This window comes from Podarcis pityusensis, assembly GCF_964106645.2.
Source record: "Podarcis pityusensis genome assembly, chromosome: 13".
Classification (NCBI taxonomy): domain Eukaryota; kingdom Metazoa; phylum Chordata; class Lepidosauria; order Squamata; family Lacertidae; genus Podarcis; species Podarcis pityusensis.
In genome coordinates, this window is record NC_138038.1 from 38,737,283 (window position 1) to 38,880,052 (window position 142,770).

Below are 142,770 nucleotides of genomic sequence, written 5' to 3' on the forward strand. Positions count from 1 at the left end.
TGAAGCTTTGCGATAAAGAGCGCTTGCATTCTGTGAGGCTGTGATTATTAGAAAGGAAGCACATGTCATAGTCACTAGCAAAATACTTCCAGTCCCTAAAGCAATGAATCTGAAACATAATTTACTCATTTCAAGCAAAACAAAGAAGACCCCTTGTTGTTTATTTGTTTGATAGGTAGGTTGACAACGATTAGCTGTTGGGTAACTGTCCTGGCCAGTGGAGTTTCTCCATCTACAGTACCAGATTTCCAGTGACCCTTGAATTCATCCCAGAGAAGGCCAATTTCTGTGAGGCCTTCAAGTATCTTGAATATATATGTGTATATTTAGGTATTTGTGCTTCTTGAATTTTTATATTTCAGGTTGTATGGAACTTTGTGCCTCAATAACACAGATTCCTCAGTGGGACACTTTTCTGCTGCTGCCGTCTCTTAGAATGCCTTTAAAGCCTTCTTGTGGCCTACTAGGATAGCCTTAGGCATGGATTTGACAACAGAATGAACTAGTAACTGTGCTTGTTTATTAAATGGATATAATGCATATTAAGGGATTCTGATATTTACCCTGGGTTCTTAAGTGTGCTTGATAACAGTTCCCCAAAAACTCTGATCCCAAAGTTCCTTCACTTGTACTTCCGGCTGCTTGAGCATTTTAGCTGATTTTTTTGTTTAACTTTGTGCAAGTTTCTTCGGGTGAAGCCTTTACACCAGGCAGCTTCTTTGCCTAATCCAGCCACAGGCTCCCTTCTTCTGATCTTCACCATCAAAGCAATGTGAATGCAGTGGGGACGAATAGTTTAATATTCAGGCCTCAGCTATTCACTTTCACCTCGGCTTCCTCTGGTCTTTGCCTCACCCCTCCTTGATCAAACTGCCTTTCCCCCAATCTCTACGGACAGTTATTTCTCTTCGCGGATCTTTCTTCACTGACTAGACCTTCCAGCCCAATACCCTCTGTTGTTTCCCAGACCAAACACAACTTTAGTCTCTGGCCCTTATTTCAGCTCTGGAGATGGGAGAGTACCTTCCTAAGTCTAGATTAGTGGGCATGGAGCAGCCTGCATGGCACACAGCTCTGCCGCTCTCTCCTACCCATGTACCTGCTGCCTGACAGAGCCGCCTCATTCTGCCTAATGGTAGAGCCGGCTCTGATAATGTCCAATGCTTGTTGGAAGCTATTCACTTTAGCTTTCTGACCGTGGGATTGTTGCTACAGCAGTCAAGTACAACATTTCCCTGTTCCCTATTATGGATACACAGGGGAATGTGGCTCCAGAAAGGGAGGACATTCTGTCATATCTGCTCTGGAGCTTCCTCCCCCTGTGTGTCACCAGGTAGATGGGCATGACCCTAGCTGACCAGATAAAAGGGCCATCTGTCTCTTGGACTCTTACTCTCTTGCTCTCCTGGCTCTCAGCCAGTGCATGGCTCAACCTTCACATAGGATGGAGCCCACAAGCAGAAAGTCTGAGATTTCTTTTCACTGTAGCTCAGACTTCTTTTCACCGTAACCACAAGATAAAGCCTGCCTTCAGATTACTGCTGTGAACTGAATGTGAGTAAAACTTTATTCTTACTTTTAAAGAAGACTGTGCTGTGTTGTTATTATTTTAAGATGGAAATAAAGGGGACACTTACCAGAAACAAGCCAGACTGGACAAGCCAGACTGGATTGCTTAATTAAAGGATTCATCAACTTGCTTCCAATAAGTTGCGAAGGGAATGTGCTCTGCTGTTTACTCACTAGCACGAATGAAGAGGGATAATATCAAAACAATATATCCTCTCCTACCTTCCTTAACAGGACACGGGTGGCGCTGTGGGTTAAACCACAGAGCCTAGGGCTTGCCAATCAGAAGATCGGCGGTTCGAATCCCTGTAACGGGGTGAGCTCCCGTTGCTCGGTCCCTGCTCCTGCCAACCTAGCAGTTTGAAAGCACGTCAAGTGCAAGTAGATAAATAGGTACCGCTCCGGTGGGAAGGTAAATGGCGTTTCCATGCACAGCTCTGGTTCGCCAGAAGCGGCTTAGTCATGCTGGCCACATGACCCGGAAGCTGTACGCCGGCTCCCTCGCCAGTAAAGCGAGATGAGCACCACAACCCCAGGTCGTCCGCAACTGGACCTAACGGTCAGGGGTTCCTTTACCTTTTACCTTCCTTAACATCCCCACACTAAGAAGGATTTGCATGGGGTTAAAACAGAGAAGGGAGCCTCCCAATTCCTAAATTGGCTCATTCTTTTTTGATCTCTGTGCTGACCTGAAACTAATATTCTTCGGTTGCAGCTCTCACTTCCGGCCTCCCTCTTCACTTCTCCTTTGGACCTTTTGAAGAAGGGTCAGCCTTGGGTCTATTTCTGCTGAGATTGAATAGCAGGCACAGCTCCTTGTATCTCCAACTTAGCTTGCTAGAACTAGGAATGCTTTGCTATCCAATAATGCATTTCCAGTAATAAACCTAAGCTCTCTTATTTTTCCTATCAAGTGCCTCTCTGTGTGATTGCAAACAGCTGAGCCAGCTATCTCACAGAAAAGGGATTCAATATGCAGTCAGCTTCAAGCTGCGTGTTAATTTAGCAAGTAAAACAACAGCCCTCACAGGGATGTACAATGACAGAAGAAGATGCGATCCGTCCTGATCCTGGCTTCCAGCCGTGACACACAGGGAAAGGAGGCAGCAAACAACTTTGAGAATTTTGGGATTTACACTTTTTAAAATATGGCATCCCTACCATACACAAGGTGAAAAAATCATGGCGAGGTCACCTCATGTGAGGCTCTAGGCCCAAGTGTTTGTCTGTTAAAGCACAGAGCCTCAAAAGTATGGTTAGACCCAGGGAATATAAAAGGGCTCAGACTGTGTACACACTGCTGTTTGCTTCCATGTGCTCCCACTGTTGGTTTGGGAACACAAATTGGCCACACAAACTACAATTGAAGCACCGCAATGCCACTTCAAATAGTCTTGGCTTCCCCCAAAGAATTATGGGAGCTGTAGTTTGTCCTGGGTGCTGAGAGAAATGTTAGGAGGCCCCCTATTCCCTGCACGGAGCTACAGTTCCCAGAGTTCCCTGGGAAGAAGGGTTGACTGCTAAACCAATTCTGGGAATTTTAGCATTATAAGGAAAATAGAGGTCTCCTAACAACTTTCAGCACCCAAAACAAACTACAGCTCCCAGAATTTGGGGGAAGCCATGACTGATTACAGTGGCATTCAGATGTATGGTGTAGATGTGGGCGATGTTAGCCACAATCCATATCTATTCCCTGTCCTGAATTGAGCCTGTCATTTCTTATGAAATGCTGAGTTTTGATGTGTTCATCCCCGAACCAGCTTCGATCCAAACTGAGAAAAGGATGCCCTAACTGCATTTTAAATCACTAATGCAGTCAGCCTCGGTTGAGACAGCTCTCCTCAAAACAAGTCACCCATTAGCTGATCTCTCTGCGGGGTTTTGCCTCAGAACAGCTTCGTTTTGTACTAGAGTCCAGATGGATCCACAATGAGTGACCTGGCCTGTCTGTATCTTCTCCCTCTGCCCCAGATCGCTTGCTGGACCTACATCCTTCTGACCCGTTCAGGGCTGCACCTGATCTGGGGAAAATTTCTGTCACATCTCTCTCTCATCCGGAATGAAGTTTCAGGAATATAAACCAGACTTTGGGGGAAGACGCACATTGACATTTACAGCTGGGGAGCACTGAGAATGACAGAGAAGCTTCAAAGCTGTCTGATGAGCCAACAACAGAGAGTTCTTAAGCACACACACACAAAGCCACTGCTTCTTGAGTCTAGCTGCTCTTGAGAATAAATCCCCATATGACTAGGGAGCTTAAAACTCCCTCCCAAGCCGCCACAGGGCTCCGCAAATCAGCAAGCCAACCAACTCTGGAGTCTTTGTTGCTCCTTACAGCACCTTGGGGAAAGACCTATTTGCAAAAGAATAATAATGGTTCCTGTACAATGCTTTTGTCCTATGGCCCCTTCTGCCACAGGTTCTGTCTCTAGGTGGAGCTGGCAATTCCAGCTGTGCTCTGCATTAACACTTGCCCAACCTTTTCATCAGTAAATAAATGTGTTTCTACGCAGAGCTTCCCAAGAGTCCGTGTTCTTCTAGCACTGTCTGCAGTTTAGGGTAGCTTTGTGTCATCCAAACCCCTGGTGGGCAATTGTTGTTTTTTATAATCTATGCTCCGTATGAATCTTTTAACACGTTTGCATAAAATTCACACTGCTGGAAATGTTTCCTGGCACAGTTTGGGGCAAGCACAACCCCCTGGCCAGCCGCAAGGTCCTGTGCTTTGGTTAATCTTTTCTGGCTTCCCCCATGGCTGCTTGTCTCTAATGGACTTCTCCAGAATGCCTCGATATTCAGCATTCATCTCGATTTGCTTGCACAAAGCTTATGCAGTGAAGCAGACCAGAAGCTGCCTCTCACTGAGCCAGGCCAGTTGGTCCATCAAGCTTAGGATTATCTGCACCGACCAGCAGAGATTCAGACAGGGATCTCTTCCAGTCCTACTGGGACATGTGAATCAGATGCTCTACCACTGAGCCACTCCCAATTTCTAGACTTCATTGAGCATTTGTTCCCATTTGTTTACAGGGAGGTTACATGACAATGAGCATTCACCCTTGTTTGCTTGCGGGTTTTGTTTACGCCTTTCCCACTTAATCCTTTGTACGTCCCCTTTGCATTCCCACACTGCAAAAAATCCTTTTTTAAAAAGTAGATTTGTTGCAGTAGGCTGCCAGAAAGCTTTAAGCCACTCTTAACTGTTTTGGGAGGGCTCGTGCTTTATTCATTTCTTATTTTATTCATTTATTAAATTTATATACAGTGGTACCTCGGGTTACATACGCTTCAGGTTACATATGCTTGAGGTTACAGACTCCGCTAACCCAGAAATAGTGCTTCAGGTTAAGAACTTTGCTTCAGGATGAGAACAGAAATCGTGCTCCGGCAGCGCGGCAGCAGCGGGAGGCCCCATTAGCTAAAGTGGTGCTTCAGGTTAAGAACAGTTTCAGGTTAAGAACAGACCTCCAGAACGAATTAAGTACTTAACCCGAGGTACCACTGTACTGCCCTTCATCCAAAGGTCTCAGGGAGGTTCACGGACTTCAGGTGTTTCTATCCAGAGAAGCACGTATAAAAGGACAACTTACAGTTATCCATAATCTATCACTCTTTGTGTAATGGCTGCCCAAGAACGTTGTGGTATTTGCCGAGTGAAGGAAGCCCAAGCCTGCAACTCTGAGCTCCTTGGAGGACAGGTGAACTGCACATGAAAAATAAAGAAATAAATGAACTGGGAAGAATCTAGGTGTTACAGACTCTGTTGTTCCTCAGACTACTTGTGCAGAAAGGCTAGTTGTTCTCAGTACAATTTCCACACACAAGTTGTTCTCAATACAAGTATAATAATAGGTAAAGGTAAAGGGACCCCTGCCCATTAGGTCCAGTCGTGACCGACTCTGGGGTTGTGGTGCTCATCTCGCTTTATTGGCCGAGGGAGCCGGCGTACAGCTTCCGGGTCATGTGGCCAGCATGACTAAGCCGCTTCTGGCGAACCAGAGCAGCGCACGGAAACGCCGTTTACCTTCCCGCTGGAGCAGTACCTATTTATCTACTTGCACTTGACGTGCTTTCGAACTGCTAGGTTGGCAGGAGCAGGGACCGAGCAACGGGAGCTCACCCCATCACTGGGATTCGAACCGCCGACCTTCTGATCGGCAAGTCCTGGGCTCCATGGTTTAACCCACAGCGCCACCCGCGTCCCAAGTATAATAATACTTACTCTTTATTATTTATAGAAAGCTTTATATTACCTGCCGATTCTCATCACTTTCTCTATGATCTGCCAGGAAAGCTGACCTACAGGAAATTAAATATGGGAGCAGCAGAGCTGGTTTATTGAATCTTGGTTTTTGGCCCAGGAACTCGGGAACTGCTGATCATGTCTTCTTCCACTGCCAGGTAGTGAGTTTTCAAGAAGCCAAAGTAGACTCCTAATGTATTCTCCAAAATGACTGACATTGTCTTTTCACAACAGTAGCCAACCCTGGGCTGCTTTGAGGGCAGGCCCAGGATTACCCAGCCATAACTTGAAGTTTAAGTCTTCTCGCAGGTCATTTCCATGGTTTCCCAAGAAATGCTAGTGTTGATTTCTATAAATCGGCATACGTTTGTACTGATATGCGTACAGTATAAAATAATGAAACAGAACCGAAATCATTAAAACCTTGAAAAAGTATTTGACTACTTCTGCAACTGGATTTATTGGATCAGATGTCTGACCATATTGGCCCCAGAAATAAATGAAAGAGCATCTTTTGTTCTAAACTATAAACACAAGCATAAAATGTTATGTAAATATATTTCAAATTGGTACACTTGTTTTATCCTTTTTACTGTTGTGCTGTTTCTCTTTTCCGTTCTCTCCACTGGCTTCCACTTTTATTATGTCTTCTGCTGAAGGTCTTCTACAGCAGCTTTCGCCAAGCGGGTGCCCTCTTGATGTTTTGAACTACAACTCCCATCAGCCACAGTCAGCATGGGATCTGTAGTCCAAAACATCAGGAGGGCACGAGGTTGGAGAAGGCTGCTTGAGTGGACTAACTAGCCTTTCTGGTCTGTTGCAGTGAAAACAACTAAGAATCTTGATGCAGCTTAAAAACTTAACACATTTGTTGCAAAAGAATAAGGTACTAAATAAGCCTCGTATATTTATATGGGTATGAAGAGTTCTTACAGCTTTACAAGGAACGAGTCTGTGGCTTATAGAATATGCAGTAATAACCAATCTAATGTGGCTTTATGGAGACACTTTGCCTGTGTATGCACTAAGCCTAATGTAGCAGGGCAAGGCAGAATTAATCTGCAATGAGTTTTCATTTGGGGACTGAAACCAATTTCTCAAGAAGCACTTTTCCAGGGGCAAAAAAAAAAAAAAAAGTACACTAGATATAGATGGTGTGTGGACTGCTGTATGTAGGGAAAAAAACCCTGGTCCTCCGTCTCCATTGATTCTAGAATTAAAACGTGGGTACACGAGCTGTGTATAGTATCACATGAATATATTCTAAAATATCACAACTGTGTTGGCTGAATATATCTTTCAAATGCTGGCTGCCCCACAGCAATGAAAAACAGAAACAGCTGCCCAGGTGTAACACATGTGTTTCAATCTATAAAGTCTCCTTCAGTGGCATTTGGTTGTAAAAGTGCATCTCCTTTTTTGTGAGCTCAGAGGACAAATTCACACACACACAATTTTTAATAACATACTTTTTTTGGGGGGGGGGGGGGAATTAATCATTCAATTTTTTTTCCAGTAAAGAAAACTCATTATGTGATATATATTATGCTGTTTCAGACTTTTGTAGTTCAAGGAAAAATCGTCTGAGGCTCTTCTGCAGCCAGTACGGCACTGTTTTATGTCCCTGTGGAAAATAATCTCTCCAAGTTATAATTACACAACTCATTTAAAAAAACCAAACACCTCTTATTAAAAAGCAATGTTAAGCGAAGTGTTAAATTAGCAGTTTCACACTGAAGTTTCTTTCCCCCCAGTATGGCTACCTTAAAGTCAACAACAGATTATCCGGGGAGTTTTAAACCATCTCCCACTGGTTTCTGAATATAGCAAAACTTATGTCAGAGTCGTGTCCATTTATTCCTACACAAAAGAATAAAGGCACTCCAATCTGACACAGGTTTTCCTTGCTCAAGGGCAAGAGCTAGAGCATTCTCTGAAGCTCATTTTTGGAACGTTGTTCTGCACCTCCATATATGTATTTATGCAGATGGCCACTTAAATATCCACTAGTCATCCACTCTTAAGTAAAATGTGTAGTGGTTTTTTATGCTTGGTCATTTATTCCACTCTTTCTACAAATGACACCATCCCACCACCACCAAATATCTCAGCTGAGAAGTCAGGAATATGAAGTTTGACTGGCTGCTAATGCCTCATTGTGCCATTTCCTCTGTTTTACATGCCAATTGCTCATTACTGAGTGATTAGTGAAGTTTGTAGAAGGGATGGAAATTTGACTGACACACTAAACGAAACAGCAGCAAAAATAACATGTTGTCATGGGAGAGATTCCTTGCTACAATTGAACAAAAGGATTTGTATTGTAAAACCTGCCACCTTAGGTTTTAATGTTGTTTCTGGGATTACTTCACCAAACCGTCAGGAGTGCTGGTTTCCTTCAGCCCATCCCCTCCAACCACTAGGCAATATTTCCTTCCTAGAAGCCTTCATATCTGTCTCCCAGCCCCTTCATGACACAGAAATCAGATCCCACCTTTCTCCCAGTGAACAAGAGTTCAGAGATCACGGTTGCATACACACCATACATTTAAAGCATATTCCCCCTCAAAGAAGATTCCTGGGAACTATAGTTTGCTGAGAGTGCTGGGAACTGTAGGAGTAAACTACAGTTCCCATGATTCTTGGGGGCTGGGGATGTGCTTTAAATATATGGCACAGATGCAGCTTGTGGCCATTATTCCTCTTTCTATCATACCATTCACCACTTCCGGATAAGCCAAGCGTCCCTGTTTCCATCTGATTTTGCCTTCTATTTAAGAAAGGTATTGGGTTCTTATTAATCACCGATCTCTTGTGGTGCAGCTGGCTTCTTGCAGCCAAATGTCTCCACCTGAAGGCTAAAGCTGCACATTGCAACCAGGTATTAACTTTTGATCATCGTCAGGATCCTCATGGAAGGAGAGAGGGATTCTGGAGGGCTCCTTCAAGGCACAAACTCACGGGATAAGAGCGGGGGGGGTGGGGCGACTGCAAAGAAGCGAGCAACCGGGTTCAGCTAATAAAAAGCAAACCTGAAGGATAGCCAGGCTTCCCCATCACACAGAAAACCAATCTCTCCCATTTCAAGCATCTCCCATGCAACAATGGGAATACAGGCTAAATTTGAAGAGGCGAGTGACCTTATCTAAGTAGCAACCTTTCCCATGTCACACTTTTTATTTCTGCCTTCCTGAGCAGTGGAAGATTCCTACTGGTCCTTCTCCCTCAGCAGTCATGGAATCATAGAATTGTTGATTTAGAAGGGACCCTAAGGATCATCTATTCCCACCCTCTGCAGTGCAGGAATATGCAGCTGTCCTCTACGGGGATTGAACCTGCAACCTTGGTTTTTATCAGCACCACACACTAACCAACTGAGCTATCCAGGTGGTTCAGTTTTTGGAGCCCTACCTGTTGAGCTGTGCCATTTCCCTTGCAGTTTACCCAAACCCACATGGCAACACCCAGATTGGGGGGGTCCTCCTTCCCCACATCACCCCCCTGCTCTGATTCTACAGTGTTTTAAATGGGGACTATTTTCCCTTTAAAAAAATTGTCGCCATGGGTTAGCCTTGCTCCTCTCACCGGTGAGTTTGAGATTTCTCTTTTAAGATTGTCTCGTGTAGGCTATTTAGACTCCGGAGTGTAGGCTGTTTGTTTATTTTTATGCTACCAAACTGTTTTCTCCCTCATCCCACATCTTAATCAAGCATCTTAATTTGGAAATGAGGGTTTAACTGTATGCTGCTGCCTTCAGCTCCATCCTCCGCGTCTCAGCCTTTTAGATATTTGAAGATGGCTATCATACCTCCTCTCTGTCTCTTCATGTTTTCTTGAAAATGAAATAAATACAAATGCAATGGGTCTTATTCCCAGGTAAGTGTGGATACTGGAAAGCAGCTGTCTGGAAGTTTTGGATACAGTGGTACCTCGGGTTAAGTACTTAGTTTCGGAGGTCCGTTCTTAACCTGAAACCGTTCTTAACCTGAAGCACCACATTAGCTAATGGGGCCTCCCGCTGCTGCTGTCCCGCCGCGGCACAATTTCTGTTCTCATCCTGAAGCAAAGTTCTTAACCCGAGGTACTATTTCTGGGTTAGCGGAGTCTGTAACCTGAAGCATATGTAACCTGAGGTACCACTGTACGGTAAAGCAGCCTTTCAGAAGTTTTGGAGTATAACACTGGAGGGTGGAGTGGGTCACAGCATTAACATCCCAATAGATCTTGCTTCCCCATTAGGTTTCCAGGGGAACTCCAAGTGCACCAAAGAGTAAGTTGTCCCTCTGTGTATTCAGCTTCCAGCATCAGCCCAACACACTCTCTTACAGCCCTCCCCCCAGCCTATTGTTCTTCCTCCTTGGATAACAAGGTACCCAGCCAGGTGGAGTAGGAAAAGACCCACTCCTTTGTCTCTAGGGCAACCTATTTGAATTTGTAAATCGCAGTACATTCGTACCTTGGAAGTCGAACGGAATCCTTTCTGGAAGTCTGTTTGACTTCCAAAGCGCGGCTTCTGATTGGCTGCAAGAAGCTCCTGCAGCCAAGCGGAAGCTGTGCCAGATGTTCAAAAATCATTTGAAAACCAGAACACTCACTTCCGGGTTTTGATCGTTCAGGAGCCGATTTCTTTGGGACATCTTTCCAAAGGAAAATCTTGAAATTATGTGAGAGCTTTTTATGGTGGTGCTCAACATGGGAGTTAAGTTGTGGGTGAACATATCAGACGACACAGTGATTCTTCAAACAGCTCTTGTTTATTCACAGGCCAGAACAGAACTGACTGAAGGGTTCAGCCAGCCTGCTTATATAGAGCTCCACTACAATGCAACAGTAACCATTTTCTGTAACTATCCAATCACTGTGAACGTCACTTTCAATCCCTTATTTGCATATGTGGACCTGAGTGAAAACTATCTACAGTATCCCTCTGCTGGCCCAGGGTGAGAACTTCAGTACATAACGGTGGGCCTTTCCCCTTTCATGCTTTTAGTTACTTTTTTAAAATAAAAAAAATCAAGATCTCTGTGGCATCATTCCACAATGCACCTGCCTTTTGGGTCTGTAGTTCATCCTTGCCTGGACTGGGTGTGTGCAGATCTGTGGTGAGCTGGTGTGGAAGAGTGGTCCTTGCGGCTGGAGGTTTGCCTTGATCACTGTTGTAACATGTTATATATTTCAGCTCAGTTTACTGTGCTAGCCGAAGGCCATGACAAAACCAACACAGTCAACAAAAATATAGAACAAACCCTCTGTTTAAACTAACAGAACCATGCAATGCTAGCGAGACTATAAATGGGGAGCCCCAATGACTATATACAGTGTATTTCAAATTATACCTCCGAATCTCCCTTACAATTTACTACTATTTTGTCCAATTCTTTCTTGCCACCAGCATGAAATAGGCCACTTTATGAGTCACTGAGGCGTTCGAGTCACTCAGCAGTTACAGAACCCTCTCCGCCAAGGAGAGATTGCTTTCTCTAACATACCGGGGATTTAGAAGGTGTCTCCTAGGTTCTGTGTATAATGGGCAATGTAACACATAATGAAGAATGTCTTCTATTTGCGGTTGCCTGCATATACAGAGTATCTGTGTATGGAATCTTGTTATAAGGCCCATCCAGCACAGCTGAGTGCATTGCTTGGAAACACACCTCAATAAAGGAAAATCTTAAGGGAACAAGCAAGAAATGGCTCTAAAATGCTCTGTTTTTAAGAGTGGAAACCACAGAGAACTTTTAGAAGATTTAACCACTTGTCCCTTCTGGATTCTGTCCAGTAGAGTCCATCATCAAAATCTCAATAATAATCTGAATAATAATACAGGCAACGTTGAATGTTTGATTTCCACCAATAACTGTCACCCAGTTCCATATAGCACATGGCAGGAAATCGCTCGAAGGGTAAGGAAGTAATCTTTCCAGGTAGCTGAATTGAGAGCATTCTACTCTTTTCTTGACCATTGTCCATCCGGCTTCCGTACGTAGAAGTGCTGCTGATGTTTCATTGGGTAAGGAGAATAGTCTCCTAAGAAATTTATTTTGAACGATTTCTAACCCTCACCTCAAATTTCAGCTCCACACAATATTTGCGGTGAAGGAGCATATTACAATATAATTGTTCTATTATTGAAGGACATGCTTAAATGTTACATTGCAAATGGGCCCCTCATTAGAATGTCTAGCTTGGGCAGACAGAGATAAAGAACAAGGATTTATTGTCACACCAGGATGAGGGAGGTTGCAGGAAGGAGGGAGAGAAGACCAAGACTTTATATGGTAATATAGGAACTTATTATAAGTTTCGATTTCCCAGAAATCAGGTGACTTACAAGAAATCAGGTGACTTACAAGAGATCAGGTGGTATTCTATTTTGCAAATCTATATAAAGGGGTGCACCCTGACTACTGTGTACAGGTTGTGTACTGATCGCCCTGTGCCTTTGTTCTGCATATGCACTTCAAATAAAAAATCCTGTTAATAACCTGCAAGAGCGTTTTGCCGCTTTGTGTGAATCTGTGCTTCAGGGACCCAAATAGCAGATATGTGTGGTCCTTCAGCGGGATCACTTTATTACCATTTTACTGCCCTTTGGATTTCACTGCCTCAATATGCCACTTCCAAGACAAGGATTCACTAAAAAGGACTCCAAGATATATGAAGTAGGGTTGCCATATTTCAAAAGTTTTTGTTTGTTTTAGTTTTGCCAAAAGTTATTGAGATTTTTTAAAAATAGTTTATGAGCTATTTCTTATTAAATTAGAATCATAGAATCATAGAATCATAGAGTTGGAAGAGACCACAAGGGCCATCGAGTCCAACCCCCTGCCAAGCAGGAAACACCATCAGAGCACTCCTGACATATGGTTGTCAAGCCTCTGCTTAAAGACCTCCAAAGAAGGAGACTCCACCACACTCCTTGGCAGCAAATTCCACTGTCGAACAGCTCTTACTGTCAGGAAGTTCTTCCTAATGTTTAGGTGGAATCTTCTTTCTTGTAGTTTGGATCCATTGCTCCGTGTCCGCTTCTCTGGAGCAGCAGAAAACAACCTTTCTCCCTCCTCTATGTGACATCCTTTTATATATTTGAACATGGCTATCATATCACCCCTTAACCTCCTCTTCTCCAGGCTAAACATGCCCAGCTCCCTTAGCCGTTCCTCATAAGGCATCGTTTCCAGGCCTTTGACCATTTTGGTTGCCCTCCTCTGGACACGTTCCAGTTTGTCAATGTCCTTCTTGAACTGTGGTGCCCAGAAATTAGTCAAAATCTACACTACCGACATGGCCTGTCATACGTCTGGATTTTCCCGGACATTTCAGCCATTTCCGCCCAGAAATTACTGGCTATGTCTGGAAAATTCTAGACATATGGCAACCCTATCTGAAGGAGCAAGAATGCTCTAATTCATGTTGACCCAAACTCCATTTATATCTAGGGCTGTGTTTTCCAAAGACCATCAGCTCAGTCTTGGAATACTTTACGGAGAGGCTTTCTTGTTTATAATATGAACTAAAAACCACCAATAGATTTTTAAGTCCCAAGTGGGAGACTGAAAGGAGCCCTATGTCATCTGCATACATCTAATGCCAGAGAACATGGACTAGGTGAAGAACTGCATCATTAATATAAAGATTAAAAAGCATAGGGGCCAAACTACAGCTCTGTTTCACTCCTTCGGTCGATTTAAAGGCCTCAGGCAAGCCAGCATTAAGAGCAACTCTGACCCTCATTTCTGTGCCATAGTACAGTCTCAAATGAGTAAGAGAAGCCTGTGGTCAATGTTAGCATTGAGAAGTTTCTCCCCCCCCCCCCACCTGCTGTGATTAACGGACTCAAAAGCAGCAGAGAGATCAATAAAGGCTGCAAAATGATTGTTTTTACTGTTTTTGGTGTATTTTCTAATGATGTGATTCAACATAAAACACTGGTTGTTGTTACTGAATCCCTCTCTGAAGCCCGCTTGTCCTTCACACAATATATAATTTGTGTGGAGCCTGTCTAATAAATAGATATTGAGCATAAAGCCTGGCAAGGAATATCTAAATTAAAGGCCAACAGGGCGATAGGTTTTGAGGAACGGCTCTGTGTGCTATTTTTATAGAAAAAGAGGTGCTGGAACCCATTCTCTCAGAATGGCAATGGCACCAACCTGAGAGGTGCCGGAATTAAGTTCTGGCTGAAAAAAAGCCCTGGTTTGAGTCATAATGGACAAGCTTGGCTGAAGGCACACCCCAAAATGGTGTGTGGATGTGTGAAGGTTAATAAAGGCAGAAGTTGTCTCCTCTTATTTCTTCCCGCCAAACATCCACACCTAGAGACTACAGTATTACGGATGGGCATTTGCAGAAGAGGGAGAGTGTTCCCTCTTTGAAAGGATGCACTCTGAGACGTGAGCAGCACTGGGACTGGCCCTACCATTAGACATTGGGGGTACATGGAGTCAGTGGCAAGAAGGTGTTGGAGGATGGAGCTGTGGGGGCAGCTTGCCCGGCCTTGCCCTACTTAAGCTAGCTTGTTGCCCTCAGGGGCAGTGGAGGGCGTTGCTTTACAAAGGCCACATTCCCAAGATAAGTGTAAAACACGGCCGCCATCTTGCACTGTCATGGTTTGCCCCCAAAGAATTATGGGAACTGTAGTTTGTGCTGAGAGTGGCTAGGAGACCTCTACTGCCCACCCAGAGCTACAGTTCCCAGAGTTCCCAGTGAATGTGGGAATGCGGCCAAAGCAAGATTCAGTTGCCCTGCTAGTCAGCCTCAGGGGTGGGAATGGCTCATTATGCCTCAGGCTGCAAAATGTCTTAAGCCAGCCCTGATGGAGCAGAAACTGGTGCAAATAAGCATCTGCACTTGCTGTTTCCCACCCCTGGACTTGAGCCTTTGTCTAAAATCATTTCCCTTTTTCTGTTGGGGTTGAGAGAGCAATGCCCACTCCTGGCAGTAGGGCTCATGGGCATTTAGTAACTATGCCCTACCTTCTCTCTAGGGCAGCAGAAATGGCTCCCTCCTTTTTGGCTCCCCAACAATCTTGTGAGGTAGGCTAGGTTGCGAGGAAGTGACTGACTTTAACAGCTGAGTAGAGACCCGAACCTGGATCTCACTAGACCTCACCTGATACTCTGATCCCTGTGCCCACAGTGGCTCTTTGAACTCCAAGACAAGCAGAAGTCCAAGAAGTAAAACCTGGAGGGTTCTCTCTCTCTCTCTCTCTCTCTCTCTGCAGCATTCAGAGACAGTGAGAAATTTTCCAGCTGAATTTCTGTTTGCCATAAATTTGTAAAACGCCCAAAAGCTCTGCCAGGAAGCAGCAGTTGGGACTGTCATTCTTCTCTGTTCACCCAACAGTTCCATTTTCTTCCTTCAGTTCTCCCTCTTCAATACCCCTTCTTTTGCAAAGGTTTTCTCAGTCTGCCCACCATACCTAATGTGTAAATAATTTCTTGAGCTATTATGATGTACACCTCGGGGTGGGAGAAGCATTGCTTTGGGTCCAGCAAATTATGTAGGAGCTATGCAGGCAAGGGTTAGGTAAGTCCCTTGTATGGGAGATTACAGCGAGGGCCATGTAAGAATAGAAGCCGAAGTATTACCATTTTAAAACTTGGGCTTGTTTACAGCTGAATCCAGGTGCAATTCTAAAAGGGCAAGGCAACCTTGAATCCTGCACTTCCAGTCAACAGCCAGATCTTCAAGGTCTCGTTTTCGCCGGCAGCTGAATGAGACGATAAGGAGTTCTGAGGCTGCAGGACCATTTCAGACTAAACACGGGAAATCACATTTTGTTCATGCTCTTCTGAATTTAATATAAACAAAGCCTCCCTTTAACAAGAAAACAGGCTTGAGAAAGAGAGGGCTGTTTCTCACTCGTGCAAGATAGTTTGTTCTTTAAATAAAAAAACCAAGAGTTTTGGGTAGTTCTCATGGAATATTCCAAAATTGCCTTCTTGGCTGCAGCAGTACAATCCACTCTACAACCTCAGGATTTCACCAAGACACTATCCTACCTGTATGTAAGCAGGCCAGGCTGCAGGTTACATTTGTGGCCTGCACAAATTTGTTCTTTCCTGACGATTCTCCCTCCCCCCTGCTATCCCCCTGTGTGATGTGCTTTGAATATTCTGGTGCTAAATCAGTATTAATGATGGTTATTCTAATAATAATAACAATCACCATCATTTTAGGGAAGTGAATATTAGTAATAATTGTTATGATGGCATCCATCTGTTTCGAGAGACAATGGAGTGCGCCTCCGGGGGTGTTAGTAGTACTAAAGTGACTCCCCTCTGGAGTGCAATGCTGGGCAGTGTGTAGGGAGGTCCTGGGCTGCTCAGACAACAAGACACCCCCCTCCCCGGTCTTGCTGATGTGGTCCAAAGGAAAGCAGAGCAATACATTTGGCACCAGCTTGGCTGCAGGAGTTGCCAGAAGGAAGCATACAAGTCGTCACCCAACTATCTTAGGGACTCCACTCTGGATTTGTGTAGAGCTTGCTCTAAAACAGAACCTCAGACCTCTGTCTAAGTCGTAGTGACGATGTCACACCGCCGTGATGATGTCACGTTCAAGACTGACAACAAATAAAGAGATCCACAATCCCTTTTTTCAAATTTGCTTTTTTATTGCTCGATGCCGATCGACAGCAGTGCTGCGCTAGCTGTTTGACAGGAGAGGAAGCTCTGAAAACACCGGGCAGAACTTAGGTAGGCGTTGGTTCAACAGAGTTAACAAAAGAGGTGACAGAAAATGTGCTGGAAAATTATTTGCCTCACGAATAATCAGTCGATGAGGGGAAAGAAAATCCCCGAGATTTGGGTGGAAAGACATGGGCCCTGAGCTGTCCCTGTTCCCTGCCCCATCGATCAGCTGGTCTCTCCCTGCTGTGCTCCCTCACTTTCCACAGGAGGGGCAGTCACTGGGGTAGTAGTCCCAGTGGAAACCGATGGCGTCAATGACTGAACCAGAGCTGCCGCTGAAGTAACGCAGGACGGTGTTTGGGAAGAGAGGAGCTGCGTTGAAGCTGGTGCCTGTGTCCTTCCCAAAAGGGAAGTAGCGCCCCTTGTCGGTGACGAACACAAGTTTGCGGACGTAGCTTTTGTATTTCCCGGAGACTTGGATGATGGACTCGCCAGGGTGCAGGAAGATTTCCTCCAGATCGCCAGAAGAACCCCCCACGTAGTTGCTCCACTCCTTGCCGTAACGGACCTGGAGACTGGAATAAGGTAAAAGACCGACTTCTTAGGCCATCTTCTTTCTTCCCTGATAGGCCAACAGCCCAGTGCAGAGTTAGCCACGCTTAAGCCCCTTAAAACAGAAGGTCTCAGTGGTCCCTAAATCTGCTCTTGATTCCTGTACCCAAAGGATCTAGAAGTTCTCTACAGCCTTTCCATGTTATCATTTCGTTTGGCGCAACCAATTCACATTTGTTACTCATTTGCCTTGCGCAATTCACATAATTGCGCTGCCGATTGCAAGGACACCCCCCATTCCTCCCCCAATATTCCTAATTTGTTGCTGAGAAATGTGGCCCTTGACCCAGGAAACACTTGGTCATGTTGTGCGAATGCCTGATGATCGTCTTCCAAAGCAACTACTCTATTCCGAACTTAAAAATGGAAAGCATAATGCTGGTGGTCAGCAAAAAAGGTTTAAAGACTGTCTCAAGGCAAATCTAAAAAAATGTAGTATAAACACTGACAACTGGGAAACACTGGCCTGTGAGCGCTCCAGTTGGAGAACAGCCTTTACCAAAGGTGTCATGGGCTTTGAAGACACTCGAACTCAGGACACAAGGGAGAAACGTGCTAAGAGGAAGGCACACTTGGCAAATCCACACTGTGATCAACTCCTGTCCAGAAACATATGTCCCCACTCTGGAAGGACGTGTGGGTCCAGAATTGGCCTCCACAGTCACTTACGGACTCATTGTTAAAACTGTGTTTATGGAAGACAATCTTACTCGGCTACGAGTGATCGCCAAAGAAGAAGAAAGAAGAAGAAGAAAGATAAGTTGTAATAAATGATACAACTCCTCCTCTCCAACTATCAAGCTCTCCAAAACAGAACATGTTCTCCTGCTAGTTTTATGCAACGAGGCATCAAACATGTGACAGAAATAGAAGAACTTAGGTTGAAAGCTCTTTGGGGCAGGGTCCTGCATTTGATGACGCTGTAGAAAACAAACGAGGGATAGAAAGTTTGAGTAGCCAATTTCAAACAAGAGCGAACCCAGTATTATAATCTGGTTCAGAGCTCTGCACTGGACTCTTGGACCTCAAGTGTTTAGTATAAGGAAAGCGGGTTCTCCGTTTTCTTTTTGCTGTGGAGCCTTTGACTGCTCTGAAATGGTTTTGCTGCTGGCATCAAATTGGCAAACAAGCATATTCAGACATGAGGCTTAAAGTCACTTTCACAATTGAGGGTTAAGGTATGCACACATTAAAATGGCTAGAAACACAGCAAGACTGTTTCCCCTACACACAAACATATCTTCAGTGCTTTCTCCTACAAAAGGAACAGAGGGCACTTCCAGACTGCTGCTGTTTTGCAGGCGACATTCAGCGGCATGCTGGAAAACTAGTCGATTTTGTTTTATTTTTCAATTTCTTATTAGGCTTCTATCCTGCCCTTCCTCTCAAAAGATGCCACAGAACCATAGCATTGTAGAGTTGGAAGGGACCCCAAGGGTCATCTAACCCAACCCCTCCCACAACGCCCAGGAGCTCTTGCGCAACAAACCCGCTCCCACCTCCCCCAAAAAATCCTGGACTATTTGCAGTAAGGTAAAGTGATGGGGAAATGTACTGGAAAGTATACGATAAAAATTGCTTGAATCTCCCTGCAAACCAATCAGAATGGATGCTCATCTAACCTCCCTGCAATTTTTATTAAGGGCAAATGCTCGATACACAGGATGTGTGGAAGAGAAAGGACTTTCCAAAGACTGCCCTAAATTTCCCCGCAAAGAAAGGGTTCACCTTATTTTCAGGTCAATCCGTCCACCTATCGCTTTTTCTCCAAACCCTACAAGCGGCCAAGCCACGGCCTGTTCCCAGATCCCCACCAGCCTCCAAACACTTACCCCACGATGTACCACCGGTTCGTCCGGATCCTTATGGCAGTTATGGGCCCATCCAGCTGGTTCCCAGAGTGGGAGAAGCGTTTCCCGCCACCTCCGCCGTACTCGCCAGAATAGGAAGAAGAACGTGGCTGAGCTGGAATAAGACCCAAAGCAACACAGAGCAGATGAGCTTCAGCACAGCAGCCTAGCCCTGCACTTGGACAGCGCCACGGCCTGGGGGGCAGTGACACCTCCCTCCCCGCCCCGTCCGGCCCCCCTTGGGATTTACCTGTGTTGATGGTGATGCCGCAACAGAGCAACGCAAGGAGAGTGAACCAAAACATCCTAGAAAAGAGAGTGTTGCGGTTTTTAAAAAAGTCAACGCGTTGATTTCAGTACTTTTACATGTTTGTTCTATCCTCCCTGCCCTCCCATATCCGTTTCAAAGTGTCATCCACATCCTGGTCCCGTTCCTCTAATTTTATCCTTCACAACAGCCCTGTGAGGTAGGAGAGGGTGGGAGTAGGTGAATTGGCCCAGGTCACCCACTGAATTTGAATGCTGAGAAGGGATTTGAAGACAGGTGTAGGGATGATTGCGGAGTGGGGAGTGGGGTCCGGAGGGAGCACACTCCCCACCCGCAGGCAGCCTCAGCCTGCCTGCACGCGTGCCCTTGGGGTGCGGAGCACACACACCCCTCACAGACAAAGCCACGGCTGTCTGAACATTGTTGCCTCTGTCTAACCTTTTGCGGTCTCAGTAGTCTGCGGTGTCCTGTCTGTGGACCTTTGTCTCTGAGACCTTTTATCTCCTTCATCATACACTGTGCAAGGGGAAAATGACGCGGTGGAAACAGGTGCCAAAATAACTTTGTACCACCCCAGTATCTCGGGACCGGAAGATGTGTAAAGGTCACAACCCAAAATGTATCTGCTTGGTTTGCATATTTGTCTCAATAAAAGGAGGCTCCACAGGGCTGGCCGGCAGCTCGCTTTCAGCTCACCTGTGTGCAGCTCACCTGCATTATCAACTCCTGCCTCATGTCCCTCACTTCAACAGGCCTCTCCAACCAAAGCCTACCCACTCACTTTGGATACAGGAAGCTGCCTTAGTCCATTGGTCCATCTAGCTCAGGTTTCTCAAAGAAGGACTTGGGTCTCCAGCTGCTTTTGGACTACAGTTCCCATCATCCCTGTCCTGCTAGCTAGGGATGATGGGAGTTGTAGTCTAAAAACAGCTAGAGACCTAAGTTTGGGGAATCTTTGATCTAGCTCATTACTGTCTATGCTGTCTGAATTGGCAGCAGCTTTCCAGAGTTTCAGGCAGAAGCCATTCCTACCCCTACTTGGAAATGCCAGGAATCGAACCCGCGACCTTCTCTGTGCAAAGCAGATGCTCTGAGTTGTGACTCTTCCCTCAGTTATGAAATAGCAGGTGTTCCAAAGAGGTCTGAGACACACCTGTCAGAGCACTGCTTCATTACACTTTCAAACCTGATACCCAAGCCAGCTTTACATCTATTTCTTTTTTAAAAGGAGTTCCTGTAATAGGATCAGGACAGCCGACTCCACGAAGGCCCTGTGCTACGTGGACTTTGCCATGATTTGTGCAAAGTTGAGCTTCCATTGGAAATCAAACCAAAGCATAATTTGAACCAAATTCACCAAGCATAGCCCTGTTCTCAGCCCTGTAAAAATGCAAAGAGGGAGTGCTTTTGAGCATGTGCAGAGTGACTTGCATTCACCCTTGAATAACCGCAACCAGCTTGCAATGAGTGGTAACGGCTTCTGATTAAGAACCATGTTAACATTGCTCAGTCCAGGCTGCGCATATGTTGACGTGGTTAAGCCAGTGGTCTGCTCTCTGCTCTCTTTATTAATACCTCTTAATTTGCAGCTTTTAAACCATTTTTCTGGAGCGTGGCCTCTGGAAAGTTGTCCTGGCTCAAATCCCATGCTGGCAACCTTAGTTCTGTGAACTAGTGGAGAGTCAGATGTTGGGAGACTCCAGCTCCCATTCTCTCTCACCACTGGTCATGCTTCAGTGATGGCCAAACTTGGCTCGCCAGCTGTTTTGGGACTACAACTCCCATCATCCCTAGCTAACAGGACCAGTGGTCAGGGATGATGGGAATTGTAGTCCCAAAACAGCTGGAGAGCCACCACTGTGCTAGATGGAGTCCTTAAGAGTTTGGAGTCAAGCAACATCTGGAGGGCCACATACCAAACAGCTAGCCAGCCAGCTTAATCACAGAATCATAAGAGTTGGAATCATCTTTTTATGTTCTGATGTTCTTTGTATACTGTGTTAGTTTTATGATGTTAGCCGCCCTAAGCCCAGCTCCGGCCGGGGTACAAATAAATAATCATCATCATCATCATCATAATCATCATCATCTAGTCCAACTCTCTGCAATGCAAAAATATGAAGCTGTCCCTTACAGGGATTGAACCTGCAACCTTGGTATTTTCAGCACCATGTTCTAACCAACTGAGCTATCCAGCAGATCTTGAAAAAAAGCCAACAGGTCCAAACCCCTTAAAGCCAACAGTCAACCCCAGGCAGCCTTGAAGAGAAACCCCCAAGTCCCTATAGAAAGACCTTGTTCTCAGAGAAGGCCTCTTCAGAGCCTCCTGGAAAACAGGGTCCACTAGAAGCACCCCCTCTCCTTAAAAAACCCACACACAAAAATATCTGTTGTGAGGCTAAAATGAGGAGGGGGAGAGGCATGTTTTATGCCACCTTCAGCTGCTGCAAGGAAAAGTGGGATACAAATGCAATAAATAATTATTTGCGGAAAGGGTTGCGCTCAGACCCCGACTTACCTTGCAGCCTGCGCAGTCCTTGGGTGGGCTGGGTGCTCTGTGCCTGAGATCTGCAGAATTGGCCAAAGGGGAGCTTCGGGTTTTATACTGTCCCTGAAGTACGATATGGCGCCACCTTATCTTGGGAACCTGCCTGCTGGGCAAACACCATCCATCTATTATAAAACACTTTAATTGGCATTTTCCTGGGAGGGACCCAAACAAACGGGCCCTCCCTTTAATGGCCCATGGCAGCCACCTGCTGCGCTGGGGCCTAGCGTGGGGTGTGGGGAATCCTGGAGCCCCAAAGATGGAAGGGAAACAGCATTGTCCAACCCTGATGTATCCTGGTCGCCTTTGGAAAATGGAGGGAACTTTGATCTCCCACCAAATCTTCACATTACTGCAGCTGTGTGGCCAGTGAAGATCTTCAGCGCTTAAATGAAGAATATTTAAATGGCACAATCATTGGTTTTTATTTGAAATATCTGGTGCTTGAAAAACTGAAAAAGAAGGTGCTCATAGAACTCATGTGTTCAGTTCCTTCTTTTACACATGCCTTAATCCAGACGAGAAATGGCACAGGCAGGTAAAAAGATGGACACGTTGTGTTGACATCTTTGAAGATTTTATTTTTGTTCCTATTAATAAAGCAGCACCTTGGTTCTTGGCTGCCATCTGTTTCCCAGTCTTAATAGAACCCAATATATGAAACCAATCCATACTATCAGGAAGTTAGATCTTCCTCTTCATACGTATCAAGAAATTATATGCAAACAGCCTTGCATTCTGCTCATGGTTTCATTGAGAGGCTGTTCCCAATCAAATGTGGGAAGTCAAAAAACACACTAAAAGAAGTTTCTCCAACAATGCTATGGAAGGTTCAAACCTGAAAGTGCCACAACAGAATGACTTCAGTGATTGTGGAATTTCCACCTGATTTCGAAGTCTGAATGCTCCATTGGTAATCTCCTGAGAGTGATCTAGTCTGGCTCAGCCCAGGGATTTAGCCTAGACTTGGAGCTGAACCCCATGGGGGGAGTGATTTGTCTGGGCGAGACTCTCTGGGTTGTACCCTGACAGGAATGACTCTCTCATTCTCCCTCTCCCGACATTTTGGCTCTCCCGGAATAAACCTGTAAAACAGCAAACGCAGAGTCACCACTATTTCCAGATCCCTTCTAACCACAGAGCACAGCAAGGAAAGACGTACTATGGGGAGAGAAAAGTCTGCTTTGTCTCAGCTTCTGCCTGTGAATCTGGGCACCCCACAGTGGGAGGTGACAGCTGGGATGCTGCAAGGCCTGACCCTGCCTCTTCCTCCATGGTTCCCTTCAGGGACCAGCACATCATTCTCTGAGGATGACTCCTCTACTAGGGACATGGCATCAGCAAAGATGGGGATGGGGACAACCCGAGAACCAGTTGGCTCCACCTGCCATTGGTCCTGGGCCCTGCCTTTCACTGGCTCTGGGTCCGCCTGCTGTTGGGTGGTGTAGCCTAGTGTAGTGGTTATAATGAGAGACCGGGACCCGAGTTCAAATCCTTGCTCAGGCACGAAACTTGCCGAATGAACTTGGGCCAGTCACCACCTCACACTATTGTTGTGAGGAAGATTAAAGAGATGTGTGTTGAAAGACAGGATCGTTGTGAGCCTAGAAGGGGAGGGTGGAGAGCTCCTGGGAGGAAGCCTGAGGTAAATTGCTAAAAAGCACATGGGATTTATTTTTTATTTTTTTAGAAAATTAGCACAGAGAGGTTGGGTGAGAGCCTTGGCATGCTTGCTCTCTCTACTTGAAGGGAATGTTTTTTTCTATAGTCAAAAGATTGGCATCCGTGCCATTTCAGAACACCCCCTTCTGCCCACCCTACTACTGACCAAAGGAGAAAATGAAAACCCAAAATGCTTTGTGCTGTTTTCTTTTTCCTCATGTTCACATCCTTGCTCAGCCTCAAAGCTCTTAACAGGGCTGCTCCTCGGCCTCTGGGTTTAAGATGGGCCTAGTGGCTTCATCGCAAAGCAGCAAAATGGTGGAGAAGGAAGGCAGAGGCAGCTGCGTGCCTGACAGCAATGAGGAACGAGGGACATGCTCCGTTCTGGGGCCGTGCCCTGATAATGCCCTTTGAGAATATTGCCAGAGACATCTGGAAAGTAGCAACTCAGGCAGACCTCGCCCAAGATGAGGTTGGGTGCCAGGCCTGGCCCATCCCAGGCATATGCTGTTCTGAGAAAACATGGGAATGTCCAGAGGGCGTTAGGAGGACAAGGGCCTTCCGAGGCCACCGCACCCTGTCCCCACGTCACAGCAATGTGTGACCATCTGTGTGAGTGTGTGTGGGAGGAAAGGAGGAGATCCAGTTTGGGGCAAACACAACCTTTGCCAATGTTTTGGCAAGGAGGAGGAAGTGGCTTGTGCGATTCTGGTTCCCTGCCACAAACATGCAACACGCTTTAGCTGAATTCAGCACAGGTTTGATGCATGCACCCATCGCCGGCTTTAAGGCGTACCTATTCAGTGTTTCATTAGTATTTATTATTGTTGTTTATTAAATCTGTATACTGCCCTACACCCATAGATCTCAGGGCAGTTAGCAACACAAAATTACAATAATAAAAACACAATATACGTATTAACAATATGGGTGTCTGCTATCTGAAGAGTTGGGGTGTGTGTGTGAGAGAGAAAATGGGTACAAAATCAAGGAACCCAGTGCCCCTTGCAGTCTCCTATTTTTGGATACAATACGGTCCCTTTCCACTCCCCACCTGTCCTAGGCCTTACTCCTCCCGCCATGCCTCTTCCCAGGTATCAGGGCCACCTGAGGCATAACCCAATATCATGGGTTCAAGCCCCACTTCAGGTGAAACGTTCCTGCGTTGCAGATGGCCGTACTAGATGATCCCACCCGGATCATCCAGTCTGGAGGGTCTCAGATCCCAGCCTTCAACTCTTGTTGAAAGCGGGGCGATTTAACACATGAAAACTCTAGTTATTCAATTCACGTCCCTTTATGAAACATTCCAGGCAATATCTCTAAGGAGGTTTTTTTCCCCTCTGCGAATTTCAGACCGAATTAAATGAAAAGGTACAATTTGTCCAAACAGATTTTGGGAGCCCAGTTGGTTCCATATACAGCACGGGGCTGATACGGCCAAGGTTGCAGGTTCGGTCCCCGGGCGGGCCAGCTGCATTGCAGGGAGTTGGACTAGAAGAATGATCCTAAATAAATCTACAAGTCAGTGGAAAAAGGCCATTGGCGCCTTCTCCTCCTAGGACCTGATCTCCAAATCCAGGCGGCCTCCATCTCGCCTTCCCCGTCTCACTTGCTCCCCCTGTTGCCTTTTCCCTTCCTCTCCTCCATTCCCCGCCTGCCTCCCTCCCTCCTTCCCTCCCTGGGCGGCCAGGCTGCCTCTCTCCCCGCGGCCGGTAGATGGGGTCTGCCCGGCTCCCCTCTCCCTGCTGCTGCTGCTGCCGCTGCTCCTCCTCTCGGGCTTCTCCGCGTCCCGCCGCCTGCCTTCCCCTTCCTTCCTTCCTGCCAGGCTGCTGCCTCCTTCCTTCCTTGCTCCCTCCTTCCCTCCCTCCTGCCTGCAAAGATGGACCCGCAGCGCCTCTAACAAAGACCCCGCCGCCGCCGCCGCCGCCCGCCCAGACGCCGCTGCCGCCTCGCTCGGGTTTGCCCTTCTTGGCTGGGGGGCGGGGGGGGGGGCAGGTTGCAGGGGGGTCTCTCTCTCTCTCCTTCTCCTCTCCTTTCCCCGGGGAGCCCCTTTTGTCTCCGGCCGCAGCAGCAGCAGCGCCAGCAGCGCCCACCCACCCCCACCTCCCCATGCCTTGCTGAGGCTCTGCGAAGCCCACCCGGGGGGGCGGGTGGGGGGTGGACCCCATTCCGCCGCGATGGGCGCCCCACCTTCCCCCCCGCAACCACCGCTGGAGGGGCTTCCGCGTCGGGAGGGGGGTCTCCTTTAAAGCTCTTCTTTCCCCCCCTCGCCCCCCCTCATTCATCCTCTCTGAGCACCCCGGAAATTATCTGATTCTATTTCCAAGGAACACCTTTTCCCACTAGGAGACACCCAGCCCCCCACCCCCAAAAAGAACACCCCCTCCAGCACCTTAATATTTACCATCAGCAACCCCCAGGCATCAACATCTGCCCCAGTCAACAGCTGACCTTTGAGAGGGTTTTTCCAGGCACCCCTAGGTTTTATCAAACTTCTCCAAATCGTAAAGGAAGATCTTGAGTCTGCTGCACACACATTTAAAAACAGAAACCCCTTTCAAAGAGGAATCTTACTTTCCTGACCCCCCCCCCCCAATTCTCAATAAGCTTCCCCCAAAAGTGATTTCACCCCTCTGGGTAAGAGATCCCTTGTGGGTCTTATTCACATTTGCTGGTCATAATTGTAGAGAATCACACAAACATCTCTTTGGACGCTGTCCAGAATTTCTGCTGCTCTTGAATTTTCTGTTTACTTCAGCCACCTCTCATGATTTCTGTGGTACAACCCTGAACCTCTTCCTTCCCCCCACCTTATTAGAAAGGCAATAGATCTCCTTCCCCTATATTTTGAAGTGCACTTCTGAAATTACTCCCGATTCCCCGATTCCAGACGGGCGCCTTGCTTAAATTTCTTTCTCCGATAGCTATAGGTCATACTGTCCATTTATGCCTACGGGGATCCCCAAATTTTCCATCCCTCTAGCAGGGAGGAGCCTGGGATTCTTCACCACATTTCTATAGGGTCCAGCATTTGCATCTGTTTGTAAAAGAACAGAAATAGTAGTAATAACAGATTCCCTAAATCTCAGTTATATAGTGAGATAACATTTGAGTGCCTGCCTACTCTCTAGAGGTTCCTGATATAAAAGCCAACAATTCTTTCAGCCTATCCAACATTCTGGAACCTGGGCTCCAAAAATCTGTTTTGACAGATTGTTCCTTTTCATTTAATTCAGTCTGAAAGTCGCAGAGGCAAAAACCTCCTTAGAGATATTCCCTGGAGCGTTTCATCTCTGATAGCGGGACGTGAATTGGACAACTAGAGTTTTATTGTGTTAAATCTCCCCGCTTTCAACGAGAGTTGAAAGTAGTGATCTGAGACCCTCCAAACTGCCTCCGTAGTGCCCCATACCCCAAGACACCCACCTGCAACCCGCTTTTTCCAGATCCTTCCACATTCAAGGTATCCCTAAATACCTCCCCTTTCGTCCTAAGTCGTGAGAGCTTTCACGAACAGGTGCTGCTAAGGCCATACAACTGTCAAGAACACTCCTTTGCAGATTCTGGGACACCCCAAAACTTTTGAGCACCCAATATTGCAGACGTTTCTTCAGCCCTGTATACCTGCGTTCAGCCAGCCTTTCAGTAGGCACCTGCAAAATTTCCCCCCAGCTCAGAGCTTCCCCACTGTCCCAAGGGTGCCTTGAAATCCTATCTTCAGATCCAAGAGCTCATCCCGCTTCTGATTCCTAAAGCAGGCTCTCTCTAGCCCCTTTCTCAAAACCATCATTTCTTTAACCCCCCTCCCCATTTGTCCAATGGCTTTTCAGGACCCAAATCACCCCCTGCAAGCCCAGCTCTGTAGCAATGTTTTTGGGGCACTCACTGGGTTAATACAACCCCCTTTAGCAGCCGGGCTAGGTGGGGGGCAGAAGTATTATTGCAATAATGGGGTGCAGCTAGCCTCGCCGCAGCAGCAGCAGACGCCACTCAGCAATGCGGTCATGGTGGAGCCGGAGCCCGATCGGCCCATCGGCTATGGAGCTTTTGGCGTGGTGTGGTGAGTGAGGAGTTTGGGGTCGCTGGGCGTCGTGGGCTGGTTGGACGCGGAGGAATGGTGGGGGAACGGGCAGGGAAACCGCCGAGGGAAGAAGGCTCAGAGCCAGCGGAGTGGTGGTGGGACGACAACCGTGAGTGGTCAGAGGGAGAAGACTGGGAGGAAGAGGCCCTGGAAGCTGAAGCAATAACAGGGCTTAGTGAGCTGGGAGAGTCTGTGGCAGAGAGCAGTCCAGAAGCTGAAGCTGAAGCAGGAGAGGAGGGAGGCCCGGAGGCAGAGATGAGTCAGGCTGGGGAAGCGTCAGAAGGGTCTCCCTCTCCTGCTGCAGCAAGCTTTCCTTCCCTCTGGTCTCCCAGAACCAGAAGAGGCATGAATATATATATATATATTTATTATTATTATTTTTTAATTAGAATGGCAAAACAAAGTAAGAGAGTACACTGAACTGGCGAGATTATCAGCAAGGTTAAGAGACGTTACGTATGAAAAATTTATCAGAGAGTGGGATAAACAGAGTACAGTGGTACCTCGGGTTACATACGCTTCAGGTTACACATGCTTCAGGTTACAGACTCCGCTAGCCCAGAAATAGTGCTTCAGGTTAAGAACTTTGCTTCAGGATGAGAACAGAAATCGTGCTCCGGCGGCGCAGCGGCAGCAGCGGGAGGCCCCATTAGCTAAAGTGGTGCTTCAGGTTAAGAACAGTTTCAGGTTAAGTAAGGACCTCCGGAACGAATTAAGTACTTAACCTGAGGTACCACTGTATATGTAAAAGAACACTGTCAAAAGATCAATCTGTTGGCAAGTCTTGATTGAGCTTCGGTGTGTCAGTAGGATAATTTTATAAAATAAAATTTATAGTAAGTCAAGTAACACAGAGAAAGTAAAGTTTATGCGCGTATTTAAGGAACTTAATTCGGGAACGCAAGGGGAAGATCGGAAGTCTTGTCAAATTTAATCACAATTGGATGTACAAAGCAAGTCTTCGTTAGAGAATGAATAATTGTTTGTTTTTTATTTCTTATTTTGCCTATAACATCTATTGCATATTTCTGTTATAAAGTCTTCAAACAGTAAAGCATTTAAAAACTGGGGGGGGGGGACAGAAGAGGTATGAAAAGGGCAGAGGAGAGGTTGGCTGCATGCAGGCGCAGTCTCAGATTGCTTGGGGAAAACCCTGGAGAGGAGGGGACTTAGGCAGCTGTGGGGAGGCACAGACCTTCAGTCTCAGCTTCTGCTCCATGGGTACAAGACCTGTCGCAGGTGAGTTGCTGTGCTCAGTAGGCCTGATACTCCTGTGCATATTTTGGTTTTGCTAATACAGGCATACCTCTTGTTACATTTGCTTCAGGTTACGTCTTTTCAGGTTGCGACCTGGAAGTACTGGAAAGGGTTACTTCCGTGTTTTGCGCTCGCGCATGCGCAGGTGCACAAAATGATGTCGTGCATGCACAGAAGTGGCGAATCGTGACCCGCGCGTGCGCAGACGCGGGTTGTGTTCCTTTCAGGTTGTGAATGGGACTCTGGAACGGATCCCATTCTCAACCAGAGGTACCACTGTAAAGAATTAACGCCAACTTGCTCAGTGTGATTTACTGCTGGCTCACTCCTGACACTGGGTTTTATTTTGTTTTTTGAGGAGGTTGAAGTCTGAAGCAGGGAAGGAAGGGGCTATAATAATAATAATAATAATAATAATAATAATAATAATAATAATTTATTTGTACCCCACCCATCTGGCTGGGTTTCCCCAGCCACTCTGGGCGGCTTCCACAAAGACCAAAAATACACTAAGATGTCACACATTAAAAACTTCCCTAAACAGGGCTGCCTTAAGATGTCTTCAGAATGTCAGGTAGTTGTTTATCTCTTTGACATCTGATGGGAGGGTATTCCACAGGGCGGGCGCCACTACCGAGAAGGCCCTCTGCCTGGTTCCCTGTAGCTTTGCTTCTCGCAATGAGGGAACTGCCAGAAGGCCCTCGGCGCTGGACTTCAGCGTCCGGGCAGAATGATGGGGGTGGAGACGCTCCTTCAGGTATACTGGGCTAGGGCAGGGATCAGGAAAACTGGAGCCTTCTGGGTGTTCGACTCCCACCATTGTTGACCGTTGGGGTCTGCTGCGAATTGCAGTCCGACAGCATCTGGAGGACCACTGGTTCCACAGTCCGGAGCCAGAGGACCAGGGGAGCTGTGAACGGCCATTTCAAAGGCGTTCTGTTTTTCTTTCCGCAGGTCGGTGACGGATCCCCGAGACGGGTCGCGAGTTGCACTCAAAAAGATGCCCAACGTTTTCCAGAACTTGGTCTCTTGCAAACGGGTCTTCAGGGAGTTGAGAATGCTCTGTTACTTCAAGCACGACAACGTGAGTGTGCCGAGGCTGCGAGGGGAGCTTGGTGGGGCTCGGCAAAGTGTCCTCTGCTGGGCTGCTCTGCTGGGTCAGCGCATCTCTCCATGGGCCTATCTGTTGAGGGGTAGGGGAGCAAGTGGTCCAGTCAGTGCCAGCCGCCATCCAGATTTCTGCCAGTAGCCCTGATGTGGCATCACTCTGTACTTTTTCTGCGCTATGCATGGCTTTTATACACGTCTGTCGTGTTCCCACCCTCGCTCACCCTTTTTCTGAAGAAAAGGTTGCAGCATTGGGACTTTAGACAAAAGGCGTTTAAGAAGCGACGTGATAGAAGAGTATAAAAGTACGCATGGCATGGGCAGTGGGTAGAGCAGGATGCTGGCCGAGGTGGGTCATTGACTTGGTCTTATGTTCTTAGGACCTTGACGGTACCTTCCCTGGTTTGTGGTACACGGTCAAGCTGAGCTTTCATCATCATCATCATAATTTTATTATTTCTACCTCATCCATCTGACTGGCTTGCCCCAGCCACTCTGGGCGGCTTCCCACAGATATAAAATAATAATAAAACACCAAACATTAAAAACAATACCATGGCTCCCACATTCTGGAGAGGTTTGGCCCTCTTGGTATTCAACTGCCTTTGTACCAGTCCTTTCATTTTGGGGAGGTTTCCTCTTTTGAAGTCAAATGTGACTAGTTTGGGATTTCCTTGGCACTTGTCTCGCTTCCCATAAATGTTGCTTTTCGTAACGTAATGGTCGCTTGTCTCCAATTGGTTCTACAGAACTTACATCTTTTGCCAGGTCCTGGCTGCCACTTACGATTACAGTAAAACCTCGGTTCCCAAACTGCTCCGTTTTGGAACATTTCTGCCCCCTGAACGCCGAAAACCCGAAGTAGATGTTCCGGTTTTCGAACATTTTTTCAGAAGCCGAATGTCTGAAGTGGCTTCCACTTGAGTGCAGGAAGCTTTTGCAACCAATCAGAAGCCGCGCCTTGGTTGTCAAACACTTCAGAAGCTGAATGGGCTTCCGGAACGGATTACGTTTGACAACCGAGGTTTGACTGTAAGTCCAGGGCCACTGCTTCCCTGGCTGGTTCCTGGACTAGCTGTTCCAGGACACAGTCACAGAGCGTTTAGAAACCTGACCACTTTGTTGTGACTGGAGCCCATCTGTGTCTCCGTCTTTCACGGGGGTATCTGAAGTAGCAAAATAACCTTTCCACTGAGTGATAAAAGAGGGCTGAGGAACCGTAACAGCTACATTGGTTTGCTGATGTAATGGAAATGCATTGAGATAGCTCATCCCACATAACTTTCTCTGACAGGACATTACGAAAACAAAAACACAACTGTTGAATGTTCTTTCTCTTGTTCTCTCAGGTCCTCTCAGCGTTGGACATTCTCCAGCCTCCACAAATTGACTGTTTTGAGGAGATGTATCCTTCGTCCCACACGCAGGCCGGTGCAGCCTGTTGCTCAGTTATCTTCCCAGCATTCCTTTGCTTATCATTTCTGCCCCCCACCTCTATCCTTTGCCGGAGAGGCCAATATAGGTATTTTCTTTTTGTTGTCTCCTTCCCATCTGCCCCTTTTATGTGTTCATTCATTTATTTATTTTTAAATTGCTTTTCTTACAGTTTTCAGGCATTGTGTTGATTTGGGTTTTTTTTCTATAATTCTTTTGCCGTGCTTTTTTCCACCAAATTATTTTTTGTTTCCTATCTGTGTTTAGCTTCCTTAATTTACAGTTTGTCAAGCATTTCTCAGTCCCATCCTGCCCCCCCCCATGCAATTCTTTCAAGGCTTCTTCTCAGCTCCATTTCAGTCCCTTTCTTTGTATCATCTTTGTTTTCCTTCACACCTTAGTGTCTCTCTTTTCCTGTAACCTATTTGCTTTCAAGAATATGATTCATTCACTCCCCTGCCTGTTTCTTCTTATTTTACTTCCTTCTGCTGTTAACACTATTTGTCTGTCCTCCCCAATTGTAACCTCCATTAGTTCCGCTTTTGTTTTCAATAATCCCGCCCCCCCCCCCTTTTCATTCTTGGTGTCTCTTTTACAGCCAATGTTGGCCTTTTCCATCGTTTCAATTGTCTTGATGACATTCTTTCATTTTGCAGTGTGTTTTACTTTCCTTTTACCTGTCTTTGATCTGCACTGTGGTCCATCTGTATAATTATTATTTTTTAGACTTACCTTAATTTTGCCTTGCCCTTGCCTTTGTGTGTTCTGTGCTTTCTGCCTCCTAATTTTGCTGGAAGCAGTTGGTTCAACTAAATGGCGGAGAACCAATTTTTCTTTTTTGCTTACGATGGGAAGGGGCTGGGCGCTCAGATACCTGGTCGTTCTCTGGTCCCATCTCCCGCATCCTCCTTGACGATGTCCACCAGTTACGTCATCACTGAGTTGATGCAAAGTGACCTTCACAAAGTCATTGTGTCTCCACAACCTCTCAGCGCTGACCACATTAAGGTCTTTCTGTATCAGATCCTCAGGGGTGAGTATCTATAAACATTTCTAAAGTGAGCTTTTCATTAACAATATGCCGCAAGGCAGTCAGTATGCAACACACCAAATTACAGTAGCTTCTAGAAAAACAACAATAAAAGCTCGTTAGGGGATGGGAATCATGTTTCAAAAGCTCATCTGAATAACTCTGTTTTCATGACACCATTACTATAGCAAATAGGCAGGGATGATTCCTGCTGAACTTCTAGTGGCAGGGAGTTCCACAGCGCAGCGCCTGCCACATCAAAGGCTTGGTGCGTAGTCAAGGCCAACTGAACCTCAGGGATATGAGAAGCCACTAGAAGTGCCCACCACAGGATCTCTGTACGATGTGGAGATGCCACAACCTTTTATTGTAGGAGGGTTGATGTCCAACCCATTTCTGAAGTTCCATCCCTCGAATACCTCTTCCTTCCACCCTCTTAAATTATTCTCCTCTCCTTCATGCTTCTCTTCCCTTTTGACTTTATTGCTATTTTCTTCTGTCCCTCACCTGCGCTTTCTCAATTCTTTCTCAACCTCGTTCTATCACGCTTCATGTATTTTTTACCACCTTTCAATCACTTCCTTCCTTCCTTCTCTGAGGTTTTTGTTCTTTGCAGAGCTGAAAACCGGATTAACCACAGGTTTTAGTCCATTAATTGTATGTTGTTAATTGATTTATCAATAATGCTGGCATATGGGTAAAATGATAGTTCTGAAGCCAGAAGCGTACTTTTCTTTGTTTTTACATCACGCAAGGATGTCATTTTAGAAAAGGCATTACCTGCTTTGTAAGAGAAGTGCTTTTAAGATAGTGCTAGCCCTCTAGTTTTTATAAGTAGTTGCACATTTAAAAACAAACAAACATCTTTTTAAAAAAATTAATTGGAGCCATTCTAAACAAACATCTCAGCCCTTTCCCCTTTTGCTTCAGTCAGCCCATTTGTTGCAGGCAAGTTTTGTGACATTGCAAATTCTTTTCTCTCTCTCCGCCAGGGCTGAAATATTTGCACTCTGCCGGTGTTCTCCATCGGGACATCAAACCTGGGAATTTGCTGGTCAACAGCAACTGTGTCCTCAAGGTAATTCAGCCTTGTAGCCTCTAGGGGGAGCCCTTAGGGTGCAATTGTCTCTGATCCCACTAATTAATATTGTGATTGCTAATCATAGGTTTGCCATATTTCAGAAAGTGAAAATCTGGACAGTAAAGTTGTTGAGCTTTTTAAGGCAAATTTTATTTTTGTTTTGTTTGTTTGGCCCAAGTTGTTGAGCCAGTTGAGCAAAAAATTTTTTCAGGTTTCAGAGCTATTTTTTCCAAGAAATTCAAGAACTTCCGATATGGGTTGCCATGCGTCCGGATTTTCCCAGACATTTCAGGGATTTCCTCCTGGACGCAGTTCCCAACAGCCAAATCCTGGCTGTGTCCTGGAAATTCCGGACGTATGGCAACCCTACTTAACGGGATATCTCATGGTTGTTGCTTGCTCGCTGAAAACGTCTGTAATGGAACTAAAACAGACCTGCATCTTGTCACGGGGACAAAGGAAGTAAGGATTAAAAGGCAATTTTGGCCTTTGTAAATAATGAATAAATCTGCAGGGATAAACGTTCAAATTAAGCAGTGTTGCAGATGTCCACCCTCATTTTGGCAGAGGGCAGCTTTTCCCTGATAACGGAGGTGAAGCAGGAGACTTTTTCTTCTCATTTTGGAGAGAAACCATTTACCGTATTTTTCGCTCCATAAGACACACCTGACCATAAGATGCACCTAGTTTTTAGAGCGGGGAATGCAAGAAAAATAATTCTTTAAAGGGAGCACTGAGCAGAGCCTGTATGCGACGGGCTGCCCTTCTCTCTCCTTGGGGAAAAGCCTGCAAGCGCCGCACAGACGCTCCGTGTGGCTCTTTAAAGGGAGCACAGCTCTTGGGGGCTTTTCCGGGAGGTGGGGGAAGGGACTGAGGGGCTGCCAGTGGTAGCCGTGCGAAGCCTCCTCAGGGCAGCAGGATGAAGGCTCCCCGTGCCCGGTAGAGGCTTCGCGCGGCTAAGCCAGAAGCTAGAACAGCAAGAGGGAGCGCTGCGCAGCGATCCCTCTCGCTGTTCTGGCTTCTGGGATAGCCACCCAGCCTGCATTCGCTCCATAAGACGCACACACATTTCCCCTTACTTTTTAGGAGGGAAAAAGTTCGTCTTATAGAGCAAAAAATACGGTATAGTGCCAGGACTGACGTGGAATACATGAAACGACAGTGAAGGAAAGGAACGTAGTGTCACGCTCAGAAAAGCTTTCTTGTTTCTCACTATTCAATGAATCACCGCAGCCCACCAATACATAGCTGGGATCCATAAGAAAATCCTTCCAGGTCAAAGGGCGTGACTTTCTGGTAGGCTTGAGCTCCAAACACCTCTAATGGAATCAGGGTCACTTGTGGCTTTGAAGGAAGTCGGTTCATTCCACCAGACTGAAGTTGGAGAGGACTTTGGGCCAGATGTCTTTGATCTTTGTCCTCCTTCTAGCGCTTGACACACTTCTTGTCATCCCTTCAGATCTGCGATTTTGGCTTGGCCCGGGTAGAGGAGCCAGATGAGTCCCAGCACATGACTCAAGAAGTGGTGACTCAATATTACCGGGCCCCTGAGATCCTGATGGGCACCAGGCACTATGGACGCCCAATTGATATTTGGTCAGTGGGCTGCATCTTTGCTGAACTTTTGGGCAGGCGTATCCTCTTTCAGGCCCAGAGCCCAATTCAGCAGGTAATGTATAGGAAGCCAGTATTGGGGAAAGGGCGGGAAGCTGTTGGTGGCAAAGAGCCTGGCTGGATCTAGAAGTGTTTCAGTTAAATGTGTTGTAAACTTGGTATGAGAAAATTGGGTTGGCAAAAACGGGACTCCACAGCTCCATCTGGTGGCACAGTGTTAGAATGCATAAACAAAGCCTATAAAATCTTTGCCAGTGTAGCTGAGTCCCATATCACCGTTGCTTGTAATTCTACAAAATGGCCACCAGTGGGCACCAGACAGCAATCCATCCATCCACCTACAATGCGAAAAAGACAAATTCTCATTTTCCTTAAAGATGGGTGACATCAAAATGACATTGCATATTAGGCTTCTAAGGATGTTGATCACTCCCAAGTTGACACCAGGTGCCTGGAAGGCACTGGGGTGAGGCAGGGCAATGAGGGTGGGGCCGGATGGATGCATCAGCCAGAGTCCTGTCACATAGGCTGCTATTGGTCTCACCACTCGTCCATCTCACTCAGTATTGCCGTCTGGCAGCAACCTCTCCAGGGTTGCGGACAAGGGGTGTTCCCACCTCAGCCTGGAGATGAAACCTGGGACTGGCGTGCAACTAAAGGAGGTCCGATTGAGATACTTTTCAATGGGTTTAGAAAACAAAAACACACATTAAAAATCTGGCATCGTAAGAATCAGGAATTGGTGTGATTAAAAACGGAAAGGCAGGCTGGATTTCCAGCTGCTTCTGAAGATGCGTATTTGAAAGTGCCTTTGATAGTTCCATAAGGAGGAAGTTCTGCAACTGCAGGGCAGGGCCACCACCGAGAAGGCCCCGTCTTTGGCTGGCAACGTAATGGACTGTACCTGTTGGCATTCAAGGCGGAGGGACTCTGTAGCTGATCATAACGCAGGAGCAGTAAATTTCTTTCTTTCCTGTCCTCCTGCTCCCTCTCGCCGCTCCCTCTTTCTCCCTTCCGGCCTCGTGGTTCCTTTGCACTGTTCTGCGGTTGGCAGCTGGACCTGATCACAGACCTCCTGGGGACTCCTCCTGTGGCCGCCCTCCATTCAGCCTGTGAGGGCGCTCGGGCCCACATTCTGCGTGGCAACCACAAGCCAGTGAGTACAGCTGGGACTGTCTGTTGGGAGGGGGGGAACTGTGAGGACGGGGAGGGAGGGAAAGAGGAAGAGAATGGCGCCAGGCATGTGCCCCTCTTCGCAGTCTCAACCCTCTCTGTCTTTTCCAGCCATCGCTGTCTGTCCTTTACATGCTCTCTGGAGAAGCCACCCACGAAGCCGTCCATCTGCTCTGTCGGATGCTGGTCTTTGACCCGGTGAGTTGGTGTCAGGGAAGGTCTTGACCCGGTGACGGCCTCTTGGGGTGGCCTACCTCACAAGAATGTTGTGAGGGTGAAACAGGAAGGGGGGGGAAACTATGTCTGCATTTTTTAGCTCTTGGGAAGAATGGCGGGATGTAAAAGTAATGAAATAAAAATAAACTATGAAACGTTAGGCTGCTGCTCTCTCCCCTGCCCACTGCATGGGAAAGAAGCCGTTCTGGTGATGCTTCCTCACTGCCACCACCTGCAAGCACCAAGTGTGTACAGTGGTACCTCGGAAGTCGAACGGAATCTATTCCGGAAGTCCGTTCAACTTCCAAAAAGTTCGGAAACCAAGGCATGGCTTCTGATTGGCTGCAGGAAGCTCCTGCAGCCAATCAGAAGCTGCGGAAGTCGCGTTGGGCATTTGGGTTCCAAAGAAAGTCCCTAAACCAGAACACTCACTTCTGGGTTTGCGACGATCAGGAGCCAAAATGTTTGACTCGCAAGGCATCCGGGATCCAAGATGCGACTGTATGTTCTTCCGTTCCACAGTCACAACACAGCCTTCGCTTTCTCAGCCAGCCAGCCAGGCTTGAGCCTGAGAACCTACTGGTTTCTTGGTACCCACTGCAGGTTCCTTGAAGTGCTAGATTATCTGATTTTGATAATCCAAACCACCTGAATTCCATTCGAGAGCAGATCGCCCAAAGAGCTGCCCTCAACAGAAGCCCTGCCTTAATGCAGAAGTCAGTATAATTTTAGAAGAGAAATGTTTTGTTGCAGACCAAAGGCAGTGCTTAAAGTGAACTGTGGTGAGCCAAGCTTTGCTTTTCAGGTGTGAAATGCCAAGTGCAAGGTGCTTCATTCTCATTTGAATATTCAGCTTCCGCTGTTCAAATAGCGGTGAAAAACATTCAATGTTTGTCTTGACTCTCCTCCTCCTGCCTGCAGGCCAAACGGATCTCTGCGAAGGATGCCCTCTCGCACCCTTACCTGGATGAGGGCCGGCTCCGCTACCACACCTGCATGTGCACCTGCTGCTTTTCCGTGTCCTCGGGCCGCGTCTACACCAGTGACTTTGAGCCCCGGGCCGACCCGAAGTTTGATGGATCCTACGAGAAGAACCTCACCTCCGTCTGGCAGGTCAAAGGTAGAGTGTCCTCTTCCCCAGGCTCCCTCCTCGCCAGGGACTCTGAGCACCCAGGCAGTTCCACCCTTGGCTTTATTCCTTCCTCCTTGTTGTTGTTTAGTCATTTAGTCGTGTCCGACTCTTCGTGACCCCATGGACCAGAGCACGCCAGGCACTCCTGTCTTCCACTGCCTCCCGCAGTTTGGTCAAACTCACGTTAGTAGCTTCGAGAACACTGTCCAACCATCTTGTCCTCTGTCGTCCCCTTCTCCTTGTGCCCTCCATCTTTCCCAACATCAGGGTCTTTTCCAGGGAGTCTTCTCTTCTCATGAGGTGGCCAAAGTATTGGCATCTCAGCTTCAGGATCTGTCCTTCTAGTGAGCACTCAGGGCTGATTTCCTTCAGGTTTGATCTTCTTGCAGTCCATGGGACTCTCAAGAGTCTCCTCCAGCACCATAATTCAAAAGCATCAATTCTTCAACGATCAGCCTTCTTTATGGTCCAGGTCTCACTCCCATACATCACTACTGGGAAAACCATAGCTTTAACTATACGGACCTATATGAATAGCCTATAACTATACGAATAGCCAAGGAGGAAGGACCTTCCCCTTCATGGATCACTGCCTTTCCGTGGCAAAGGGGCTTGAATAACTCAGAGAAGCTATGAACTATGCCGTGCAGGGCACACAAGATGTACAGGTCATAGTGGAGAGTTTTGACCAAACGTGATCCATCTGGAGCAGGAACCGGCAAGCCACTCCTGCCAAGAAAACTCCATGGACAAAGACAAAAGGTCCTTCCTCTTTGGCTATTTTAATTTCTATCTTGGCTTGCCACACCAGGATCCCCAAGGCAACCGATGCTGATAGCGTATGCAATTAGGTTGTAATAATTACGTTTTGAAACAGCAGCAGAAGGGGGAAAAGATGAGCAGAGGAAAACTGCCTGGAAACTGAGACAAGGGTAGGAAACGTGATTCCCACCATCAGTTGTGGGTCTCGAAAATCTGGAGGGCCAAAGGTTTGCCCCACCCCACCCCTGCGCCCCACTTGGACTCCTGGATAATCCAGAAAGGTTGCACAGTTAGGCTCGCTTGCTAGGGGTGTGTCCAGTTGGAGACAGCGGGACTTACTTGCATGGAAACACGAACAAGGCGGTTTGTTAAATTATATATACTGAGGCCCATCAGCAGGGCAGGTCCTGACTTCAAGGAGGAGATAATCTAGAATCTGGCAGGGACCCACCCTCTGTCACAGCACCCAACTGATACGCCTATGTGGAAAAAGCTGCTTGGGAGCATTTTATTATTGTTGTTGTTGTTCAGAAAGGCAGCATACACGTATCTTTTAAAATATTTTGTATTTATAAAGAAAGCACAGCAACGGTTTAAAAACAGGAGAATTTGCAACCATACATTTGCAGCGTACCGCCACGTTAGATTCTGAAACTCGCAATGTGTCTTTTAATTGTTGCAATGCTTTTTTTTTGAAGAAATGAAAAGTTGCTTTAAAACAAACAAGGAAGGCAGCATGTTAACGGCTTGAAATAAATAGCAGGGAAAGTGGAAGGAAATGGGGAAGCTTGTGTGTTTCTGTTGGGCTGAGTTACTGGCTGAGTCACAGGAGGAGTCTGGGAACTCGGGGTCATGTGCCGCCAAACGGGTTGTGGAAAATGTCGTTTTTGAGGAGGAGGAGGGAGGGAGGGGCACCGTGGCGCTGACCCGGGAGGCCGTTCTAAGCATGGCAGGGCAGCAAAGGGTTGCCGCTCAGTGGTTAGAGCACATGTTCGGTGTACAGAAGTTGCCAGGTTCAACTCTGGGCATCTCCCAGGGCAGGGCTGGGAGAGTCTCCTTGCCTGAAACCCTGGAGAGCGGCTGCCAGTCAGTGTGGGCAGTGCTGAGCCAGAGGGAGCAAAGGAGAAGACAGATTCCGACATTACTCGTAAGGGGGAATGCGGGAGCAGGAGACCCCCAGGCCCTGGAAGGGGGATAAGGAGGTGGAGGAGCCACGATTGAAACGAGGGAGAAAAGGGGGAAGGAGGCCACGGGGGGGGGGGGGAGGGCTCTGAAGGTCAGGAGAAGGAGCGTCTGCCGGATCTAGGAGCAGGCAGGATTAGGCCAGCCTTCCCTACCCTGGCGCCCTCCATCTCCCACCAGCCCTAGCCTGCATCTCCAGTGGTTTTAAATGAGGGGCAGGGCCAGCACCAGACTTCAGGAGGTCCTCAGCACCGTGCCCTGACCTCCCCCCCCAGCCACATACAGTGGTACCTCGGGTTAAGTACTTAATTCGTTCCAGAGGTCCGTTCTTAACCTGAAACTGTTCTTAACCTGAAGCACCATTCTAGCTAATGGGGCCTCCTGCTGCCGCCGCGCCACTGGAGCACGATTTCTGTTCTCATCCTGAAGCAAAGTTCTTAACCTGAAGCACTATTTCTGGGTTAGCGGAGTCTGTAACCTGAAGCGTCTGTAACCTGAGGTACCACTGTAGTTGGATCAGCCATTTTTCTATAGGGTGTAATGGGGTGCTTTCCCCCCAGCTCCCTTAGTCCCTTTTCTCTCCATTCACTGGCCGGGGTTGGAATCTGCATCGGCTGAGGAGCATTGCATTCTGGGTAAATTAAGATGGCAGGTGGCTCCCCCGGGCAGAAGTTGAGCTTCACTCCCATGCTGACGTGCTAACCCTGCCTGCCCACCGCTATAACAGCCTCCGCGATGAGCAACGGGGCTGTGAGGGGCCTACCTGAGCCCCTGCTGTTCTTGGGCAGTGCCCCGCCGTGCTGGCCAATGGTGCCAGGCTCAACGACGGGAGCTGCAGCCCCAAACCTTTGGAGGGCTCCAGGCTGGAGAGGCACGGGCTGCACTGTGAGTCAACGGTTGCGTTGGCCAACTTTGACCCATGTCTGTCACCCGCCCTGCAGGCTTGCTCAACCTGTGGTTTCCTATGTGCGTCTGTGTGGGGGAAAACACACAGCAACAAGGTTGTTGAAACAGCAAAAGGTAATCAAAACACCAGAGCACCACAGGGGCATTCTTGCCTGCCAGCGCCGTGACAGGTGGGATATAAAAGCAACTAAATAAAAGGCCAAACACCAGCACACTGAACTGAGCTCGGAAAGAGGCCTGCGGCCTGCAAGGCTAAGTGGAGAGCTGGCAAAATGGCTTTTTTTAGATCAGGGGTCAGCAAACGTTTCAGCAGGGGGGCAGCCCACTGTCCCTCAGACCTTGTGGGGGCTGGACTATATTGGGGGGGGGTGAACGAATTCCTATGCCCCACAAATAACCCCGAGATGCATTTTAAATAAAAGGGCACATTCTACTCATGTAAAAACATGCTGATTCCCAGACCGTCCGTGGGCCGGATTGAGAAGGCGATTGGGCTGGATCCGACCCCCAGGCCTTAGTTTGCCTATCCGTGGCTTAGATTGGCCCCAGCGAGCAGCCTAAACGATCTGTTATTTTGGACTAATGGAGGATTGCAAGCAGTCGTCAATAGCCACCCCCATATGCTAACCACGGCAGTAAGTTTTGTGTCCATTGTCTGGCAGGCCTTGGGGCGGGGAAGAAAGGAGCCCTGGGTGGGAAGGAACAAGTTTTAAGGCAAAATTACAGATATGAAGAGCTGCTTGAACTATGGGGAAGAATAGAGCTGGGATGGGAGAGCAATGGTGAGGCTGCGGGTGAACTGGGAATGGAAAAGAGAGGCGAATAAATGGGAAGAGTGGAATGACAGGGACCCCTTTCTCCCTTTCCAGAGCTGGTGCATAGGTTTATCTTGGACCAGCAGCGAGGGAAACGCGTCCCGCTCTGTATCAACCCCCAGTCGGCTGCCTTCAAAACCTTCATCCGGTGAGTGTGCGGTGCTGCCCCCACACCTTAATAATAATGATATAATAATTTATTACTTATACCCTGCCCATCTGGCTGGGTTTACCCGGCCACTCTGGGCGGCTTTCAACAGAATATTAAAATACAATAATCTATTAAACATTAAAAGCTTCCCTAAACAGGGCTGCCTTCAGATGTCTTCTAAAAGTCTGGTAGTTGTTGTTCTCTTTGACATCTGGTGGGAGGGCGTTCCACAGGGCGGGTGCCACCACCAAGAAGGCCCTCTGCCTGGTTCCCTGTAACTTGGCTTCTTGCAGCGAGGGAACTGCCAGAAGGCCCTCGGCGCTGGACCTCAGTGTCCGGGCAGAACAATGGGGGGGAGACGCTCCTTCAGGTATACCTTAGGAGTGGGTTTCTGGCCTAGAAATGAGGGTCTTTAAACTCTTCTTGTTTCCACTCGGCAGCTCCACGGCGTGGCATTCCTCCAAAGTGTCCAAAAAGGAGGAGAGATGAAGGCGCCCAGTGGACAGGGTGGGGAGAAAGAGAAGAAAGGAGAAGTAGAAAAAGGGAAAGCAAAGGAGGAGAAGGGCAGAATGAGAGAGGCTTTTCATCGGGTGATGGAGAGAGAGAACGAAGAAGAAGAAGAATAAACAACCACTCTTCTTAATCCTGCACTCTTGAATATTTTGACTCATGGACAAACATTTGGGGTGGGGGGAAAACGTCTGTGTCTTTTTTTTTATTATGAATATTAATATTATTTGGGCTGGGTGGGAGGGTTGGGAAGGGATTGTTTTTTTGCATCAATTGATGTCTTTTTCCCTCCACCTTTATTGTTCTGCACTGGAAAACCCTTTAGGTTGTAGGTATTCTCCTTGTGCAACTCTCCTTGTCCGCAAACTCACCCCCAAATCTGCACTGTTCCCTGACACGCCTGTATTTGCCCATCTCCTGGCTGAGTTACCCTTCCCTCTCTGTTCCTGTATTATTAGGGTTTTGTATTGCTACCCCTAGAGGGTTTGCAGCTATTGGAGCGAAGGGGTGTTTGCTTTTCTCAGTATGTTCCGCCCATTCTGCACCAAACCCTGCTGTTCTCCCACTCCTTCAAAAAAAAATCCTCTTTAGGATCAGTGAAGGATCATCTTACTGGCTGCGTCTTCACTCCTCTCTGCAAGGCACCGTCCCGTAAATAAGCGGCATGTTTTATTCCCCTAAATGCTCTGTCCCAAAAGAACCACAGGTGTGTGTGTGGGGGGGGGAGAAACCCAATTTCCTAGCTGGTATCCATACAGCCTTTATCAACCATATTGTTCTCTTAACTGTTCACACTGAATATTCTGCCACTTCTTACAATCAGAAAAGGGGACTCTGGGCCTAAGTAAACATGATCTGTGATGGAACACCAATAGGTTTTTAAGTAAGTAAAGTTACAATGAAAGCATGGGGCAGGGATTTGAAGTGTGTGTGGCAGAGAGGGCCCAACCTTTTCCTTGTCTGCTTGCTCCAGTTGTCCCACCACCAACCCCAGAAAGAAAAACACCTGAGGTACCACTTGGCTCCATTTTGGCATCTCCCAACGTGTCCTTTTAAAAGAAAAATCACTGCTGGGGTTTAAAAAAAATCACTGCTGGGGTTTACTGTATAGTTTAGTTAGGCCTTCATCCTGTCAGCAGAATCTCTGGAAGTTTCCTTCTCCCAGCACCCCACTCTGCAGCCAGAAAAGCACCCCACTTCTTAGCACTCCTCAAGGACACTTATTCCTTCCTTATTTCCACACCCGTTCGAAAATCTACCTCTTTTCTCCTAGTGTGTGTTTGGTTTGTGTGTTTGTTATTTTTAGCCGGGGGTGGGGGTGTTGAACTTTCATACTTCTGTTGTTAATTAATTTGTATGTTGTTTTCCTGGCTTTTTTTTGCGGGGGAGGGCGGCTGTTGGATGTTTTTTTTATTCTTAATTTTTTCAGTTTCATTTATTAATTTATGACCCCGTCGGTTTTTAGAGACTCAAATCCAGAATGCGTGTGTGCGTGTGTGCATTTTTCCTTTGTCCCTGAAAAAGAAAATGAAAAAAACAAAAAACACAACCAACAACCTGGAAACTTGAACTGTCTTGGCTGTAATAATTTTTTCCCCCTCCTAATTTAATTGTGCTCCATGGTAGCTGAATTAAATTTATGCTGTGTATTTTTCTCCTGTGATTTTTTTAAATTTCTCTTCCTATTATTATTATTACTATTATTATTATTCGACCCTTTGAATGTAAATGCACTTTTCCTGGCAACTCTGTTGCACATCTGGATCCCTCTTCCAGTTCTGCTGGGGCGGCAGCTTGCTTTTGAGGGGCGGTTTGGGGGTGTGCACCTGCCCCAGTGAGATTGGAAGCAGGAAGTGCCCATCTGTGGGCTCCCGGCCTCGCAGGGCGTGCTCAGGAAATGATGCGATCAGGACGCCTCGACCACATCCTTTTCTGCCACTGTTGTCAAAGTGGAGGCAACCTTTGCTTTGTTGGGGAAGTTCGTCTAAGGCAGAATTGCACACTTGGGGGTCTGCAAACCAAGGAATCCACCGTTTATCAGGTGAGGTTTTCTATTTTTTTGGTCTTCCCATTGCTGTCCACTTCCCCACTCCTCTACCGGACTCAGCCATTAGTAGGTGGGAGACAGTTTCCTCTTAATGTCCCAATGTGGAAAACACCCAGAGGAAGAGGCCCATGCAGGGGTGGGGAATCCGGGCCCCTCCATGCCTTGCTGCGCCTCGGCTCCCATCGCCCCTAACCATTGGGCATGCTGGCTGGGGCTGATGGGAAGACCACAAACTCCCCAGCCCTGCTGTGGGAGAGTGGCAGAGCATCTACTCTCCTCAGTCAGATGGGCAGGGTAGAAAATAAAAATTATCACATCTTTATGGCTGCAAAGTTAAGCAGGGGGTGAGAATCCTAGAATTGTAGAGGTGGAAGGGCCACACGGGACATCTAGTCCAACCGCCCCTGTAATCTTTTGCCCAACTTGGGCCTCAAACCTACTACTCTGAGGTGAAGAGTCTCATTGCTCTACCAACTGAGCCATCCTGGGAGGGTCTCAGAAAACTGGAACGGAACTGAGCGGGACTTCACAAGCAGGTTGAGCTTTGGGACTTGTAGCTGCAGAATAACAACTGCAGTGGTACCTCGGTTACAGACACTTCAGGTTACAGACTCCGCTAACCCAGAAATAGTATCTTGGGTTAAGAACTTTGCTTCAGGATGAAAAAAGAAATCGCACAGCAGCGGCAGCGGGAGGCCCCATTAGCTAAAGTGGTACCTCAGCTTAAGAACCGTTTCAGGTTAAGAATGGACCTCTGGAACGAATTAAGTTCTTAACCTGAAGTACCACTGTATTTTTCTTTTCCTTTTTAAAAAAGGGCTGAGGTTTTATTTATATTTTTTAATACCGCTCCACCCACAACCCTCGATTACATCAAAAATAAAGCCCAGTACGACCGCCCTGATACAAATCGGTGATTTGACTCCTCCCTCTTTCTTCACAGTTTGGCTTCTACCTGACGCGCCCATTCTGATTCTGGATGCGGCTTTGATGTGGCTCCATCGCAGTGGTCCACCCCCTGCTACGTTGTCAACGCCGGCCCCCTCGACGGGAGCCCAGATGCCTCCTTCCTCTGTGGCCTCCCCGCTCAGTGAGTGTGGCAGCTGCCTGCTGATCATGACAGGCATTGCCTTCATTGCCGGCCTTTTCATCGTGATCTCGGCCATCCTCTGCGACCGGGTCTTCCGTGGGTCCCTGCCCTCAGAAAGAAGGGGGCTGCCGTCTGTCTGGAGGCAAGGCGGGACGCTGTGGATCGAGCCTTCCAGGAGCCGCAGGGAGCCAGATCTCCTATCTAGGCCATCAGAAACGGTGCCCCTTTGGATCCAGCGCTCAAATGACTGGTTTCTGGAGCAAGGGAGCTGCGATTCCCCCGAAGATACCCAGATGGAGACGCAGAGCCCAAGCAGCTCGGCCCCTTTCTGGGATGACGGCGAACCCACCTGGCGGATACAGCCACGCGTCACCCTGCAGGACCTACAGAGCTTTTTCCAGCACAGCGGTCGGGGTACCTAGAGTGTTCCGTGGCTGGTTTCACTTAAGGCGCCCAAAACCTTCCCTGCCCACTCCACTCCTTCCTGAATCCAAGAAAGCTCAAAGGTCACTGTGGGGTGTGAGATGGAAAATTTCACTCTTGGGGTGTTAGGGCTTGGGTGGGAGTGTGTGGGAAATGGGCAAGAAAACATCTGGGGTTTTTTTAATACCCTGCTGGTTGGTGTAAACATAGGCTATGATTAGAGGACACCGGGAAGGAGAATTCTGGGACCAAGGAGTTAACGTCTCGGTGTGCTAGAGAAGGAGGCAAAAATGGAAAGTTGTTTTTTAAAAAAATAAGTAATGAGAAAACCCACAGACGTTTTGCTTCATCAAATACCCATTTTTTAAGCTTTCCAACCTGACTCATTTCATACATCTCCCATGCAAAATATGCCATTTCGGCTTAAAGGGTTGGGGCCCTCTGGTTTCCTACAAGTGACCAGCCCTTAAGGACTTCCTCCCCGCACATTAAACTGCCCAAACAGGAAGATCGTACGGTCACAGTGTTAAAAGGGGCTTCAGAGCTCAACTAGACCAACCCGCTGCTGATGCAGGATGAAAGCAGGCTTTCAAAAACTGTAACTGTGCGTCTGACATGCGCAAGAGTGAATGTGGCAACGAAGCAAAATGGTGGATGTTTTGTAATGGTTCTTGTGCTCTTGGCAATTTATGCTAATATGCTGATTTAAAAAAAAATATGGTTGACCTGTGGCTTGTTTTATATTGTATTACAGTAGGCAGCATTTTAAGTTTGTATAGAAAATAATAAATAATTTAAAATAACTCAGTGATGGGCTGCTGGGTTTTTATCTCGTCATTCTCAGAGGGTTTTGTTACTGCTTTCTGAAGTGACGCAAAAAAGCCTTTTCTGTCATCGCCACCCAACACCCTGCCATTGTGAGATGTTCTCAAGAAGCCTCGCTGATGGCAGGTGACGGCTCGGCTCTCTTTCCACAATGGGAAGCGGCAACACTTCGGAATACCCCTTGCCAGAAACTGCAGGAAGGGAGAGTGCTCCAGCCCTGCTTCTGGTTGACCACTGTGAGAACAGGATGCTGGACTAGATGGGCTGTTGGCCTGATCCAGCAGGCTCTCCTTATTGATCTAGGGTGCGAAATGTCTGGGTTCGGCAAACATCGGAATTTAATTAGAGCTTGTGTGTTAGAACCAGGAAAAAGCCAGACTTGTGTGTTTAAGGCAGATCCGTTTGTGTATTTGACCTCTGCACTCGCTGCTTCTAATCATTTAATTAGCATGTGTGGAACCTAATTATTGCTGCACAAACTTCCTAAACTGTGCATTAGGTAAAGGTAAAGGGACCCCTGACAATTAGGTCCAGTCGTGGCTGACTCTGGGGTTGCGGCGCTCATCTCGTTTTTTTGTCCTAGGGAGTCGGCATACAGCTTCCGGGTCATGTGGCCAGCATGACTAAGCTGCTTCTGGCGAACCAAAGCAGTGCATTGAGACGCTGTTTACCTTCCCGCCGGAGCGGTACCTATTTATCTACTTGCACTTTGATGTGCTTTCGAACTGCTAGGTTGGCAGGAGCAGGGACCGAGCAACGGGAGCTCACCCTATCCCGGGGATTTGAACCGCCGACTTGATCGGCAAGCCCTAGGCTCTGTGGTTTAACCCACAGCGCCACCTGTGTCCTGTGCATTAGGTTCTCCTTAATCCTAGGAAATCAGTATGTGTTGAAAGGTTCTAGACTAGAGTCAGCCTAATTTCCTGGGGAGAATGAGCCATTTGCACATCAAAGGAGTGGGGCCTTGGCGGGTGTTAGAAAAGGCAGAGGCAATGAAAGCTTGGGAGGAGCATCGTGATGCAAGCTGACAGAAGTTGGGGGTCAGAAGGACATGACTTTTTGTCGCTGGGCTGCAAGGCTGCATCTGCGAGAAGAACAGAAACCTCTTGGAAAATGATGCTCTGAGCCGCCCCATCTGGACTCTGGTTGCGTAGATGTGTATATAAACCATGCACCATAAAGACACCACAGTCTCTGCTGTGCCTCATTGTTCAAAAAGAAACACAGCGCTTACAACCCCTGGAATCTCTCACCACTTGGGGATAGAGTGTGTGTGTAACATTATTGTGATGGGACGATGAGCTGCTTGTGTGTAAAATCCTAGTCCCTCAGAGTTTGGTCAAGTTTGCAAACCTCTGTCTGTAACGGAGCCCCTTAAACATGGCTCCGTCAGTCGCTGGCAGATTCCGACAGTGGTTGCTTTCGGAATCGCTTCCAACATAAAAGCTCCTTAACGGAAACACGTCTTCTGGACTCTCTGCGTGACAGTTTCCGGCGAGGAGTGGGTGTCCCTACAGGAGGTCCTGAAACCTCCCCACTGTTTTCGCTGGAAGTGTCTCTGAGCCATCCCTCCAGCTCCCTTTCACTTCCCTTCCTTCCGATGGCAGTTCCCTGACATCCACCTCCCCTCCAGGGCCCCCTTCATCCCCTCTCGCCCCCTCCTCTACGGGCGGTGAGGAGGCAAAACCCCGGAATGAACTTCCTTCATCTTCCGATGTCCCGAACACTTATCTCCACCTGTTGCGGTTCCTGGTCTCGAAGTACTCCTCCTCCTCAGAGTCCATCTCCCCTTCCCCTTCCGATTCCGAGAATCCTTCCAACTCCTCCTCCTCATCGGTGGTCCCAAAGTATTCCCTCCGGAACCTCTCCACAGGCTGAGGTTTCCTTGGGAACCTTTGATGGAACGTTTCTATCAATACCTCGTCATTGATATCTTCTGCCATTACCCAAGTGTTTTCTGACTCCGGTTCTCCTTCCCACGCTACCAAATACTCCACCTGATCCCCCTTCCACCTGGCGTCGAGGATTTCTGCCACATGGCTGCTGCATTCCCTTTCTTCTATGACCGGTCCCCGAGTGGCCATCCCTTCTCGTCCCCCCTCATACGGTGACAGTAACGACCTGTGAAATACTGGGTGCAGTTTCATGTGGTTGGGTAACCGGAGCCTGAAAGCCACTGGGTTGACCTGTTGAATGACCTCAAAGGGACCCAATCTCCTGGGTCTTAATTTCTTACAACCTCCTTTGAACGGCAACCCTTGGGTTGACAGCCACACCCTATCTCCCACCCTTATGGTTTCACCTTCCCTTCGGTTCTTGTCTGCCTGCCTCTTGTATTCTTCCTTCGCCCTTTCTAAGTTGAGTTGGAGCTGACGATGGATTGCTTCCATTTCTTCTACAAAATGCTCGGCTGCCAGGACACCCCATCTCTCCCCTTCTCCCCCTGGGAAAGCCCTGGGATGACACCCATAATTAGCCAAGAAGGGGCTCATCCCTGTGGACACATTCTCGGCATTGTTGTAGGCAAATTCCGCCAGCGCCAACTTTTCTACCCAGTCATTCTCTCTGTCATTGACATAACACCTCAGGTATTGCTGGAGGACCCCGTTTGCTCTTTCCGCCTGCCCGTTGGTTTCAGGGTGCCGGGCAGTCGAAAAGTTGACCTCCACCTGCAGTAAGCTCATGAGCTTCCTCCAGAACCTGGAAGTAAATTGTTTTCCTCGGTCTGAGACCACCCTCAATGGCACCCCGTGCAACCTAAAAATGTGTTCTACAAATAACTTCGCTGTCTCTTCCGCCGTGACTGCATGCGAGCAGGCTACAAAGTGGCACATCTTTGTTAGTAGGTCTACCACCACCATGATGGCTGTTTTCCCCTTGGACTTCGGCAGATCAGTCATAAAATCTATCGACACTGCCTCCCAAGGTCGTTCTGGGGTTGGTAAGGGTTCTAATAGCCCCGCCGGTGCCTGCCTCTCCCCTTTGGCTCGCTGGCATTGCTCACACCCTCTTACATACTCCCGTACATCTTCCCTCACCTTAGGCCACCAAAATTCCCTGGTGACCAACCACATGGTTTTGTGTTGTCCAAAATGCCCCGCCGTGGGGCTGTCGTGCAACTGCTTGAGTACCCTCCCCCTTAAGTCTCCTTCAGGGATATACAGTGCCCCTTTGTAATACAAAGCTCCATTTCTTTCCTCGAAACCCCCTGGTTCCTCTCCCTCACCCCTAAGACCTCTGAGCTTATTCTGGGCGTATTCATCATTCTCTGTTTAATATCGCTGGAAAACATCAGATCCATGGCGCGAAAGAACTTCATCGTGTCCTTTAGGACGTCACTATTCGCTGCCATCAGGGGTCTAACCCAGTCTCTCGCCCCCTTTTCAAGATGCCCAATCACGAAAGCCACTCGTGATTCCTCGTCAGGGAATTCATCAAACTGCAGATTGAGGGCATATTGCATCTCTGTCCGAAAGCCATGATAGTCTTTGGGTTCCCCCCCAAACTTCTGCACCAATCCTGGTACCTTTCTGACGAGCTGGGTGTCTTTCCCCTTTTTGTCTGCATCCTGAGCCCTCCTCTCCTCAAGCCTCGCCGTCTGCAGCGCTAGCTGGACCTCCAACACCCGGTACCTTTCTTCCAGGCTTGGACCCGCTCCAGCTCCTGCTTCTCCGGTTCCGGCTGGGTTGCTCATGATGCCTTCTCCTGCACAAGCTGCTCACGGAGACTGTCGGAATGCTGTGATGGGACGATGAGCTGCTTGTGTGTAAAATCCTAGTCCCTCAGAGTTTGGTCAAGTTTGCAAACCTCTGTCTGTAACGGAGCCCCTTAAACATGGCTCCGTCAGTCGCTGGCAGATTCCGACAGTGGTTGCTTTCGGAATCGCTTCCAACATAAAAGCTCCTTAACGGAAACACGTCTTCTGGACTCTCTGCGTGACAGTTTCCGGCGAGGAGTGGGTGTCCCTACAGGAGGTCCTGAAACCTCCCCACTGTTTTCGCTGGAAGTGTCTCTGAGCCATCCCTCCAGCTCCCTTTCACTTCCCTTCCTTCCGATGGCAGTTCCCTGACAATTATGTCCAGCTTTTAATTTACCTTGAGGCCAGGAGTGCCAGCCTGGCCCCATGAGTGGCCAGGGCCGTGGGTGCCATGCAGCGTGCATGGCCCTGGCACTGAAGTTTGTGGGTGCCCAGCCCCTTCATGGGGAGTTTTGTGGGTGCTCAAGGCCCCAGGGAGTTGGCAGCTATGCGGGAGGCTTTTCATATGATGTTTTAGGACTTTTTAAATATCGGAGCTGTATTTGATTTGGAAGTTTTATTTGTTGCACTGCTCAGACTTTTAAATACCACGGTTAAAAGAGACGATGGTTTTAACATGGTTCGCTGCTCTGAACTGTGCTTGTTCTCAAACAAATATGCCAGCAGATGCAAGTTCCAGTTAATACCTGTACTCATGACTGATAACCACACACACTTAGCATCTTTCTTTTTTCCTTCTGCTGTAACCTGTCAGGAAGATAGAAGTAGGTGTAAAGCATAGATGATGCTCACTCCAGTGAGGAAGGGAGCTGTTTCTGGCAGGGGAATTGAAAGTGACTAGTCTGTGGGGGAAGGCCCTTCACTCTACGCAGGCATTATGACTTTACCTCAGATGTGAAACTGACAAGGGCCTTCTGCACACTTGGCCTCCTGACTAGGGCCCAGTTAGATGCCTCCATCTTAGTTTTTGTTTTTTAAGTAAAGAAGCTGTGGGAAGCTGCCTGTTTGAACTGACTAATGGGAGGTTAGGGCTGCTTTGCATCTGGATTTTTCTGATCCAAAGCCATCCTTGAGTGAGTGGATTACAGGAGGGATTTAAAATAAATGATAATTGTGTGCTTCACAAATGAGGCAGTCCACATGGACTAAAATTATGTAGCTGCACCACTGCTCTCACCCCCTCTGACTCTCACTGGCAAAATGGGCCCACTGGCTCAAATCATGACGCCAGATCAGTGAGGATTGCCTTATGACCTGAAAATATGCCCCCTGGGGCACCTTGACTTCCACACGCACACCAACCCCCAACAGAGCAAGGGGTTGTATGTGAATAAGAAGCACGTTCTGGCCACATTCACACTGAAAGCACTATGACGCCACTTTAAACAGTCATCATGGCTTCTTCCCCCGAAGCATCTTGGGAGCTGTAGTTTGTTCAGGATGCTGCTGAGAGTTGTTAGGAGAGCTCTGTTTCCCTCACAGGACTAAAATCCCTAGAGCGATTTAACAGATGATCCCTTTCACAGGGAACTCTGGGGACTGTAACTGGGAGGGGAATGGGGGTCTCTTAACAACACTTAGCAGCCTTATCAAACTACAGCTCCCAGGATTCTCTGGGAGAAGCCATGACAGTTTAAAGTGGTACCACAGAAATTTCAATGTCTCATGCGAATGTGGCCTCTATATGTTCTGGAAGCAGCCGCACCGAGCACTGGCCCTCAAGATATTTGGCTGGGCTAGAGGGCCTGGTCTTACCCTAGATTACCTGCATCTTTTCTCAACTATCTACTTCTTGCTTATATTAAGAAGCAGGCTTTTCAGATATAAACGCGCCATCACATCCTTCGAAACACACTAGATCCAGATTATCTCGCAAAACCTTTGCAGTTCCCATGCCCAGCCTTTCCTGTGGTTGGTCCTGTGGTGTCTTCTATGTTTATCTCAGCTCCTGCTGTACTCAAGCCATTCTCAGGTTGTCAAAGACCTCGCCTCCTCATGTTTCTTTTGTTTTTCTTGCCCCACAACATTTAAGGACAGGCTAACATGCCAACATTGAGCAGGAGAAAATCTTCCCTTCACACTTTCCCCATACCTGGATAAATTTCTGCTAAATCTCACCATTTTTTAGACGGTTGCTAATGTCACAAGAAAACAGGGACAATCCCACCAATAATCCCTGCCCACACTGCTTACTCTTTCAAAGAAGTTTTTCAGAGTTTTTCAAGAAGTTTTAACTGGTTTAGATGCTTGGTTTTTAAAACTGATTTTAGAATAAGGAATTGCATTCTGTTATTGAATAAGTTTTGCATTTTAAAACTCATTTGAATCACAGCACCAGTCACAAGTACAGGTAAAACGGGGTTTGGACCTGCTGCCCTCGATGCTAATACTATTTATTTAGGAACGTGCACCATTTTGTTCTAGAAAAAGATACTACTACTACCTCGAATAATAATGTATGTGTCATATCAATTTTCTGGGCAACCAGTGGCTTTGGCGGGTGGGGGAAAATAGCTATTGAACAATGTAAGTTGCCAACATTTGGGGGGCCAGTGGGCATATTTGGAATTTTGAGAAAGTCTCCTTGGGCGCCAGACACACAATGGCTGCTGGGTTAGCATATCGCCAAATGACTTTGGTGATGGGCCCATGAAATGCTCCTGCAACAGTCAGCCCATCAATGCAAGGAAAGGCACCTACACTAGCTACTGCCAGATTCACTCAGAGAGAAAAACTCTATGAAGGTTAGTCTAGTGCCATCATACACAACACACAACTGTTTATTGTTGTTTAGTCATGTCCGACTCTTCATGACCCCATGGACCAGAGCATACAAAGATATTAGCCACAACCACAGTGATGGGGGCAGAGAGAGAGCAGGTGACAAAGATAAGGCCCAAGGCATTTTGCTGCCTGAAGCAGAGCCCAAGTACATGCAGCAACTATCTCAGACAGGGCCGGGGAGCCCATGCTTCTCCTTGAGTTGTTGGGCCGGGAGGCAGCTAGCTGTGGGACCACCCCTGAGAATGCCCTCTCCATTGTTGTTGTTTAGTCATGTCCAACTCTTTGTGACCCCATGGACCAGAGCACGCCAGGCATTCCTGTCTTCTACTGCCTCCCACAGTTTGGTCAAACTCATGCTGGTAGCTTTGAGAACACTGTCCAACCATCTCGTCCTCTGTCGTCCCCTTCTCCTTGTGCCCTCCATCTTTCCCAACATCAGGGTCTTTTTCTCTTCTCATGAGGTGGCCAAAGTATTGGAGCCTCAGCTTCAGGATCTGTCCTTCCAGTGAGCACTCAGGGCTGATTTCCTTAAGAATGGAGAGGTTTGAAATTCTTGCAGTCTATGGGACTCTCAAGAGTCTCCTCCAGCACCATGCCCTCTCCATAGCGGCTGCCGAATAACGGTGGCACCATTCTCTGGACTGGATGTTAAGATGCTGGGAGGAGGACCTGGATAAAGCCCTCCCACCACCCGCAGTCCAGCGCCGATAAGGAGACAGGCAAGGGGAGATAAGCAGCCGAGGACGTCAACAAATGTTTGTCGCCTTGCAGATGTGCAGACGCTCAGAGAGGGACCTTGCTAGCCTAGTCTGGACGCAACTGCTCGACAAGACCATTGGCAGGTATGGCGAAGAAGCCACCCCACTCGCCCCCAATGCACCCGCTTGGTCTCTGCCAGTGCTGCCCTTCCCTGATGGTTTTTGCTTTTCAAAAGGGTGGGGGCGGAAACAGGGTTGGGAATGGCGTTTTTCAGTGGGTAAGGCTTTGCTCTGTTCCGAGTCCCACCTTTTCGTCTCTTCTTTTTCTTTCCTGTGATAGAGGAAGGCAGGAATTTGAATTTTTAATTTGAATTTTTAGCTGTGTTTATGTGCGTGCATGCCCACAATTTGAACTCAGCTTCAAGCAGCAAAAAGTCTCAGGCCAGCACTGCGTTCCCCGCAGGACAGCCTGTGGAGCCCTGGCAAGGGTCTTCTGCAATTTAGCAGCTGGGTGGCAGGTAGAAATTCAACAGGTGTAGTATGCTGCCTTCATGCCAGAGGAGGGGAGCTTGTACCCACTGCAACCATGAACACAGAAGCTCTGCCAGAAAGGATGTTTCAGCCACAGATAAATCTAATGGGGCTAATAAAGTTATCCAGTCTTCCTCTCCCTGCTGCTCCCCAGCTGCCCTCATGCATTATGAAAGCTGAAATAGGCTCCTGTTTTCACCTGTGGGGGCCGGTCATTGCCTCTTAGCCTAACCTACCTAACAAGGATGTTGTGGGGATTAAATGACGAGGTGGGAAACCATGCACACCACATTGAGCTTGTAGAAAAGGTGGAATATAGAATAATAATACTGATAATAGTACTAGGTCATAAAGAGATACATTCTGTTCTTTATGAAAAAAATTCATAACAAACCGAATTAATAGTAGAACAGAACTTTATCCTTTATGGCAGGATATAACTAATATATTAATATATAATATGAACAATAGGCCAAGGAGATAGACAGGTCACCGACAGTCAATGTTAGTTTTAGTTTGCAGCTATACATATACCAGCTATACATATACATTTACACATGCAAAATCCTCATAAATCTATGCCATCTTTTGTTTGCTTTCTGGGCCACGCAAATGACAGATGCCCGGCTTTGCCTGGTGGCGGCGCCAGCCGTGAGTTGAAAATGGAGAGCTGACAGCTGTCTAGAAACGATAAGATTGCCACATGATGAGGAAGGCCTGTTGAAACATGGCAAGTCCAGCGTCTCAGCCGGATTCTGCACGCCTGGCCACATTCTAGGATTCACCACCTGCACCCTTTTAATATGTTGAGCTGTGGGTTGCGAATGCTAATTATATGTATTTAAAATATTTCACCCCTCTGGCACCTGGTGCAGCTGCTTCCCTGCATTTCCACAGACCAGGTTACAGCAGGGAATCAAGCCCTCGGACCACCTTGATACCACCTAAATAGGGCCGTGTCCCCAAGCGCTGTAGAAATCCTCGGTCCAGATCCTCGGTCAGTTGCTGCGTGGGGCAAGTGATCTCTCTGGAAGCCAGTGGAGACAGGCATCGCCATCCTTGTTGATGCATGAAAGGGAAAGCTCATCTCCACCCAAACTCTGTCACATGGGCAGAGGCCATAACGAAACCCTTGCAACTGGAAAAACATGATGGTGGGGTTGAACTGTAGAGATGGAGAGGAATTCATTCATAACCAATTAGGTAGAAATTCAAACGCATCAGATTTGCGTTTTCCAAACCAATGAACCAAACGCCAACTACCCTTTCAAACTAGCACTTCTCTGATTTAAAAGCCTATGAGTTGAGGTAGCTGCTGGCTGCCCTCTTTTCTCAATGCATGCTCTTGGATATTTCTTTTTCCCCATTTATTTATTTATTATTAATGTTGCCATACATATATGAAATCTTTACATAATGATACATATACTTTATATTCATAAATTCACACTTTCACATTTCATTACGTACCAACATTTATCCATTTCTTATTTCTTGCCCTGTGTCTTCCCTCCACCCTGCGTGACTTCCTTGTTATTATTTTGTAACTTTATTATTGATTATAATTTTGTATCTTAATAATTAAACATTCAATCTTATATATCTGATTAGCTTAACTTAACTTTGTGAAATCAGTCTATACATATCAATAAATTCTTGTTGGAGCATCTTTTGGTCATGTATTCTTCTACACATTTTCATTCCTGATTGAGATTTTGATTAGATTGCATTCTAATTGTTGCTGTCATTTTTGCTAATTCAACCCAATTAGCTCTTGGATATTTCTTTTACGTTTTGTCCTCAGGTTGCTGTTCCTTGTTGCTCCACTGCCTTCTGGAGTTCTGACACTATGGAAACAAGATCTCTTCTCAGGCAAATAATGGGCTACAGCATGCCTTTTGGCTTCCTTATCCTTTTGGCCGTGGCCACAAATGGTGAGGAGAATGCAACCACACAACCTCCAGACAAATCTTTTTTTTTTTTTTTAAATAATTTTTATTAACAGGCCAATCACATCACATTATCCATATCACATTAATTCCAAATTATACAGCCAAATTTTACATTTTGTTGGGGGTACCCATACATCAAGCTCCGCACGAGTCCAAAACAGCATCACTTATCTTACTGCTTTAATTAGACAGTTCTGTCCAGTTTGATCCGGATAGTCCTTTATTACTTCCTTTCTCTTCTTGTTGTTATCATAAATTCCTTTCTTTGCGATCTCCGATGATTTTCACAAGCACGTTAAAAGCTCCACCCCCCCTTCATTCCAAACATACCGTCTCCTTGTGGTAATTCATCAGAAGATTTACTTATCCGTCCGTCACTCCTGGTCGCAGAGATCCATTAATCAGCAGTCTTATCAGTCGAGCTTTACTTGATGTATGTGCTTTCAGCTTCATTTCCAATCGTATGTTTCCAATTATAATTCCAAGCTGAAGCAACCAGCACGCGCTGATTGGAATCGGCGTCAGGAAGATCTGACTTCACCGGTGGCCTGTGCCAAGTGTTCGGCACCCCCATCTCTCGTTTCAGGGGGTGCATTGTGAACACCGCTGGCAGGACAGTGCCCCCCCACATCCTGAGGGGGATTAGGAAGGCTGCATACTTCCCATAGCAGCCCCTTAGTACCTCGTATGGGTCAGAGAGATGTTATTGTCGGCCATCTTCCAATGCCCCACCTGGTGGCCCCCCAGACTAATCTTTGCCTCATCCCACTGTTGCAGCTAACAAATCGTCTTCTCAAAATGCAACCGCTTCGGAGACAATTCATACGTCCAGAGAAAGTAGAAAGAACAAAACCTCTGGAGAAATGTATCCTGCTGCCTTGAAGCCTCTTTCCAAAGAATTGACTGCAGCTGCAAAATGGCCTCTGAATGCAACCATCAGCACCACTGAGATGTCACCCGGCAAAAAACCAAGCGCAAAACCAGGACAGGCTAAGGGAGAAGGAGAAATGAGGGCATCGCCTAAGTCAGATGAGAGGAATTCAACCCAAACCCATGGTAACAGGGGCTGTGGGGCTGGCTGCCGACCATCAACTACCACACCAGCTGCAAGAGCTGGATCTGGTGGTCTGACAGCAAACCTTGGAATCATCATGGCAGTGGTCCTCTCTCTCCTGCTCTGCTTCTGACCCTTGTCTGACCCCCTTGGTTGACGTGGGGCTTCCAAACCATGAAGTCCACTCACTCAGGGATGTGGTAGGATTGTAGTAATGCTGAAAATACACCCTGGGACATCTCCTCCGCTTCCAAACACCTAAGACCCAAATATAGTGTGTGTTTGTGTGAAATAAATTCTATGTTTTTTGAAAGAATCGCTCTGAGATCAGCCCTTTAAGCTCTCAGACTGTGTTACAGTGGTGAGACTGTACTACTCCTCTATTACCTTCCTCTCACCTCAAGAGTTTCGTATGTACACCAGCGCATCCTTGAAGACCTAGATTAACCCGTCTAACTTTGCAGTTTAACCACCCAGCCGTTCCTGTGTTGGTCTTGCCTTATCGACTCCTTTTGTTGTTCAACCGTTGCAGTTCATGGGCCCTTATCAGGCTGCCCCAGACAGGCATCCCTTCTATGACTTTCGTTTCTTCGTGCCCTGCGGCCTGAAACAAAACACTGCCATGCCAGAACTGAGCAGGTGAAAAGCTTCCCTTTGTGCTTATCTCGGTGCCTGGAGAAGCCTTTTGCTCTGCCACCCCTGCTGAGGCCCCAAATGAGCCGGACATCTCATTTGGAATCAACCATGGGGAGGGGCATTTTTTTCGAGACTGCAACAGGGGAGAAAAGGCTTAAATTTGCCTTCCCAACACACCATGCTGACAGGGTCCGCCATGAGGCCCAAGTGGCGTAGCAGTTCATCGTAAGATTGTAGCGTTGGAAGGGACCCCGTGGGCCATGTAGTCTGACCCACTGCGATGCATGCATCTCAACACATCGTCTCCCATCCAATTTGAAACCATACTGGGCCCTGCTTAGCTTTGCAAATGTGCTAGCAGTTTTCTTGCTGCACCACTAGGAGTGGGGTGTTTGTTCAGGGGCTGGGCACACAAGGCCCTGGGTCCAATTCCTTGAATCTCCATGTTTTGGGCCACAATTCAGGGGTAGCTGAGCAGGGAGTCCTATGGGGGAGCATAGTGGTTTGTCTAGGGTTTCCACCAGGGGTGCTTCCAAGCCTGGAGATGCTGGGAATTGAACCGGCAAAGCAGAGTGTTTGCTCTGCCACTGAGCTATGGCCTTTCCATGGTTCAGCTCCCTCTTCCAGCTCAAATACATAATGGTGGCGCAGTGTTGAAGACCCTGGAGAGCCCATACTGCACAGAGGGTACAAGACTAGGCGAGGTGGGCCAGGGGTTCAGTGTGTGCTTATTTTAAAATAGCCTTGAATTCTACTTCTGAAAGTGAAGCATCTATTTATATTGTCTTTATATTGTCTTCCCAAGAGTCGCTTGGGAAGAAACCAAGTCTTTAGTGTCATCAGCTCAGTCCTGGGAATACTCTGCCAACAGAGATTCAACAGGCACCTTCTGTTTCAGTTTTTGAAAGCTTGCCAAAAACTTTTCTATTCAGTCAGGCTTATGCAGGCAATGAAGAATGCATCTTTTCAAAATAGTTGGCTGATTTCTGATATGTGTGTGATTATTTATATGATTGTTGAAAATGACTGATTTTTTTAAAATGAATAGTGGAATATATAGATAGTAAATACAAATATATAAATATTTTATGATCAATCAAATGAATAAATATTATTTGGGGAGTGTAGAGGATATTGGGGAAGGATTTTCCTGATCATTTGAGTTTGCTGTGTAATCATGGGATTGCATTTACTGTTCAAAGGATTTTGACATGTTGTACTTCCTGGTTTCCTCAGCTGTACTATAAAATAAATAAATCAGTATTGTAGATGCTATTTTTTTTAAAAAAAATTCTTTCTTACCTGCACCGATGATAGTCATTGTTTGGATGGGAGGCTTTTATCCATTTCCACAGTCACACAATCAATCAATCAATCAATCAATCAATAGCTGAACTGGGATTCACACAGTCACAAAAACAAATTAACTGAAAAAGCCTCAAATAAAAAAAACGCAAAATAAATAGCAAAAACAAAAGCACCAAATATAAGCTCCAAATATCACCTTAGAACACTGCAGTCGGAAATGGAAGGCTTGAATTACAATTGGGGGGGACGCAAAGTAGCAGCGCAACAGGAAACACACAGGGGGACACAAAACGGAGCACATTTGGCTTCCAAAAAAAAGTTCGGAAACCAGAACACCTACTTCAGGTTTTGCAGTGTTTGGGTTCCAAGTTCTTCTTTAACTAAGCTGTTCGAAAACCAAGGTACCACTGTATTAGACAAACTAGAACCAGGCTGCAGACATGGGGCAGGCCAGAAAGGGACCCAGTCTAATTACAAACTTAATTCCACTTATCTGGGAGTAAACTCCCTAGAGTGCAATGCACTTTCCTTATTAGAAGACCAGGTTAGTCTGGTAGTCCTACATGCACAACACACAAGATTTGCATACATCCGCCACAACACTGGTGAGTACAGAGACTGTGGAGGTAACAAAAACAAAAACAAAAACCAAGCAGTGGTTTTGCTGCTTGAAATGGGCTTGTAGCACTTGGGCCAACCATTTAAAACGGGGATGGGGATGCTGTGCTTCTCCCAGTGCTGTTGGACTCCAACTCCCATCAGCTAGTCTGATGCTCTAACCACTACACCACACTGACCCTCTCCATTGTGGTTGCCCAAAGATGGTGGAAGTGGAACCACCGAGATATTCTCAAGTCTGGATGTTCTAGAGGAAGACTTAGAGAAGTACCACACCCACACACATACCCCACCCAGTCCCACAGCAGTAAGGGGAAGATGTGCAAAAGGAGATAAGCGCTTGCCAGCTTCAGGGAGCCTGTGGTTGCCATACTGATATCTAGATGACTAAAAGGGGACGTTACAGCCCTAGTCTGAGCAGGATGAAAACCACCATCCACTTGCACGGCCAGTCTGCTTGCCTGGCAGCCCATCCATCTTACTTTCCTTGGCCGTTCTGTGGTTGTGCCTTCCTCCGCTGTGGGTGCAGGAAGCAGAGCTGAGCAGGGGCTGATCGTGCTTGCTTACTGGTGAGGCTAGTGCACTCTGCATGAGCTCTGAGGCATCCTTTCTTCACGTCGGCCGCCCTAGCATTTTGTGTGGGAGGGTGGATAACTTTGGTGGTCCTTGGTTCCAAGAGCCTCTCGGTCTCCCCACATGTCCCAACGTGGGCAGGCCCCTCTCACACCCGCGATGCATTGCCAAGCTGACTACACCACTTCCTCTCGCTGTGTGCATTTAACGGTTGCTTCTTCTTTTTCAGTATTTCTCCACCGCCACCTCCTCCTCGGTTTCATTCACTCCTTCCTGCCCGGCCAAACAGAATATTGGTGAGGCGAAGGCAAAGCTGAGGCCTGCCCCACAAGAACCTTCCCTCAACAGGTGGGACCAGCGTTGCGTGAAGCCTTCTTCCTAAGCAAAAGGTAGAGGGGAGCGGGATGGTGGGGCATTGGTCATTTGGGATAGAGCAAAATTGCAAAGTATCGTGTGGAAATGGTTGTGGGGAAGGTGGGGTGGCAGCTGCGGAAATGAGAGGTGCATTGTTAAAGTGCGTTTGTTGTATCGTCCACCTGGCATCCCTCGAAGGAGTTCTGTTGGGCATCTATTTTATCTTCACAGAAACCTGTGAGGTAGGTTAGCGACTAGCCGAGGCGGGATTTGAACCTGGCTCTAAATCAAACACTTTGTCTGCTAAGTAGTCTGCCCCAAGCTGGGATTAAGAGCTGAAAGAGCTGGAAGAACAGTGGAAAAGAGGCTGCTATATGCAGAAAATCCAGCATCTCGACCAAGTGGCAAAATAGAGAAATCTGCTTCAGGCAGGACCATGATAGAGAGATGGGGAAAGGCAGGAATTTGAATTTTTGAAGTGCCGGCCCTAACAGAAGGGAGGTGGTACTTCTGGGGCTCAGTTTCAGGCGGCAAAATAACTTGAGTTGGCACAGGAGTCTCCACAGGACTAAATCAGGTTTCTGGTCCTGATTTCATCCTTATAATCTAGGCAGCTATATAGTTTTATAGTCTCCAGCCACATTTTCCTTCCTGGATGCTGGAAGCATTTCTTAAACTCTTCGCTGCTCATGAATAACACATGCCGAAACGTGGAAAGTCAATGAGCACCCTTTTTCTATAGTGATAAGTCACAGATTCCATGCTGCATGGATGAGTGAAAGTGCTGTACAGCCCTCAAGTTTCCCCTACACCCACCTTCGATTACGATATCTCACAGTAGATTCAGAAGAGATGCAGTGGAGGAGACACAACGTGCACACGCTTGGCATCTCCTGTCTGAGCTTCCTACGCAGGAACTGACAGAGGATGGTCCATTGTGGTGAGATGTGGGGAATCCCCCTCCCAAAAACTGCAGGGAAAGCACTCAGAGGACGAATTTCTTTCAGGGCAGCCTCTTATAGCACTTCTCTGGCCCCTCAAGGGATGGGATGAGGTAGAAATTCAGATTTTTTTGCATTCTAATGAGAAACTTCCTAATCCACGCTTCTCAAGCCAATGCACAATTAATTATCCTTTGGAATTTGCACCTCTCCAGATTTTGCAGTGTAGATCTCCAAACCGAGAGGGTGTGCAAAAATGCATATGTTAGTGCTTCTCCAATTTTCCACCTCCCACATGAATTGTTGAAGGTCTTGATGATTTTTTCCCCTGCCTGCTGTAGCAATTGCAATGCGCCGTGCTAGACACTGCATGATTTTGAAATGCATTTTTGTTGCTGCTTTTATTTGTTATACTGTATTTGATTGCACTTTAAATTCCATAGAATTTGATACGACTTCAGAGTGCAAGTGTCCTTTGCAGAGATGGCACAGAACACCTGAATGAAGCTTATGGGCCACTGGTAATCCGCAAACACAATATGGGAACCCTGTGTTAGGCACAAAAATGCATACGTTAGGAAAGATAATGTAGAAAAATCCATTGCTTTATAGGAAATCGCTTACACAAAAAAATGTGCCCAATAGTCAAAACTGCATACCTTTAAAAAATATGGGGGGTTTTTGGAGAGAATTTTGCACTCAAAAAACTGAGGAATTTTCATGAGGATTTTTTAAAAAACAGATTGCAATTTGCTGTGGAAATGCAAAGATGTTAGTTTAAGACTGGGAAACTGAGGAACTGAGAGAAACTGAAATGGGCAGATATATTCATCCTTTATCCTCAGGGTGGAGGATAAGCTGCTCCAAGGAATATTATACCAGGATCTTCCCCTGACTTGGAGCCTGCCCTGTAGAGAGACAACATGAAATGGGTGTCCAAATGGCACTGCAATATTTTTTTAGAGGGTTGGGCCTAGCAGGGATGAGGCAATGCTTCGGGCAGAGAACTGCCGTGGGCTGGAACAACCCTGATCATTCAGCTTTCTTTCTTTCTTTCTTACTTATATTTTGTTGCTTCTATTTCTTTTAATTATGGCAGTATGAGAGAAACACTAGAAAGAGAAGCAGCAGGCTGTGGCAGGAAGAGGGAGCGGCCCTTTCCATCTACCCGCCTTACACAACTGCCACCCGGCCCCTCCTCTCCCCAGGTTCTCTCAGCGGTCAGCCATTTTGTGGGGCGCACACAGTGAGGCCCCTTCCATTGGCCTCCTTTGACCCATTTTTGTTTTACGTTCCTTCCATGAGACACATTGTGGTTTCCTGCTGAAAGGCAGGATAGAAATATAATAAACGTACACAACAGAACAGTGTTGCAGCACACAAGCAGCATTTCCACACAATTATCTCATTAAGAGAATGTCTCAACGTCAGACTAGGATACCTAAAGGGCCGTCTCCTTTTGCCTGGCAGCTTGTTAAGATGAAGGAAACGTTCGAGGGTGGAGGGTGGCAATATATCAGGAGCCTCTGAGTTTACAGTAATTCTCTAATGGCCATAATTACTGTGGTGCCAAGGTGGTTGGCAGGGATATTTGGACTGGGCACATGAGGGAAATTATTCAGCTGCAAGTGGCAGCAGGTAGGGCCTTGGGCAGTGCCAGTTTAAGGTTTCACAGGAGGCTTTGACCAAGATGGCCTCAGTGGGCTTCAGCTTCCACTGCGTCACCCAACCCCCTAGCAATACCACTTGCCCTTGAAGTATTCCCTCAAATACTATGTCATGTGCTCTATCTTAACTTTCCAGACTCCACCCTTGGATGTTGCTTTCTGGAAAGCCTAGCCTGGGTCTTCCCTGTTGATATGGAAGAGCAACCAGGTTCCCATGAGAGGAAACGGTCCTTTATCTGAAGAAATCTCCTCATGGCCACCACCAGTTGCCAGCTTCCTATTCAAAAGGCACACACATACACACATATTCCTAATCCCAGCTCTGGGGCATGGTGGAAGTGTCAGACGTTGATATTGCATACCCCACAAATGTCCCGGGGGAAAATGGGGCATCCTTTTTTTTTTTATCGCGAGAGAACAGTGGCCATTTGGGTTGCTGTGATCTTGCCTGATTTTGCGGCGCAATCCCCCCACCCCCGGAAAAGTGCTTTCTTTTGGGTGTGATCTCACATGGTATCCCCAAGCACTTGTTTTTGGGTGCCTTGCCCATTCTTTTTTTGGAGGGGGGGAAACCATGGCCATGATGTTTTCATGATAAAAAATGGGAAAATACAGCCCAGGAAGATGGCGTCCTGGATTTTGGTTTCAAGGTCTTGGAGGGTATGGTATGGCTGGGCAGGTGTCATGGCCCATTCCTGACCAGGGGACTAACCGCCAGCCCTGGCTGCCACCACCTTTTGCTAACCTTCACTGAGTGAGGGAGGAAAATGTGACAAGTGAGCTGAAGGAGTTGCAGTCTCTGCTAGCCTCTCCCTCTGGGCGGGCATGAGGACTGGGCCATTTGCTTGCTCTCTTCCGCAGCATCAAGGCAGCATGGGATTTCAGCAGGTTTTGGGTTGATTCCTACCGTCCTTCTTACAATGGTATCCTGCCTTTCTCTTATTATGGAACTCAAGGCAGTGTACATGTAAGTCCTCAGCTGGTCTCCCATCCAGGCACTGATCAGCATTAAGCCTTCTTTGCATCCATAAGGGAGTAGACTCATGTGCCTTTGGACCACAGCAAGAGCGGACTTTGCTCTTTCAAATTTCAGTGGCATCCTTTGCAGGGCCAAAATTTGACAGCCCCACCTCTCGCCTTCCATTCCATTTGCTATATCACACCTACACCGCTTCCTATACTCAGCGCCCAGTGTAGCCAAATCTGCCTCTGACAACACCCACTGGATCGGGAAGGAATGATGGGTATATCTGCCCATTTTCAGTTTACCTCCATTTCTCATATCTTCAACTCTTCACTTTTCCACATCAACTGACAATTTTTTAAAAAGAGTCTAGGTGAAAATTTCAGTGCTAATTTCTCCTAATATACATATTTTTATTTTTGTATGCAGTTGTGCCGAGTCTACACATTTTTGCAAAGCAAATTCCCCCAGTAGAATGCATTTTTGTACAATATTTTCACCCACATGTGCATTTTTTTGTGCACACTTTGCTGCATTTCTGTACGCGTGACTCGGCTGGAGAACCGTGCTGCAAAATTGGCGAACTGCAAAGGACGGCTACATTTTGGTTCATGTATTGTTTCAGAAAGTGAAAGGCTCGCCTTTAAATGAGGACAGAATTGAATGGTTCCTCCTGCCCCCTAGCTGCCCGTTAGTACCGGATGGCGAGGTGGCGTTGTGAGCGGTTAGCTCTGCCGCTCGTACTACAGGCCACTTCCGTCAGCAAAATATGTTATTCTTCCTGAGTGGAAAATCCTGGGTGTAGCCTTGCTGGGTGGGGAGATTTTGTCCCTCCGAACCATTGAGTTGGCAGCCTCACTGGCTAGGCCACAGCTTGGATGTCCACCAGTCTGGATGGCTGTAAAAGAAAATTAGACCTTTTCATGGAGGCAAGGCTATCAATGACTAGCTATGGTGGTGACTCTGTTCTGCCTCCGCTGCTGGAGGCAGTAATACTGCTGGATACCAGTTCCTGGAAACCACAGGAGGGTTGCACTCTGGCTGCATGTGAGAACAGATGCTGGATTAGATGGGCCACTGGCCTGATACAGCAGGCTCTTGCCACAAAAGAGCTCAGGCATGATATAACTCTGAAAAATGCATAAGCACAGATGAGATTCCAAAGATGGCAACTCCATTCTAGACTCTTCTCTGGTTTTTTTTTCTTTTCCCAAATATATGCATGGCATTTATACAGAGCCTCTCTCCAGGTCCCGAACAGCCTGGTCTGATAGGGCTCATTTTACATTGCAGCTCCTGGGATCTTTAGTACTCAATGCATGGGCTCTGCTGCTGAGCTCTGAGCCATCACTCATGCAATCTGCATAATAATAATAATAATAATAATAATAATAATAATATTTGTACCCTGCCCATCTGGCTGGGTCTCCCCAGCCACTCTGGGCGGCTTCTAACAAAGATTGGAAGCTTCTGAAATGTAAAAAAAATGCTCGTGTCTATAATGCATTCAAATTAAAACCACAAGGGAAATCTGGAGCATAGAAACCTGTTCGTATGTGGTCTTCCTCACTTGTCTTTCTCAGCTATCGGCTCGTTCCACACCTTCCTCTCCCAATCCCTGCTTCCTTCCCCCCCGAAAACCTCATCAGCCTTGCTCCCCGCCCTTTCCTGTCTCTTTCAGTTCCTCCTCGTTCAATTTGATTTGTGGGGTAAGACTTGAGAAGGCTGCAGAAATAAACTGGTCCTGTCTCCTACTTTACAGAGGACAGCAGCCCTTTGTTTGAATGGCTCCTCTGTAGGAAGGTGTGTCCCGTCCAAGTGGCACAGTGAGCTAATTCTAGACCCTGAACCCTAATAGTCTTAAAACAGATCCCTTCAATCAGGGGTGGGGAACCACCAGCCCATGGGCCAAACCTGACCTGCCAGAGGTCCCAGTTTGGCCCATGAGAGCTGTTTCCCCCCAAACCATGCCCAGATGTGGCTTCACAGGAACTACTGGGAGCTTAAAGGAAAGTCCCACTTGTTCTTTTGCCTGAAGCAAGATGTGCTCCTGTGCCTTGTTTTGGAAGCATTTTGTGGGCTGTACGAAGGAGTTCCTCTCCATGTTGTTGATACCTGCAAAATCTGAGCTTCTATCTCCGCCTCTATCAGCTGATTTTTGGGGGGTGGGGTGGGGAGAAAGACACACTTTTCTAGCCCTTTGCTCAGTACTTCCCAAAGGGTCAAGCACTCCACACTGGGCAATAGATATAGGACACAATATCGACCTAAACCTCTGGAAGAAACACTGGAAAAGAGATTTGAAATTTACCACACATTATTCTCTGAAAGAGAACTATTTGAGAATGATTCATAGATGGTATTTAGTTCCGAGTAGGTTGGCTAAGATGTATAAAGCTGAATCAGATACGTGTTGGAAATGTAAAGAAATGGGAGGAACTTTTTTTCATATGTGGTGGACATGCAGAAAGGTAAAAGAATATTGGGAAATGATTTATAATGAGTTGAAAAAAATGTTTAAATTTACCTTCCCCAAAAAACCAGAGTCCTTTTTGTTGGGAATAACCCAGACAGAATTTCCCAGGTGCCAGAAGTTTATTTATGTATGCAACAACAGCGGCCCGTGTTCTGTTAGCCCAAGAATGGAAAGTGAGTGAGGTCCCATGTAAAGAAGATTGGCAACTTAAGATGTTAGAACTTGCAAGCTTAACACACAGAATAAGAGAGCAAGAAGAATATATATTTAAAGAAGAGTGGAACATATTTATTGAATATATGGAAAATAATTGTAAGCTGAAAACACTGGCAGCATTCAACAGAGTAAACAATATTTGATTGGTGTAAAAGTGGAAAATTGATTTGAATGGTTATAGTAAAATATGCAGGAATGTATGGTATGTAACATGAACCACGAAAGGAGAAGAAGGGAAGTCACTGGATATTTTAAAGTTTGTAAAAAAAAAAATGTAAGAAACTGAAAACTCAATAAAAATTATTTATTAAAAGAAATAAGCAAAGGGTCAAGCACCCAACAGTTAAGCTGGCTGTCGGGTGCTTGGGAACCTCACACAAGAGATTTTGACAGGTGGGAGGAACAACCTGCCTGTCAGTCACATGAAACCCCAGTGGTGTTACATGATTGACAAATGGGCTATTCTGCCCACCTGTCGACACTGGGCTGTGTTTCTCCACCTAACTGCTTAACTGGCCATATGTCATGAAACACACAATTAACATTTCTCTTCTCAGCCCCTCCCCATCATTCTAATTTTTCAGCTATGCCTATAAATTATATGTGCCATCATTTGTTAACTTTTTTTGAGTGATGCATTTCCTCCTTTTCCGGTGATGCATCGGTTGCTGCCCTCCTGCAGATGTATGTGGATTTCAGACGTGAGAAATGTGTCTGTCTGGTAGGAAGTGCCACTCCTTGTGGTAACCCTTCCTAGAACAGTTGTAGGCAGTTCTGCCCTCAACCAAGCCCCAGACACAAAATAGTGAGTGCTCCTGTCCACCATATTCCTTAGGAATTCCTCTTGATTGGAGCCCCATTTTTTTAAAGTTCTCACGCACCTGACTTGAAAATACTGCTGGTTCATTTGTTGTCTGGTTTAAAAGAGAATTCACAGATGCCAAGATCCATGTTTGGCACAAGTACTCTTTGGTAAGAGAACCCAAGCAGAGATTTAAAATTTTTAAAAATACACAGCAAAGTAAAGCGTGGAAATATAGGCTGGTGGATCTTTAAAATATTCCTTTCTAAGATGCTTCCTAAGTCCTCCTCTTCCCTTAGCATAGAAAGAGACTACATGTTTGGCAAGTTAAAAATGGTTTGCATACAAAATCTTCAAAGATCAGGTTCATGTGCTTTCTCATATAGCAGTCAGAAAAAGACAGGCAGTAAAACTAAAGTTCTAAAGTGGTGAATGGTTATTTGCCTAGAAACAAAAGGATGGCTTGCAGAAAGCCATGAAGCTAAGCTGGAGCAACCAAGCTTAGCCTCCTTACTTGCAGGAGTGCAAATGGTGTAATGGGAAGAATGAAAGCTTGATAACCCTTTCTCCCAAGATAAGAGAGAGTGACCTAAGCCTGTCAGGACAGCTTACTCTGTGGTCTTAACCCCTCCATGCATTAATTAGAGTTAAGCACGTTGGTTATATGGGACTGAGGATCCCACAAATACATCCTTTTATTCATCATATGCTTCTGTCCTTCTAGATTTGCTTACAACTCTCTTTCTTTCTAGCTATCTATATTTTCCTCTCTTATCCAGAGCCGTCTTTCTCATTGGACTTAGTGGTTCGTTGTGCCAGGGTGCTGGCCTCTCAGGGGTGCCCTGGTGAGTGGGGGAGCTGCGCGGCTTTACCAGCAGCCTCCCCTTTCCCTGCACACCCGCCAGCTGCGCCCCGCCAACTATATGGTTGGCGGGCATGCAGCTTCCTTCCCAAGCCTCCACAGGAGGAGAGCGATCCCCACAGAGGCTTAGGATGGGAGCTGCACACACAGCTTCCCTCCCAAGCCTCTGCGTCTGCTAAAGATGGCCCTGCTCCCGGTCGCTGTCCTCCTCCTGCTTCCTGGCAAAAGGAGGTGCGCAGCCTTCCTGGGCTGCCTTCTCGGGCGGCCTGACACCAGAGAACATGTCCTCCAGCACGTTTTCCTGCTTGATCGCCACCACCACGCCAGGGATCGGGGCGGTGGGGGAGGCAGAGGACATTTTCCACCGCCCCCTCCCTTGTTTTGGAGTTGCTGGGGGGCGGCGGCAGAGGGATCTTTGCACACGGCGCTGGATATGCTTAAGATGGCCCTACTCTTATCCAATGTATATCATGTTCATTTCAAAGAGCTGGGGAAGGTTGATAGCACAGTGGTTAGAGCATCTGCTTTGAGTGCAGAATGTCCCGGGTTTAATCCCCAGGGCTGGGGAAAAGATCCCTGTCCGAAATCCCGAAGAGCCATTACCAGTGAGTGGGGACAGCACTGAGTTAGATAGACCAAGTGGTTTGACTCTGTATAAGACAGCTTCCTTTTATGTTACTAGCGAACATCTTTTACATTAAAGCAATACTGTACAAATCAATTCACCAAATAAAACTAGTTTGCAAGACTAGAGACAGGGTGCGGTCAGCTCCAGACCTTGTTAAACGCTGGAAAGGAATTTTGCTGTGGGGTGTCCTGAGCCAAACAAGACACAATGCCCTAGGAGACATCCATGATGTGTAGCTCCACATGATCTGAGCATGAAGTCCCCAACCCATCAGAAGAATTCACGGGTCCCTAATTTAAAAAACCCAGGTGTTTAGATATTCTCTTACTCCTCTCTCTTTTCAGTGCAATCTTCCAGGGGGGAAAATGTTTTTAAAAAACTTTTCACATTTTGTTCTCAGGTTGCTGTTCCGTGTTGCTCCACTACATATCACTAGCCAAGCAGGCCCTGCCCTCTGGAGTTCTGCCGCCATGGAAACGCGATCCCTTCTCAGGCAAATAATTGGCTACGGCATGCCCTTTGGCGTCCTTATTCTTTTGACCGTGGCTGCACATGTTGATGGGCAAGTTTCTGCTACTTCAGACACACGGCCTGTGGGGACCACCATCTTTCCCCCCACGTCAACTTTCACAACTGAAAGGGTGGACACAGAGCTTGCAACCTCACCCTCTCCAGCCAAGCCTTCAGCTCTCCCCTTGTCTCAGTCCACTGCTGCAGCTAAAAAACTGTCTCTAAAAACAGCCACTACAGAGATTATTCTCCAAGAGAGCAGTACAGATGAAGATGAAACTATCACCAACAATACATCAGGCCCCCATCCCTCTACCGGCCCTGCGATCAGCCTTACCACAGAAACAGCTGCTGTGGGACAAAAATTTGCGATCAGACCTACCACAGAAGCAGCTGTTGTGGGACAAAAAACTGGTACAACCAGTGGCGTGGCAAACCCTCTCAATACAACAACAGCCCCTCTCGAGACTACTGTTGGGAGTACATCTGGCATCAAACCAAGGTCAAATTCAAAACAGACTACCAAGGGTGAAGCACAGCCAAGTCCGAAGCCAGAACAAGATGTGGTAGATGACACCAAAACAATGGACAACCGCACCCATTGGCCTGCTCAGTGGCCCTCAACCACGACAGCTGTCCCCCAAACAACAAGCGCTGTCCTTGGCCCAAGAGCAAGTTCTGAGAACAACAGCCAGACTGGAATAATTGTGGCCGCTGTCCTCTGTGCCCTTCTGTTCCTGATCCTCTTGATTGCCATCCTCCTTTGCTGGCGAAGGCGCCGCTCTGGCTCAACCAGCTTCAACGAGGGGTGGGCAGGCCAGGTGGCGCTGCCAGACGACTCGGCCTTGGATCGGGATGTGGAGCAAGGGGCAGTGCCTGCAAAGGAAGAGGAGACCAAGCGCAACACACTCATCACGTTCTCCGGCAAGCGTCAGTCAAGGGTGCCTTCGGTAGCCATGGAGGAAATAGGCGAGAAAGGAGAGAGCGGGGAGAACCAGAAACTGCTTTGTGGAGATGCTGGCGGAGGCTCCAGCCCAGAGGCTTCTGGGAAAGCAAATGGTAGACTCTCAGAATCCACCATGCAGTCCTCTCAAGAGATCGTGTTCCCCCCACCCCCAGCTAACCAGGAGTAGCCTCTTCCTCAACGACCAACGGAGGACACACTTCTTATGCCCCTTTCTACCCCCCTTCCAGTAGATTAGGACACTCCATTGGCCCTGTTCCCGGTCCATTCAGAGCTGGTGGAAGGGCGGAGGAGCCCAGGAGAGAAACGCTTGCACCATCAGTGTTTCCGACCACATCCTTTTTCCTGTTTGTATGGTATCTGCAAGGTAGAGACAGTGATCTTAAACCAGGAGTCCTGGTTTCCCAGCCACCTTTGCCTTAGTCTCACCAAACCTCTTTTCCCTTCTAGAAGACAAGGGGTTTGAGCTGTTGCTTTTTCGCAGCTGTGTGGAAAACACCTTGGTGTGGTTGTACAGGTGGAAAATCCAGGGCTTCAAAGAGGAGGGAGGTTGTGCTGGAGAAACAACGGCCTTCTATTTGTAGCAGAAAGTCTTGGTTGCCATTTTCAGAAAGAGGGTAAATTGACGACATCAAATTTGCTGCAATTTTCCACAACATTGAAAATGGTTGTGGGTGATGAGCCCTATTATCAGAACCAGTTTGCAGGGGACTTTTAACGCAGAAGTGCGAATAGGCTAGCCAGATATCGCAACCCTATTCTTTAAATCTATCCAGGCCAGTGGGCATGTAGGTTCATATGGACACTCTTCTCATTTAATGCAGGTACCATCCCAAATCTTTCCAACCAGACAGCTTACTGCTATGTATCATATCAAAAGTACATCTTTTCAAGCAGCCAGTGAACGAACCCTTATTAGCCAATTCTCCAAGATCTGTTGCAGGGTAAGCGGAGTATAGATGTTCATAATTTAAAGTAGACCACAAATGGGAGGAGTGTAGCTGGAGTAATGGGCAATATTTATTTCTGGATAACCATTACAGTTAAGTGGGTTTTCAGGACCCATTATTACAGATTGTTGCCTCTTAATATGCTTCGGTCATTCTTTTGGACCAATTATCAAGGCGCTGGAGTGGGTGGGACGTGGGTTCTCCGTGATTTATTTACCCAGGAGTTGATGTTTCTAACTCCCTTGGAGTGAGAGGCAACAATTTCCTGAGAGGTAGATACATTAGTGTGCAGCATCAAAAGCAACAAAGAGGCTTTAGGGCACTTTAGAGACAAATGGATTAATAGCGGCACAAGCTTTTGTGAACTTGAATCTTCTTTATCTGATGAAGTGGCTTCTAATCCACGAATGCTTATGCCACATACAAAATTTGTTTGCCTAAGATGAAAGAAGCCACACTGTTGTTTTGGCTGAGATAACATGTGGTAATCATCTCGTACTTATTAGTACAAAATAGTTAATGATACTTTTGTGAATAGGCACTTAGGGAAACCAAACCAAAGAATCTACAAAAGTTTTTTACTGGTTTTCTGAAAGCCAGTGTTAGGGCACCACAAGATAGATGCTTTAAAATCCTCACAGAATTACAGGTTCCAAAGTTCATTGGAGGAGAAAACATGGCAATTATTCTGGTTTTGGTCCAGTTTAGATTTCTGCTGCAGGTCATAATCTGTGACAGTGTTTGCCCGCACAAGCCCCAATGAAACAAATAGAAAGAGCTGTGCAAGAGGCCATCTGCCATTTTCCCTACTTGTCTCTCCTCCATTCACCCTCTGGATAACCCTGTCTAGTGTTCACTATATGTTCAATTGCTGTTTGTGTCAATTTGTTGTGGTTTTTTTGCAGAGATTTATTTTTGTGTGTTGCCGTATCAAAATATATCAATAAAGAAGTTTTACTTTGGTTTAATTTTTTGGAGTGTGGTTTGGAACGATGTCGAAACCCACTATTTCAATCAGTTCCAAGTGACAATGTAGCTGACACACAGTACACCCATCTTTTTATATTGTATAATACTAAAATTCAGGTTACAGTGGTACCTCAGGTTACAGATGCTTCAGGTTACAGTCGCTTCAGGTTACAGACTCCGCTAACCCGGAAGTACATTGAAAACAATTAAACAATAGTTTTAAGCATCCATATCCTGATGATTTGAACCTTTCAAATCTTGCCAATGAAGGTGCAAAAGTGATCTAACAAAAGTTCTTCATCTCAAAGAAAACAAAGGCGGCGTTCAGAACGCTGGAATTAATTGCTCTAATCTCTGCTCGTGGTGTTTATCTTGCATGCAATTAGTTTGCAGGACTCCTGGGCTCTCCTTAATAGACACTGGTTGTTCATCTGTATGGGTACACAGGAGAAGGCCTGGTCCTGCGTTAGGGGCCTAAATCAACCCTGGGGTTGATTTGCCTGCCATTATTACAGGCTGGGGTGGGGCACAGTTTCAGGGTGGCGGTTGTATGTACTTCTTACCTCTTGATTGTGCTTTCAATGAAGTTGTAACCCCTCCCTTTTGCTCAAAGTTGGTGAAAGGCTAATTAAACTAATGAGCGTGCTGTGGTTTAAAAAGAAATGAAATTCTCCTTCCTTCCCTGTGTATGAATTCATTCTGCTCCTTCATCTGAACTTCATCCAAATGAAGTTCCTTTGATTCCAGATCTTAAGGGATTTCTTGAAGTCATTATAGGTAACTTGCTGCAGGGAAATGGCTCAGGAAGCATCTTGTTTTATTCTCTCCTCCCAGCCCCTTTAATTTTATACCACTCTCATCTACCACAAAAAACTCTCTAGACTAATTGGTACTCCCCGTTCGTTGAACCAGCATGAGCTGTCACAAATAAGCACTGCACTGAAATGGTACATTTTAAAACAAAAAAGGAAAGAAAGTAAAATAAATACATCGCTAGCATTCTTTACCACCAACAACAGCACAAGAAAATCAAGCAACGTCTAAACTTTGCAAAGATTTTCCAACAACAGAAGTGGCGCCCATGAGAGAGGTGCCAGAACTGCGCTCCAGTTTGCTCCGGCTGATAAAACCCCCACTGACCTGGAGAATCTATTGTTTTCTGTATGTAAGAGATTTTATTTTGAACGGAAGAACCTTCAGTCACGTGAGACCCCGCCATCTACAGCCTAAACTTCAGGCTGCTGCATGGGCTGCTCCCCAGACACACCTTGACAATCTCAAAGAGAACAAGGCCTGGAATAGGAAAACGGAGACTTTTAAGTTAATGTAGAAGTGACAAAATTCCACACTTTGCAGTTTCAGGGTGGCACGTTGGAATTCACCAGACTGAGGCCGTACTCACACCTTACTTTTAAAGGATTGTGATACCACTAAACAGTCATGGCTTCCCCCAAAAGAATTATGGGAGCTGTAGTTTGTTAAGGATGCTGAGAGTTGGTAGGAGACCCTCCGTATTCCCCACTCATAGCTGCCATTTACAGAGCAGATTAACAAGCAATCCCTCTTCACTGGGAACTCTGGGAATCATAGCTTTGGGGTGGGAATACAAGTCTCCCAACAACCCTTAGCACCTTCGATAAACTACAGTTCCCAGAATCCTCCTGTGGATTTTTCCTGAGAGGGACGACTTCTTGTATGGAGGAACGCTCAGTTCTGATGCGAGCCTGTGATCCGAGGCTTGAGGTGGTTGTCTGGGCCTCTCGCCACCCTTCTCACACCCCCACTTCACGCCCTCTGTTGTCGTCATCCTTCTCCTCCGACTCCTCAGAGCACACTTCTTCGTGGCTTTCCTCTTCCTTCTCCCCGCACATTCTCTGGCAGCTCTCGTTCCAGCACATCCGCAGGTGGAAGTAGCCGGCGCAGGTGATGATGAAAAGGATGGAGGTGAAAACCAGCCCCCACAGCGCCACCCGCTTCTCAGCCCTGCCATTTATGGTGCACTCAATTCTCTGCTGGCACCTGGTAGTCGACGGGGTGCATACCCAATACGCACTCCAGAGCCTGGGCATCTGGAAGATGAAAATGACACAGAGGAAAGAGATCTCCAAGGCAAGGATAAGTCCCACCCAGATATCAAAGAGGGGGACACCACAGATGTTAGTGATCCTGGGCCTCTTCTTCCGCCTAGAAGAAGATTCTCTGTGTCGGTCATGGTGGTGGGCAGCTTCACACGGCGGGGTCGCGTGACATGGCTCAGCCTCGGTGCATGTGCAGGCCGTGTCTCCATGGTAACACAGCATCGGTCCGGCAGCCATGCCTGGTCCGGACATGACCTGTGCCTGGCCAACGGGTTTGCAGTGGGAGTCTCCAGCCATCCATGGCTGGTTGCACACATTGCCTCCAAAGTTCCCATCACTCCCGCCTGTGGTGTCAAAGGTTACGTGGCGCTGGCCGTGCACCTTACACCCCTGAGCTGGCCTGCGTTTGATGGCCATGTTTGCTTTGTCATCTACCCAGGGATGGGCAGGGACATAGCCCATGCTGCCTTCGGTGTCTGACTTGCATTTGGTGGCCGTGCGGTATTTGCCATCATCATGGATACCTTGGCCGATGTATCTTTTAGGTGTGCCCATAGCATACCCATCATTAGCTAAACCACCCGATTCTTGAGGGTTGGCGTATCTCCAATGGAGGGGTTCTCTGTGCTCGTCACCTGACCAAGACTGAGGGGACATTTTGCCTTTGTAAGGTGAGCCGCTAAGGGAGGCCGAGGTGCTCTTGGTGGCCACGTGGCACTGCTCCTTTTCGCCACAATAGGATGCCGCAGTGGTTTGCCTCATGTGACCTTGATGTGCGGCCATCTTGGTTTGCCTAGTGTCCGTTGGACCGTAGCTCACACTGGGGCCATACCCTTCAGCCATGGGAGCCGCATGCCCCCCATGCCAATCATCCCAGTGGGTATAGTAAGGATGGTGGGCATGGTGGCGATGGTGGGCATGGTCGTGGCCATAGTGCCTAGGGAGACCACGGCGCCCAACATTGTAGATGGTGGATATGTCGGGGACGCCACTGTGGGATGCTGTGGCAACAATGGCCAAGCCTTCCCCTTTATCCCTATCCTCTTTCTCTCTCCTCTTCTTCTTCTTCTTCTCCTTGGGGGTGGTGAGCCGCAGGAGCCCTACGAGAAGGATCAACGCGATGAATACCAGCCCCCATGTTGCTGCGATGGAGACGGGAAAATGTTGGTTGTAGCACAGGGCTGTGCAGAAGTCTCGCGACAGGTCGCCTTCGCCCTCGGTGATACTGCAGCTGGTGTCGTCTTTGATCTTGTCCCAGGGGCCGTTGGCGAAGAAGATGGCCATGATGCGGAGGCCCAGCAGGAAGTACCATGGGTTCAAGCCCTCGCAGTCGAGTGCACCGGAGAGGGAGGATAGCAATGGTCGAAAGAGATGGATAAGACCTGAGAGGATGATGGACATCTGTGGAGAGACAGGGGTAGGGGTGGGAAAGGGGAGGTTAGGCCTCAGGCAGGAACCTGCATTGGAATTCTACCCAGGGCCAGCACTGGGATTTGGTACCACTGGGCAATAACTGAGGTACACTCCACAACAGAGGCCCCACTGTCGACCCACAGAGCCTTTAGCCCCCTCCTTGCCCTCACTTCTTGTTCACCTGCCCTATGCAAGCAACCACACAAGCGAAGAGAGGAAGTGGCTCTCTATATCTGCCTTGCCTTCTCCTTCTGGGTGTTAGCCACGTTGGGTTCATGGCAAAAAAATGGGGAGCAGGCACTGTGACATAGAGAAGATGGACTTGCTCGGGGAGGGGTGCCCACAGAAGGCCTCCTGCCCCCCTCAAATCTAGTCAATGTGCTTGCATTATTTGGGGTGAACCAAACTGGGCTGTGGGGCGAAGGGGAAAAGCACAGAACTCTCTTCCTCAGCTTCCAGGGTGGACATAGGAAGAGCCCCAGCAGATCAGGCCAAAGGCCCATCTAGTCCTGCAGCTGTCAGGCTTCAGGGAATCAGCTTCCTCCCCCATGGCCGTAAATGAGCAGATCAAGCAAAAGGAGTTCTTACCAGTTAGTTTCTTTAATAAACACAGCGAAGAACGAAAGAGAGCGTCTACCCAGAATGGAGGTACTCCCAATTAAGGGTCACTCCCCCCTCCATCCCTATTAATCTACTTCACTCCTACGTCTTGTATTCTGGGTTTGTAGCCTCTGGGCTTTCTGTTCTTACATTTTCTGAGCTCTCCATGACTTTGGAGATGGGTGTGTGTGTGGATACTTTCCAAAGACTGTGAATCTGTTAACTCTCTCTCTCCCAGTGCTTCTTCTGCTAGCTGTTCCCCATCCAGTATTTCCCAGCTTCTGCTTTCTGAACTATGCCTCTCTGCAAACCACTGTTCTAAATCTATACTGTCCTCCTGCTCCTGGGAAGATTCAGGAGCAGAGCAGGGGGAGGAGGTGGCTCCCACCATTCCTCCTCATTGCAGCCCTCCTCAGCACGGTCCCTGACAGGTGCCTGCTCTCACAGTTGCCACGCAGGACCTGAACGCAACAGCACTTTCCTAATATCATATCCTCCAACATTCCTCAGATGAAAATGGACATTCCACACTCCCTACCAACTGACCCTGCACAACACCCCCTCTTTTTTTTGTCCCATGCCCCGAAGAGCATTTCCTTTTAGAAGTGATACCACCAAGACACAGCACACACCGTCCTGAGAAAACTGCTTAATCCTGGTTTTATTTTAGTTTATTCTTTGGTATGTTTACAAAAAGAAAAAAACACACCAATAAATAAATTTTAGAAAGGGGTGAGATTAGATGCCGATGCACAAAGCATTTTTTATATATTTTTTAAAAAATCAAGACTCCTCGCAGTCCGCTCCATTCAGCCCTGGCTGTCACGCGGCAGCTTCTCCTCCTCCTCCTCACCTGCTCTCTGAGCTGCCAAAGGAAGGCCGGCAAGCAGTGGCCATGAAGAGGCAACAGGATGCTCCCTTGCACTACCACAGCACCGGCTCATCCTCCTCTCTGAGCTCTGTGCTGGTGGGGCAAATAAGGACATTGCAGTATCAAATCAGAAACTGGGATGGCTTTTGTAATTCCGGGACTGTCCCTGGAAAATCAGGACACTTTGTTTGCAATTTGTGATTCCCAGGAACTAGTGCTCAGAGGCTTATTGCTGGCTTGTCGTCATTGACAGCCTTATCCTACATGCAACCCAATTTGCGCGTGCGGAGGTTAGATGACTTGCACCAAGCAGGAGTTATGCCACACTTTCCAAAGCATTTCCCCAAAGCTTTCCTGGTTGGAAGAAGTCCAAACATTTGGGAAAGTGGTTCCTTTGTGCAAGACCTCCTGACCAACTGCAACTGGGCAACCTGAACTGGCAGGTATGTGATCGAATCCCAACCGAAAACTGTGGCGGTCTGGAAGTGCCCTGTTTAAGCCTTACCTGCCAGGTTCGCTAACGCCTGGCTTTCTGTCTCCAGCCTTCTGCTCCTTTCCAGAGTGAAACCTCAGTAAACAACCCAGGCTTGGGAAAACCTTTTCTGGAGCATACTAGCCCCGTAATCCTGCAGTGATTTAAGCTTGATAACCTCTGGTCCAGCCAGCATTGGACCCTCTTCCGCAACTTCCATTTCCTATTGACTTTCACTGTCATCCTCTTTTGTCCACTCCTTTCTTCATGCCTGTTCCATCATCAGTTTCTTTCCTTTTGTCTCCTTCTCCCCCTTTCTCTGAATTACCCACAGCTAAGGCCAACCTTTCACGAGGTCTTGAGGCCTTGTTCAGGCATTAGTCCCTGCCTTCCTCTGCTCCACTTGAAGCGGCTCACTTGCCCCAGATTGCAGGGCTAGGCCTGTTTACTTCCTTCAACATTAGCATGACAGCTGCTAGCAGAATATTCCTTTGTCAGGCAGATTGCTGGTTTGTAGTCCAGGATGGTTGCTTGATGTTTCATTCATGGGAACTAATAGTTAGGAGATGATCTCTTGACTGTTGGGAATACCTCCCTGAGCACCTCCAGACTCTTGAAATTGCTGGGTGGGTTTCAGTCACACACTTGCAAACTCAGGTTGTGCAGTTTTTGTCGATTCCAAGGCCTTGCTCAGCAAACCCGCTTCCCCCCAAAGCTCAGAGTTTTTGTGATAAGCAAAACTATTGGGAAATGCACTGGGAAATGTAGGGTGACACTTCCTTTGAAGGAATGTCATCTAACCACTCCACAAGGAAATCAGAATGAATATTCTTTAAATAGCTTCTGGCTGCATATACCCTATACATTTAAATAACATGACACCACTCCCCACCTACCAAATAATCCCGGGAGCTGTAGTTTGTGATGGGAGCTAGGATTTGTAGATCTCTGACGGTACAGACTACAATTCCCAGAATTCCTTTTTTTAAAAAAATGATATTTATTGAAGATTTTAGAATTACAATAAAAAAAACAAAGAAAAAGAAAGAAAGAACAAAGAAAAAACAAACCACAATCAAACAATACAGATTAATAAAAATCAAAATCAAAAAGCAACACCACACAATTAAAAAAACAAAGTATACCACAAACATTTAAAAACAAATCCAATATTCTCAAATCTTTAACTATCATTACCTTCTTTCTTTGACATCCTCCTCCTCCCTTTTTTGTATCCTGGTTGTTAATTGTCGCAGCAAATCCTTTCCATATTTCATAATATTCTGTCATTACTTTACCTTAATCTATTTTAATCTTATCTTACTAAGAAAACCTTAAAACTTAAAACTTAAATCTTATTTTTACCAAATTCTCATTACCATAATATTCTTACATAATTCTTTAAACATTTTTGCTAAAGCCAAATAATTTCGTTCCAACATTTTTCTGACATTCATCAATTTTATAGAACAATCATAATAAAAGAAATAACAATCCAATCTTCATCCAGCGTCTCTCCCTCCTGGACCCGGGTTTTGTCAGTCCTTTCTATCCCATCAATCTAGCGCATTAACCTGGTAACCTTATGTCCGAGGCCCTTAAGTCCCTTCCATGTCCCTTCCGGAGCTCTTCTTCATATTTATAGCTGTATTTTCCTTTATCTCCTACTTCTTTCACTCTTGGGAACTCCAGCTTGTCAATGCTTTTGACCCTTCTCGACAAATCAGCCCCTTTTCCATAGTCCACACTAAGCTCCATGTGGTATTTAAGAACATGTTTTAAAGTCCCCCCAAAATTGAGAGCCCCCACAACCCCAAACATCTCACGGCCCATTGCCAGACTCGAAAAGTCCAAATCTCCCTGCATAGGGGGGTCTATCCAACCCCCCATTTCCAGGCCAAACCAAACTTTATCTTTCCAAATCTGGCTTTTTCCAAGTTCATTTGTCAAATCCAAAAATTCATGTTCCTGCTGGACCGCAGCTCCCTCCATCTCTGGCGCCCAAGATTCAGCAGCGTCCCCTTCCCTCATCTGTTCTGTCAGGGCACACTCCTGATCTGATTCCTGGGTGGGCTCTATATAATTTCCCACTGCCTGTCCAAAATTTCTAATCGCATCAGTCATAAAATCCGTCTTCTCATGTAGCTGTTCCAGTAGGGCACTTGTTTTACAGAAAGCACTCAACAGAGCTTCTGAGTATATTGTCCTGCAAGGTCAGAAGTCTATTCCTACGATCGTAATCTGTAACAGCTGCAAGCTCCCCGATTCAAAGTTGGTTACAGTTTCACAGGCTCCCTCTAGGGGAAGAACTTCTGTTTGTTCTTTTCTTTTAAAAACAGATCTAACAACAAAGTTTCCTTTTTCAGATATTTTGTCAATATTTGTTCCTTTAAAATGCGAAGGGGAACAATGGAATCACTATGTATCTCTTCCTTTAGCTATCTGTCAGAAACGTTTTTCTCTGGTCAATGAGCTTCAAAAAACGTCAGTCCTGACACCCCGCTCCAGGATCAAGACGGTAGAAAGTTACTTTACTTGACACTCACTTCTGCAGGTTTAAACAGTCCGGAAAAAATCCCCCCTCTTCTCCTGCTTCCGAAGGGGGTTCAACGATTTTAAATGATGAAAGTTAATCCTTTAAAAGCGATTTTCAGAACTCTAGTTTGCTGTGTCTTTGCTTTAATCTATCTACAAAGAAACGGAAGGCTGACTTCCTGTTTAGACCTTCCCGTTTCAGTGCCAAATTAAATTAAACTTTTAAGTCCAGTTTTCCTTTCTGCTCACAAATCCTTATTTAGAGTCCAATTGTCCAAAACTTAAGTACTCACGGGTGGTTGTTTTAAAAGCCAAATTGTCCCAGGAAAAAGGCAGCGCTCTCCGGCAACGACTGTGTGGCTTTGCTCCACGGAAGAAGCAGTTTACTCTCAGCACCGCGCCACTTCCCCCTCATCGCTCCGGAGCCCGTTAGTGGGTCCCTTTGCGGGTTGGGGGGGCGCTAAAGGTGCCCGCCGAGTCCCATGGTCACAGGCTTCATCCGCCTGTGATTTTTGAATGGGTCCCCGCTTCGCCGTAGCGGAAAAGACCCGTTTCCCGTGGAGCTGGTCCCTCCAGTTCAGAGGGAATCCGCCATTGCCGATGGCGCCACTCCGGAAGTCTGTCCAATTCCCAGAATTCCTTTGGGGTGTGTGCTTTAAAGATATGGTGTACGTGCAGTTGTTGCCTAATCTCCCTGCAAACAAATCAGGATACGTGCTCAGTGAGCAGCTCACCTGGCAGTGCCCTTTGTTTCTGAATGAAAGACAGGAACACAGAGAGGGAGTTGTGTTGAGTTGAGTTGACTGAAGCTTGGGGTAATGGATCTCTCTCTCTCTAGAGATCTGATATAGATACTGGATCTGATGCCATATAGGTGTGTGTGCTTTCTATGCATATTTCTATGTAAATACAAATGCAACTGTTACAAAGCAGACCTAAGGCTCCATGTGAAAGCAGCATCTAGACACCTATGGTTCCCCCGGCAAGGACTATAGGTTCTTAAAGGTGTCCAGAGTTGTTAGGTGACCCCCTACTCCCCCCTCAGAGGTACAATCCTCAGAATGGTTTAACAGTCAATCCCTCTTCACAAGGAGCTCTGGGAATACAGTTCTCCTAACAATTCTCAGCACCCTTAACAAAGTACACTTCTCAGTATTCTTTGGGAAAAGCCATGACAGTTTAAAGTGGTATGATATTGCTTTAAACGTCTAGTGCGGGTGCCAATGCCTCTGTGGCCCCCTCCTATCAGCAGGAAGCAAGACCTGGTAGAACTGTCTCTGGAAGTTTCCTTCTCTCTTACGTTCCTTTGGTGGGACATTTTCACAGCCCCCATATTCCTTCCTTCTGACTTGCCTCTCCTCACATGTTTTCACTCATCTAATCCCAACAATGGAATCTTTCAGCCACTAACATATTGCTATGGGTTTCTAGGTGCCAGGCTCCCCTAATTCCCTGGGTCCAGTAGGTGTTAGAATTTAGTCAAGGCTTGGGGAGCTAAACTGGATGCCAGACTGCTAAACCTTGGACCCAGGTACTTTACACTAATGTGGTGTCTTGTCTGGCAGTACATACGTTTGCTTATTTTTGTGAGATTTTTCTTTTAGTATTATTGGGGTTTTTTAAATGCTTTGATTTCTAATCCGCCTTCATTTTAAACAATCAGTTAATAAATGCGGTGGAATTCTCCTAAGCTGTGAACTGCTGCCTTCAAGGCTCTCTCAACCTCCGCTGCCTTCCTACCACACGACGTATTGTCCCGAGGTTCTGAGTTTTCTTGCGCGAAGTGACTTAACCTGCCATGGAGTCGCCCCCTTCGCAAGTTACTTCTTTTGCTTTATTTCTCAGAAAACAAAACCATTGGGCCACATTAGCTTCTTGTCCCTGTTAGCCAATAAATGTACGTGCCCCTGTTCACTCTCCTCTCCGTACCTGATAACTTGGCTACGTGGGTTTCCCCTTCTTCTTTCATCCGTCCTGCTTTGGAGTCCAGACCCTCTGGCCAAACCACAGCTGATCCTGAATCCTGCAGTGTATATCCTAGTTTGGAGGCAGCCAAACAACCCGTCAGTCAGACCGAGAGCACAGGTGAAGACACCGACAACGTGTGGCAGGGCCCGACAATATATTGAGTCACTCCCTGCTCACTTGGATTCCTGCCCTGGCCAGGCAGCCTCACTTCTGCTGCCAAGAAATTCCACAACCGCCCACAGGGCATCTCCGGCTGCTGTGGCAAAACAAAGGCTCCTCCTGATCATTAGTGTGATTAAGGCTTCTGCACAGAGGAGACCGCATCCGAGGATATTTTGCAAAGGTTCCTGTTGCATACACAGAGAAAACCCCGAGACTCTGCCCCTAAAACCGCAAATGTGGGAAAAGCTGACAGCTCCCGATTTTCCTAAAGATAATGGGAAAGAACCATCCATCTCCCAGATTATCCAATTTCCTCTGACTCCCGCGCAAACCCGCCTCTTTTGCAAACTTAGAATGCCAGTGACAATGAGAGCCTTTTGCAGCCTGTAGCAAAGCACCAAACACCTTCCTCATGCTAGGACCAATGCTTTTTTTAGGTGGTTCACCACACGTACCCTCTCACATTCCTCAGATGAAAATAGAGACATTTCTCACTCCCCACCAACTGACCCTCCTCAACCCTTTTTTTTTTTTTTTTTTTTGGTCCCCCAACTGCGGAGCACTTCCTGTCAGAAGAAGGGCAAGTGCCGCCACCACTATGCCAATGGGACACAGCCCACATACCCTCCATCGTCCTGAGAAAACCCCTAAATCCAGCTTATATTTTATGCTATTCTTTGGTAGATTTACAAAAAGGAAAACACACACCAATAACTAAATGTTAGAAATGGGCAAGATTAGGTTTCCAGCTCCGTCACAAGTCAATGGCGGTAACTCCTTGCTGCTCTCTGTGGGCAATGAGGAGGTTCAGGCAGGGGAAAGCCAGGATTTATGATGCAAAAGTCCTGGAGATGTTCCCCAGTGGGGTCTGGGGAGCTCACTGCATCCCACTGCGCCACTCAAGCCCGTGTCTGTCATGGGCCAGGAGTTGGCTTCACCTGCTGAGCAGCAGCCTGAAGGAGCAGAAGACGAAGTGACTCTACCTGCTGCTGATCAGCCTTCTTGCTCCTGATGAGAACCAGCTGGCTCCAGCTTTCTTAAGCAGAGTTTCCAGCCTCGGTCAGTTGCTGAAAACGACATTTGTTGTTCCTGACCAGACCTTGCTGCTTCTTACTTCTCATGACCATAGACCCTCGGCTTTCTTCACCCCCGTATCGTCTGACTATGTGAACTGAGATACTCCTGACCTTAGGAAAGGACTGGACCTTGTTTGCAGACTCTGCCTCCAGGCAAGTTCCCCCCTGAGACTTGGTTGGTTGGCTGGCTTCCCCTCAACTGAGCTCCCCTCACACAGAGAGCCAGTGTGGTGTAGTGGTTAAGAGCGATAGATTCGTAATCTGGTGAACCGGGCTCGTTTCCCCACTCCTCCACATGCAGCTGCTGGGTGACCTTGGACTAGTCACAGTTGCCTGAAGTCTCTCAGCCCCACTCACTTAACAGAGTGTTTGTTGTGGGGAGGAAGGGAAAGGAGAATGTTAGCTGCTTTGAGACTCCTTTGGGTAGTGATAAAGCGGGGTATCAAATCCAAACTCCTCTTCTTCTCTGCCGTGGCTGGTAGAACAGGACTACGACAGTGTCTGCCAACTTGAAAGGCAGAGTGGGTGCAACCTGGGAGTGTGTCCCTGCCATGGATGAGCCTCTGTCTCAGGCAGGATTTGTGGTTGGTTCCTCAATAATTTGGACAATTGGCATTAATCAAGAGGTGCTCCTGGACCGACAAGGTTTTACTATGCCTTCCTCATTCGACCAAGGTTGAATGCAATTTCTTTAAAATTATTCATGGACTGGACTAGGAGTGCTGTTGGAGGAATGGAGTGGGGATGGGGAATGAACTGCTGCTGAACAGATGCGGTGAATGAAACCGAATTTGAGAAAAAATATTGCTTTTAACTGTGTGCTGAGGAAGAACTCCAAAGTGGAACTTTAATGGCGGAGTTTGGATATGCACTCTGAATTTATGACTGCAGCTCGTACGCTAGTCTGTAAACAGTGGAAGGAATGGAATGTGACCTTGTATCATCCAGATAAACACTGCAAAGAACCAAACAATGGAAGATAGTAATCAACTTTCCCAGCACACGAGGTCCGGAAGAACAATGAAATGGATTATTTATAAGATGTAACGGAGGTGTTGTTTGTAAGGTAAAAAAGCGGCCAGCTGGAAGAATGGTTTAACGACAAGTGAAGGATGTCAACTGGACTCTAAATAAGAAATGATGTGGCTATGCGAGGAAATGATTATCGTATGTTTGGAACAGGGATGGGATTTTTAAGAAACTGTATTAAATTCATTTGGTTCAATCTGTAAAAAATTGGGAAAATAATAAAAATAATTTGGGGGGGGGAAAGAAACGAAATGGGCAAGATTAAATGGGGACTCACAAAGCATTTTATGTATTAAAAAACCAAGACTTTGCTCCTCATTTCTTCCCACCCAGGGTGACCCTGACCTCCGCCTGCCCCTCAGAGCTGATGTGTCACATGGCGCGTTGAGGGGGGGGGCTTGGTGACCACAGCCTCCCCTCCTCCTCACCTGCTCTCCAGCAGCCGCTATGATCTGCCCAAGGGAGGATGCCGGAAGCGGCAGTCATGCAGAGGCCATGGAGAGGCAATGGGATGGCCCCTTGCTGCTATCACCACTCATGACAACCACTGGCTCATCCTCCTCCCTGAGCTTGGCAGTGGCAGCACTGGCGGGGGAAATCGGGACATTCTGGGATCAAATCAGAAGCCGGAGTGGCCTTCATAATTCTGGGATTGTCCCTGGGGAATTGGGACACTTTGAGGGTTCAGGCACCCATGCTTCACAGCAATGCCTATCTCCCTCAATTTTGCCAAAGAAGCCTGTTTCTCCTTGCCCAACAGTAGGGCTGGGCCTGTCGATCATCATAGTGTCCCATTGTCTTTTCTATGCCAGCAGCTATTTGGGACTTGCTTCAGGTTTCAGGGGGCTTTGGGCAAAGTGATTTTGGGCGGATCCCTCCTCCATTGGTAGACTCTGGTTGCCTTTACCTGACAGCTGAAGGTGGCAGCAGTGTTCTGGGTCGCTTTGCAGAGGGCACTCCAAACCCTCCAATGAAAAGAGGGACGTCCTACCATACCCTAGGAACACTTGGAGGGTCTGTAGTTTTTAAGCGTTGCTCAGAACTCTGTGAGGGGCAAACTACAGTGCCCATAATTCTTTGAGGGAAAGAGTGCATCTCAAACTTGCTTTAAAGGTATAGTGGGTATGCATCTCCATCAGAGGTAATGCAGGCAGGCAGACACAAAGGGCAGGACCTTTTTGGTGGTGACACCAAAAGTAAAGAATAGGGGGACTGCATCAACACCCATCTCTTCCCACAACGTTGAGAACTTGCTTATTTAAGCAGGCCTTGAGGGTGGTTCCAGACAGGGACTTAATGTTGGAAGTGGATCATTCAGATATCAGAAACAGGTTGTTAGGGTCAGTTTTTTTGTTTTTGTTTTTAAAGCATCTCTGCAAAGGAATTTGAATTAAACAGGGGGATGGAAAATCAGGCTAACATTTTATGACATCATGAGGCAGCTGCAAAAATTGTACATGAATGAGGAGCACTGATCCCATAAATGAACACTTGCCTGGAAGCACACCAAACCCACCTGAGGGATGAGGGAGCCTGTGGTTCTCCAGGTGTTGTTGGACTCCAACTCCCATCAGCCTCTGCTATCATGGCCAATAGTCAGGGATGATGGGAGTTGTAGTCCAACAAAAACATCTGACGAACCACAGGTCCCCCCCCCCCCCCCGGTTTAGGGAGATCCCTGTCCTGTGGAACCTTTTGAATCCGTTTTTAATTATGCTGTTGCTATTTGGCAACTGTTTCTTTTCGTCTCACATTTTAATTTTTCATACTCATCGGCTGCTGCAGTTGTTAATGTTCTTGAACACCGTGCAAATTAAGTAGATAAAAGTCTTTGTCTCCAGTGGTGAGAGGAAAGCACTTTATTAAACTGGTGTTCAAAGGCCTGCCGCTTCTAGTGCTGCAGGTAAGTTATATAGGCCACCCTGACTACTAGAGATTGTTATATCATTCCCTGTGAATTTGCCTAATCCCCATGTAGAGGCTGTCCCAAGCCGACAGCCATCATCACATCTTGTGGTAGGGAGTGTGCGGTGTGGGAAAGGAGCATTTCAATTCACCTTTATTGGATCATCCAGGAGTCTAGTATTATGAGAGAGGAAGAAAAACTTCTCTGCATCGATTTCCTCTCTATACCATGTTTATTCACACAATCGACCACACTATGCATAACTTCAAACACCTCTGTCATGTCCCCTCTTGCCGTTTTAAAACTCCCTTTTCTTACAGATCCCAACCTCCATTTTGATTGCTTTCTTCCTGCACCTTTTCCACCAACAGCATATTTTTTGAGGCAGGGCGACCAGAACGGCACCCAGTATTCCAAGTACAGTTGCACCATAGACTTGTACACTCATTCTGGCAGATTTATTTTTAATCCCTTGGCTGATGATTCCTGACATGGGACCCACCCATTTCACAGTTGCTGCACACTGAGTCAATGTTTTGGTTGAGATATTCATCATGGCCTGAACATCCCTTTCCTGATCTGTCACTGTCAGCAATGGATATGTGGAGTTAGGCTTCCTACACTGCCCCACATGCATGACTTGACACTAGATACAGTGGTACCTCGGGTTACATACGCTTCAGGTTACATACGCTTCAGGTTACAGACTCCACTAACCCAGAAATAGTACCTCGGGTTAAGAACTTTGCTTCAGGATGAGAACAGAAATCGGGCTCCGGCGGCACGGCAGCAGCAGGAGGCCCCATTAGCTAAAGTGGTGCTTCAGGTTAAGAACAGTTTCAGGTTAAGAACGGAACTCCGGAACGAATTAAGTACTTAACTCGAGGTACCACTGTATTTGATTCAGTTTGTATTTAAAGGTGAACCTTCACACGCCACGCTTGCCAGAACCATACATGGACCAACAAACAGCCATCCTTCAAAATGTGCAACGTTCTGAATTTTGCAATACAGTTCCCCCAGCCAAGTCATGTGTGCAAAATGCATACATTTGGGCAATTTTTACTTTAAAATGCATATATTAGCTGTGCCAGATTAAACCCTGTGAAGGTTCCTAGGCAGCTGAAATCTCAGGTCCCCCCTCGTGCATCACTCTAGTGGGATAACATTGAACTAAGAAAGCTTGTAATTCTTTTTCCAACAATCCTTATTGTCACATTATAATCCCTTTGACTCTGCAGAGTCCTGACTTCCCTCCCTCCCGACCGCTGGTATACACATCACATACTTTTTGCGTATATTATTGTCATAACTCTACTGTTTTACATTGGAGGTGTTATTCCAGTCCTGCTAGTGTCTTAATATTTTTGTTGTTCTCCTTTATATATTCAACAAATTTATTCCAATTGCTATTGTATCTCTGGTCCTCTTGGTCCCGGATCCTTCCTGTCAATTTGGCAAGTTTCGCAAAATCTATCATCTTCACCTGCCATTCCTGGATGGTTGGTAAATCTTGTGTTTTCCATCTTTGGGCCAGTAAAGTTCTTGCGGTGGCTGTGGCGTACATGAACAAGTTCTGGTCTTTTATTTTAATTTCTTTTCCCACCAGACCTAGCAAAAATGCCTCTGGTCTTTTAGGAAAAGGATACTTAAATATCTTTTTAAGTTCATTATAGATTAACTCCCAGAATCTTTTTACCTTGCCACAAGTCCACCACAAATGAAAGTAATCTCCGTCTATTTCCCTACATTTCCAACATTTTCTGTCTCTTTTCCTATACATTTTAGCTAATTTTATTGGCGTCAAATGCCATCTATACATCATTTTTAATACATTCTCCTTTAAAGCCATACATCCTGTAAATCTCAAACCAATATTCCATAATTTTATCCATGCTTCCAGCTCAATATTGGGCACAACAACAAGGTTTTAGTTTTCTTTCAAGATCAAATCAATATTATTTTGATCCGCTGTTGTGGGGAACCCAAAAGGCCCATAGGCTGGTGCCTACTCTGCCTATTTGGTAATCTGGTCCTGTGCATTAGTGAAAACAACATAACATGCATTAAGGAACTCCCTGTCCCCCAAAATGTGTATATTAAGGTGAAATTTGCTGAGCTTTATGAAGACTTTTTTTAAAAAAAAAAACAACAACCCCAAAGTAATATGGAAAAGTGCAGAACTGAACTTAAGGTTTTCAAAATGAGAAACTGAAACCAACAGGTTTTCCCCATCCCTGCTTCACGCTTTTTTACACTGAACCACATTTGTAATTTTTATGCCTATTCCTCTAGTCTGGGGGCGGATCCTTCTGGACTTCTTCATGGATACATTTTGCTTTTACTATTGTGTCATCGGGATCCTTGGCTGTCTCGCTGCTCACTCCTGTCTGCAGTTCATGGATGAGTAAGTTCAAAAGTTATGGTCCCAAAATAGAAGTCCTTCGCAGGGACGGGGAGCATGTCTTTCATCCGCCCATTGTGAGAACTGTTTAGTCTCTTCTTCCAGATGACCTGTTTATTGAGAATTGCCCTGATTTGTTTGCTGGGAGAGTAGACGAAGTTGCATCGAGCAAAAGCCGTCTCACTCTTTCTAGTGCAGGGGAAGCAATTTTCTTGTTCAAGAGCTTCTGATCGATCTGAATTTGCCACTTTGTGAATGAATCCCTCATGAAAATTGCAACAGTCTGCAATCTTCCCCTGCACTTTAATTGGTTATCAACTGATGAACAGGCCCCTCCTCTTATCCCACGACTGTGAAGTTTGCACAGTTGTCCTTTAGCAAAGGACTACATCGAAAGCTTTTTGAAAGTCAAAATACATGCTGTCTTATCAGATCACTCCAATCACATGCTTATTTATTCTCAAAAACATTTAGTGAAACAGGACTTACCCTTCCCATGGCGATCCTTCTTCAACGAGTCTTATTTTCTTCTGTAGGTTGGAATAATGTCACCGATAATAATGCTTTCTGCCAGCTTTTCCAGAACAGGTGTCAAGCCAGGTAGCCTGCAGTTTCATAGCTCTCCTCGAACCCACTGTGTTTAAAATGGTTTCCCATTGGCTACCGGTACTTCCCATTCATCAGCTATGGAGCTTTAGATCCTCCATCTGGAGATGCCGAGGAACAATCTTTTTATGCATACAAAGCTGTGGCTCATCAGCTAATCCCAGCTGCTGCATCCCCTGCAGCAAGGGAGACGAGGACATCCTAGGTTAAATAAGATGAAGATGCAGGAACAGGATGCACGAGGCACCGGCCCTTCCTGTCCCATCCGCATCTATGCCACATCTTACATTAAGATTATGTTTTTCTTAATGGAAGAGGCAAAGGATGGTTAAATGTATGTATGTGATTTTTAAAGCTTACCCCGCCTTTGCCCTCAACATAGCCTCCTGGGCAGTTTGCATGCTGTGCATCGTTCATCAACAAGAATAAACAAGGAGAGCTGCCCTTAGCAACAGATTAAACAAGGCTTAATGCTGAACACCATTGTGATGTGCAGGTATTGGTTAGCATTAAAAGTCCAGGCAAACAGGATGGACTGGCATCTGTAGTATAGAAATACATCAGCAGGCAAATGCAGTAGCTCTTTCGGGACTCTGTTCCACAACTGTTGAAAAGGCCCCCTCTTCCTATTAGTCGTTTGCTTAATCTCTGAAGGTGGAGGCATCTAGAGTAGGGCTTCAGAAGTATATCTCAGTTGATGGGTAAGCTCATCTGAGGCAACATGGTCCTCCTGTAGAGCTATGGTCTATCTGAGGTGATTCGTGCCCCCATTGCTGTTGCTATTTCAGCTTATTACCCATACTATGCCATCAGGTCCCAGGACGGGTTACAACAATGTAAAATCTGGGTGGCGCTGTGGGTTAAACCACAGAGCCTAGGACTTGCCGATCAGAAGGTTGGCGGTTCAAATCCCCGCAATGGGGTGAGTTCCTGTTGCTCAGTCCCAGCTCCTGCCAACCTAGCAGTTCGAAAGCATGAAGTGCAAGTAGATAAATAGTGGGGAGGTAAACGGCATTTCTATGTGCTGCTCTGGTTCGCCAGAAGCGGCTTAGTCATGCTGGCCGCATCACCCGGAAGCTGTACGTCGGCTCCCTCAGCCAGTAAAGCGAGATGAGCGCCGCAACCCCAGAGTCGTTCACGACTGGACCTAACAGTCAGGGGGCCCTTTACCTTACAGAGAAAACAATTAAAACAAATTACAGTCACAGGAATAGAGTAGGTCCTGAAAATGCCTATCTCAGGCCAGGGCCAAAGGGTGTGTCTTCAGCATATGGTGGAAACTATGTAGTGAAGGTGCCAGGCACACTTTTTGGGGGAAGAACGACCAAGGAGTTGCCATGGAGATTGCCCTCTCCCAGGCCGCCACTCCCCCCCAATATTTCTGAGGGGAATTACCAAGAGAGCCCCCTCTGCCACTCTTAACACCTGAGAAAGTCTGTAGCGAAGGAGACTGTCTTTCAGATATTTGGGGCATAAGTTGTTTATGGCTTTAAGCTCTCGTGTGAACATCTTGAACTGGGCCCGGAAATGAACTGACAACCAATGCAGCTGTTTTCAAACAGGGGTAATAAAGAGAACCTCAGCCATATGAAGTTTCAACTAGTATTGATTTGAATCAAGACTGTTCTTAGAAAAGGGAGCCTCCCACATATAACCTCATGCCCTCCGACATGCTGCAGAGGAAAATTGGGACATTTGTTTTTCAGGGCCACACTCCCGTGTGAGTCACAGGACTTACGCGAGAACGTGGCCTGCAAAAATGGGAGTCTTTTGGAGCCGCACTTTTGCAGGACTTCCAATCAGAAGCTAGGATGGCTTCTGTAATTTCAGGATGTCCCGCTTAAAGCGGTTTAGTTGAGTGGTATGTAACCTTAGCTAGGCTGGCTGAAGAGAATACAGTGGTACCTTGGGTTAAGTACTTAATTCGTTCCGGAGGTCCGTACTTAACCTGAAACTGTTCTTAACCTGAAGCACCACTTTAGCTAATGGGGCCTCCTGCTGCTGCCACACCGCCGGAGCACGATTTCTGCTCTCATCCTGAAGCAAAGTTCTTAACCCGAGGTATTATTTCTGGGTTAGCGGAGTCTGTAACCTGAAGCGTATGTAACCCGAGGTACCACTGTACCTCTGAGAATACACAGTATGTTCCTCCTTTGCAGTTTAATCACAAGAGCCTGCCATAAGTATTATTTTTTTGCTGCCCACTTTGTAAACAATGGCAAATGTACAATGCAGTCCTGCATTTGCCTACTCACTGGCACGCAGACAGTTGAGCATGTGGATCCAGGCCTCCAATGGAGATCTCAACACACCTATATGTGACAAACTGGAAGCAGGTGATCATGAAACAGTCCTAGTATTTTTAGTTCAGGAGCAGCTACAGAGGCTCTGAATCAACTCCATCCAACCCTCAATGCTCTGATCGAATCTGGACACGGCTACAACCACACACCTCAATCCCTGTGGCTACTTTAAAGGAAAACACAAAATGTCAGGAGATCTGATCAGAGATCTCCCTTCCACATCACCTGTATTTTGGCCTTTCCTGCTTTCACTGCTCGGCCTGCCTTGTGCAACCTTTGAGTCGGCTTGCTTTCAGTTGGCGTTGCGACAAAGCAAACACACACTTTTGCCACACTTTCCAGTGCATTTCACTACTGCTTTCCAAGAAGGAAAAAGTGCCAGATCTTTTTGGGGGTCAGTGTGTTTGTTTCACAAGAGCTCCAAACCAGCTTGAGTTGCACAGCCTGGATTTGCAGGGGTGTGACTGAATACCACCACGAAACAGTGACCCAAATACACAAGCTTTTTAAACAGGCAGGAAACAGAGGGAGGAGCAAAGATCTGGAGGAAAGATTCTAGGGTTCTTGTTTTTCTAGGGTTGTTTTAATCAACAAGATCAAGAGTAAAACAGGCTTCTTCTTATTTTATCCTGAGCTTGTTTTTGCTTTTAATTATTCCTCCTAGGAATTCCATCTTTGAGTTTTAATCTGTCTCTTGATCTTTCTGTAATAATGCCAGAGATCATTAACATGTTAAAAGCCTAGCTATGCAGCTTATGTCTGGCCCCATCTCTAACATACACAGATAAATATCTATATCTTCCAACCAACAAAGTGCAGAAACATTTTACAAACTTGATTGGGTTCCTGGATAATTTTTTTTTTTGGGGGGGGTGCAGTAAATTACACCACCTCCTTTATATAAATAGAGGAAGGTGGTGAAGCTGACAGCAAGGAGTATAGCAGAGCTGTAAGTAGACACAAGCAATAACAATAAAAGAGAATAATATTAAAACAATACTGTTTAAAAGCCACACCTGATGAGTCCAGTCACATCATGATATCTTGCATAATGATATTGTTTTGAAAACACAAGGTGTTGTCCATGTCTGGTAAAGGTAAAGGACCCCTGGTCCAATCAAAGGTGACTATGGTGCTCATCTCGCTTTCAGGCTGAGGGAGTTGGAGTTCTTCCACAGACATGTGGCCAGCATGACTAAACCGCTTCTGGCACAACAGTACACTGTGACAGAAACCAGAATGCATGGAAACGCCATTTACCTTCCCGCCGCAGCGGTACCTATTTATCTACTTGCACTGGCATGCTTTCAAACTGCTAGGTTGGCAAGAGCTGGGACAGAGCAAAGGGGGCTAACCTTGTCACGGGGATTCGAACTGCTGACCTTCTGAGGCTCAATTCATCTCTTTAATGGCAGTGTAAACAAGGAGCAAACGATTGCACCTATACAGTGGTACCTCGGGTTACATACGCTTCAGGTTACATACGCTTCAGGTTACAGATTCTGCTAACCCAGAAATATTACCTCGGGTTAAGAACTTTGCTTCAGGATGGGAACAGAAATTGCATGGCGGCAGCAGGAGGCCCCATTAGCTAAAGTGGTGCTTCAGGTTAAAAACAGTTTCAGGTTAAGAACAGACCTCCGGAACGAATTAAGTAGTTAACCCGAGGTACCAGTGTACTGGAAAAAACTTCAGCTGCAGCAACCTGGAGGATTCTTCCTGAATGCCAAAATATGAGGAGTGTTGCAATGAAGAATTTAACATGTGAAATCAGTGCTTTGAGAGTTGTGGAAACGAAGGAGAAAAAATCCCCACATTGGTGGGAAAGAACTTCAAAAGAAGCCAGTGATGAGAGAAGCAATTGAGAAAAATAAAAGAAGACATAGCCGCACAAGGTGTATTTTTCCACTGACTCTCCTGCAGTGGTACACTGAAGAAATGTGATTGTTCCCCTCTGTCCTAAGGCACCGAGAAAGTCATGTGACAGGTGAGCCACCAATTACTGTGGATTCTGCAACAGTAGACAGAATGTATTAGTGCCATTTCCTTGGACAACAGCCAATCATATTTGGCCAACGCCTTCCCCATGTTTTGTAGGTGCCGCCCTTTACACCAGCTGAACAAATTGATGACAGGTCTCATCAATATCTGAAGCAATGGCGCTGTAATAGGAACATGTATCAGACGACCTTCTGATCAACACCTATTTCGATTTGAATTTGAAATTTGAAGTACTTCGCTGACAGACATACAGGCAATCCCCCCCATTTACGCAGGAGTCACAACCTTGGCATGTGTCAGTGAAATTGAAACACTGTAGAAAAAGCCTGTAAAAACCCTGTTCTGCCTGCCCCTGCCCCATTCTGCCCCCCTTTTTTGTGACGTTTTCATTTCTGGGTTCACCAGGATGCACATGTGTGCAGTCACCCACATATTGAATGGGTGGTTGTCTGTATTAGACAATATGCTTCAGACGATATGTCAAGCCCATTGTTCTTAGTAAGTTAGCTGTATTAATTAACTTCAATAGGTCTACCGTGAATAACAGTAGCATTGGATACAACCCTTGGTATACTGCTATAATATTGTGCGTTTTTTGTGTTCTGTCTGTGCGTATTCCAGCTGTAATTAAAAAGCCTTATTTAATGGAGGTATTGCTGCATGCCATTGTTGTAAACAAAATCTGCCCTTTTTCCCTTATGGGGTACACAAGAGCCCGTATAGAGTCCTTACATGGGTTCCCTATTGGTAGGAGAAAATAACAGAGGCCTACCAGAGAATATTGAGAAGCAAAGCAGCTAGTAAGCCTGATCTTTATTGAACTGTTGCAACAGGGTGCCCCCTTCACACGCAGGAGGAGAAGGACCCAGAACCAAGGTGTGTCCACCTTTATATAGACATTTTTAATTCCCTGCCCTGGAGCGCAAGACCACCCCTCCATACATCATACATACATCACAAAAGGGGTGTAACCCAAGACCACCCCCCACTAACATCATACCTACATCACAGAAAAGGCGGTCTACAACAGAAATTTGAATGTTGTTGTTTTTCCTGTCTGCCAGGTTATCTGATAATGCCTTATCTGATTGCCTTTCCTGGTAGTCTGGCCATTCCTTTGAAATAGGGATTACTAAATTAACTCACCCCCTCCCTCCTTGCAGAGAAACATTTGGTCAGTTTGGGAGTCAAAATGGTTTCAGGACGGTCTTCCTGTGCTGCTCCAGACATGTGGTTTATATATTGATGTACGTGTTTGCTTGGTACATTAATGAACATTTATTACATATCTAAGACCTTAAAATTCTTATAACACCATTCCCTATCTCTGAGCGGTGCAAGATTCCAAGGGGGTCAGGATGCTTAACCCAGGGTTTGTGTTTCCTTTTGGGAATGAGGCCTAGCAGAGACTTTGGTGTTTTTAGGATATATGGCTTCTTTACACATATATACAACGCGAGTCAGCGATGGAGGGGTTCACAGCACCAGCACCCTAAAAGGGTCTTATTTCTCCCACAGCCACAGCCTTGGATTCAAGCAGAAATCAACCACCACACTCTGACCTGCTCTCCAGCTTGCTGCCTTTATCAGCCTGCAACTTTTGTTCCTCTAGTTCACATCACAGCCAACCCTAAAGACTCTAATTCAAACTCTGGCTTTGTCTTCTAACTAACTCTGAGCTGGAGGAGGCGCCCCACCCCTTCTCCTTGGCTCTCTGAAGGGCTCATTACCTTTCTTTTGTTTTCTTACTGGATCATCTCCCAGGCAATTATCTCAACAGGAAATTGGCCTGGCTTATATTTCAACCCTTGCTGGACCCAGGGGTTCAGGATGCTTGATTAAATTCTAGAATGTATTGGATCCAGGAATTTAAGGGTCTGGCACCCCCATACTAATAGCTCTATTGCTTTTTTTCTGGTGGGACGCATACCCCTAAACATTTTGTGAATCTAAGTTTGGCCTCATTGAGGGGCAGTATTTCAATATGAGTAAGAAAATTAGAATAAACCTTAAACATGTTTTTTAGGGGGGGAAAGAGCACTGAATACTAATGAATATTAATATTAATATTAATGAATACTATAGCCATTATTGAAAAACCTGAATATTGTAATTATTATTGTTTAAAAGGAAATATTTGAAGCAAAATAAAAGGGGTTGCATCATGGATGGGGGTTTTTACTTGGTGATTTTTTTGGCACAGCTGATTTTCTGAAGGCACTCAGGATTCAGGAATGACAAGGTAAAGGTCGGGAACAATGGGTCTTTTATGTCTTGTGACATATTACAACACTCAGAGCAGAATTTTCCACCATCAATTCAGTGCTCAATTGCAGAGCCACATTCCCATGCCCCCGTGCAGCAGGAACATCAAAAAGATATGTCCATAGTCACCTGGTGGCATGGGTGTAATTTCTTGGTGTTTCTGTCAGCAGTTCAGTGACTAATACATCATCTCCCACTACCTGCCATAAGCGAAACCTTATTCTTACTGTTTTCCATCAGCCCTCTCATTTTCCCTCCCTTCTTCTGTATGCATAGTTCATTGTAGTATTTAAAATGCATGTGGAAAGACTTTTGAGAAATAATAATAATAATAATAATAATAATAATAATAATAATACTTATACCCCGCCCATCTGGCAGGGCCTTCCCAGCCACTCTGGGTGGCTTCCAACAGAATATTAAAAACACGATAAAGCATCAAACATTAAAAACTTCCCTAAACAGAGCTGCCTTTGTATGTCTTCTAAAAGTCAGATAGTTCTTTATTTCCTTGACATCTGATGGGAGGGTATTCCACACGGCGGGGGCCACTACCAAGAAGGCCCTCTGCCTGGTTCCCTGTAACCTCACTTTTCGCAGTGAGGGAACTGCCAGAAGGCCCTCAGAGCTGGACCTCAGTGTCCGGGCTAAATGATTGGGGTGGAGACACTCCTTCAGGAGAGGTCAATGACTGTTCGTGGATTTCAATCACACAGCTGAAGGTTTGGCTCTCCCATTAACCTCTTCACTCAGTCCCTCCAGAACAATAGGATAGAGATGCTGGAGGATTCCAAAGGAAATGGGAATGGGTGTGGATATTGCAGATATTTGCTTATTTGTCCTAGGCCTGGAACGGAAATCAATCCGGTAAATGCAATTGTTATGCAATTGTTTTTGGTCTGCAAACAATACATGATTATGTTTTTTCAGCCATTTGCATTGCATTTCCTTTACACTTTGCATTTCCATACTGGAGTGGAATAACATTTGCATTGCATTTCCATAGTGCAATGGAACAACATAGGGACAATACAATTTCTGTAAGTTATGCATGACATGTAATTCACTGTGCAAAATTGTATAATTTTGCCACGGTGGACAGTGAGACAAGCAATGTAGATTTTGGTATGAGATGAATTGCAGCGGGTCAGAAACAGCGCTGCAAACTCATAATAGTTTGGGGATTTTATTATTGCAGTAGAAGTCACTGATAGGTGTAGAAGTCTTGCTGAGAACGGCACAGACGATGATGAAGAAATTGGTCTTCTTGGCAGTGCTGATGCATGAAAATGGTACCTGCGACATCAAGACTAGCACGTCCAAGATAAACTCGTGTGCTTCAGAAGCCACTGTGTGCAGGAAACTGCCAGATACTTTATCAGACAATTTTTTTTACATCTAGGCCAGTATTTCCTAAGGCAGCCCTGGAACAGTCTGTTCAGGTAAAGGGAAGGTTACAGAGAAGGATGAAGAGAAGAGAGAGCAGTGAAATTGTCAGAGTGGGAAAGTGTTTTATCTGTAGGATTCTTTTCTTAGCAGCACCTCCAAGTCAGAATAACTATCAGATTGTTGGATATTTTCTTAGAGATGTTGCTCATTCCTCCGCTCTGTCGCCTTGTAGCTCTGTTTAGCTTATAGCAGGCTGGGTGCCTTTCAAAACTGTCTGTACAGTGGGAGCCTATTATCCCATCTTTCTGAAATGTGGCTGCTCTGATCCTTTGGAGGTGTATCGAAAGGCCTGAAGCCTTCACGGCAATAGGGTAGAAAACACTCAAATGACAGACATTAGAAGACTGGCTAGGTCCCACCCTGAAACCAATGGGAAGCTTGTAGGAGATGCACCTTTTAAAACTGCCTCTAAAATGAGGACCCTTTTGTCCCATCTACAGGGCCAGCCTACCCATGAGGCAAGGTGAGACACAGAAACTGGGAGGAGCTGTCGCTCCATCTCCTGTGCTTTTTGGTCACTTCTGCTTCCTAATCCGCTGCACTTTTGCCAACTGCGTTGTTGCAGGAATTTATGTATAGGTTGGGGGTGGGGGTGTTGCCCCTCCAGCAGATATCATGCACAGGCAGCCCACTACCAAAATCAGCACAATCGCTTTTGTGATTTGTCCCCACAAAACACTTCATCACAGTTTCTTCCTATCTATTCAAGGGCCTTTGCTGCACGATACCAAATGTAACAATTCACTGATAAATGTATCTATGTACTGGCTCACTGGGAAAACTTCAGAAATTCATATAGACATGTGAGCTCAGCTACTCAGCAGCCCCTCTGCCTGAGTGATAATCCCTGGCATCCTGATACTTGAGTGCCAGACAGGTAGCCATTCCAGAAATAACAAATCCAGATGAAGACAAAAGGGTGTGATTAACTTGGCTGGGAAACAGGGAAATGTAAATATATTTTTTGTTACACTTGATGGGTGTTTGGTGGAGGGCAAGGAGAACCATGGGGCAGGGTCCAGGATGCTCAGATTACTGCCACCAGACCTCCCCTTTCATGATGTAACTGTGATGTATGAGTGATGTAGTTTGGGGGGGTGTAACATGGGGATTAGCTGCTAATAAAAGTTTGGGGGCTCTTTTGTTCGGGGCTTCCATCTTGTTCCACCTTGTGGCAGGTGGGAGTCCTGTCGTGACAGTCTTCAATAAAGACCAAGCCTACTGGTTTTGCTCTGGTATTCCTGGCTGGTGTCCTTGTTTTTTGTCCAAGGGAGCCCTCAGATTTCTCCGTTAACAGCGTAGACCGTACAGAGGCTGGCTGGGAACAGGTGCAAAGCGGCAGAGGCATCCTTTCTGTTTTGCCTCTGGGGCAAAACATCCTGGGCCAGCCCTGCCTATCTATATGAAATCTGGCTGCCTGAACCATTTCAAGGAATAGCTGGAGGTCTGAATAATCTATGCTGTCTGGATGAAAACACCAAAGTTACCACCCGAAGATAGCCGGCTGGGTCTTCCACTGAGATTAATGGCAAGCAAAATAAATGGGAGTGTAACCGGTACACCCAATTCAAATGCCTCCTGAAGCTGCAATTAGCCATGGAAGGGGAAGAGCACAAAAACAAAATGGTGCCTGTGTAGTGCCCCTTCCATGGCTCTATTAGCGTCTGTGTGTGTGTGTGTGTGTGTGTGTGTGTGTGTCACTACAGGAAACTGGTGTTTCGGGAAGGATTCAACCTGATGCTTTATTATTAGAAGTAAAAACTGCTTGCTGTGATGAATAAACTGTTTTGCCAAATGGCTCAGTTTCATTAGCTTTCATATGCTGATTCAGAGGAGGGAATCATGGCCACAAAATTCCTGCAAAAAGGTAGAGTTCTTGCAATGTACAAAACCAAGGGTGCTTCCACGTTATGGATGGAAGAGAAATTTGATTCAGTTTGCATTTAAAGGTGTGCATAAAATGCATATATTAGTGGAAATAACATACAGAAATGCATTACAGTGGTACCTCGGGTTAAGGACTTAATTCGTTCCAGAGGTCCGTTCTTAACCTGAAACTGTTCTTAACCTGAAGCACCACTTTAGCTAATGGGGCCTCCTGCTGCTGCCGCGCCGCCAGAGCACGATTTCTGTTCTCATCCTGAAGCAAAGTTCTTAAACAGAGGTACTATTTCTGGGTTAGCGGAGTCTGTAACCTGAAGTGTCCGTAACCTGAGGTACCACTGTATATGCGGAAATTGCCTTGCATAAATGTGTATATTAAGGAAATTTGTACTAACATGCTGGTGAATTTTCAGGAGGTCTTTAAAAACAAACAAACACCAATCTCAAACGGTTGCGCAAATGTGGAGAACTGGCCTTTAGAGTAGGAAAAAAGAGAAACTGAGAGAAAACAAAATGGATACATTTGGCCATCTCCATTCCAGACAGGTGTTTTATTCTGGAATCGGTGTTGCTCATATGCACCTGTTTTTCACAGCACCCAGCCTATATTCCGCCTGTTATCTGGATTTAGTCTTATCGTGGAAAATCAGAACGAAACCAAAAGCATCTGTGGCCAATGACTGTTTGCTCCTATCTCGGAGCATCCTGGGCAGAGTTCAAGTCCTCCTGTGACATGTGATAGCGAGAGAGGAATTGAGGATGCAATTGGGGTGAACCCAAAGACTTGCAGGCAATGAAGTCAGCTTAGGCGTGTGTGGGTTGCTCTGCGCCCCAGGTATTTGCAGGTTCTAACTTATTTCCTGCTCGTCCCTGAATGGAATATATTAAGATTATGCCAAGGCTAGGTGAGGAAAGGAAGCGGTATGTCCTGCTGTGCAAACTGATGCCAAAGGAAATTCAACACAAAAAGTCGCCTATGGGTTGTTGCCCATTTAAAGTTATACTCCAAGTGGACCTGCCAAAATTAATGGACCCGCGTTAGTCAGGTCCCTCGATTTCAGTGATTCAGAGTATTACTAACGTGGGGCACAACCCTAAGATACCAGCAAGGAAATCATCAACATCCAGAGAGGCTAAGGCAGAGGGAGCTCTGCAAGAGCAGGCCCCTGGCTCATCTAGTCCAGCTTCTTGTTCTCATGATTTTTCCTGCATTGTGATTTTTGCCTGTGCCTGCTCTTGTGATTCGCTGCCCTCCATAAGAGGCAGAGGGTAGCTGAGCCAATAGAGTTAACAGGGGCTGCAGGAATCTGGATATATTGTATTGTGAAAACTCCAATAAAAATTTCTGCGGGGGAAAACCAGAATCACTGACATGCTGTACGGTTTTCCCCACATTTTGATTTGTGCATAGCACACACACACACACACACACACACACACACACCATGACTCATGCTATACAAACTGGGTTTGGACGATATATTGATATATTGCCCAGCCCTAGTCCTGGCCAGAGCCTAGAACAACACATCTTCCTTATTTACAAAACTTACACTGGTCAAATAAAACAAAGAAAACAACATAATTCCTTCTCCTCTAGCCATCCGGCTCAGAGACTCAATTGCTGATTCATTTACAACTTCTGTTCATCTACACACTGACTGACCTCTATTGACCACATGCCCTTAATAAAGGCACCTGTTGCCGGGGAGATGTTTCTGTTGCCTAGCAACCTGTTCAAGACCAATTCTCAAGTTCTTTCTAGAATATTCAACATTGGCCAGCCCTAGTCCAGGCTAGAGCCTAGAGCAAAATATCTTCCTTACTTTGTATTTAACATTTTTTCGCTGTTATCATTTTCAGAGTCATTTCCTTTGGTCACATTTGTATTTACAATTCTGAGCTCGGGGGCGGACCTTGGTAATATGCCGCTCTGTGTGAGGCCAGTATTTGATGCCCTCCCCCCAGCCCTCATGGCTCCAGCTTAAGCCAAGCTTTGGGAATGAGGAACAAGACAATGGCAGGGTCCCAGAGCCCTCCTACTTCATTCTTAACGCCTGGCAAGTGTTTGCCCGGCTTTGGGAAGAGGCAGAAGGACTCTAGGATCCTGTCAGAGCCCTCATGCCTCCTTCCTGAAGCCGGGCTTTGAGAAGGCACCCTCTTTGGCTGTGCACCCAGTGTGATCACACTGCTCACCTGGCAGACAGAAAACACAACAACATTCAAATTTCTGTTGTAGACCACCTTTTCTGTGATATAAGTATGATGTTTGTGGGGGGTGGTCTTGGGTTACAACCCTTCAGTGATGTATGTATGATGTATGGAGGGGTGGTCTTGAGCTCCAGGGCAGGGAATTAAAAATGTCTATATAAAGGTGGACACACCTTGGTTCTGGGTCCTTCTCCTCCTGCGTGTGAAGGGGGCACCCTGTTGCAACAGTTCAATAAAGATCAGGCTTACTAGCTGCTTTGCTTCTCAATATTCTCTGGTTGGCCTTTGTTATTTTCTCCTACCGATGGAGAACCTATAAAGGACTCTATAAGGGCTCCTGTGTATCCCATAAGGGAACAAGACCAGATTTTGTTTACAACAGTGTTTGTTGCACTTCAGGAAGGTGTCCTGACTCAGTCCAGTCACAGCACTGGATTTCGTCATGAGTGGCAATGAGGTTGCAAGGATTATTCATTTTGCTGCCTGTAATGGAAACTTCCTTTTCCGGTGTCCTAACCAGATGGGTAACTGTTCCAGAGCAGGAGGAGCAGGGGTAGGGTGGGCACATAGAATAGAATCATAGAATCATAGAGTTGGAAGAGACCACAAGGGCCATCGAGTCCAACCCCCTGCCAAGCAGGAAACACCATCAGAGCACTCCTGACATATGGTTGTCAAGCCTCTGCTTAAAGACCTCCAAAGAAGGAGACTCCACCACACTCCTTGGCAGCAACCACACTCCTTGGCACGTTGCTGACATTTGAGAAACGCCTCTTTTGGTCATTCCCAAAATGCATGGCCCACAAGGGGAACTGAGAGTGTAGTACGGGAAAATTAAGAAAGTCTCTGCACTATATCCATGTATGTTGAACTCTGTGAGAGGGCAGCAGACAGAGAGAGGAAGTTACTGACTCAAAGGGAAGGTACAGGTCGAGGGAACAACTGCCAAGGAAGTGATTCAGCACAGAAAGCACACCTGCCAACTGCTCCAACTTGAGCGGGACATCCCAGAATTACAGAAGCCATCCCGGCTTCCGCCTGGACCCCGGGATGCCCTGTTTTGGCTCCCGCGAGAGCGCTGCCCCGAAAGATGTCCGTTTTGTGGTGCCGTGCTCTCTCGCAAGTCACCTGGCTCCCACAAGAGTGCAGACCCCAAAGACACACATTTTGGGGGGCCGTGCTCTCAAGCGAGTTACGTGACTTGCGTGGGAGTGCAGCCCCAAAAGTCACGCATCCTGATTTTCCTTTGTGGCATGTTGGAGGGCACGCAGACAGGAGAGCGCAGGAGGGTCAGAGAGAATTAGGAGCTCGTTCAGATAAAGTTCTGTGTGTCACCTGAGAAGGTGAAGCTGAAGGACCAGTTTGTATGGCAGAAGGACTTCCTATTGAAATTCCTTCTTTCCTTTTTTTTTTTAAATCTTTATTAATTTAAACTACACACATATACAAAGAATTTACAATCTCATACTACAAAAAGAAAATTAAAGAAAAAACAATTAAGAAAGAAGAAAATAAGAGAATACAGAAAAAAAAAGAAAAAGCAGATTTACGTACATAAAAAAACTTAATCTTCCTAATTAATACTTAAATAAACACTTAAATAAAAAAGACTTCTGACAAAACGAGTCTTCCAATCATTCTCATTGTACTGTTTATACTGTCGTTTTTCCGCACAGTTTTATATTCCTTAGTATTGTTCCCGTCTACTCCACAAAGGTATTTGTTGTGTTTACAAGTATCACTCAAGTTCTGCTAATATGGTGTGGTTGGTACAATATGATCTTATATAATCCTTAAATATTCTTCATTCTTCAAATATTTTCTGGTTCAATACTCCTCTAACTCTTCCCGTCAGTTTTGCCAGTTGTAAATATTCTAACATGAGTATCTGCCAATCTGTAATTGTTGGTATTGTTTCATTTTCCCATTACCTTGCCACCAGAATTCCGCCACAGCAGCACAGCAGCAAGAATTCTGGAATTCCTTCTTTCCAACCAGTGCTAAACTTGCTAAGCACAGACAAGAGTCTGTCCTGTGTTTGCATTGGCTTTCAGTCTTGAAAACTGAATTATAAAATTAATTCATAAAATTAATACACACTGTCCAAACTTGGGAGCTCTATAAACCAATGACATGTGCAATTCCAGGAATGAGAGTTGTTTTTGATGAAGGACATTCAAGGAGCAAAACTCTCTCCTGTTGTGGAGAGAGAACATAGCCATCATGGCTAGTAGAGATTGACAAATCATAATTATACTTCTGTACAGTGGTACCTTGGTTTAAGAACAGCTTAGTTTATGAACAACTTGGATTAAGAACGCTGCAAACCCGGAAGTAAGTGTTTTAGTTTGTGAACTTTGCTTTGGAAGCAGAACATGTTCCGCTTCCTGTTGAGTGTGTTCCATTTGTAAATTGAGTCCCCCGCTGCTACGGGAAGCACACCTTGGTTTAAGAACACTTTGGTTTAAGAACGGACTTCCGGAATGGATTAAGTTCGTAAACCAAGGTACCACTGTATTTTCGATGAACTATGTAGGTGAGTTTGCCAAATGTCTACAAAACAATTTGACTATTTATTCTGCAATAATGTTTGGAACATGGGGGGGTGGGGAGTGGTAGAAATAACACCCTCCCAAAGAAACCCCAGACAGGGTTGACCTTCCAGCAGAAGTCTACAAGACATACAGTGGGTGACTGAATTCGACCTAATGTTACTCCAGAAAAAGGAACGCAGCCAGAGACATTACATGAGACAAATATTGTTCTAATGCCCAAGCCAGGCAGAAGCTCTGCCACCTACCTTGACGAGGGCAGTAATGACGAGGGCCTGCTCGTCACAAAAATAAATCAGTCTCACACCAGGATGCTTTTTTGTAAAGGGTCTAACAGCCTCAGGAGAGAGAGAGAGAAAAGCCTCTCTGGAGCTGCAGCCCAGCATTTTTATTAAGAACAGTACAACAGTGTATCAATCATCATGCAAGGCAAACACCAAATATGGGGATCACCCCATTATCAAGCCATACAATAAGAACCAATCACCTTCCTTGCATGAGGCGATCACGCGCTCATCATGCCTAACACAGCCTGCAGTATCAAAAGGTCAAACTATAGTAAATTTCCATCCTGGCATCCATCTTGTCATGTAGGTACAAACAACCATTTTCCTACATGCCCTCTTTTCTTATTTGTTTTATGAAAAGTAAAAAATAAAATTTAACAAAACCTAATCAGAATCATTTGTTTCATTTCCTAAACGCTGATATCTTGCAATGTAAATTCCTCTTGTGACTCCAGTGGTAGGTCTTGGATGATACCACCAGGTACTACATTGAGCAAACAAAGAGGGTAGGCATTGAATGCAGCAACACAACACAATAAATCCTGCAACAAGCAAAATTACAATTAGTAAAATTTTTCTTAACCACACTCTATTAGGCAACCAGGAAGACAACCATTCCCATGGATCAAAACCTTCGGGAGGATTCAAAGGATTATGGGCTATCATTTGTTCCATATAATCAATAGTAGCAGAAATATTGGCCGATTGATCAGATATATACATACAACAATGGGAATGAATTAAAGCACAAACTCCACCTTTGGAAGCAAGGATTACATCTAAAGCATAACGATTTTCAAGAGTCACATCTCTCATTTCTGACATTTCTTTGTTAATTAATTTTAAGGCCAAGATAGTAGAATTAAACAAGGCTTCAGTCCAATTAGCCAATTTGTGCAAATCACGGTAATTCATGCCTGCACCTAAAGAGGGCAGGAGAGATCTAGAGACGGCTGTCCCTGTATATTGAGAGATAGGTGATCGCACTTCCCTTTTGTTACGCAAACGAACCACTGGGAGCTTGTCCAGTTTATAGACCAGGGGTATGACTATTCCTAAGGTGCACGTTCCAGAAAAGGCAAAGGGGATTTCTTTGTAGGCTCTAGTACCACAAAATAACCATAAATCAGATTGAAGCAAACATGTAGATTTGCTGCTTTTCTTCATCCAATCAAACCAAACATAAAAATCTCTACACATAGCCTGTTGTTCATAAGTCATGTTGGTCGTGACATTATTAACTAAAACTTTTGGCCTACCACTCATAGTGGTAACATTAAGAAAACAAGAAGATCCATTAACATACTCATAGGTCCAATTACAATATGGATAATGACCTAAAAATTTACTACTATTATGGTTGAAAAGCAAACAATAAGACGCTGTTTCTACAAGCGACAAAAACACAGGGGGTGAACTAGTACGATTATCTTTCATATTATTACTAATCTTATATGAAGCATTTACAGGAATACCATGCAATAATATGCCAGATCTTTTTGATTGAGGAGGAATATGCATACACACCCAACATTCGGAAAGATTAAGTATAGAAGCAAAATTATTTATGTCCCTAACATACGTATTGTTGGTCCAAATCTGATGATAAAGTTCAGGCTTACGAGCCTTCTGCAAAAGAGCAGCACGACGAGGGCGGCGCTTCACAGTGTCCACGGAGGGGTAATTGGTAGTCATGGTGACTTCCCAGGGGGAAGGGGGGTCAATGAGGTAGGGACGAAGATGACCTTTCGACGTGCCAGGAAACACCGGAACAGCTGTAGAAGGCGACTTTATCCAGGGTGCATCAATATGGCGATGTCTCCAACTGCAACGCGGGTTGAAGTCAGGTGGGAGGTCATCACTGGCAGACAGCGTAGAATACGATTTCAAGGCGTTGGTGTCTCCTTGGGCGAAGACGAGGCAACAGAAGAGCGCCAAGGTCGAACGCACCGAGCTGGAACCCATCGTGTTTCTCCGTCCACGTCAATGGCAGCGAATCCACGACCCCAGGAAATCAATGAAGTTGGACCCTTCCACTGTGGATCTGGAAGCAACCTGTAAGACACTAGAGGGCGCTGCAGTACTTCTTCTTTCCTGAAATGAAGTTCAGCAGGCGTAAAATCCTTATTGTGAGGGTACAACAAATGATTTAAGGTCAGGGAACTGTAGTTGAGGCGCAACTGGAATGGCAGCAGCAGCAGACAACTTATGTCCTAAATACGTAATAGGCAGGGTCCGCTGGATCTTTTCTTTAGCCACTGTCAATCCTGCTTGCATCAGAGCATGGGTCAAATCCTCGAGAAGAATATCAGAAATGTGCGATGAGGAAAGTAAAATATCATCCATGTAATGATAACAGGTGACCACAGGGTGGCGCTCACGGAATGGTTGAAGTGCCTTATCCACAAAATACTGGCACAAAGTTGGAGAATTTCGCATTCCCTGTGGGAGAACCACCCATTGAAAGCGCTGGGTAGGTTGGGAGTTGTTCAGGACAGGCAGGGTAAAGGCAAAACGCTGTCTGTCTTGTGGTGCCAGAGGGATAGAGAAAAAGCAGTCTTTGAGATCGATGACAGCAAGCTGATGGTTTTGTGGTAGCATGTTGGGATTAGGAATGCCGGGTTGCAAGGTCCCCATCGGTTGCATTTGTTCATTAACCCTTCGAAGGTCTTGGAGAAGACGGAATTTTCCAGATGCCTTTTTTCTGATGACAAAGATGGGCGTATTCCACGGGCTGGTGGAAGGTTCAATGTGCCCCAGTTCAAGTTGTTCTGAAATTAACTGGGCTGCCACTGCAAGTTTTTCTTTAGGCAAGGGCCATTGGTCTACCCACACGGGGGTGTCTGTGGTCCAGCAGAGAGAAAGCGCAGTCCGGGGCATGGCAGGGGCAGCCCTTAGCATAAATTTGTAGAAATGGTGGTATCCGCTGCAGCAAGCAGATCTCGCCCCCAAAGGGAGACAGGAATGTCCAGGATCAGTGGCAAAATAGTCATTTCAAAGCCTTGAGAGCCTTGAATCAAAATAGGATTCCTGCTGCGGCGGGCCGAGGCAGAGCCTCCAACGCCGACAACAGAAGAAGCTGGTTCGGTGGGCCAAGCAGGAGGCCAATCCTTGGAGGCGATCACGGAGCAATCCGCCCCCATGTCCAAAACCCCTTCAATCATGCGGCCTCCAAGGGTCATCTGGATCTTTGGGCGCTCCTCTGTGACTGAAAAAGTAGCGGCAACAAGAGGATCATGGTTCTGGAGCGTCTCCGGAGCGCACACAATCTTGGCAATAGGAGAACCAGACGGCAAATGCGTAGGGCGATCAGAAAAGACAGTCACATAAGGGTCATTTTGTTGTAATCCATGTAACACATCTGGAACAAGATGGACCCCTTGCTGCAAAACCTCTGACAGTGGGAAGACAAGGCACTGTGCTGAAGAAGAAAAAACCAGCCCCTATTGACACTTGAGCCTGTTGTGGTACATAGGGGACTGGCAGGCATAAGTCCTGGGTTAGAGAAAGGTGAGGTAGTGCTGGCGGTGGAATGACCGGAGAACATGCTGAATCCCCTATTGTTGTGCCTGGGCCCGGGGTGGGCCCGACTGCCGGTTTCCCGTCAGTTGGTTTTGTTGATGTTGCTGTTTTTGTTGTTGTTGTTGACTTTGTTGAGGTACGGCAAAACGGCACTGGTTAGCCCAGTGAAAGCCTTTCTTACAAATAGGGCACTTTGTGCTAGGGCGGCGTTGCTGCGTGATGGATCTGCACTGCGCACGAAAATGTCCCATTTTTCCGCAACCAAAACAAGTTTTGTCCTTGGCAGGATTCTGGGATACTGTAGAGGATAGAGCTGCGGCTAACAGACGAGCTTTGTGCGTCTCAGTGCCCACTGACTGGCAGGCCTTAAGCATATCTGCAATGGCAATATTTGGCGTTGTCATCAAAGGGCGCAGTGCTTGCTTACAGTCCTCATTTGCATTATCAAACGCAAGCTGGCGGACAATCACTTCTTGGGCTGTGACGTCCTGAACTTGCCGCTTGAGGGTGTTATACAAGCGATCGACAAATTGTCCATAAGGCTCTGCAGGGCCTTGCCGGACGCTGCCCCAACGTCCATCACGCTCAGTCTTTTCATCAGGCACAGCGGACAGGGCCTCCTGAGCGGCAGCGGTAGTGGCTTCCCAATACATGGGATCAAGGGCTAGCTGCTGGGCGATGGTAAGAAAATTGCCCCCACCTGTCAGGCCGTCAAAAACATCAGTATGGGTCAACATAACAGGGGCTGGAGGTGGAGCGCCAGCGGCGGCAATCGCGGCTTGGTGAGCTGCCTGCGCAGCATTGTTGAGATTGTTGCGAATGCCATCAACGCGACGTTGGCAAGCCCAATGCCAAGCTTGTATAAACAAAATCATTTGATGAGGCTGCATAACAGTGCGGGCTAATAATTTTACATCCTCTGGTATTAGATTTTGCTGGAAAATAGTGCCAAAAAGTCCCAGGGTATAAGGAGAATGTAAGCCATTGTCCCTGACAGAGGAATACAGTTCCTTTATGAATCTTAAATCAAACTGTTCGTGGCGGGCTGGGCCTCCCCCCACGGCGGCAGGAACAATTACAGGAAAAAGATTTGGTGTGGCAGAATCAAAAGCCAGCAATGGAGCAGCGGCACGGAGAGACTCTTGAAGAGGAGTGGTAGCAACGTTGGGCACCCCTGGTGAAAAAGCCGGAGGAGGGGCAGAGGGAGGCGGTGGCAGGACAGTAGGAACCGAAGGAGAGAGATCCGGTGGTTTAGGAGGTACATAAACTGGTGGTTTCGAAGAAGGCAATGGTTGGCATAAAATTGGAGAGGGAAGAGGCAAAGCAGCAGGCGAAGAAGCCAAAAGGATATTAGCTGGTGTCAGGCAGGACATTGCTTTATAAACTTTAAACCATGCAAGCAGAACCTTGACATTAATTTGAGGATGGTTATGGAAAAAATGTCCTATTTTCTCCCAGTCTTTTAAATCCAAAGTGCCATCCTGAGGAAACCAGGGGCAATGAGTGTCCAAAGCTAGAAGAAGTGCCTTAAGATCGGCATCCGAAACAGCAAGGTTGTTACTGGCCAGGAGAAATTTAAGTTCATCAAAAAACTTCTTTTGTGGCGCTGAAAGAGACTGTCCCATGATAGCAAGGGTAGTGAAAAAAAAATCACAGGGATCCACAAAGGATGAAAAGGAGCGAAAAAAGGGAGCACCCACCGGGATCCTAGGAGAGGATGAGCGGTACCTGAAGCCCTGGCCGGGCGTGGTGGACGCTGAGAGGGCCGCAGCGACGCGAAGTCCGAAATCAGTCGAAGTCCAAAGGAAAGGGAGCGCTCACCGGGATCCGAAGCGGATGAAAGACGCGTGGCGAGCGCTGAACGATGAGGAACAACGAAGAGTCCGAGGGTAGTCACACGGGGCACCAAATGACGAGGGCAGTAATGACGAGGGCCTGCTCGTCACAAAAATAAATCAGTCTCACACCAGGATGCTTTTTTGTAAAGGGTCTAACAGCCTCAGGAGAGAGAGAGAGAAAAGCCTCTCTGGAGCTGCAGCCCAGCATTTTTATTAAGAACAGTACAACAGTGTATCAATCATCATGCAAGGCAAACACCAAATATGGGGATCACCCCATTATCAAGCCATACAATAAGAACCAATCACCTTCCTTGCATGAGGCGATCACGCGCTCATCATGCCTAACACAGCCTGCAGTATCAAAAGGTCAAACTATAGTAAATTTCCATCCTGGCATCCATCTTGTCATGTAGGTACAAACAACCATTTTCCTACACTACCTTCCTTTTCCTAAAAGTTAATTACCCTTCTGAATTAAGACACCTATCAAGCTCTCTCCTGGTGAAGAGAAAATTAAGCAATTTCGAGGAGTAGCATTAATGTTGCAGCTGACAGATCCCACACAGTTCACACTGGCTGGCGTGAATTACCAGGAATGCTTGGTTGCAGTTCCAAACAGATATCGCATCTAGGAAGCCCCGAGGCGTATGGGCGAGACGGTGTTGAATGTGCCAGTCCAATAGGCTGCTTTAGCCCAGTTACACTGACGAGACGTCACATTTTCAGATGCAAACAAAGAAGCAAATCTTTCTGTAGGGATAAACGACAACATTTCCAGCAGAAGCAACTGATCTTGTTTTCTTGTTCTACTTCTGGGGTCTCGTAAGAAGACCCTGGTTGCTGGATTAAGCCAAAGGATCCTGCACCGACAGAGGCCAACTAGATGCCCATGGGTAGCCTGCAAGGCAGATGCTTCTTCTGTCGCCAAGTTGTTCAGCTTATAAAAGGTCGACTGTCATCTGGGGGCTGCCTTTCCATCAGGAGGAGAAATAGGAAGCAGGGTTTATTCCATCAGGTTTGCTGAAGGGCAAGGGGGAAATACAATTCTCTTGCATTGCCAATGGCCCTGTATTGTTTCTTAATGGCCGTAGCTTGGCCAGGTCATTTTGCATAGGCTAGCCCAGGAATCATAGCTGTCAACCGTCCCTTATTTGGCGGGAAACTCCCTTATCCCAGTGCTGTGTCCCGCTGCTGTCCCTTATTGATGATGTCCCTTAAATTTCCCGGGTTTCATGCTCACCTGGCTCAGGAGGGAAGCAGCGGCTCAGGGTCCTCCACCGCGCTTGCGCCGTCGTCCTGGTGCGAGGAGTTCCATTGGCCCTTCCCCGCCCGAGAGAAGGGGGGGAGGGAGAGAGACTCTCGCCCACGCTGCCCGCGAGCCCGGAGGCGGCAGCGGTGGTGGCAGCTGAGGAGGTGGCCTGAGGGAGGAGGAAGAGGAGGGGATGGGGAGGGAAGCAGAAGGGCGGCGCAACCGCCTCATGCCAGATTGACAGCATCTGTCTATCCTACCAATGTTTACAATAGCAAAATCCCTTATTTTGGCTGCTGATCCCTTATTTTCAAGGCTGCTGGTCCTTTATTTTCAAATCTGTAAGTTGACAGCTATGCCAGGAATTCCTCTGCAGCTTGTATTTCTCCATTCACATGCTTCAAAATCCTACCATTTATTAATTTATAGTGTTTGGCAAGGGTCCCCCTCAAATCTACAACACCCTCTTCACTTCAAGGCAACCTGTACACCTTTGCGAGGAGTTTGCGGTTTCTCGTTTATAGTGCTCCCCACCCCCGGAAGCAAGCCAGAAGATCCCACCTGCAACAAAGAAGCAAGCAAACAAGTTATCTTCTCCCGCTGCTTTTGTTAATTAAGAGATTCCCGTCCCACATGCATCCAGGTTCCCCACTGTAGAACGCATGCATCCCTTTCCACAGTCCTTGCTTCTTTCTGCCGTTCTGCCCTCTTGCATCCCTTCCGTCCTGCTGCTTGACAGGTATCTCCATTTGCCCACAGCCCAAGTTTCTCATACTGGATCTGACAGGTATATTGCTGTTAAGCTGTCCTTGTCTTGAAATACCTTGTCTTGATCTGGTGTTGTTTGTTCCAGTCTGTTCCCTAGATAAACAATTTGAAATGTGCAGTTAAGGCCCAACTGCAATGCTTATCAGGAGGCAAGTTCACTTTTAATTGTGCTTGTTGCGACGATTACATAAGGGATGCTAATCTCGGTGATAAAATGGAGCCGCCCCTTCCCACTTTTTGCAGTCCAAAACACACCCGTCTGTGTCTTTTAAGGTTACTGCTCCCACTAAAGCTCTTCTACCTAGCAGCCTTGGGATATCTGATGTCATAATTGAAGGGGAAGAGTGTATCTGAGCATGTGCAGAGTGCCTTTCCTTTCCATTTCGTGGCTGAGTTTCTGCCAGATGTTGAGGATGTTTAATAATCCTGTTTCAATTTTATTTTATTGGGTGCCACGTTAAAAAAACAATTACTAGCAGGGCAATAAATGACTCATAATTTGTTTAAAGCCTTTTCAAAGCTCTACTGCTTAATTTTTTAAAAAATGATAGGAAAAGCCGCTAAAGGATGAAACAACACAAGTTTCTACCAGGTATCCCCCAGTGGAGCTGCAGAAAGATTGTAGTTGGTCAAGGGAGCTGTGGACTCAAAAAGTTTGAAAACCTCCGACATAATTAATTACATAAGTTACGGTGCTTTGCATTACTCTGCCTCATTCATATCAGTGCAAAGGAAATGCAATGCAAATTCTGAAGTATGGTTTGTGGACAGAAAGCAACAATAACAAACATTGAAAGTGCCCCCCCCCAAGAACCCTGGGAACTGAAGTTTCTTAAGAGTGTTGGGAATTGTAGCTTTGTGGGGGTAAACTACAACTCCCAATATTCTTTTGGGGTTTAAGGGTATGGTGTGAACATAGAATCATAGGACTGCAGAGTTGGAAGAGACCCTGCAATGCGGGAATCTCAACTAAAGCACCCATGGTCAGAGGGCCATCGAACATGACCAAATAATGATTTCACTTTTTCTACAGAGGGTTTAAAATGAATGGAAGATACCAACAAATATTTCGAACTCTGGAGCTTTTGAAATTGTCATGGTTATTCTGAACTGTGGTGCTCAAAAATGAGAGCTCTCTCTAAATTGCTATGTCATTTTATGACCCACTGGCACTGTGGATTAAACCACAGAGCCTAGGACTTGCCGATCAGAAGGTCAGCGGTTCGAATCCCCGTGACGGGGTGAGCTCCCGTTGCTCGGTCCCTGCTCCTGCCAACCTAGCAGTTCGAAAGCACGTCAAAGTGCAAGTAGATAAATAGGTACCACTCCGGCGGGAAGTTAAATGGTGTTTCCGTGCACTGCTCTGGTTCGCCAGAAGCGGCTTAGTCATGCTGGCCACATGACCCGGAAGCTGTACGCCAGCTCGCTTGGCCAATATAGCAAGATGAGCACCACAAACCCAGAGTCGGCCACGACTGGGCCTATTGGTCAGGTGTCCCTTTACCTTTATTCTATGCTGAGCCAAACATGTTGGAAACGTGACAGATTACCTTGGACTATTTCACCTGAACAAACAAAAATGGTAGGATCTCTAAGCAGTGCTGTTTTTCTAGAAAAATAGGTGCTGGAACTCACCATAAACGCCTCCCTCGTTCTCTTATAATGTCAATGGCACCCACCTGAGATGTGCCGAAACTGAGTTCTGGTAAGTTGCACCTGAAAAAAAGCCCTCGAACTAAGTCCGAAATGTTCTATCACCTGAGAGAGCTCAGCTCCACTTGTCTCAAAGTACAGTGGTACCTCAGGTTAAGTACTTAATTCGTTCCGGACGTCCGTTCTTAACCTGAAACTGTTCTTAACCTGAAGCACCACTTTAGCTAATGGGGCCTCCCGCTGCTGCTGCGCCGCCGGAGCATGATTTCTGTTCTCATCCTGAAGCAAAGTTCTTAACCTGAAGCAATATTTCTGGGTTAGCGGAGTCTGTAATCTGAAGCGTATGTAACCTGAGGTGCCACTGTATTGCCAGAAACTGCTCGCCATAGCTTGGCCTTATTTTATTTGGAGCATCTGGTCGGCTTCGTGTAGACAAAGAGCTCCTGACCGGGGTGTCGTTTGCAGAAACAGCTTGCACTTAAACATTGCAAACGCTGACTCAGTATTGACAATCCAAGCTTCCATACTATGCTTTGGGTGTGGGAAAGGTTTTCAACACCTGGAGTGAACACCTGGAGTTTTCTTCCTCTTCCCATGTGGGCTCCACCCAGCATTCAAGCAAGCGAGCCCAGGTGAGCTGCTTAAAAATTAGAAAACACAGAATGGATATTTATGAGGGATGTGCTCCCATCATCGCTCACCATTGGTCATGCTGGCTGAGGCTGATGAGAGTTGTAGCCCAACAATAACTGGAGTCTCACAGGTTCTTCCTCCTTGATTTAAATGGTTCAAATAGGGAAATGTTGCTCTCCCAGGGTGAGAGGCTGAGGAGAAAGGGAAGACCCCAGGTGAGAGCTGGGAGGGGTGGGAAGGGTTAAGAACTAAGAGAACTCTGTACTCTATGTATAATGGCCAGCAACCATCAAATTTTAAAATCGCCTGACTGACCTTTTAGAAAATTCTAAAAACAAGAAAGAAATCTATCTCTAGGTGTGTCGCCTAAAGTGGAATCTATCTCTAGGTGTGTCGCCTAAAGTGTGTCGCCTAAAGTGGGAGGGGTGGCTAACACCCCAGAGGACAGGATCACACTTCAAAACGACCTTGACAGATTACAGAACTGGGCCAAAACAAACAAGATGAATTTTACCAGGGAGAAATGTAAAGTATTGCACTTGGGCAAAAAAAATGAGAGGCACAAATACAAGATGGGTGACACCTGGCTTGAGAGCAGTACATGTGAAAAGGATCTAGGAGTCTTGGTTGACCACAAACTTGACATGAGCCAACAGTGTGACACGGCAGCTAAAAAAGCCAGTGCAATTCTGGGCTGCATCAATAGGCGTATAGCATCTAGATCAAGGGAAGTAATAGTGCCACTGTATTCTGCTCTGGTCAGACCTCACCTGGAGTACTGTGTCCAGTTCTGGGCACCACAGTTCAAGAAGGACACTGACAAACTGGAACGTGTCCAGAGGAGGGCAACCAAAATGGTCAAAGGCCTGGAAACGATGCCTTATGAGGAACGGCTAAGGGAGCTGGGCATGTTTAGCCTGGAGAAGAGGAGGTTAAGGGGTGATATGATAGCCATGTTCAAATATATAAAAGGATGTCACATAGAGGAGGGAGAAAGCTTGTTTTCTGCTGCTCCAGAGAAGCGGACACGGAGCAATGGATCCAAACTACAAGAAAGAAGATTCCACCTAAACATTAGGAAGAACTTCCTGACAGTAAGAGCTGTTCGACAGTGGAATTTGCTGCCAAGGAGTGTGGTGGAGTCTCCTTCTTTGGAGGTCTTTAAGCAGAGGCTTGACAACCATATGTCAGGAGTGCTCTGATGGTGTTTCCTGCTTGGCAGGGGGTTGGACTCGATGGCCCTTGTGGTCTCTTCCAACTCTATGATTCTATGATTCTATGAATGCAGAACAGAGTGGGTAACTTTTTACTCTGGCGTGACATATAAAGAGATGGTCATTTATTGACCTGCTAAACAATTGCTTATCTATCTGATATTTTGGGGGCAGAGTTTGGAGAAGAAGAAGAGTTTGGATTTGATATCCCGCTTTATCACTACCCGAAGGAGTCTCAAACCAGCTACCATTCTCCTTTCCCTTCCTCCCCCACAGCAAACACTGTGAGGTGAGTGGGGCTGAGAGACTTCAGAGAAGTGTGACTAGCCCACGGTCACCCAGCAGCTGCATGTGGAGGAGCGGGGAAGCAAACCCGGTTCCCCAAATTTACGAGTCTACCGCTCTTAACCACTACACCACACTGGCTCCTCTGGAAACTTGTGACACCTGCACACGGAAACCATCATTTCTGTTTTGCCAGTTGGAGTGAAACTTCACTTAGCCTCACAATGGAAAATGAGAAAAAGCCACAGCCCTCCATTTAGCACAGGCTTCCCATAATAAACTTGCATTTGCTCATTATCGGTGAAATCATTTCACAAGTCAAGGACAAACTAGGAAGAACTCATCCAGCAACGGTTCCTTTCTGCACCTCCTTTAATGAGAAAAATGTTTTTTTTAAAAAAATCAAATTTACAACATAAGACTTTTGATGCATAGCATTTATGCCCCTCGGCTCAGCATCTCCTGAACTGGGATTCTAGATGACCGTAACAGATTGGAGAACCATACCCCAGGAATGGCTTTGACTGGCTGGCTAAACCAGCTGAGGGTAATCGGTGGGTCTCAAATCCTTGGGTAGTTAGGGACTTACCCTGCATGCGAAGATAGGCTCCAGTGGAATGAGCAGACGAAACCAAGAATGGGTCCACCGGTCAAGAATGCAGTTTCTGCATGTGCTGGGAAGGGCAGTGAGGGGCAGATGGGTCTCACCAACCTGGGAGGGCAGCCCATCTAGGAGAAGGCAAACTCTAAAGTGGGGTAGCTATTGTGGTTCTACCCAGATATTTGGTCTCTGACCATTGGCCATGTTGGCTGGGGTTGATGGGAGTTGTAGTCCAGCTGAGGACACACCACACTGGCTGTCCCTCATATAATGTATCCAACAATCTTTTAAGAGGTAATGTAATAAGAAGTCCCATTCTGGTTCCTTTCTAATTTCTAGTTTGTATTTCTAATTAAAATAGTTACTAGTCTCCTCCATTTTGTGCTCTGTTTCCATCAGTTTATAGTCTAAATTTTTGCCTCTTCCTTTCAACATCTCCTCTGTCCCCGCCCCTGCCATTGCTAATTTATTGATTTTCTTTCCTTAAATACACACTACGTTGTATATCGGCTTCGCCCAAGGCATGATGGATAACAGCAACAGCCAAGGAAAAGAAAGGCATAGCATCTTACAACTGGAAGAAACACCACGGACAGAATAATTGCCACACACAGGAAGAACAAGGATATAGGCTGAGTTCCTCACTTGTAATTTTATAAATCATTTAATGTGTCAACATGAATAGAAGTTATTAATATTGCAGTTGTTGTTTAAGGGATTATTATTATGACCGGAATGTAATGGAAAAGAATAAGATTTCGGAACGCAGAAATAAAGCAAGTAATCAAACCATCAAATCTAGCATGCTGGGGGCCCACTTTATCTAAATAATATAATTTGGAATTTGAATGATTGGTATTAATAATTGTATTATAAATTGGTATTGTTATAATGAGGCTATTATTGGATTGCAATTGACAACTAATTAAAAATTATTATTAAAAAAATAACCTCTTTGTAAGACACTGGTAGACATCTGCCGAGAAATCACAAACCAGTTTTAATAGAGTGTGAACAGAAAGAAGATTAAACAGCATAACAACTACCGGTACTTCCTGAATGTCCTTATTTGATCCATGCATAAAGTTATTTCACTCGATCACCAGATACATCACTTTTAATAATAATGTAACCAGAGATATTCAGAACAAATTGGCAGTGATGTCTCATCAAATAATAAACCCATCTTAAAAAGAAGGCTTGGCCAATTAATCAATTAAATTAATGTTACACCCTGGATTTATAACTGTTTGATCCAACAGAAACTATTATTTCATACCCCTGGGATTCCCCAAATTTTATTTCATAAGCAGACACTTCCTCTCTGTACAGGGCCAGCGAAAGGCATTCTGCCACCTCACATGAAGGAAAAAATAGCGTCCCTGTTCCATGCTCAGAAGCCAATTGGGCTACAGTTCATTCTTACTTGAACATGGGCAGGTTCTTTAGCGTGTGTGAGAAAGGGGCCAAGCCCACAGAGCTGTACTGCTGATAGGCAGATACTCAGACCATGGAAATACAATTGGTAGAGAGGGCTCTGTGTGATGTCATTTCCCTTCGTCACAGAATCATAGAGTTGGAAGGGACCAGAAGCATCACTTAGTCCAACCCCAACAATGCAGGAATCTTTGACCCAATGTGGGTGCGCCTCTCCCAAAAGCAGCACAGCCCGCAACTGGGCTCACAACTGGCTGAGCTGCTGCGTCACCTCCAGCTGCCAAGGGGTGGCCAAGGAGGACTGCAGCACACCCGAGTTAGAGGTCAATAACTACAACTCCATCAGGCAAGGCCTCCTTCCACCTGCCTTGCTCTACCCTCCGATCTGAGGAGTCCTCATCAGGGAGCTGGTCCTGGAGGAAGAACTGTGAGGGGAGAGACTCCATCAGGCAAGGCCTCTTTCCACCTGCCTTGCTCTACCCTCTAGTCTCTGCTTCTCAATGTGTATTGTATTGTTTTATGTACTGTGGCTTGCCATTGTTTTATTGATTATATTTTAGATATTATTTATTGTAACTGTTGAGTGGATTTCTGTTTAACTTTTATATGTTGATATTATTATTTTATACTATTCTAATGATTGTTGAATGTTACTTTTTTAATGTAGGTTGCCTATTTTAAAGTTATGTTTTATTATCACATTTTTGTATTGCATTAGATTGTTATAAGATGTACATCATTATTTATTACACTCTCAGACCCTCCAAGTGTCCCTATTTTCCAGGGATAGTCCCAGATTTACGGAAGCGGTCCCAGTGTCTGATTTGATCCTGGAACGTCCCGCTTTTCCTTAGAATGTCCTTATTTTCATCAGAGAAATGTTGGAGGGTATGGTAGGGAGGTTTTTTTTTAATGATTTGTTATGTTTTTATATGTGCTGGAAGCTGCCCAGAGTGACTGGGGCAACCCAGTCAGACGGGCGGGGAATAATAATAATAATGGAATAGGACATCCCTATTTTCACTGGAGAAATGTTGGATGGTATGTACTCTGATGTTCACATCGTAAATCAAGCGTTAGATCAAAAAGTATAATTCCTCACTTCTATGAGAACTTGTTCCATCTAATTAATTCATCCATAAATTAAAAGATTAGTTTACCAGGCAGTTCGGGAATTAATTCATCACAGAGTTAAGAAGATACCCACTTCTGTAGTGAATAAAAAATTATCCCACGTGCATAGAAGGAGCTAATCAAGGAGATTATCAGTGAACTCAGAATTAGCTGGCTCTGAAACCACTTCCTCAAACCAAATTGCTTAATAAAATAAACCCAAAGTTAGATTTTGATTCATATGCAAATAATGCTCCTTGAAGTTTCCTCTAACCTCTTTGGATCTTAAAACCATTAGAGGTAATTGCTCTAACGGAGAAGTGGTTAGTTCTGGAAATGAATCAGAAATGGATTTCAATGGGGCTGCAATCCTAGAAGCATAGAATCAGAATTGTAGAGTCCATCTAGTCCAACTCCCCGCAATGCAGGAATCTCAGCTAAAGCATCCATGACAGAAGGCCACCCAACCTCTGCTTAAAAACCACCAAGGAAGGAGAGTCCACAACCTCCTGAGGGAGACCGTGCCACTGTCAAAGTGGTTGATGTGTTGTGTGTTATCCTGTTTTATGTGTGATGCGAAAAATGAAAATTAATTTTTTAAAAAAAGTTTTAAGAAATCATGCTCCAATCGGCTTACAACAAAGAAAGCAAGAATGCATATCAAACTCAAGGAAGGCTGAAAGCTGTGATTTCTGTATTGCAGGGGGTTGGGCTGGATGACCCTTGACGTCCCTTCAAACTCTACGATTCTGTGAGCTCAACAACACTCTGCCTACCTGCAGGGGGACTGAACTCTGAATTAGACCTCAATTGTTTTATTTGATTATCTGTATCTTTGCTGTTACTTTGTACTGTGTCTTTAAACTCTGTCTCCTTGTTATTCGTATCACCTGGGCTTGGCTATATATATTTTTCAAAAAATGTTGTTAGTAACAGTGACTACATAATCGCAAGAGCACTGCTCCAGAGTATTTTTCATTCTCATGTATATTATATCTATTCAGGAAAAGATGGGGTATGTAACTTTTTTTATGTTACAGTTTATAATTTCTAAGCTATTTGAAGCTGTTGTTATGCATGCGCAGGTCATCGTTTGAATATTTTGTTTTCAGTTAATGAAGAAATTACGTATCTTTCTACTTATGAGTGTTGAACTAATTGGTTGATGAAGAATTCAACGAAACAGTAGTTGTTATCCGGAAACATTGTTCAGCAGAGTTCAGAGCTGGACATCAGAATTAGACATTTGCTGATTATACAAAGCTTCACAGCTTGCTCTCCGCCGGGTAAAGTGATTCATTTAAAGACTTTCAGAGACTTCTGTTTGTTAGTTTTGATGTTTTGAATTGTTCCATAAAGTTTTTCACATTGTAATTGTTTCTGGCCATCGTGTTGCTTTTGATATTGCTACCTGCAGTTCCCAGCATAATGCCTCTGACAGTGGTTGTGGACCATACGAAGGCAATGTGGGTGGTAGCCACTGACAGCCTTGCCTTCCATGCCTTTGCCTATTCCTCTTTGAAAGCCATCTAAGTTGGTGGTCACTGCCTTCTGTTCCTAAATTCTTAAGGAAATCAGCCCTGAGTGCTCACTGGAAGGACAGATCCTGAAGCTGAGGCTCCAATACTTTGGCCACCTCATGAGAAGAGAAGACTCCCTGGAAAAGACCCTGATGTTGGGAAAGATGGAGGGCACAAGGAGAAGGGGACGACAGAGGACAAGATGGTTGAACAGTGTTCTCGAAGGTACCAACATGAGTTTGACCAAACTGCGGGAGGCAGTGGAAGACAGGAGTGCCTGGCGTGCTCTGGTCTATGGGGTCACGAAGAGTCGGACACGACTAAACGACTAAGAAGAAGAAGAAGAGTTTGGATTTGATATCCTGCTTTATCACTACCCGAAGGAGTCTCAAAGCGGCTAACATTCTCCTTTCCCTTCCTCCTCCACAACAAACACTCTGTGAGGTGAGCGGGGCTGAGAGACTTCAGAGAAGTGTGACTAGCCCAAGGTCACCCAGAAGCTGCATGTGGAGGAGCGGAGACGTGAACCCGGTTCCCCAGATTACAAGTCTACTGCTCTTAACCACTACACCACACTGGCTCTAAACAACAACTGCTTTCACTTCCGGAGGCGGCGCCAGCGATTAATGGCGGATTTCCTCCACCGGAGGAAATCTCACTGCGAATTAAGGGTCGGATCCCGCTTTCGGCGTAGCGGGGGACCCCTAAAAATCACAGGCGGGAGAAGCCTGTGAGCCTGGGACCCAGCGGGCACATTTGGCGCCCCCCCAACCCGGTAGGAAGCCCGGCAACGGGCTTTGAAGCGGAGCGGGGAGAGCGCTGTGCTGTGGGCTGTCTGCTCGTTCGTGGTGTGAAGCCGCAAGCTGTTGATCGGAGAGCGCTGCCTTTCTTCCTTAAAATCCGGACCCGAAAATCAACGATCCGTGAGTAGGATACAATTTAAATTGGAACTGTTTAAAACTGGAATCTGGCCGAAAACGGAAAGAGGCTCAAAAAGGAAGTCAGCCTCTTTATTTGTAGATAAAATAAAGCATTGAACTTGAAAGCGGAAGCAACTGGAAAGTACGTTTTAGCGGACTTTAATCCAATCATCTAACCTGGACTTTTCCCTTTTCAAATTGAGGGAAAAGGGGGAGAATTGTGGATGTGATTTCTTCACAAAGAGTAGAAAAGAAGGGATTGAACCACCACTCAACTCCCTGGGAAAAGATCTCCAGATCTCAGGAAAGAAAGAGAGGTACTGTCTTGTAATATATTTTGACAGCTAGTCCAGCACAAGAAATAAAAGTTTGGACAATTTATGTGAATCTATATCTCCTGGTCTCAAGTTAAAAATTCTGAATAGACTGTTTTCGTCCTGAATAAACTAGGGGGGCTTAAAAAAAAAGGAATTAAAGTATCCAAGAACTTTTATGACTGTTACAGTGTCCCCCTAGTGGAACTTGGAACTGTTACAATTTGTTACAATTGAAACTGTAGCAGACTTGAGGAGTTCTCACACTGCTTGGTAGGAAATTTCCACTGCTTAACTTCAAATACGTGACTGACCTTGGCATTATCTAAGGAATGGCAGAGGGGAAAGAGAAGGCGGATGCTTTGACTACAAGATCCGGGAAGATTCTTCGCACAGAAGAAGGATTACAAAGGAGAGCTTCGGCCTCAGGCCCCTCTGGAACCTCATCAACAACCTCATCGGCACAATTAAAGGTAAAAAGCACGACAAATGAAGAAGCCTTTGCTCAGGTTTTGGCCAAAGTTAATGAATCTTTGAATAAAATAAGTCAACAAGTAGCAGAGGCTTCTGATAAGATTGATCAAAATACATTAAGTATTAACCAGAATACAGCAAGTATTAACCAGAATACAGCAAGTACTAACCAGAATACAGTAAGTATAAATAATTTGGGCCAAAAAGTAAATACTAACACAGAGACTATTCAGAAATTATTAGAGGAATCGGCCTCAATTCGCCAGATTGCTGAAGAGGCTAAAGAAATTGCTACAACTTCTGCTACGGAAGTTAAAGAGGTTCAAGAGGAATTACCAACACTGCATAAACAATTGGAAGACCACAAATTAACTCTGTCTATGATAGATTTGAAGGAGAAGCAAGTGAACCTTCGGGTCAGAGCGGTACCTGAGGTGGAAAAGGACAATTTAGCTGAATTTCTCACGCAGGAATTTTTGGACTTTTGGGATCCAGAATTGGTAAAAGACAGTTTCAGAATAGTAAATGCCTTTAGACTCGGGAGAAGAGGAGAGAAGAAGGTGAGAGACTGTCTGATTACTTTTCGAACAAAAGAAGAGAGAGATAAGATTTTGGGCCTACACTTTAAGAAGGCACTGGAAATCCATCGGACAAGGGTGGAAATATTCAAGGATATTCCGAAATATCTTCTGGATCTCAGATCAAAATATAAAGACTTGGTTATCCTGCTGAGAAGGAACAATATCAATTTCAGGTAGGAACTTCCTCAAGGCCTGTCTTTTAGCTACAAAGGAAAGAAGAGGAAAATAAGATCAGAAGACGACAAAGACAAATTTTGTAGAGACCACGGAGAAGACCTACAAAAAGAACTATCTCCGGAACCAAAAGACCTTTCGAAAGAAGGGATACCACCGACGGATGAGGAACAGGCACTAGGTGCAGTAGGAGGAGAACTAAAACAATAACATCATGGCCCTGCAACTTTTAACATGGAACTGTCGGGGTCTGAATTCCCCTCAGAAGAGGAAGTCAGTATTTCATATATTAAAAAAGGAACAATTGGACCTAATTTGTTTACAAGAAACACATATAACAAGACTACACAGGAAATTGTTGATAAATAAAAGACTTGGTCAGGAATTTATTTCGTCAGATAAAGTTAAAAAGAGAGGGGTTGTGATTTACGCAAAAGACAATTTATCACCAAAATTTTTTTTTAAGGACGACCAAGGAAGATTTGTGGCAATTGAAATTCAAATACAAGGAGAAAAATTTTTGATTGTAGGAGTTTACGCACCAAATGATGGGAAATCTGATTTCTTTAAGAAGTTGCATGAGACCTTGATGGACCATATGGATTACAACATGATTTTGATGGGAGATATGAATGGAGTGGTATCTACTTATATGGACAAGGCACAAAGACAGGTAGTCACCAAAGATGGTAGACTACCAAAAACTTTTTTTGACATGACAGACAACTTGGACTTAGTGGATATTTGGAGAATTAGAAACCCCTTGGCAAAAGAGGGAACTTTCTTTTCTGAAGCCAAAATGACTTGGACAAGAATTGACCAAATTTGGATAACTAGAGGAATGGCACCAAAGACAAGAAAGGTGGAAATCTGCCCGAAAATTTGCTCCGACCATAATGCTGTTAAGATGGAAATGAGACTAACACCAACTGGCTCCTTCAGATGGAAGATGAATGACACCTTATTTAGAGATGAAGAATTTCTTAAGAAGGCCCAAAAAACTCGTAAGAGATTACTTTGAGATAAATCTCAGTTCTAACGTGGAGAAAAGAGTAATCTGGGACGCAAGTAAAGCTGTTATGAGAGGGTTCTTAATACAACAGAATGCGATAAAGAAAAAAACTCAAAATGAAAAGAAGGATAAAATTATGAATAAAATGAATGAATGTGAAAAAAGACTGCGAGTAAATCCCAAATCTCAAGAGATTCTGAGAGAGTTAAAGTTACATCAAGTACAATATATGAAAATAATGAATCAGGAAATAGAATGGAAGATTAAACAAATGAGACAAAAGACTTTCGAATTGGCTAATAAATGTGGTAAATTGTTGGCATGGCAAATGAAAAAGAGACAAAAATTAAATACGATTACGAACCTAGAAGTGGAAGGAAGGAATATACAGAACCCTGCAGAGATTAGAAGTTGTTTCCAGAAGTACTTTAAAAGACTATATACTCAAGGGCCAGTGAAAGAAACAGATTTAGACCAATTTTTGAAAACAAATGGACTACAAAAAAATCTCAAGAAAAGAGACTAATTTTGAACGACAGAATAACTGAACAGGAAATAGAAGGTGCCATTCAAAATATGCAACTGGGTAAATCTCCAGGACCAGACGGCTTGACCTCTAGATACTATAGATCTTTAAAAGAATGGTTAATTCAACCATTGAAAGAGGTCTGTAACGAAATTATGGAGGGGAAGAGGGCACCAGAGTCGTGGAAAGAAGCGTATATTACACTTGTACCAAAAACAGAGACTGAAAAGACACAACTTAAGAACTACCGCCCTATATCATTACTTAATGTGGATTATAAAATTTTTGCAGATATTTTGGCGAAGAGATTTTAAAAAGTGCTGTTGGAAGAGATTCATAAAGACCAAGCGGGCTTTCTCCCAGGAAGACATTTATCTGATAATTTGAGGAATATAATTGATATTCTGGAAAAATTAGAAGTGAATATTAACACTAAAGCAGTGTTGATATTTGTAGACGCGGAGAAAGCCTTTGACAATATTTCTTGGAATTTTATGAAGAAGAATCTTCAGGGTATGGGGGTAGGCCAAGGTTTTGAGAATGGTATAAGTGCAATTTATTCAGAACAAAAGGCTAAATTAATTGTAAATAATGTTGTGACGGAAGAACTTAAAATTGAAAAAGGGACACGACAAGGTTGCCCAATTTCCCCACTTCTTTTTATTTCGGTCCTGGAGGTTCTGTTGAATATGATTAGAAGGGACCAGATGGTTAAAGGTATACAGGTCGGAATTAAACATTATAAATTGAGAGCATTTGCAGATGACTTAGTATTGACGTCACAGGAGCCAGAATCTAGTACAAAAAGGGTTTTAGAACTGATTCAAGAATTTGGTCAAGTGGCAGGATTTAAATTGAACAAGTCAAAAACTAAGGTTCTAGAGAAAAATTTAACACCGTTTGAAAAAGAGAGGTTTCAGAATGAGACAGGTTTAACAGTGGTTAAGAAAGTTAAATACCTGGGGGTTAACATGACAGCAAAAAATGGGAATTTATTTAAAGATAATTATGAAAAATGTTGGTCAGAAGTGAAAAAAGATTTAGAAATTTGGTCAAATTTGAAGCTTTCACTGCTAGGCCGTATTGCTGCGATAAAGATGAATGTATTGCCTAGAATGTTGTTTTTGTTTCAAACTTTGCAGATCGTGGACAAAATGGATTGTTTCAAGAGGTGGCAGAAAGATATCTCTAAATTTGTCTGGCAGGGCAAGAAGCCTAGAATAAAATTTAAAATACTAACAGATGCAAAGGAAAGAGGTGGATTTGCCCTGCCAGACCTTAAACTTTATTATGAATCAGCAGCTTTTTGCTGGTTGAAAGAATGACTACTTCTTGAAAACACTGACATTTTGGACTTGGAAGGTTTCAATAATGTATTTGGATGGCATGCATATTTATGGTATGATAAGGTCAAAGCACATAAAGCATTTAAAAACCACATTGTCAGAAAAGCGCTATTTAATGTTTGGTTAAGATATAAGGATTTGTTAGAAAACAAAACCCCAAGGTGGCTGTCACCAATGGAGGTGAAAGCCTTGAAAAAGATCAATATGGAGGTCAAATGGCCGAAATATTGGGAAATTTTGGAACAAGACGGAGATAGACTGAAATTGCAGAGTTTTGAAAAACTAAAAAACAAAGTGCGAGACTGGCTTCACTATTATCAGATAATGGAGGCATTTAAATTGGACAGGAAAATTGGCTTCCAGGTGGAAAGATCCAAATTAGAAACAGAATTGTTAGAACCCAAAACTAAGAATTTGTCAAGAATGTATAACTTGCTGCTGAAATGGAATACTCAGGATGAAACGGTAAAATCGGCTATGATTAAATGGGCACAGGATATTGGACATAATATCATGTTTGCTGACTGGGAACAGTTATGGACCACAGGTATGAAATTTACGGCATGTAATGCCTTAAGAGAGAATATTATGAAAATGATATACAGGTGGTACATAACCCCAGTCAAGCTTGCGAAAATCTATCACTTGCCCGATAACAAATGTTGGAAATGTAAAGAAACTGAAGGTACATTTTTTCACCTTTGGTGGACGTGCCCAAAGATTAAGGCTTTCTGGGAAATGATATATAATGAATTTAAAAAGGTATTTAAGTATACCTTCCCCAAGAAACCAGAGGCCTTTCTCCTGGGCATAGTGGGCCAAATGGTGTTAAAAAAGGATAGAACTTTCTTTATGTATGCAACAACAGCAGCAAGAATACTTATCGCAAAGTATTGGAAGACACAAGAACTTCCCACGCTGGAGGAATGGCAGATGAAATTTATGGACTATATGGAATTGGCGGAAATGACTGGCAGAATCCGTGACCAGGGAGAAGAGTCGATGGAGGAAGATTGGAAGAAATTCAAAGACTATCTTCAGAAACACTGCAAAATTAAGGAATGTTAGAGTGATGTTGGATTGAAAATAAGTGGTTTCCAGCTGTACAGGTTAAAGTTAAGGATAGATTAAGATTAAAGATTAAGATTAAAGATGTCTAAAGAAATGGAAATTTGATAATAAAAGGGAAAAATTTAAAGCTATATGACATTAAGAGTAAGGATTAGGTTCAAAAAAGTTGAAGTTATATATTTTAACATTTTATTAAATTAAAGATTGGGATAAAAAAGTGGAAAAGAAACTGCTGGACAAATAATGTGGATTGGAATACAAAAGAGGGAGGTATGAGGAAGTCCAGAAAATAAGTAATTTAAAATTGGAAATGGAAAAGAGAGTTTGTTTTTAATTGTTATGTTTTATGTTTTCATTGTTAAGTTTTGTATTGTTTTTTGTGTGTGTTGTTTTTCTTTTTTCTTTGTTTAAAACCTTTATAAAAAAAATTTATTTAAAAAATAATAATAAACAACAACTGCTTTCTGTGGAAGTGAGTTCCATTGTTCAACGTGCCACATGAATAAGTACTTTCTTTTATCTGCCAGGAATATTCCAACATTCAGCTTGATTGAAATAAGTATGGTTTTGCATAACACACTCAGTGACTGATGACAGACATATCTAAAGAGCTTCAAAGCACCGTAATGACCTGGACCGTCTCTCTATCCTTGAACGATGACATTCATCGAGTAATTGCTCAGGAGAGTGGGGGAAATGCTTAACAAAATAATTAAGAGAAACTAATTAGAATAACATAATTAGAGAAACTATAACCATAACGTAGTATCATTCCCAAGGACAGGAAACGGGACGGTTGAATTGCCCGTCCTATTTTTGGCGTTTGGTTTCTAATCACCTGTGATCAGATGAATTGGCACCTTCTAGCCTCTGTGTTCTGTTTGCCCCCATGTTAGATTGCTAAAATTGAGCAGTTTCTCTGGAGGAAAAAGTTGAAAAGATTAGGCCAACCTGAGCTGAGATCAAAGCTTTTATGGCGGCCAGAAACCCTTCTGCAACTTATTAGAGCAATTAACGGATTGTTGCCACAGTTGGTTCCTGACCTCTCCCCCCTCAATGCTATGGTTGCCAAGCCAGGGTCCTCTTCCTCTTCCAAAATGGTCTGCCAGTGTCCCATTACCACAGCCCTCCCTCTACTTAATTTTTTTTAAAAAAAAACAACCTTTGGATCATCTATAGGAGGGGTACAAGGAGGATAGTTATTATTATTATAGTTGTTATTATTATTTCAGGAAGTTTTTAATGTTTGACACTTGATTATATTTTTGGAAGCTGCCCGGTGTGGCTGGGGCAACTCAGCCAGATGGGTGGGAGTATAAATAATAAAATCATCATCCGCAGAGCCCTAATTCTCTTCAGTTCCTTGCCTACCTTGGAACAGAAATCAGTTTTTTGTTGCTAGTCTGCCTTCTAATAAATCAGTTAGGAAAAGCTGTCAGACAAAGGGCTCATTCAGAATTCCATGTCTGAATGTTTTTGGATTTTTTTCCTGAGGAAATCCCGCATTTTTACTGCTGAATCGGAGCAAATGGCAATCTGAGTTGCTGTTTGCTCTGATTCAGATACTGCTGGGATAGAAAACAACAACGTCACTCAGATGTGGAACTTTAAAGCCTAGAAGCACAGCATAAAAGGCAGCCTTGGATGAGCCAAAAGTGTGTCACTTCCCAGTCTGCTAATTAATGGATTAAACTTCAAGCTGGGCAAGTGAAAGAGCAATGAGTTTCGTGTCCAGCCCAAGCCTCTGGAGTAGACAAGATTGGAGAGAGGAGGGCGTGTGTGAGAATCCTTAACCCCTTATTAGTAAAAGAAACGTGAGAGTAGGGAGGAAAACATTTCAGGAACCGGGTGAAGAGCAAGCATAGCTTTGGCTCAGTAAACCCTCAGTAAGAGCTGTTTCATAGCAGAGCAGACTCCCATGAGAGGTGATGGACTTTCTTTCCTTGGGGGCTTTTAAGCAGAGTATGCATGATTTAGTAGAGATTCCTGCATCGCAGGGGGGTGGACTAGATGATGCTTCAGTTCCTCCCAACACTACAATTCTATGATTTAAAAAACCCACCCTTGCTGTGTGGCTGGAGCATCGCAAGTTAGGCCCCATCTGCACTATCCGTTTAAAGCAGTGTCATACCCCTTGGAACAGTCAAGGCTTCCCCCAAAGAATCCAAGGAACTGACTTTGTTAAAGGTGCTGAGAGTTGTTAGAGCACCACTATTCTGGTTACCTGAATATCTCCCTTTACAAACCTGCCCCAGTTCTGAGATCCTCTAGTGAGTGCCTTCTCTTGGTACCATCAACATCTGCGCACGCGCGGGTTGCGATTTGGCGCTTCTGTGCATGCACGATCGCTGAAACCCGAAAGTAACCCATTCTGGTACTTCCGGATTTTGGTGGTCCGCAACCCGAAAAAACGCAACCTGCAGCGTCTTGTAACCCAAGGTATGACTGTACCTGTCACCGAAAGGACAATAAAACTCTTTACATATCCTGGTCCTCAGGACTACTTACCGGTATCTGGAAATGGGCTTTCAGAACACCTGACTTGCTAAACTGCCTCTGGGGATATTTATTGTTGCCCCCTTGGTCACTGCTTCTGGGTTCATGGGGGGAGGTGGAGCCCAAAGTCACCTTTTTTCAAGGGTTAAAATGGCGTTTGAATGAGGAGAGTGGGTTAAAGTATGGATTTTCTATGAATTTATAAAGCTAGGTATTTGGATACATTCAGGCATGATATTTGTAACATTACAACAACTTTAAAGATGTCCCCCCCCCAATCATTTCCATAACACATAGAAAATTCACAGAAACAGGCAGTCTACAAGAGAATTGTGAGAGTATGACTTTTCTCCTGTCTTTATTTTTCCATAACATTACTGTAGTTTGTTTTTGTTCCTTTGTATGCAGTAAGGATGGGGACGCGAGTGGCGCTGTGGGTTAAACCACAGAGCCTAGGACTTGCCGATCAGAGGGTCAGCGGTTCGAATCCCCGCGACGGGGTGAGCTCCCGTTGCTCGGTCCCTGCTCCTGCCAACCTAGCAGTTCGAAATCACGTCAAAGTGCAAGTAGATAAATAGGTACCAGTTCCGGCGAGAAGGTAAACGGCGTTTCCGTGCGCTGCTCTGGTTCGCCAGAAGCGGCTTAGTCCTGCTGGCCGCATGACCCAGAATCTGTTCGCCGGCTCCCTTGGCTAACAAAGCGAGATGAGCGCCACAACCCCAGAGTCGGCCACGACTGGACCTAATGGTCAGGGGTCCCTTTACCTTTACCTTTATGCTGTAAGGATATTTTTAATACGTTGTGAGCCACCATGAGTCCCAGCTTGTGAGAAAGGCAGTATATAAATATATTAAATAACTAAATATTCTCACCAGTCTCCAATTCCCAGACTTCCCCGGGAAGAGGATTTGAGTGTTAAACCGCTCTGAAACTTCTCGGCACCAACAACTCTCATCACTGTCAAAAAACTATGATTTCCTGATTCTTTGAAGGAAGCCACGACTGTTTGAAGCGGTAGGATACTCTTTTACATGTATAGTCGAGGTGGGGCCTTATCTGAGAGTCTTTTTAGGTTCATGGTCAAAAGTGGATTTTTGAGTGAATGCTTTGAGTGTCACCCCCCCCCCCCAATTGTCACTTCTCTTCCCTGCCTCCTCCAGTTCAGATATACAGAAAGATAGAGAGAAAGTGTGCGTACCATCACACACACTTTGCTTTTTCCAGGGACCTGGGTAAAAGTTGGGTCCAGTAGAATTAATTTGAACCTTGAAAAGCACACAGAGCTGAAAGAGGAAGTGGGGAAACTGTCACTCTTCTAACTTCCTCTCTCAGCTCTAAGTACTTTAAAAGAGAGAGGAGAAAAAGGCAAACACCTTCAGCTGCTTCACAGGGATGGAAGAAAACTTGATTCAGTTTGCATTTGGAAGTGAAGCAATACGCAAACCGAAATTGAGTTGTCCTTCGGAATTCACAGTTCTCTGAATTTTGCACTTCAGTTCTCCCACCCAGTAACCTGTACAAAAATGCATGTACAGTGGTACCTCAGGTTACATACACTTCAGGTTACAGACGCTTCAGGTTACAGACACCGCTAACCCAGAAATAGTGCTTCAGGTTAAGAACTTTGCTTCAGGATGAGAACAGAAATCGTGCTCCAGCGGCGCGGTGGCAGCAGGAGGCCCCATTAGCTGAAGTGGTGCTTCAGGTTAAGAACAGTTTCAGGTTAAGAACGGACCTCCGGAACAAATTAAGTACTTAACCCAAGGTACCACTGTAGTTGGTAACATGTGCACCAGAAAAAATGCACATATTGGTGAAAATAACATACAAAATGCACCATATCAGGGAGATTTCTTGCTAAAATGTGTACATCTGACAAAAATGCATATAAAAATGTACATATTAGGAGAAGTTTGTGCCAAAACACTTAACTTGCAATTGGAAAAAAATGAGGAACTGACAAACCAAAACTGACAGATTTGCCTACCCCTAATAATACCTCATGGCCAAAGGGGCAGTGAGTGGGTCGGGGAGGTACTTCGGCTTTTTGGGTGCCAGGGGAAGAAGACTTCATTGTCTCCATTGGCAAAACCTGGAGTAGCAACTAATGTGCTCTACAAGGTGTGGTATACAAGCACAGCTGCAATCTTGCATCCTCTTCATTGTGCAAGAGTGATGATCCAACCGCTCACAAGGAACACTTGTCTGTTAACACTTGGCGTGTTGCTTGGAATAGATTAGCAACTGGTTTATAGATTGGCTGCATTAGGAACAGGCACAGGAGGCAGACCTGTCAAAACCTGTGTAGCTGGCTAGCTCATTAAACTCTATTGTTCCAGTAAGAGTTCATTTTCAAAAAGTGGGGCAGCGATTATTAATAACCACAAGCACTCCTGGTAGCCATTACAAAGCAGAGAAATTGGGTTCCCTCCCACTTCCTGGTATCGATGTTCCTGGCGCAAGGGAGTGCAGACTTACAAACACTTCATTTTGTACTGTACACAGAAAACTGGGGTCACATCCACACTGATCATTTAAAGCACATTCATACCACTTTAACAGTCATGTAATCTTGGGAGCTGTAGTTTACCCCTTGCAGAGGTACAGTTCCCAGCACCCTCAATGAACTACAGCTCCCAGGATGCTTTTGGGGGAGGCCATGACTGTTAAGAGTGCTTTAGATATATTATGTAGGTGTGATCTGGACTGAGACGTAGGTTGCCAGCTCTCATGGCTTCAGGGACCACTAAAAGCAAGGAATGCAGGTAAGCCTTTCAGTGCTGGGGGGCATCTCTTAATGCAGTTGCCTTTCATTTCCTAAAGTCAAAACAGTCCTGGTCTGCCACTAAGTCCCTTAAGCCCCTTGTTACTTTCCTCCTTTGACATCATCCTAGTTTCCAGCTGGCAAGCAAACTAACAGCAAGCTAAAGTAGATGTATTCCAAAGAATCTTTGCTCACAGTCTCTCTTGTCTATGAACGGTGTTTGCTGTACCAAGGCAATGAAGAATGATGGTTGGAAGGGACTCTAAGGGTCATCAAGTCTAACCCCCTGCAATGCAGGGATCTCAGCTAAAGCATCCATGGCAGAGGGCCGTGCAACCTCTGCTTAGAAAGCTCTAAGGAAGGAGAGTCCACAACCTCCCGATGGAGCCTGTTTCCACTGTCAAACACCTTCTACTATCAGAAAGTTCTTCCTGATGTTTAGGTGGAATAGAAGAAGAAGAAGAGTTTGGATTTGATATCCCGCTTTATCACTACCCGAAGGAGTCTCAAAGCGGCTAACAATCTCCTTTTCCCTTCCTCCCCCACAACAAACTCTCTGTGAGGTGAGTGAGGCTGAGAGACTTCAGAGAAGTGTGACTAGCCCAAGGTCACCCAGCAACTGCATGTGGAGGAGCGGGGAAGCGAACCCGGTTCACCAGATTACAAGTCCACTGCTCTTAACCACTACACCACGCTGGCCCTCCTTTCTTGTAACTTGAATCCATTATTTGGGTCCTACATTCTAGAGCAGGAAAGAAACAAGCTTGCTCCATCTTTCATGTGATAGCTCTTTAGATATGTAAATCTATCTCCTCTCAATCTCCCTTTTTCCCAGGCTACACATATCAAACTCCCTCAAACCTTTTCAGCTTGTCACTATCCTTCTTAAACTGCGCAGAACTAGACACAGTATTCCAGCTGTGATCTGACCAAGGCAGAATAGAGTGGTACTATGACTTGATACCCTCCAACATGTTGAATCCCAAAACTGGGGTATGTGTCTTCCTGGCTGTGCTCCCAAGCGAGTCCCATGACCCACATGAGTTCATGGAGCCCAAAAGACACACTTTTTTGGAGCTGTGCTCTCACAGTCCCCCGAAAGCACTTTTTCTGGGCAAGATCTCAGCACAAAATTGCGTGAGACCACGGTGTCCAAAGGGGCTGCTGTACTCTTGCAGGGGGAAATGAGATGGCTTTTTTTTTTCCTGGAACACTTGCAGGATATGTGACTTTTCTTGATCTGGGCACTATACTTCTATCGATGCAGTCTAGAATATCATTAGCTTTTTTGCTACTGCATCACGCTGTTGACTTATGTTAGGTTTGTGGTCTACTAAGACCATTCGAGTTCAAAAGCCCCACCCCTTTGGAGTTTGCAGTGTAACTGTAATGAGAACCAGAACAAAAGTGATTTAGAAACTGAGGAATGATGGGATCAGTTTTAGGTAACACCAGAAGGGAAAGAAGGCTTAGAAGATCTGACTAGTTTTTATTTTAAATATAATCTGGTGGCAGCACACTTCTAAGTAAAGTTTGTGTAATCCAGTCTCTATGGCTCTTTTTCTGGGCTTAACAAACTGAGCAACGTTGCCTTATGTTAAATAAGAAAAATAGCATCCAACCAAAGATGCAAATAAAAATGGCCATATTACAGGAAAGTGTCAGTTAAAAGCATAGTTGGGGAAGATAACATACAACAGGGCATGTCAGGGGAAATTGCTTGCAGAAATGTGTGCATTAGGCAAGATTGCATATATTGGAAATGTACATTCAAACGCTGATGGATTTTTATGGGGACTTTTAAAAAAAACCTGCAAACTGATGCAGAAGGTATGGTGAGATGGACTTAAGACTGGGGGAAAGGTAAGGGTCAAAGTAAGGTACGTAACGTAAAGTAAGGTAAGGTTGCTATTTCCCAGAAGATGTTTTCCTGTGTCATCTCCTCTCTTATACAATATAGAATGATAGGAAATAATCATCCTGGATTTCAAAGCATTACAATCACGCAATTTTGAAGTGGCTTTTGAATGAGGAACTTTGGGCAAGGGTCCCCCCCCCCCCATGTCTGAAAGGTAGAAATACAACTGGGAAAAGAGGAAACTGCAGCAAAGTACCGCCCCCCCCCCCAAATCTCTGTGTTCCACACATGCAGCAAATCAGTTTTTTAGTGTAGCAACACCCAGCCTTCGGAACTCCCGGCCTATAGACACCAGGCGGGTGCCTTCACTGTTTTCACTATTTTCGGTGACTGCTAAAAACAGTTTTGTTTAGGCAAGCCTAACCAGGCATGTAGAAGCTACAGTGTGTTCTAATCTGGTTTTAGCTTACAGTGGTACCTCGGGTTAAGTACTTAATTCGTTCTGGAGGTCCGTTCTTAACCTGAAACTGTTCTTAACCTGAAGCACCACTTTAGCTAATGGGGCCTCCTGCTGCTGCCGCACCGCCGGAGCACGATTTCTGTTCTCATCCTGAAGCAAAGTTCTTAAACTGAGGTACTATTTCTGGGTTAGCAGAGTCTGTAACCTGAAACGTATGTAACCTGAGGTACCACTATATTGTCAATGTAAGTAAATTTTCTGAACGTTTGAAATACTTGTTTTTAGCCACCCTTTACTGATATATATTCTCTTTGTAAGGCACTTTGGGGTTTTATTGCAATCAAGAGGTACAGAAATATAGCGAATATATCATTGCATTGAAAGAAACTCCAGATTGGGGTGTGGTTGTGAGAATTTAAAGCAGAAATGGGAAGCCATCCTTTTTCAGGCAGCTTATGCTGCTAGAGGTCACATCATAGGAAAATGAGGCAAGAATGCTATTTTGGAAAGGGCTATTTCAGTACTATTTCAGTTTCAGACCTGCAAAAGAAACAAGAAGCTTGCGCCAGTTCCTCAGGGCAAGAAGCTGTTTCTCGGCAACCCCCCCTGCTCCCCCCCCAGATGTGCTATTGTGTTAACGCTTGCTTGGTGTTCTTAACCGCAGACCCAAAGGATGGCTCGTGGGAGAGGCTGGGTGCCAAAGAAGGATGTCAAAAACGTCAGAGTGACCCGTTCTAGTGCTTTATTAAAGAAAGGCGTAAACTTACAACTCAGTGTGCAGAGCCTGCTGAGGATAAACACCGCAGTAGCAAGCAATTGTCATGACTTTGTCCACACCCAGGCAAATGTATACGCATTACCCATTCAAAAATCAGCCTTCGTCAGCTTGGCCAGAACTTCCCATCAATCTACCTGACCCACGAGGGCACAGGTGGCAACTATCCAAGGCTTACAGATAGCACCAATGTCTGGGCCCAGAGCCCAGTATCCCTGGCCCCAGAGATAAGCACAGCATCAAAGCCAGCCAATTAGCAACTGCATATGCATATGTGAGGTCATTCTTGCAACAACTACCAATTAGTTATGGGGTTACCTTAGCTACCTTGACTACCAAGATGGCGTTTGCAGGCCTTCCAGAGCATTTCCCATTTATCTTAATGCTTTAGATGGAAGTCTATATCCTGTGGATATGAGCTGAATTTGTAAAGCAAAAGATTTCCCCAGCTTGTTTTGGTGCTGTGTGGATGACAGCAGACAAGACTCCTATAAGCTTTATATACTTAAAGAAGGAGTTGTGAAATTGTGCTGCTGCAGCTCATCAAAAGGGAAAGTGTGCCTTCTAGTAAATAATGTAAGTTAATTGTAGTGACATTTTATCTTTCCTTACCTGGTGACATCCGTAAGTGACAATCAGTCATAAGCAGTTAATACTGCCTCTCTTCCAACTGAATGGTGTTTCAGAATGACCCAAGTGGTAGAAGAATACGGTTTGGCAGGACATTTTCCTCTCACTATTCAGTATTCATTGGTACTTTCAGGTCAAAGATCATAACATCCAAGACGGCTCAGGCGATAGCAGTTGCCAGGCACTCTCACAAATCCCACGCATCTCATCGCGTCTTCCTTGCATCAGATATGCTCTTGGACATTTCATGCATATTGAGTACATCATCTTGCGGCAAAATTGAGGTTTATGAAACAGTATGGGAAACAGAGGTGGGGCAATTCATCTCATCTGGGCAACTGTCCGCTTTTTGGAATAAAGCACCAATGACCTTCATAGCAAGTGAGACCATTGTTCCATCTTGTGTCCTGGGAGTATTTCCCAGTAGGGTCAGACAGAACCTTGTACAGTGGTACCTTGGGTTACAAACACCTCAGGTTACAAACACTTTGGGTTACAGACTTCGGAAGTAGTACCTTGGGTTAAGAACTTTACCTCAGGATGAGAACAGAAATCGCATGGCGGCAGCACATCAGCAGCTAAAGTGGTACCTCAGGTTAAGAGCAGTTTCAGGTTAAGAATGGACCTCCAGAACAAATTAAGTTCGTAACTAGAGGTACCACTGTACACGGAAAGTAGGTTATCTACCACTGCCATGACCTTGTTTACTGCTGAGCTACATTTCACCATACCTACCGAGATATTTTTCCTCAGCAAGTGTACAGAGGAAACCCTCAAGTCTCTCCGACACGGGCGTCTTGTACCACAAACTGAGTCATATTATCTACAAGCCCATCTCAGCACAGTACTGGAGAGCATGTCATAATCAACCCCAAGAGAAGCCAATGCAGTGCCCTGCCCAGCCATGCTGCCTGGGGATGATGGGAATTGTAGTCCAAAACATCTGGCGAACACTGGATTGGCTACCCCTGATCTGGCCAATCTTTATCCCACGTGGTAGCTTTGACTTTTCTCTTTTTTACTTTCTGGAAAGCAGCGTTCAAACTACTAGCAATAACGTTATTGGTCTTGAAGGGGACCTGAATGTCAGGAGCCACTAGGATCTGCAGAGAGCTGCCCCGTGTGACGATCTGCTGAACTGGACATAGCAGATTTTCAATGAAGTGCCTTCAAAGCCCGGACTGACTCCATTCACCCAGGCTGGCCATTGGATGGTCTTGGGCAGGAAGGAGTATAAAAGGCTTCCTGTTCTATTGAAACCTTGCTTGACCAACATGGATTCCTGAGCTCTGCTGCAGCCCTTTAGCTGTTGATAGTTTCTGAATCCTAGCTTTCGATTTGCCCTTCAGTCTTGCTTCACTCCTTGGCCCTGACCTCTGGCCCAGCTCAGTTGGCAGCCAACAGCTCAGCACTGACACATCTTTCTCATGTTTTAAGGTTTTGGCCTTCTGTGTCCTGCTTGCTTGGAGCTTTCTAAATGTTGGAATTATTATTATTATTATTATTATTATTATTATTATTATTAGGGGACCATATATATGTGTGTGTGTGTGTGTAGATCCCACCCCCCCATTTGCCACAGCAGAAAGTTCTTCACAGAACATAGAATTGTAAGGGACCACATAGATCATCTAGTCCAACCCCCTGAAATGCAGGAATCTTTCACCCAGCACGGGGTTCAAACCCACAACCTTGAGATTAATATTCGCATGCTTTACCAACTGAGCTATCCCTCAGTTGTTTCCAAAAGGTTCAAATACTGAGCACCTGCTACATCTCAACAGGGATGTTGGATGTTGTTCCACAAGGCTGGGGCAGCAAATATGCTTCTTTTAAGATCACATCCTGCTACCCTTAGGTGTGGAATGAAGCAATGGGGGGGGGGGGAGAGAGAACGTACCTTTCAAATCTGCCTCTGCAAAAGGTTGGTCAAACCAGAAGTGTTTAACACCTCATGAAATTTCCAATAAATGACCCAACTGCCAGCTTAATAAAGCTTTTCCTGGTTGACCTAAAATGTCTCTGTGGTAAATTTTGTAGTGTCCTCCGCCCAGAATCCTCTATCTTTTAAATTAAAGTAAGATGTGAATTGCTTGGGGCCTACTGATAAACATGTATTTATTTAACGCATTAAAATCCTGCTTAGCTGGGATTCAAGGTGGCTTCCAACATTTAAAAACATCACGGTAAACCGCAAAGTGATAAAAGCAAACTGCGGTAATTAAAAACAATAGTGAAAATATATCAGAACACACTTTGAACCAGCAATTAAAGTACCATGCATAGCTGTCAACTTACAGATTTGAAAGTAAGGGACCAGCAGCCTCGAAAATAAGGGATCAACAGCCAAAATAAGGGATTTTCCGGGCACAGGTATGTTCAACTTCTGAGCCCCTCCGAGCCAAAGGCAGAAAGCCCAGCCAGCAGCCAAATGAAGCCTCAAGCGGTGGTTCCCACAGCGCAGCAACCCAGCAAAGGGGATGCAGCAAGGAAAACCACCGTCACCTCTCCGCTGGGAAGCGCTGAGCAAAGGCAAGTCCCCAGGCAACGCGGCCAATTTGATCGGCACAAGGCATGCAAGCTCCAGCCCCCAGTCGTTCTTAGACGCCTTATTGGGTGAGCAACGCAGCCAAGCAACACAGTTGGAGCCTCCCTCCTCCCTGGCCGGCAGGGAGGGAGAGGAGTTGCTTCCTTTGAAACCCGGGAAATTTAAGGGACATCATCAATAAGGGACAGCAGCGGGACACAGCGCTGGGATAAGGGACTTTCCCGCCAAAGAAGGAACGGTTGACAGCTATGGTACCGTGTGGTCTGACAGCAGCTCAGTGATCAGCATATTGGTGTCTTGAGGAGGTCTAGTCGCCTGGCACAATTGATCCTGCAAGTCACCATTATATGTGACCTGTCAGGGGTGGTGTGGGGGCTGATCTCATAGCGTCAGAGGCGGTAGTGAGGGCAGCTGCCGGAGGACAAGTGACAGTGCCTCTGGGCATGAAGGTCAAGGTTCCACATGGTACCTATGGAAGGATCACACCCAGATCTGGCCTGGCCCTTAAGGGCATCAAGGTGTTAGGAGGGATGGTAAAGTGTCATGGGCTGGCTGGATGCAGAAGAGTGGTTTGAGACCCCAGCTGGGGAACCCCCAAGGGAAGAAGGCTCAGAGCCAGGGGGATGGTGGTGGGATGTCAACGTGTGATCAGAGGAAGACGAGGGAGCAGACTGGGAGGAGGAGGTGTCGGAAGCTGAAGAGGTAACAGGGCTTAGTGAGCAGGAGGAGGCTGTGGCAGAGGGCAGTCCATACTCAGAGGCAGGAGAGGAGGCTCAGGCCCAGGAGACAGAGATGAGGCAGGCTGCTCAAGAATCCGTAAGTCTCCCTCTCCTGCTCCAACCAGCTTCCATCCTTCCTGGTCTCTCAGAACACAGAGAGGAGTGAAGAGGACGGAGCAATCGTTTAAGTGTAAAGCAAATATTACAAGAACCTAATGTACTTCACCAGGATGTACAATGCCCAACCCCATGCAATGCAGGAGTATGCCGCTGTCCCATATGTGAATCAATCGCCTTTCTTATGACTACCAGGTGTGAGCAATGGGGGTTCCAGAAATGGTTTTGTCCAATGCACATCGCTCCTTTTGATCCACTTGCTTGTAACTGCAATAGCGCCGCCTGCGTATGGGTGCAACTAGGTAACAATGCCCCTGATATAACTGTAGAGGGTGGGTCTGCGTGGGATCACTGGATCAGGTTTATGAGGAAGATGGGGCCACCTGTAAGAGAATGTCTATCTAATGCCACCAACATTTGCATTCACACTGGATATTATACGGCAGTTGAGTATGAAACTAAAACCTTAAGAAGGGAAGCTAAAGACTGAATTTTTACCTTCCCAGTGGGACTTAATATGTAGATGCTATCGGAAAGAGCATAGGCACAGTTGAAAGCCTTATCCAAAAATGACAAAGGCACGATGCTACAAATTTGACCCGAGTGAGCTGAATTAGTCAGGATCACTCAAGACATAGAAGATTTGACCACCCATCATTTGGTGGGACGTGTTTTTTCCAGGATGGAGCCCAACAATGACTAACGTTGTGAATTTCTCACCGTATCCAGTCGCTCTGATTTTGAATCTTATTCTAATTTTGCTCATATTCGCGTGTCTCTTGTGTATCAGAATTAAGCAATTGTATTCAAGGCTGCAAGTCATCTCTGGGCAAGTGGAGAAGGGGAGGGATTAGAAAGATGTGAAGAGGAGATTGTGTAATGCCAAGGGGTGGAGTGCAGTAGAAACAATGAAAGACAGTATTGTTATCTCAAGGAAGTCCTGGTTACCTGGCACAGCTGGCCCTTCATATCACCATCATAGGCGGCTTGGCAGAGGAGCAAGGCTTCACTGCTCTCCCAAGCCAGATTGTGGTTTAAGGCTGCACCATGCTGACTTCATTTGCCTTCAAGGTCAAATTTCCTAATTTATGGAAGTGTTCCCTGTTCAGAGATAACACAGCAGTAGTGCAGGGGGAGGATCCCAAGTTAATTACTTTGTTTACCAGCCCGCCCAGATCTTGCCTTGGGCCTCGGAGGGCTAAGCCAGCTGGGGGCTTGCCAAATTTATGCTGTCATGCCCAGGATGCCCTGTGCCTTCCAACCAACCTGGGACTGCTGCCCTGGGCATCAGACAGGCTCAGCCACCATGAGACCCCTGGGGTCAGATGTAAGTATTTAAGCCATCACACTTAGCACTTGACCCAGAGGTTGAGCTTTGATGCAGACCTGAGGAAGCTGGTCTTTATCTCTGGGACTCCCCTGCAGCTGCACGGAGGGTCTTCATCCCTTGTGTTTCATGTTTGCTTGCGAATCCCTGAAAAAGAACCCCCTTGACTTGTCAAGATACTCGTCTGCACCTTCGTTTTCAAAGGCCTGTTTGAACAGGAACATTCAGAAGGATAACAAAGAGGGAGCCTGTTATGTACTGAAGTTCTCACCCTGGGCCAGCAGGGGGATACTGTAGAAAGTTATGCAAATAAGGGATCGAAAGTGGCGTTCAGTGATTGGATAGTTTTAGAAAATTGTTACAATTACATTGTACTGGAGCTCTATATAGGCAGGCTGACTGAACCCTTCACCTCAGTTGTGTTCTGGCCTCTGAATAAACAAGAGCTGTTTGAAGAATTGCTGTGTCATCTGATATGTTCACCCACAACTTAACAGAGCCCATCCAGCCTCTCTCGGGAGGAAATTCCACTACAGAGGAGCAGCCACAGAAAAGGCTCTCTCTTGATACCACCAACTGTGCTTCTGCTGTTGATCGGACTGAGAAAAAGTGCTCACCTGAGCTGGAGATATAATCTTTCAGGCAGTCAGGGCCTAAGTCAAAAAATCAATCCTTGTATCCGCCCCCCAAAAAATCTGTAAAGAAAATTAACAAACCACAGTTTCCAGGATTCTTTGGCGGAGCCATGCATGTTGAAGTGTTATAAGAGTGCCTTAATTGTATGATGTTTTCGGCTTAACTGTCAGTTCAGAGTGGGACTTACTTCCAGGTAAATGTAGGATTTCACATTAATTTTATTTTCTCTTCAAATATGCATTTCAAAAACTGCATCTGGATGCATTTTGATCCAAGAATTGTACCAGAAGATTCAGGAATGGTGAATGTGCATGGGAAACAACACTCTGTTCCACACATTAGCCCAGGAAGTGCCAGCCATATCCGTCCATGTTGCAATTCATAAAAATCAAATTTGACAGTAATTCTATGCACAGTCACCTGGGATATGAGCTCCTTTGAACTCAGTTGCTCTGTTCTTGCAACTCCTTCCTTGAACTCAGTTGCCCTGTTCCCTCCTGGTAGGAAGACAAGAAGATGTATTGATATTGTTACAAAAGTTGGGTTCCACCCCCACTCTCTGCCAAGCCATAGCAAGATCCCTGGGGGTTCCAGGCACTCACCCCTTCAAATACCCTGGTCAGAAGAGGTTTAATGTGGAGAATTTGTGGTATTCAGTGGGGAGCGCATCCTTTCGGAGCAAAGCAAGATTTCTTATTCTGATAAGAAAACTATGAAGTTATTAAATTCCATAAGTCACGGTTCCTTGAAATGCCAACCAATCTGTACATATTTTAAGGGTGTGCAGTTTGGCTGTGCCTTGCTTCCCCCTGCTGGAAAGAATAAAAAGTTTCATACAGGAAATGCAGTGCTATTATCAGAAGAAATACCGGTAGATGCAAATCCAAACCACAAATCTGAAGCCCTGTAAAAAGTTGCAGGCATGTTGTTTTGCTTACAAATCAGCTTCAAGAAGAATTCTGGAGATCACAAATGCTTGCTCAGTTCTTTGTGACAATTTAGTTTCAAATACAGTGGTACCTTGGGTTAAGTACTTAATTTGGTCCGGAGGTCCGTACTTAACCTGAAACTGTTCTTAACGTGAAGCACCACTTTAGCTAATGGGGCCTCCTGCTGCTGCCACGCGGCTGGAGCACGATTTCTGTTCTCAACCTGAAGCAAAGTTCTTAACCTGAAGCACTATTTCTTGGTTAGCGGAGTCTGTAACCTGAAGCGTATGTAACCTGAAGCATATGTAACCTGAGGTACCACTGTAGAAGTATTATCCTTCTTAGGGATGAGTGAATCTATCTGCTTTGGTTTCTCTCAGTTTTGTGTAGTATAGAATTTTATTAGAGGCATTTATCATATTAAGCAATATTTTATAGAAATATAATAAAAGGCATTATATCAAAAGAAAAGAATAATATAGAAAAAGAAAGTATAAAATCTTCATGATCCTCATAAAAAAAACAATTACTGTATTTTTCGCTCTATAAGACGCACTTTTTCCCCTCCAAAAATTAAGGGGAAATGTGTGTGCGTCTTATGGAGCGAATGCAGGCTCCTTGGCTTCAGCGATAGCAACGCGAAGCCACCGAAGCGCAGAGGGAGCGCTCCCTCTGCACTCCAGAGGCTTCGCATTGCTTTCGCTGAAGCCTGGAGAGGAGAAGGGTCGGTGTGCACCGAT

General features: G+C 45.9%; 4 protein-coding genes and 3 long non-coding RNA genes across 17 annotated transcripts; 3 read left to right on the forward strand and 4 right to left on the reverse strand.

Moving 5' to 3' along the window:
• Nucleotides 1-16,415: 16,415 nt before the first annotated feature.
• On the reverse strand, nt 16,416-22,221 carry ZG16 (zymogen granule protein 16). Its single transcript, XM_080977950.1, has 4 exons — nt 21,701-22,221; nt 19,165-19,220; nt 18,897-19,029; nt 16,416-17,027 (listed from the first exon to the last, which is right to left on the reverse strand). The coding sequence occupies exons 2-4, from the start codon at nt 19,217-19,219 to the stop codon at nt 16,706-16,708; spliced, it is 510 nt and encodes a 169-aa protein (XP_080834076.1). The 5' UTR covers nt 19,220; nt 21,701-22,221; the 3' UTR covers nt 16,416-16,705.
• A 2,972-nt stretch (nt 22,222-25,193) lies between these two features.
• Nucleotides 25,194-43,500, forward strand: LOC308461195 (serine/threonine-protein kinase NLK2-like). The gene is made up of 11 exons (XM_080977922.1): nt 25,194-27,455; nt 29,688-29,817; nt 31,190-31,245; nt 32,201-32,307; nt 33,297-33,382; nt 34,845-35,054; nt 36,054-36,155; nt 36,284-36,370; nt 37,310-37,508; nt 41,240-41,333; nt 41,777-43,500. Exons 1-11 carry the CDS (start codon nt 27,214-27,216, stop codon nt 41,823-41,825), a joined length of 1,362 nt encoding a protein of 453 aa, XP_080834048.1. The 5' UTR covers nt 25,194-27,213; the 3' UTR covers nt 41,826-43,500.
• A 393-nt stretch (nt 43,501-43,893) lies between these two features.
• Nucleotides 43,894-46,209, forward strand: LOC308461219. Its single transcript, XR_013978837.1, has 2 exons — nt 43,894-44,285; nt 44,343-46,209. It is a non-coding gene; the product is annotated as an uncharacterized lncRNA (long non-coding RNA).
• A 7,104-nt stretch (nt 46,210-53,313) lies between these two features.
• SPN (sialophorin) lies at nt 53,314-72,444 on the forward strand. 11 transcript variants are annotated; one of them, XM_080977915.1, is made up of 5 exons: nt 53,385-53,614; nt 55,806-55,935; nt 56,731-59,352; nt 60,372-60,531; nt 69,453-72,444. In XM_080977915.1, exon 5 carries the CDS (start codon nt 69,523-69,525, stop codon nt 70,693-70,695), a length of 1,173 nt encoding a protein of 390 aa, XP_080834041.1. In that variant the 5' UTR covers nt 53,385-53,614; nt 55,806-55,935; nt 56,731-59,352; nt 60,372-60,531; nt 69,453-69,522; the 3' UTR covers nt 70,696-72,444. The 11 variants fall into 11 exon arrangements, with proteins under 11 accessions (XP_080834039.1, XP_080834037.1, XP_080834043.1 ...); XM_080977913.1 differs by lacking the exon at nt 56,731-59,352 and having other exon boundaries at nt 53,314-53,614; nt 60,372-60,490; XM_080977918.1 differs by lacking the exon at nt 55,806-55,935.
• LOC308461220 lies at nt 60,541-62,744 on the reverse strand. Its single transcript, XR_013978838.1, has 3 exons — nt 62,499-62,744; nt 62,097-62,345; nt 60,541-61,985 (listed from the first exon to the last, which is right to left on the reverse strand). It is a non-coding gene; the product is annotated as an uncharacterized lncRNA (long non-coding RNA).
• A 69-nt stretch (nt 72,445-72,513) lies between the features above and the next one.
• Nucleotides 72,514-82,504, reverse strand: LOC308461189 (uncharacterized protein). Its single transcript, XM_080977899.1, has 2 exons — nt 82,344-82,504; nt 72,514-75,924 (listed from the first exon to the last, which is right to left on the reverse strand). Exon 2 carries the CDS (start codon nt 75,922-75,924, stop codon nt 74,218-74,220), a length of 1,707 nt encoding a protein of 568 aa, XP_080834025.1. The 5' UTR covers nt 82,344-82,504; the 3' UTR covers nt 72,514-74,217.
• Nucleotides 82,505-105,074: 22,570 nt separating this feature from the next.
• Nucleotides 105,075-106,666, reverse strand: LOC308461678. Its single transcript, XR_013978941.1, has 2 exons — nt 105,942-106,666; nt 105,075-105,868 (listed from the first exon to the last, which is right to left on the reverse strand). It is a non-coding gene; the product is annotated as an uncharacterized lncRNA (long non-coding RNA).
• Nucleotides 106,667-142,770: the final 36,104 nt, after the last annotated feature.

Coding starts and splice junctions, on each gene's coding strand:
- SPN (XM_080977910.1), top strand. CDS start 59,515: ATGCACAACACACAAGATTTGCATACATCCGCCACAACACTG. Junction 59,557..60,371: donor ATACATCCGCCACAACACTG/GTGAGTACAGAG, acceptor CTTCTTTTTCAG/TATTTCTCCACCGCCACCTC. Junction 60,491..69,452: donor CAAGAACCTTCCCTCAACAG/GTGGGACCAGCG, acceptor TTTTGTTCTCAG/GTTGCTGTTCCGTGTTGCTC.
- LOC308461189 (XM_080977899.1), bottom strand. CDS start 75,924: ATGTCCATCATCCTCTCAGGTCTTATCCATCTCTTTCGACCATTGCTA.
- ZG16 (XM_080977950.1), bottom strand. CDS start 19,219: ATGTTTTGGTTCACTCTCCTTGCGTTGCTCTGTTGCGGCATCACCATC. Junction 19,030..19,164: donor CGGCATCACCATCAACACAG/GTAAATCCCAAG, acceptor GTCTTATTCCAG/CTCAGCCACGTTCTTCTTCC. Junction 17,028..18,896: donor AACCGGTGGTACATCGTGGG/GTAAGTGTTTGG, acceptor ACCTTATTCCAG/TCTCCAGGTCCGTTACGGCA.
- LOC308461195 (XM_080977922.1), top strand. CDS start 27,214: ATGGCTTTTCAGGACCCAAATCACCCCCTGCAAGCCCAGCTCTGTAGC. Junction 35,055..36,053: donor CCCAGAGCCCAATTCAGCAG/GTAATGTATAGG, acceptor TGCGGTTGGCAG/CTGGACCTGATCACAGACCT. Junction 41,334..41,776: donor GCCTTCAAAACCTTCATCCG/GTGAGTGTGCGG, acceptor TCCACTCGGCAG/CTCCACGGCGTGGCATTCCT.